The sequence below is a fragment of the Spodoptera frugiperda genome, chromosome 26 (assembly GCF_023101765.2).
Source record: "Spodoptera frugiperda isolate SF20-4 chromosome 26, AGI-APGP_CSIRO_Sfru_2.0, whole genome shotgun sequence".
Lineage (NCBI taxonomy): Eukaryota > Metazoa > Arthropoda > Insecta > Lepidoptera > Noctuidae > Spodoptera > Spodoptera frugiperda.
This window is the reverse complement of record NC_064237.1, coordinates 9,130,768-9,238,801: the sequence shown is the minus strand read 5'-3', so window position 1 is coordinate 9,238,801 and position 108,034 is coordinate 9,130,768. Positions and strand designations below refer to the sequence as shown.

The following is a 108,034-nucleotide window of genomic DNA, read 5'->3' as shown; positions in this document are numbered from 1 at the left end:
TAGTAGTGCGGTTCAGCATACTAATGTATTGGGAGTTGCTGGTAGGCATGTGGTACAGAAGTTGTCAAGTAAATATTATTTTTCTTATGGTATAAGTCGGTAATGGAGCAGACGGATGACCTGATGGTAAGCAATCGTTGCCACCCATAGACACTCGAAACACTGAAGGAATTTAAGAGTTCTTGGGGAAATCGGGATTGGGAAGATTGGAAAGAGGTAATTGGGACTCCGGTAACCGTCACTCACACAACGAAATTCAACGCAAGCGTTGTTTCACACTGTGAGGTCGTGGTATCACTCCACTCGAGCTGGTCTTTATAAGATTATAGATCCTTGGTATATAATAGTGTAGGAATATTAAGAAAAAATGCTTTCCTCAGTTGTTTAAAAATATGTTTCCATTGAATATTTAAGTACCGATTAGCTGTAATTACGATATTAAATTACGAGTACATAGTTATGTTTGAAAACCGAAATAAATAAGGGTATTCATTTAAGACAACTAGTTAAAACAGTTTTGATTACATATTTGCAAACATACTATGGCTTATTGATATTACCTCCAGAGTTCATTCACCTCGCCAATATAAAAGAAGATAATGCAATACCCAGACAGTGGGGTAGCAGGGTCCTTAATAACCTGTTTGAGATGACAAACGGCGACACACGTTAAAGTAGTTATTAGATTTCACGTCGACGCGACTCGTTGCATGGATTTCCAGTTGTATCGCAGTAAAGAGACGCTTTGTTGATTCTTTATTTATGTATGATAGTCATAATGCGGAAGTTTGTTTGTCTATATTTTTACCCGACTGCGCCAGAAGAAGGGTTATGTTTTTATAATTACTATTGTGGGATATACCAAATTAACTAAAAATCACGGTTTCCTCGCGTATATTAATGACTAGCTTTTGCCCGCGACTTCGTTCGCGTGGAATAGTGACTTCCGGCAAATTTTTGGTTTTAACCACATAGTTCCCGATCTCGCGGGATCTCTTCAAAAATGAGATGAAGATATTCCAGGGAACTCTTCAAAAATCAACATAATGAGCTTGCGTTTGAATTTAATAGATGTATACTCACTTAGGGCATTGAAAAATAGTTTAAAAACGGACTTAAACTAACTTAAAACTAAAGAAAGCTACGAATTACGAATTTATAACAATTAAAAAAGAAACTATATTGCTTACAACCTATCCTCTATGCTATAATAACCAAGCTTAAACTAAATAATTTAAAAGAAACGACTTAAATCTAATCCAATCTATCTATATTATTATTCCTTACATAATCACGGGACCACAGGGTCCCGGACCTTTGGAAGGCGTACGAGGGGCCGAAGCCAACTCGCAGAGGCCCGTTGAACAATTTTAATCTAAATGTAATGGGACATCAGCCGGCGATTATCCCTGTATGCACTATGGAAGTACACCAAAGGACAATCCCCGGTTGATGCAGGACTATTGTGAGATATGGTAAAAGGAAATGATAGGGATATGGGTGTGGGTGGCTGTGGAATAGTTAACCGGTTAACTATGGGGACTATGGCCCCTGCCCCTGACCAATATTGAAAAATACGGATAAACAGGCAGGGGTGACTCGCAAACTCAAAGAAAGGAAACGGCCGCTAGCATGTAGCGACAAGAGAAGCAACATCCGTTGAGCTGCTTGAGGAAGGGGAGGCATCCCACGGCTATCAGAGCAATCCCGGAAGTACGGTCAAGACCCCTACCAGCATCTTACTGGGATACGTCATCCCCCAAGTGGAGCTGAAGGCAACTCCACTCTTGCGAATCTCCACTCAAACCAGCCGATTAAGGCAAGAGTAGGTAGGAGAGGCCACTCCGGATAGTCACGAGTACCAACCGGAGTTAAAAAGTAGGGCCTCTCCCGGGAGTCAGGTCCGTGGGGTCGCCACTGCCCAACAGCTCGCCACAAGCTGCCTTGCGGACATATTATTATTATTATTATACTTATAATAAATCTGTAAGAGGTCAATTCTGTACATGAAATATATTTCCAAAATAACTATCGGCGGGTGATTAGTGATCGATACTGACGCCAAAAATGCAATCAGAAAAAATTTTGTCTGTCTGTCTGTCTGTCTGTCTGTCTGTCTGTCTGTCTCTGTCTGTCTGTATGTTCTTTATAGAAATAAAAACCACTCGACAGATTTCAACGAAACTTGGTACGATTGTTCTTTATATTCCTGGGCAGGTTATAGTATACTTTTCATCACGCTACGATCAATAGGAGCAGAGCAGTGAAGTCAAATGTTAGGAAAAAAGGAGAACTTACTCAATTTTTTAAGCTTCCGTCGCGTGTGCAGCCTTAATGGTTAAAGCTACATAGAAATAATGGAGGATGGAAATGTTCTCCTTAAAATTGTTTTAAAAATATTCCACGACAGCAAATGTCTATCTCTTATGGTTGACTCATAATAACACGTATAACTCCCGATAGCTTAGCTGTTCGGAGCTTTCTGATTATATTTGTCTACTCTTACGTTTAAATAACACTCTCATTCATTCATTCATTCGTCTATCTACACTTATAATAAATCTGTAGAGAGGTCAATTCTGTACATGAAATATATTTCCAAAATAACTATCGGCGTGATTAGTGATCGATACTGACGCCAAAAATGCAATCAGAAAATGTTTTGTCTGTCTGTCTGTCTGTCTGTATGTTCAGGCTTCACGTGAAAACTAACGTTTTGATATGATGCAACTTAGTATAATTATACCTTATTATCCTGGGCATAAAATAGGATACTTTTTATCCTGAAAAAATACGTAGAAAAAAAAAATCTTTATTTTTCAGTTTTATTCTACAGAACGCGAGCTCAACAGCAGTAGTTCAATAGAGGGATCTCCTTAATTATTATGGGCCTCGCCGTATTTGGATCCAATAGATATTTATAAGATGTCATTGTCAGAGTTACTCAAAATGGAGAAATAAAACTTCCACGCGAAGACCGACATCCGCGCGGACGGAGTCGCGGGCGGAAGCTAGTTAATTTATAAATTAGTCTTACAATTTTATTAAAAAAACTAATTACAGTAACTACTAATAATCGATATCAAACTAAACCAACGTACGTTAAATAGTTTAACCAAAAAACCAGGAAAACCCAACAAATAAACTTATTAATTGACAAATACAACGAAACCAATTTAGAATATACGAAACAGCAGGACCACTACAGACAAATAATCATACGACTGATAATACACTTTTTCTACGATAGTACCGAAGCGATATACCCAACCAAATGAATGTAACGAAACCATAGCGCGATCTATTTCGATCCCAACGCCATCTATCGGATAAAGACAACTTGGATTATTTATTTATACTCCGTTCGGGCATTTTCTTTGTACTAAAAGTTTAATTATATTGATATTATTTTTTTCATACCTTTTTACTATTTATTTACTTTTTTCGATGAATTAAAACAATAACATGAACCGAAGTCGTGTAACGATCGACATAGAATTATCTATACTCCGTTAGAGCATTTTCTTTGTACTAAATGTTTTATTATATTGATATTATTTTTTTCATACCTTTTTACTATTTATTTACTTTTTTTCGATGAATTAAAACAATAACATGAACCGAAGTTGTAACGATCGACATAGAATTATTTATAAATAATTTATTTCTTATTTTTATTTTTTGATTTTTGAAATAAAAATATATCTATGTCCTTTCTAAGGTTCTAAACTATATCTGTACCAAATTTCAACCAAATCCGTCAAATAGTTGCGGAGATTAATGGTATAAGCATAGAATGTTCGACGTGATTCTTTAATTTGACATAACTTTTTTATTTATGAACCGATTGACATGAAACAAACACTAAATGTAAATTTAAGCATCCCACAATATATTCGTGAAAACCGCATCCAACTCGGATCAGCCGTTTCTGAGATTAGCGCGCACAGACGAACAGACAAACAGACAAACAGACAAAAAAAAGTTAATTACATTTTTGGGTTCGAGATCGACATAACAATAACCCCTGCTATTTTTTTTATTTTTATTTTCAATGTACAGACAGCACTTTTCTACGATTTTATTATATGTATAGAAGAGCTACTATTACTGAATGTTCACGATGAAGAGTCCCTTTTTGACTCAAAACTATTAGAGCTTTTCTCCATTAATGTACTTGAGTAAACCGTGATTTTTTGTTAGTTTATTCGTCTATTAATTACGCATTTTAAGAGAACGAAGAGAATTATTTTTAAAATTATGACGTGAATCGTCTCTGCTGGCACGATAATAAAGCTTTATAACTTCGTGTAAGAAGACGAGAAGATTGGAGTAAAAATCCTTTCGTATGTATTATTTTTTTAAGTATGTTATACATCATCCACTTAAATCTTAAATCTCACTCCGACATTTTGAAGAAAGAAATGGATAAAGCACACAAGACTTGGCTTTGTGTATTTGCACCGAAATGTTGACGCTCCTTGCGGATTATAAGGATTTACTGTTTTGCCACGGAAAAGTATTGCGGCGGGAAAAGGGTAGGTATATTTTAATAAAAAACTTAGTAATGCCCTCCATAAACAACGATTCTAGATGATAAATTAGTTACTTTATAACGTAAGTAACTGGTATTTCATTTTAATCTACTTAAAACACAGAATTTTCTCAAGGAACATGAAATTTTGCAAAAGTTTACGGGAAAGAGGATTTTCTCGAAAAATGTTGCAAATAATGTCGCTTGCTAACACAGACATTGTTATAAAAGCAAAATCTTATTTATTTTACAACGCAGCAAAAAATGTAAACACAGTACCACACTCTAATACACAAGCAGCTTAATATGCTAGTGAGGCAGTCCAAAAATTATTCTCATTAGCTTATCTTCGCTGCGAAATTTTGAATTTAGCCTTATCTCAAATGACAGGGCCAAACAGGCGCTACGCCGGCTACGGCGTAGATATCTGCTACGACGTAGCTATTCGCTACGAGAGAAGGTTAACGTAGTACGTGCCCCCGTTGTTGAGCATGCTTCACATTGCTAACGTTTTTATGAAAAAGTTTTCGCATTTATCATGTAAAGGATCTAAAATTGAATGACTCGAACGTCCTTAAAATGTTTGTATGAGGTCATACTTTAATAGACTGGAACTTTTAAGTGACTGACAAAAAATTGTTTGAGCATAAAATATTTTTTGGTTCAAACTATTTTTTTAAAATTTATTTTATTAATTTTAGACGTAAACTTGATATGTAAATACTTCTCACATATACTGTGTTATATTGAAAACTATAATAGTATTCATTACAGATAGTAAACCAAGTAATACTGATACATTTATATACCTCGTTGGGTTCCATTTTGGTATACGATATTATTTACGCCTAAAATTGCTACAAGTTATTGTATAAGAAGTACCCTTTTATTGTTTCTAGGCAACACAAGGAAATATAACAAATTATATTAGAGTATCATTTGTGAATGGAAATGTTTCTATTGTAGCAAAGTTATTTAATATCAGCACATTTTTATTTCATAATATCAACTGCTAGGCTTTGAAGCTCCGGAACTGCGGACTGCCTAGCAGAGCACCGGGGCTACGGCTCAAACAGGTGGAGTCAGAACGGGATGGTTTCCAGTCAGTAAGAGTCTGACACTCATCGCCACGTCGGACGTTTGCCATAATTTCGACGTTTGGTAGACTAAATGAAGACCTTTCTAATAATAGGAAAGCTATATGATATTTGTCAGTATGTGATGCCTTTAGACGAGGATGGGTAGTAAGCACTATTATTATAATTCGATCAATAATAATAAAAACTGATTAGGAACTTAAACCTTCGGAACAACATTTCCTTTGTTGTTTGTACATATTATTCCAACAACAGTTAAGTAACAACAACTATTACGATACCCTTCGGCGATAACATCTAGATCGAAAGGTCAGATTTTACAATCCCTTTTACTTACCTACCTTCAAGTACTCAATACCTCCTCAAAACATAAACTTAGAGGCCTATTTCATTAAGACACTATGATCGCACGACTAGTAACCCAACCATGTTTACAGAGAAAGACCTGAACAAACAAGTGTTATTCTGGTTGCCGACAACTATTTTGTGGCACAATCAAGTTAGAAAACCGACGTGAAACAACGTTTGCGTTGTATTTCGTTGTGTGAATGAGGTTATTTATTAAGCCTTTATTGCTGAAAACTATACATTAACTTACATTTAAGTATCTTACTTATAAACTAACACATCAGTGAGTGAGGTGACCAGAGGGTAAATTACTCCCTTTTCCCAATCCTCGATTCCCCAAAAACCCTTCAATTCCTAATACTCATAAGGCCGGCAACACACTTGTAACAGCTCTGGTGTTTCAAGTGCCCATGGGCGGCGGCGATTGCTTACCATCAGGTGATCCGTCTGCTCGTTTACCTGCTTATTCCATAAAAAAGAAGTTGATACTAGGGAAGACATCTTTTATGAAGACAGATTGTCTGCAACCTGGTGGTGCAACCATTTAGTTGCGCAACAATGTTGCCACCAGTAAGATAGTTTCATTGGAACTGTATGTGACGTGACCTGGCTCTACGACTGTGGTGTCCTAATGAAATAGGGCTCTTAGTCTCTAGTACAAACTTAGTTGTTACCGAGGCTGTCATTACAGATGTATCCTGAGTAAGTTGCGCTTACAAGTTAAGTTACTACTTGGATGATAGGGGTTAAGTTACGAGTAGCTCAGGTTTATGACGAACGTGTCGATTTGTAGTATAAAGAACTGAAGTGGTTGGTATTTGTTTCTTTGTTCGTACGTTTTAATGATAAGTTGTATTCACTGTTTTTTGCCGATTGTAGGAAGGGTATTGCTTTTTTTTGCTACAGCTATTAAAATGTAAAATAATTACATTTATTGTAAAAAACTAAAAAACCCGACTGCGTTTCTTCATAATATGAAAATGAGAAAACCCTAAAACAAGAAAGTCAACGTAAAATTGAAGCAGTCGGGACCCATTCTAAATATGAAGGCTTTCTAGATTTCAGCACGGAGCAACTTTTTGTGTGACCTAAAAATTGTTATTTCTATGTATGTATGTAAACGCAACCACGACACAGGAGAAAAGAAAAGTGTGGGGCTTCGTTTAAAAAAAACACACTTTTTAATAAGAACTACTACTAATCCTCTTACACTTTAAACAAAGCTTACATTATTTTGTTATTAGTACTGTTATGTATTACGGACTCTAGCATCAATTTGAAGCCATAATTCCAATTTAATTTATGAAGATAGAATTCCATACTTTACGTATAAAAATGTTTTATACAAAATCCACACCGACTCGGTTACATCACTACTGAAAATTGCGGTACTGATATCGAATTTATGGTATCAGCTTATGACAGGTCATCACTAACACAACGTGCTCCAATCTAAATGGAGAGCCAGCCTTGACCTCAACCGGGTCTTGATAAAAGTATGAAATATACGGCACGTCATGAACTCCTCAATCCTTCGTAACATCCCAAGCAGATCGAATTTATCGCGTCAGTTCGTGCGTTTATGACTCCACGTTACGACTCTGATACTCGCTGTGGTTACCGATACACGTACCGGCGCACACAGGAGTTGTTTTAACCGTATTGTCACGTTCATTTCTTTGTAAACCGGATTATTGGGTGTCGACAAATGCATTGTCTGAGTCCTCCACGTCGGAAATTTAACTTAATCTTCTGTAATCCTTCGCACGAGACGATTTATGTTACTTACTGAGGAGGTGTGTTTATACTGCTTTTTGTATTCACAAACAGAATTAAACGTATAAAAATTTGTAGAAACCAAACGTAAGCTTGAAAATAAAATGCAAACTCACATTGAAAAGACGACTACAGTTTTAAAAGAGTTACTTTTACCTTTTGTAAAGCAGTGTGTTTTAATTAACAGGGTTACTCAGTAGAGTGCATGTTATACGCTAACTTTAAATCTGCGCAGTAAAAGGCATTAGTGGTTCTTTCTAAGGCACGTTTCACTCACGTGTTTACTCGGATAGCAAAGCTAGATTTTATCTGTGGCACTCGCCACTTGCGCTCCACACCGCGCCCCGATAATAAACCTCTTTCACGTTCAACCGCCAGCTCAATGGGATATTCTTATACGAGCAACTATTCTTTACTTACACAATTTATACGTATTTTGTGCTCACATATTCAGAACATTTTACAAAATGGCCTCGTTAAAGCACCACTCTCATTATCCTTTATTAAGCCCTAATTTGATGAGATTGCGTGCAGTTAGCGGGATTATGTAGATATAATTGTCGCTTAGCTTTATTTTATTAATGTTTCGTTTAATTAGACGTAATTTTGTGTTGTCTTAATTCATTGTTACTTGTTGCTTTAAGAAAATATGGTATGTGGTAGATGTGTTGATTTGGAATCTTGTTTATCTTGTATCACGATAATTAAAACAAACAGTCTAAATCGTGTTCGCATCAAAAAACACTTTCGTGCGGTACTTGGTTTTTAGTATCGTAAATCTCAAGATTATATCACATCTAACCTACTTAGCGGTATTCATCGTGTGTCGGATTTTGTTTGCGGTCGGCACTGGCACTCAGCGACCGCTCGCGATAAAAGCTTCTTTGTGCCCACCCTGTATAGAGCCACGAGCCACCAACCACGGAATAACTCTTTCAATGCAAGATTGCGCCCTGGAAAATAGTCGGCGCGGGGATTTTGAATACACATTGAATCTTAATGCTAAGTATGGCGCGGATTTAGGCTTTATTTTACGTTTTTCGGTGTTTAGTGTTCTTCGTGGGAGTTCTTTTTGTACTTGTACATTAGGTCCCATATTTAAGTTTTGGTATTGTGCTATTGTATATATAACAATGCCATTTTTAACAGATTTCTTTTTTAATCCCAGATAAGGTAGGTAGCGTATAGCTCTAATTTTTCACTAGTTTTGGTGTGAGTCCTTTTCAATAGTGGGTAAATCTATAGGTATCTATTAGATACAATTTTAAACTACTTAATTTCAAAAATTTTTTGAATCATAAATCCATTAAAATCCAGAATCTAGTACGATTCAGAAAACAACCCGAGATCTACTTACTACTTACTATGTACTTGTAACCACTCGATCAATTGCCCTCATTGCCTAAAAATACATCAAGTACTCGACCACAGAAGAAACACGCTCTTCAGCACTACCGTACCAAAGTAATTTGAAGCATTTGAACTTATTGGTAGTTGGTAAGGCGTGGCACAATACTGTCTGAACAACGCTGTTGTTGTTACTTCTAGTCCCGACGACGCTCCATCGACGTGCTTTATTAAATTGAAACCCTACTCGAAATGTTATTTCCGTACAAGATATTGAAAACGGCATTTGGAGTTTCATTTGAGTGTATTCAATTCCCGACACTCAGTCCATTCTATCGGGCTGTGAATCTTAAACGGAGGTGTTCGATATTACAGGGAGAAAATTATTCATCTCTTTAAGGCGTGCTTTGTTGGAATTTTTCGTCTTAAAAGTTAGTGCTGTACCTATCTTCTTTAGTGTGTCGATTTGAGTTCGTTGCCCTTTTTAATTAGAGCTGTAGTTGTCAGAAAATAGGAAATAGGAGTAGGTACCTAACTTTAGAAGTAAGAAGGAAAAACTAAATGAGACACAATTTAATTTAAATACAAATAGAGTTTTTATTTAAAATTCAACATAGTCAACGGAAATAATCGTGCAAAATGTAGCTTTATTTTTGTCTACATAAGTGTGTTTTTGGTGAAAATAAAATCAAAGTGTAACACAAGCACTGCGCGCTGGAGTCGGCACCTAGCTCAGTGCACTCCATATTGCGGGGGTTGAATTTCCAACGAATTCCATTTGAATTTCAACCCGGATACATGGAGTGCTAAGCATTCACCACGACGCATGACTGACACTCAAATAAAAGTGTATTTGTTCAACTCCACCAGATGAATAAAAGAAGATGCATATTTTTAAACTACTTTTTTATGGCGGAATTTTTCACAAATTCTTATGCACATCGTGCTCGTGTGTTGTATTTGTATTTTTTAGCTCAAAATGTTTATGATATCGCGTATATCCTACCTCTAGTAGGATGTACAAACGGAAGAATGTGCGATTTACGTGAACATAAACTTGTACAGTATTTGTAAGGGCCATAAATCTATGCGTCCTTCATTAAAAGCTGATGTGATGATGTTACGTGACGAAATAAAATCTCCTATAAAATCCAAACCTTGTTGGACACATTTTTTCTAGAGGTGAAACTAGAAAGGTACTTAGTTAACCGTAATGTATGCCGCGTGTAAACTCAATGATAAATGCTTGATACGCGCCGGGCGCGCTGCACGCTACACGGATCGGCTTTTAGCGGTGGCTGTCCACCTGTGCCCTTATTCCGAATACCCACCTCTATTTTATATTCATACCGCATTCAACAAAAGTACTAACGTACTCGTCATTCGCCGTTTTGATGTTCAACGAATTGAAAGAGACCTTTATTTTGATTATGCTAACTTCATTCGAGCGTCGTCGTCAATTTATTTCTTTAGACGATGAAGTTACAATACAATAATTGTCTTGGAATTTTCGTATCGGTTACGTGTCTTCGGGAAAAGTTGTATAAAGTTACTGGAGATGTGAAATAATTTGCATGATGAGTGTGACATTAACATTTTGTGTTGTGTGGTCGCGTTTCGTGGTTACGAGACATGCCAAGTTTCATGCAAATCTAATATGTGGTGTTGTAACCGAGTATGGGAGTGTAGCGTAACGTAGTAAAAGTTTATAACGATGACAGATTGCTTCACCGCCACCGTAAAGCCACGTTGGAGCTCATGCGAGTAGCGGAGTGAGTATAAAACCCTTTTTTATAATGAATATTATTTTAACTTTTATATTCAAAACTTTTCTACTATTGCCTCGTTAGTCGAGTTGTTGGAAGCGTAAAAAATAATGAGGTTATACGTTCCATATTTGAACTTAGCTTTATTAATTCTTTGTAGCAGCATCTAGCGAATGTTTCGAATTGTGTACCGTATTGACTTATGATATTACTACGAAAAATACTTTTTTTTATCTAAAAATACCAGTTTTTTTTTGTATTTCAGCTGTAATATGAGTTTACTCTGTCTACAAATACATGGACAATATAAACAGTGAAGCTCATAATATATTTTAATTTAGAAATATGAATCTTGAATTGTTATCCTTTAGATATATATTCCCTTTTCATAAATATTGACCGAGACTTTATATCCGAGTTATTCACACACGAGTTCTAGTTTTATTGCCTTTTCTTATATTCAAGTGGATTACTGTTATTATCTTGTGTAAATTTTGTTTTGTTTTTACGTAAAAAATATTTGAAGAAGTAATTGTGATATAGGCAGCTAAAGCCGAAGCAGTATTTTATTTCATTATTTTTAATATTTTTTATATATAGCCCCATACTGGGAGTTTTTCTGTGTTTATAATAAAAATAGGAAACTAAATAGAAATAAAGCGTCGATGAAATTGTCCACATCGGAGTCGTGAGGTATGGTGCCCAAAATCTGGCAGCATTACCACGACCAATGGCAATGCTTAACTTTTGACCAGCCTTTCGGTCATCTGAAGTGTCAACCATCCTCTTTACAATATCTTTGTAATTTATCATTATATAATTTATTTGTTTATAATTAATCTACGAAATTTGATGACGACATTTTGCGTAGCAGCCGCTTTTTCAATCACTGCGCTTATGTATAATGATGCGTTCAGACGTAGAATATTACCAAAGTAAAAATACTTTATAAATAGCAAATCTCAGGTAATAAAAAGACAGATGGGCTTCAGTAGGGCTGATGACTGATCCGGAGCTGCGGGCTACCTAACGGGCTTACCGGGGCTCCGGCTCGAAAAGCAGGAGTAGGAACGGGGTGGTTTTTAGTCAGTAAGATTCTGACACTCCCTCTCGTCTCACCCAAGGTGGGAGAAGTCATTGGACAATTTTCCCTCCTCAAAAAATAAAGGTAATAAAAAGCAATACTTTTATTGTGACTTCTAACCTTTTTATTAGTAGTGCGTCAGTCATCGTTGTGTTACCGGATAGACATCGGAGTGCGGTCCGGATGCCCGTGGAATGTGACGGCTATTACAAGGACAGAATTCTGCTCTTAGACCGGCTACAGACTGTACTTAGGTATATAAATGTACGTTGTCTCTGGAGAGTAACGCTAGTGAATGATAGGTACTATACATATACTTTAACCAATGTAATGTCATTCATTTTGATCTTGTCTTTGTGTGTCACAGAATGTGGTTTTATGTTCGATTCTTACATGTTTATTATGTCGAGTAGAATAACATGGTTGTCAGTTAACAACTTATTGTTATACCAGAATCGTTATAAGCTCATGATATGTTCAAACATTCAATTCAAAATTCTTTCATAATTAAATTGAGCCATAAACACTCGAAACATCAAACAAACATTACGTTCCAGGAGTAAAAGATACTCACAAAAGGACAACAAGTTCCGATATCTTTGTGTACCTCTATCTCCGCGACACTATTACACGTCCAGAACCTGAACAAACACTCCCATTGTCCGCCATTTCCAGCAAATAAAGCAGTATTTTCGTCGATAAACCGGCTAGTGTTCAGTTCTTCGACATGGATTGTTAACAGTTGTTCAATGTTCACTGTTCATTTGAGCTGGGACACGTGACAACGCCCGCGATTCGTTGTCTTCCAACATAGCGACTCTTGTCAGCTTTATTGTGTGAACAACAAAAACTATTCGAGCACTTGATACGGAGCTGTATTATGTTCTATTTTTAATGGTTCTTATTTACTAAAGCGAGGCTGTTTAAGGACTGATGTATTTTTAACCTCGTAAAAGATTTTTGTGGTTTAAAAGTTGAGTCATTTAAAAAAAAAAAAACATAGGACCCTAATTACAAGTCAAATGTGACACTACATTCCTCAAGAGACTACTTGTGAACGAACATCAGATATCTCGCTGTCACATTTCCGACAAATAAAAAAAAAGAACAAAGGAATACCAGTCCTTTACAACTTGCAAAAAGCTAATAAGTACAGCCAGAATACGAAATTATGACAGGAAAAACAGAGATTAACATCACGTCCCTCGGGTGCTGTCGTTCTGGCATTCTGGCGTTCTGGCAAAAGGACTACTCAGGAAATGAAGGTTGTCTGTAGGGCTGCGCCATTTCCGGCCGGCCCGGACGCACTCGCTAAACAGGGAGGTCTATTATCGCGGCTCTGTCATCTGCGATGCGCTCTCGCGTCGCGCCTCCATTGTGAACTCGTCTTTTGTCTGTACTCCTTGAGGATCGACGTACAGGAAACTAGGATATGGAATATTTCTTATAGTTTTAGAGTTAAGGAAGATTTTTACTGACTAGTCAATAGCTAACAATTGATTAAGTACATACATTGGAAGTCCAACACAAAGGTCTTTAAATCAAACAAGTTTTATAGATATAATTATTATCAGACGCGAAGTACATAATCATATACCCAATATTTGAACAAAGACTCGGTCTTTAACAACGGAATTTAGTATAACTGGCAAAATATAAGGTCATTTCATTGCCTTTCGAAAACCGACTACCAGCTTCATGTGATGTTATGGCATCCTATGATTATATAGCCTTTTAACACATTGAACGCCCGTGACCGAAGTTAGCGGAAGATTTGCCTTCAACAATTTTCTATAGGCAGTCAAAGACTTAAAATAGTTTTACTAATAAGAAAGGTAGTGCAAGTGAGCGCTCCCCCCAACTAGTATGTCCCCTGTTCATGTGATGTAAACAGACATTTCCGTACTCCTTACAGTTTGATCTTTGTGGTGTGTTTGCGCCATTGAACGGAGTCGCTCGCCCGTGTAATTGTAGCCTGTGCTGGAGATTTAAACTCTGTGGTACCTACTAGTCTACTGTCTATTGTTTATTTGTTCCGATGTGTTCGTTACAGTGAGATAAAAGTGTTTTGTTTTGGGGCGAGAGACTTTTAATGTTGTAAAATATTATCATAGTGTGGATGTATTTGGTAGATCATCATTCACATATTTATAAGTACTCCTACTCTGTAACTTGTATGGTTAATAGTTCCTTTACAAAATATCTAAAGTCATTATTGTATACATACGAAGGCTACAGCCTTGAATATTTTCCACGAAAAAGAATAAAATCATAACAGTACCTTCAAGAGATATTTTTGTAAGTACAACCGAAAGGACAATATTTTCCATTATAACTTTAAATAAGAAAAAAAAACAAGAAAACTTTTCGCTTTACTGGAACTGGGACCTCTTTATGTTCCCGGCGTAGATATGTAGATATTTTTCCGTGTGACCGTCCAAAATACATTGTCAATAAAGTTGGGAGTATTAAAGGGAATCGGCGGGTATAATCGGGCACAACAGGCTCGAGTGCCGGCGAGACGGATACAAGTGCCGTTTATCTGCCGGATGTAAGCCGTGTGCCGGCTGTAATATCGGCCTTACGTATCGAGCACAGATTTACCTAATACGGGAATAATGTTTATTATTTATTTCGAAGTGTTGTTGTGTGTTTAAGTTTTTGTGTTCTATTGGGAGATGTTTGTCTTCTTTTGGGACATTTTTGTTTTGTATTTTTTGTTGTTTTTGTTTTATAAAATGTTGCTCAATACAAGAATTTTCTCATGTGTCGTATGTACGTTTACAAACATCAAGTTCACGTACATAATATGACAGCCAGACCTGAAACAAAAATTTGTGGATCACACTAAAAGTGTTGCTCCATGCGGGAATCGAACCTGCTACACGTTACGCGATAGCCCGTTGTCCAGCGGCGGCCAAGCAGTCGTATCTTATAATTAACGGCAAGAACGCAAACCTTATCCTTGAATGCAAATATCATCTTAAAACACGTACATTAAGGTCAGTAAAACGAATAAATATCTACTCTTTAGTACATAATAGCAATTTGAAATTGTAGTGAAAGAAAAAGTCTTAAAGTAGAAGCTAAAATCACGTTTCATCATTGCGACAGGCTGTCGATTTCGATCAGCATAAATTTCTGTATCTAGAAACTCGTTGGTACGTTTAAGTCATTATTTGTTAAATAAGGAAACAATGAACAAGACCCGAGCTTTATGCTCTCGAGGAGTTTAGCGATAAACCATTGATTACAACATGCTTCAGTGCTTCAGCTGATAACGGGCTTAAACTAGGATACTTGACTACTTGAGGAATTACTATGTATTGCTATATAGTTAAGGACTAGTTTTGCTTGTTACCTACTACTATTATAGAATAACTATCTTCTACCAGCGGCTTTTTCCTATCACCTAAGTAAGCTACCCTGTCTGTATACCAAATTTCATTAATATTCGTTCAGTAGTTTCAGCGTGATTGGCGGATAAACAAACTTTCACATCTATTATATTAGTGTGATCTGTATACTGTAGCAAACTCAGAAGTTTAGAAAAATAAAAGCAAGTTTCTGTTAATCAATGACTGCTCCAAAAACTCCGAACGTGTATTTTGTTCATCTAAAACTAAATTCGCGTTAACCTAAAAACTTATTCGAATACAAAAAACTGTTTTGCAAAGTGAAAAGAGCATTGTACTGAGAAAAAAAAACAAGAAAAAAATTAATTCCACCCCAATAATCGTCTGTTAAGTCAAGCTGGCTCTAAATAGTGCCTCGATACGTTTAGAGATGGCCGCTGACTCTTTGTTTAACTGAAGCCGAAAGCCGATAGATTTAGTTAGGCGAAGGACGAGCCTTAAGGAATTAATGCCAGCATGAATAAAACGTTCAATTCGAACACTTGATCGCGAACAGCTTAATAGATTTTATAGAGTAAACGCTGTGTAAAATGTTTTCTGAACAAACTTCGTCCTTGATAGCGTCCCTATTTGTGACGTAATTGTATTTTTAGTAAGATTTTTCTGGAAGGGAAATCGGTTTTTATAAGTATAGAGTTGTTTTATTAAACACATTTGTATGGGAAAATGTCATCAGTTTTCCATAACATTTCCAGACATCAGTTTTAGCCAATTACGTATCCTCAATGATACTTAAGTATTACATAATTTTATATTTATTGGCTGTCCTCTTTGCTTAATAAGAAAGAAACATTTATTTTCAGACAATACAATCGATGATTACTTACCAATTACTTGTCTATTAATGTCTATTCTTACAGGGAATCTAGAAGTAATTTTTTTTCTATCTGCTTTCTTCATTACTTGCTGCTTAATGCTTAGAAAGACATGATTGTGTTGTATAAAAGTATAGTGTAATATCTACACAAAAATCTAATGCCCCAATCAAAATAATCTCTCGTACCAATGTATGTTTAAAAACAAATCCCATCCTCTTTATTTACACACGATGTTACAAATATAATCTACGATCAAACATGGCTTCAACAGTACATAAATACCATTTATCTTCTCTGAATTTCACCAAACCAGATTCTACCCACTATAGATTTATGCTTTACGCGCTGAATTCTGTCAGATGGTTACTTATGATGTGTAGCAGCGAACGCCGTAAAATCCTTTTATACTTTTATGAATATTAATGTTAGAAGACTTAGTTGTCAGTGGTGAGAACTTTGTTGTTTACCTTGCTAATGCATAACTTGGTTTAATCGTTGCTTAACTTGTTAATTAGTGGATGATGTTTTGACTTTATAGTGATAATTTGCTAGTTGTGGGTGTCGGCAGAGTATAATACATTTTGTCACGTGTGACCGTTCCAATGCTTCCCACGGGTCTCGTAGAGACAGAGTAGCAACGCTCTGATAAATCTGAACTTTAAAAACCGCAATGTCCAATTCAGGAGTTCCTGTTCGTAATAGGATGGTTTATTGTCAGTAAGAGTCTGACACTCCCTCTTGCCTCGTCCAAGGCGATACAAGAAATTAGGCAATTTTCCGCCCTCAAAAAATAGAGCAATATGACTCATTGCTCCTCCTATATAGGCCTATACACCAGCCGTTAATGATTGATAAAACAATATCGTAGAACAATGTACCATCTACATTTTCTGTCGTTATTTTATATTAATAATGAATAAAAAACGCTTTGAAGTTTCGGTGGTCGTCAGTTGCGTAACTAAACAGATCAATCATTAAGTTTTGAGTGTTCCACTTCAATTAATCAACTTAAGCTATCACATCATACTTCTGGCGTTGGACACTGACGTATTTGATCTTCACTTTAAGTTTTTGGCCTTCATCAAGTCAGCCTGTACCGCTTTTTGAAACTTATTTACTGTTACCAAGAAATGTCTGACGTCATTTTCGTAATTAAATAACGTTTTACCTTTTATTGCCTGAAGGATTAGACAGAGATGCAATTATTTAATGGAAACATGTCATGTAACGATTGAATAAAGTGAACCTATTAGATAGTAGGAGTTCAATTAACTTTATTATATTACTGGCTTATGAAGTTCTCCTATCCTATCACCCAAGTCAGCTTATACCCTGTCTGTATACCAAATTTCATCAAAATCCGTTCAGTAATCTCAGCGTGAATGATTGACAAATATTCAAACATCCAAACAAACATTCACATTTATAATATTAGTGTGATTGTGTGATTTATAAGATTTTCAAAAAGCTAATCAATATGGTATCCTACAAGGAAATCGAAACTTTATTCCCTTATTCAGCAATCATCTTTACAACTACCATTTTAACACAACCAACCAAAACTACAGAATCAATATCCGAACCATTATCACCGCTTCAAATTGTGTAGTCTGCCACTATTTACACAGTCAAATTCTCCATTACATTGTTTTCTAGTCACTTAGTATTGCCCTTTGGCAATGTTGCCGATCTGGGCAAAGTTTAGCGAGTGTGTGACGGGCCAAGTTGCTGACAGTTGTGCAAGCTGTCGAGAAGTGCCCGTGAAATGCACCTGCATTGAATTATTCTGTTATCGATAGTAGGTAGTACTTATGTGTGTGTGTGTGTGTATTTACTATGTTGTTTAGAATCTTTATCATTTGAAAGTTTTATAGGTTTGTTAGGACTAAGTTTTGTTTATGAGTATTTTTGTTTGTATTATATCCTACAGTTTATTACAAATCGGTTCTAGGCATGTTCAATTTAGGGCATGTTTTATGTATATATGTAATAGGAGTATGAAATGTAAATTGAATTTGAAAGAACGAAAAGAAGCATTTATTTAGCACGATGCAGCATACATCGAAAATTAAAAAGGTACAATAAACAACAAATCCTGAAAACAATGATTTATGATTTAGAAAAATATGAGTAATCATGAACAGCCGTGACAAGCCTACTGGACCCTCTTCTACATTAGAAAGTTGATTTTAAAGTTCAAACATTTTATCATATTTCTCGTGTAAAATTCACAATGTTCTTGTTTTAACCAGTTATATTAAAAGAGTTATACCTATTCTCTCAAGAAAATCAGTATGTAAATTACCAGCGTTTCATCTCCGTGTCTCAGAGAACACATAAAACAGTTGGCTATGGTTGGCTTACTAATATTTGGTACGGGTATTTGGAGCTAGGATTTTGTATTATGTCACGTGGGATATTATGTCGCTTCCTATCTGGAAGTCAGTGGAGGACGCCTATGTTCAGCAGTGGATGCCTTGTTGCTGAAATGATGATGATCATGATAAAGCAAGCTGAAATAGTTGTATTGCGTTTTATTGTTATTATAATATTCACGTAATTAAAATGTATTTGATGATAATTACGAGTACTGTCAGTGACTTTGCCTGCGGTCCCGTGGGATAAAAAATAGCCTATGTGTTGTTTCAGACCTTAATCTACCCCTATCCCAAATTTCATTACTATCCCCACAGCCTTTTTGACGTGAAGGAGTAACAAACACACAAACTTTTGTCGTTATTTAATATATCCCATTAAAATTCACTCAATTACTTTCTATGCAGTTAACACGACAATAAAGACGTATTTGCAAATAAATGCAACTGCAATTGCAATGCTTACAAAGTGCAATCGTTCCTTTAACTCCAAAGCCGACAGGCCGGAGATTTATGCTCAATGCGACATTATTAAGCACTAAGGACTTAGACAAGCTAAAAGGATTGCCATCGATACGGCTACTAAGTAGCAAAGTGCCTTTAAAAGCAAGATCAGTGTGTCTAGACCGTACCTAGGCGGCATTAACGAAACTACCTCCAACTTAGTAATGTGTTGTATTACAAAGTTGCAAAAGTGGAACTTCTAAATTTACATGGAACATGATTGCAGGCTGAAACTTAGCAAACTGCTTTCACATTGAAAGAACTTAGTTTTGGTAACTCAGTCTCGGCGAATCTAGTGACGGCCATAGTTGTGACGCGAAATATTACGCGGAACTTTCTTCGTGTCACAATAACTTATGTACGTGAGAGTTTTGTATGGGAGCTAATTGATTTTGGCTTGTTAAGGAACATTGGACATGGCCAATATTTTCGGTTTGTGTTATTCCTTTTTCTATGGAAGTTCTAATTCAGTTTTGTGGGGAATTAAGTGATTATGAGTTCATAACGTAATAATCACTTCTGATTGCTCTATGCTGTTTTGGATAAAGGTAAAGGCTTTTTATTAATACGTCTTTGCTAGTAAAGATCAAATAGGTACCTAAATTAAAATAGCAAAACTAATAGATATACTGAGTTTATGAAACGTATGGGAGAGTCATGCTTCGGCACGAATGGGCCGCCATAGGAGTGATACCACGGCCTCACAGAAAACCGACGTAAAACACCGCTTGCGTTGTGTTTCGTCGTGTGAGTGAGGTTACCGGAGGCCTAATTACCTCCCTCTCCAATCTCCCCAATCCCCGAATCTCTAACAATCCTCAAATTCCTAACCCCCAAAAGGCTGGCAACGCACTATTTACGACACTGGTGTTTCGGAAGTCCATGAGCGGTACCGATTGCTTACCATCAGGTGATCCGTCCGTCTGCTCGTTTACCGACATATCCCATAAAAAACTAAGCAATTGAAAGTTCTTTGGAAAAGTGAAAACGGCCATTCACTTTTTTTTTATGTATGTGGCAACGGATAAACAAACAACTTTATACTACCAATGTACCTAATACAAACATAGTAAACATAGTTCGAGATTCACAAATACCTGAGTTGGAACACAAAGCAGAGAAAAGCCAATTATCGATGGGAGCTCCGGTCCTTACCTGTGAATTTTGGAACCGCCACGGAACTAAATGAAAATATACAGTATCCCGTTAGTATCGGTGGTACGTTCCAATGGCGGATTCTAATGTTTTATTGCTTTTGGCTTAGATGTCGGTAGTAGTAGTACTTGAGAGCTTACGGTTTTCATTGTATGCTTTATAAGTATGTAGGTAGCTGTTTAATTGTAGCTTCGATGATCAGGTTTTTGGCAATCTAAATACGATTAAATTTTTTGTGTTATGTAATAAACCGGTAAACGAGCATACGGATCACCTTGTGGTAAGTAATCGCCGCCGCCCATGGACACCCAAAACACCAGAGGCGTTACTGCTGGGTTATTGACCTTTTGGGGGTTAGAAAATTAAATTGTTGAAAATTGAAAATACAATTTGATATTGTCATTATATAAACTCTTTAGAAAACACAAACAAAAAACTTCAGTAATATACCTAAAGTCACCATATAATTAAGAATTAAATAAAAAAAGTGGCTATAATACGACAGAGCCTTTCTCCCAGTCCACCGCAGCAACCATAAAAGTCGCCCGAGTGAATTGGGTCATTACTGCGCATGTAGCTAATTAGCTTGCAATCTGCACTACTTAACTGCTATCGGTTCTTTTATGCTTATTCTATGTATATTAGCTTTATTAATTAATTCTATTATATTTGCTTAGTAAATTAACTATAATGCTATGTGTTTTTCTGTTGTTTACTGAAGACTTAGTACGAGTTAATTTTACTTTGAACGAGATCGAAATGAGACAACGCTTATGCGCTCCGATTTGCCTGCTCTAATGAATCAACCAATCAATCAGAGCGCGGAATGCGGTTTCGTTGCGATCTCGTTAAACGTAAAACATTGACTATCTCCGGACCCGTGATTTTAAAGTAACCAATACTTTAAAATTTCAGCATCTTCTAAAATTTGGTTGTCTCAATCGCTATCTATCGTCTATTAATCTTGAAGAATGAGACAAATCCACTTCCTAATCCAATTTCTTCCTCTCGTGTTGTTTAGAACTTAAGACAATGTTTAGAATTGTTTCATTCATTGATCTAAGTAATTCGATTTATAAATGCATATGTTAGTATCATTTTCTCAGTACTAATACGTAATAGTAATCAGTGTTTCTCAATAGTATCATTTCCTATGGTGGTTTTCTTCGGGGAATAACTGGTACTGTAATGTTAAATTCTGTTAAGTGCCTCGTTGCTCCTATGGGCTGTCGATTTGGTTCACTTAGCGAATTAATATTTCCGATGTCCAAATCCTTAGACGGAATACGTAGTACGAACCAGTCAGTGGAAACAAGCTTGTTTGGGAAGTTTACTAAACTGTGCTCATGTAATACGAGTGTAGGCTCAATTAGTAACTTTGGTAGATAATAGAAGTAGATTTCTGCCACTGAAAAATGGTCATGATAGCATTTTACGTCAAGTTATTTAAAATAATAATATTAAGGTCTTTGCTTTTGCAGAAACTCATAATACACTGGTGTGAACAATACAAAATATAGTAAAAAAGCTAACTTTAAAAAAGTCAGTATCAATATTTTATTTAAAAGTTTATTTTCTTGTAACGTGTAAATTATGTCGCTCAAGTACACCGCGGCCGCTCACAGCTGCTTACAAAGTTAAGAATAACGATACTACAGTTTTGGCGAGAAACTTTTGCATAAACCTGCACTTAGCGCCCGGACGACCAACTTGACTGTTAAATAATAAACTTTAATGGACTTTTGGTCATTTCAGTTTATTGTTATTTTTTCATCCAGTATATGAAGGAAGCGACTTTCTGAAATTTTGATAACATCTTTCGTAAGGTAAAGTTTTAACGAGGTTGAAATTTAGGAGGCTTTAAAAGAACGCCGTCAACTTGGAATTGTATTACAGATAAAAGATTTAGGGCCAAGTATTTTTTAATAACTGTATCGTCTGGATTTTTAATGAAAATATATCGATTTGTAGAGTTAAGAAAGTATTAGATATGCTTTGAAAAGACAGTTAAATTAAAATATGTAGATATAATGCGATACATGTATGTATATATGTTGTGGTGGCTCGGTTAAACAACCGTAATGTTGTAAAATATTTGCATATCTGAAGCTAATACACGTATTTCTAACTATATATGCCTCAAATAAATGTAACGCAAATAGACTTTGATTTTCGAATAAATCAATTCAATGTTATAAGTTCACAACTTAGAAATTATATATTCTATTCATTTTCTAGCATGTTTACCTACGAGAAAATCAGACTTGAAATTCTTAACTTAGAATTATAATCATATCAGAGTAACTTGATAACTGAACTAGACGAGACTCGTGTGTAGTGGGAGGCTAATTAATAAAATACTAGAGAAAATTAAGATTATAACATTATTGATTGATGCCTATATATTTAGTGATATAGGTACGATAATTGGTGGGTGGGCTCTTTGAAACTTGAATGTAGAAACGGTAGCCCCGATTTTTAGGGTTCCGAAGAGGCAGGTATTTTTGTCCAATCACAGCAGCTGTCAAAAGTTAAACGTCTAATGGTGTGACACTAGCCAATTTCCTATTGGACGAAGGGGGATTACACTAGCGCCATTTGGAGAGCAAAAATATGGTAGGCCCCATTAGGCAAAATGGACATCCATAACCGTTTAAATTAGTATAGCAGATATTTTTGTTTAGCTTGAAACTAATAATACCTAGTTCACAAGAATGTAACGAGCATGAACGAAGCAAACTCTTCGTGTCATATTTCTATGTATTATCTCTCTCCTACAAAAAGTGGTTGGCCAACCAAATAACCCACTTATACCATGTGCTTTCTCAAAGAGATTAGCGTAATATGGCTTTATAGCTCACACTGAAACACCAAAAGGCTGTATGTTTAACTATTCATGTTTACTATAGTTCTAAAGCGTTTGCCGTAACATGTAATCATAATATAAAGGGTGCTTTTCCACCACAAAATGTGGTATGTAGCTATGCTACGATAGCTAAGCTGTGACCGTTACCACTGATACTTAGCTATAAATGATAAATGATATTTATTTCTGTAAATAGATTATAAAATAACAGTTTTACACGTCAATATTTCAAATAGCTAGATGAGGCCGGCATTTCCTATCCGACTACTCTGAGAAGAAATGCCGAAACAAACTCAGAGGTCTGGAACTATGTGGCTGTGAGAGGATGATGTGTATCTCGAGTATGCCATGTATCGATAGTAAGGAAGCCATCCATAGCACGCATCTTTTCATATAAAAATCATAGCTTAGCGGAGTCCATTTCTACAAGTGTTAAGCTATGTGTTCCAATGAACATGATTGGTGGAAGCCAAACGCATCCACGGCAACGTAGCATAGCACATCTCTGGTGGAAAAGTACCCTAAACCGTTTTCATTATTTTATTCCCTTATGAATAGCAACATTTGCGAATGCCAATGTTGCCATTCATTGAGCATTAGCAGCATAACTAGGCCGTGCTGTCAGCACACTGACAATACTAAAACGGGCGAATACGTTCGAATCATCACGTCCAGCCAAATTGTGCCTAACTAGTTAAACAGTATTGCACACGCACATGCCGGAATCATTAGTAATGTGTACGTATGTGTTTGTAATTATATTGTGTTTGTGTTCGTATTTAAATATATTTTAGTTCGGTGATTTTATATGGTTTGAATGCTTGTATGCCAATAATTGCGTTTTTCTGCACATAGGGCCCTTTTTTGCTTAGTGTTTCTTTTGCTAAATGTACGCACGTAGAAGAATATTACATGTTTTATTGATATAAATTAATGCTTAGGGCTTATAATTCCTTTTTTGTCGTTTTAATATTTTTTTGCAAAATGAATAAAGTGCCAATTTCAAATAAAAAAAAAATTAAAATTAAAAAAAAAAATACAATTTTAAAGCCATTTAAACCCAGTACGGGCCGCTAGCTTTTAAATGATTATTCAGAATGCAAAACAGATACCATAGATAGATACTCACCAAAATTAAACTGAACCCATTTTAGCAATATTCGTGTGAAAAAATCGTAGTGATGATAGGGCAAAATATTTGCACCACTCACGCTGCCAATGAGAATCCATGCCGCCCGCATCAGCCTTCAAAGTAGATCATGAGGTAGCGATCCCAAAGCAGCTATAACCGAACTTTGCTGATTCAGCTCAATGTACATATAGTTAGAAATAGCTTGAATATTCTAGGATATTCCACTTCTAAAATTGAATCTTCGATAGCCTATATACGTTAATGATACGAGTACGTGCCATTTTTATTATTAATACTCATGTTGATCTATTTCGGCACACGAAAAGTTAATTCCTTATTTACAAGAGACGTTTTATTAATAAGTATTTATTTGTGTTGAAAATTACTTCTAAACTTCTAAAACAATTAGGTATTAAATTAAAATACAGGGTTAAATTTAAAAAAATATACATATATTGATAGAGTAGTTTAGACACGCTTCGATTCATTTTATTAAAAAATAGATTCGATTCATTTTATTATAAAGTTTAAAGTAATTTTCAACACAAATAAATACCTATTAATAAAACGTCTCTTGTAAAAAAATATACTTTTTTGCAAAATAAGAGTATTACTAAATAAAAACATTGGATTTAATATTATATTCTTACTACCGCATTCTAGATAGGTAGCAGCTCCATCTCCTTCATAAAGAGTTGTTTGACAGCTTTGATGTGTACAGGCATGCGTTGTTTAATGATATTGCTTCCTTTGTCTTAAGATATTTTCATATTTCATCACCATCAAACGCGACAATCGCGTGGCGCGGATTGCTGCTCATGAATATGAGCCTCTAGCATGGCTTGAAACTAGTCGAGTTCCTCATCAAACAGTTACGTGAGTAAGCCGATAGCAAAATAATTATAATATGATGATTAATTTCCTTCATAAGAAAATAGATTTCAACAAATCAGATTTTTGAATATCCAACTGTCCATTTGTGTTTTAAAACTAAATGAAATCTCAGTTTGTACAATTTAATGATCACAAATATGAAATTTCAACAGAAATGTTTTTCTCATACATTCATCATATTTTTGCGTGAACATGTGCTTCCCGTATAAAAACACGAAAATAAATGTTTTCAATAACTGGCGAAATGTAAATATGAAAAGAGATTCTTTAGTAACATTCGGTGTTATAACAGGTGAAATGTAATATCTGTGAATACGGCAAACGCATTAGCAGAATTAATGTTCTGCTTTTCAACTTTGTCCGCCATTCTGGGCCAAATCGGGCTCTTGCGATGGATTGAATAAGGAATCGATAATCTTGAGAGACCTCGTAATGCCTACTTATTAGACGGAGCTGAGAACGGATTGATAGCTGCCGGCAGAAATAAAACCTGCTTGCTTTCACATCGACTAAATTTCGAATTTTGCATGAAAATGTGTGTTTATGGCCAGTATTACTATTTTTTTAAAGAATGAATCAAACTTTTTCATTCATTTATTTAATAATTCTGGCCGGCACGTAATATTTTTTTTAAATTTCGAACTGTCGAAAAAGCGCCGCTTTTATTTCTAAAAAAATAATAAAAAACATTGACATTAATTTTTACCGGCAAATTATTATTTTTTAACTTTTATTTGGGAAAAATTTATTCGAATCGTATTTGGCGGGAATTTTATTGATAATTTTAATTTAATTGTGTTGATAATAAATAGTGATAGTGATTCATAAAAATAAGAAAGAGAGGAGAAACTTCTGCAAAGATCAGGTAACATTCATTTACTATCTCTTAAATACCGAGATAAAATTAATTACATAAAATAAGTACTCCGTCGAGATTCGAGCGTTGATTAAGATCTTTGAACTTCATCTACTAAAAATGCAAAGCCGTAAATGGGACATGAATGTCAATAAGATACTTTCTGGGCATTAAACAGGTAATCTTTCGTTTAACTAGGGTCCAATAAATTAATGCGCGAGGGCGACAACGACGATGATCGGCCTCGAACACTTTAATAGAATAATTCTATTTTAGCAAAGGCTTTTATAGACGCCATTTATTTCGGAACCATTTGAATAATGTAATTAAATGTTTATTAAGAAATGTGCCTTAAAGTTATGGTTTTTAGAGTGATAAAATGTTAATGTAATTCTTTTTCGTTTTAGTTTTTACTTTTGTAAGTTAACTTGTCATCTATTGCTAATTTAATTTTTATTAGACGCTCTATTTTTATTTAAAATTGAATTCTATTACGTTTTTTCTGAAATCATAGTATGAAGCCAAAACCGTCAAATAACTTAATTTCTGATTTCTTGCTTTGACTCTTCTACTTTTTAACATAGAGGTAATAAAAAGCATCATTCTATTGGATGTGTCACGATCATAATCATATAAATACAAATTCTAAACTCCATACAGCTAAGAAAATATTTTATGCAATAACATTAGAACTAACAACCGAAATCGTACAACGAAATCATTTTCTTATACAGTGTACCCACATTTAGAATCGCTTTGCAACTTCGAAGCGGTCTGGTCCGGTAATAACCGGTATGAGCCGATTTGAATGCAACTGTGCCCGCTGCCCGTTTGCAATTAAATGTTTCCATTTCAATAGCGAACTGAAATAAGACAAGCTTTGCAACTAGTTGTGGCTAATATTTCCTTTATGTGGTTTTAAAACAAAGGCTGCAGTACATTTGGGGCCAGTTTCTTGTACTGTGTACTTTACAGCTACTAATATACAAACGTTAGCACAACGTTTTGTCTTATGTTACAGTGTTCGACTTTGTTGCAAAATTGATAAGGTTGAAAATCTATATTTTGGGTAACCTGGTACTTTATATTTCCCGAATTCTAATCAGGACTTTTCGATCAATTTTTTAACCAAAACTGCAATGCTGTTAACATTTTTTTTGTAGTTTACAAAAATAAGAATCCATATTTTTGAAATACGCAACTTGATCTTAATTTCATTGAAATAACGATAAATAGAAGGTAGGTATGTAAAAATTACAAAAGCATAATATTTAGTAAAAATAGTAAATAGTTTACGATATTCTGTGGTGTATTTACTATCCCACTTTCCATTAGTTTAATCCAACCATATTTTTGTCAGAGTAGCTAATATAACACTTTTTGCAATGTGGAAAAACAATTTTATTATGTTTCTAGTAAGATGTGCGGATAATCAATAAATCTAATTATCGGAATATTTATTACCTTGTTTTTCCGTTTCTTATTACCTTAGCGGAAAAACATTATTGGTAGTCAACAAATGTTTTACAAAGATATTTATAGCCTTCTTTACAAACTATATTCTATGTTTATTTTAGACAGCATTAAACTTTTCCAACCGCAATCATAATTAAAAAATACACTGAATTACAACTCAAAATAAAAAACAGTACTTATTAATTATTTACCATTGAAAATCTATTTGGATACCTCAAAATAATACAGCCATCAAGTTAACAAAACATAAATTCACAGCAAAGAACGTATTTCAAACTATTCCGTATAATTATTCAAAAGTTAAAGCAGCTTGACCGCAAGAACGTTTCACTCGCACATAAAATCAAACTTAAGTTGCTATTAAGTTGGCTAGAGTAGTGTCAGTTGGGGGTAGTCGAGTTCTCTAGGGCGGGTTTCAATCTGCTCGCGCCAGTCGGCGTGAGAACGCGGCCCAAGGCACACGTGTTGATTCCCCAACCACTTTTGGAGGGAAAACTTCGAACGAAAAATGTACGAGTAAAATTTTTGTGATGTAAAATATAATATCGGAACTGCAGTGAGTTTTAAAGACATGTGAATTTTAATGGCTGTGTTTAAATAATGGATAGTTTGGGAATCGGTGTTCAGTGATTGTGGAAATAATGAAAGGTTAGTTTCTTAATTTATAATTGTCAATTTTAAATTTATCGTCTAAGTATCATGTTCGTAGACTTTTATGCGGCAAGATACGTTTTAAGAATATTAAAAAAGACGACGGGTTACCCACGTATTTCTAAAAATATTAAAATACTTGCAACCTCCTTGCTAAAACTTTTTGCTTCTTACTTTGCAACAGTTTTACATAATTTAAACGCTCTCAAGAATATTGTAAGTTCTCAAGGGTTCCTTTAGAATATTTAGCTCCTCATATTTTTTCTTGTAGATTTTTGTAGAAAATAATATATTTATTTAGCCTTAAATAAACATAACGTAGGTTGAGTAAGGTACTTTAAAACAAACTAATCGTGGAATTGTAAAAACATATATTTTTGGACCACTATTTTCCCGAGGTAGGTAATGTTTGCGTAATGTTAGTAGTATTTTTAACTTTGTGATATTTTCACTGATATTATATTCCAGCCACGTTTCAGGGTTATATTTAAAACTAAGCTATATTTGTTATGCAATATCTGCATACTTACTTTTATTGGAGGAAAATAATGTTAGATTTTAAAACAACACGTCTTGACGAACATACAATTATTTGTTACTTATGTAATTATATGTCTAGTAATATAAAAATAAACCTCTATGTTTTATATAGCTTCATAAAGTTAAAAGTCATAGCCGGGGATTGATACCGCCCGGCGCTGCCGTAGGTGTATGTTTTTTAGTAAAATTTTCATAACAAGATGGAAAACTAATTCATTTCTATGCATAATACCACCAGCCAGAAATATGAAAACATTAAATTATGCATAAGTAATAAAACCTCATTTCCATTTTACTTTAGCACCAGTGTGTAAACTAAAATCTCAATTTAAAAGCTGAGCTATGTTCTTAGCAAGTGGGTCGTTGGCAGCTCGGCAGTAAATAAGCCGGTGGCTCCAAGGATAGACGTTCACGCGGTCTGATTTATGGTATGACCCTCTATAAACGACACTACCGCTAAATCTCTATAAGTAAAAATTTACATATCTTTGCTTTTTTTGTCCATAATAGGGTAGGATAGCTGGTTATAAGGTCTACAAAAATATTTTCTATAGATGTTATAGATTGTTGATCAAGTAATCAAAATCAACTAAAAATGTTTCAAATGTACTTAACAGATTTTTTAACCTTTCATGCTTAGTTTTGGAACGACGACTATGCAAAAAGTTTGATTCACCACAAAACTGCTGACTTCAAAAATTTTATACAAAGCGCTCTTATAAAGTTTTAAAACGCAACTCAGCGTTCGATCCGAGAGTTCATTCGTTCTGGTTCACTTTTGATGGATTATGCCTTCGACTTTGAGCCACCACGATGCAGAATATTAAAACGCGCCAAAGGAAATTTAAACTAAACTTTCTCAAACAAACATTTCGTAAACTGGTCTCGTATTTCTGTGAGCTTTGTTATTATGATTTATGTGCCGTAGGAAGTTTTCTAATTAATTGCTATTAGAATTAATTTAATGGATATTAATTTGTAATTATGAAAGATTGGATGTCTAAACGGATTTGTTTTAAATAGGACGTATCCTTATACTTTGACTTGAGTACTGTAGCGAGAATTTTCTCAAATTCATATCTTTGAATTTGGCTTAATGACTGAAGCGCGTTTAGGGATAAAGTAAATAAATGAGCAAGATGTTCTTTATGAAGGATTTTAAATGTGTCTATGTAATATAATTTTATGTGCAAATATTAACGTTTAAAGACAGCATTAAAAATGTTAAGATTTAAAAAGCCACTCTTTGCACAATTACCCCTACGTTATGACAATGCCTTTGGCATTAAAAATATGTTTTTTTTATTTAACTTTAAACATACTAAATTTTACATACTAATTTCAATTTTAATTATTTCATGTAATTTATTACCAATTTCTAGTTATTAACATTTTATTTTTTTATACGAGAAAACGATACAGGGGAAAATCCTACAAAGCCTTTTTTTAAAATTTATTTAAGCTATAAACTAATTTAGTTTTAACTCTAATCGAAAAAGAGGATTGTCAAAGGCGTATTATAGCGTAAGTGAATTTTTAGAAGATAAATTATAACATAATACCGTAGCTTCTATCTAAAATTGCTTTGTATCTATTTCTTGTGTATCTAATTTTTGCAAGCCTTATGGTAGGATATGGTCAATGCTCCTTTTGTTAAATAATATAAGATCTATATGTATGTACCCATATTCGCAGAAATAAATGAATTTGAATTTGAATTTGAGGATTACCAAGAACGTTTCCTTGATAAGTTTAATTTCAAAGTACCTACTGAATACCCTGCAAAGTGTTCTAATAATTTAATTGCTTTTAGTATCCAGAAATCCCAGGTTTAATTACTCGACTATCAATAGACTATCACATTAACAATTTTCCTTGAAGTTGTATGTCGAAATATAAGTAATTAAATGTACCTATCTTGTCATATTATTTGAAGTTATGTGAAAGTGGAATTTCATCATACCTGACCAGTCAAACAACATTGTAGAATTGTTTAAATTACACTCTTTTTTAGGTTCAATACCGAGCACATTTATCTATTATTTCTATAATTAATATTGTAGTAATTTACACTGAAATAAATTACGTAAAAAAATTGGATCTTGTTATGAATTTCTTAAAAGAATGCCTCTAAAACCCATCACCTATGTACCTATCTAACATAAAATCAAAGTTACATCACTGATTTTTTTACAGAGTACTTGCTGCCATGGATCCTCATCGCTATAACAGTACTGGAAGCTGTAAGCGCAAGCGACAAGCGGCCGCGGTTCGTCACAGAGCCGCCCGCGCGAGTTCTGTGGCCCGCGACGCGCGGCGCACACGCTCTGTGCCGGGCGACAGGTCATCCACCCCCGGACATACATTGGGTCACAGCTGAAGGACAACTACTCACCACTATACCAGGATTGAGGTAAGGTTTTTGTGATTTACTTTACCTTTACCTGTTATATGCATGGTTTTGATTTGACGCGGAAAGTTGGCCTACAGTTAGTCCATGTTAATTTATCAAATATGTATTGAGTATTAAGTAATAAACAGAAAGTCAAAATTTAGTTAACAAATACTTCCAAAATAAAACAGGTTTTGAAAAAACTTTTACATTTACCGTATTTGCTTCCGTAGCCGCTTACTACGAAAATCGTAGCAAATTGCTACGAATCGCCGAAACACGATAAAATCCAACCGTTTGTCGGATTCATGTTAAACATAGTAACATGCCTATTGAAAACTCACTGGTAAATGGACAAAATAAATCAAATCAATAAAACTGTGCTTTTTGTATTCATATTGACCAATACGTCGATTCGCCATTTCGCTGCACATTGCTACTATTACATTTTTAACACGCCTCGCAGCGGCGCTCTGTACCGCACGCCATATGAAATGGTTTTCCATTAAAATAGTTCAACCAAAATAGCCAATTAACAGGATTCGTTGTTAGATGAAATATTGGAAAGTATTTTATGTAACAGTATTTTGTGGCTATAAATAGGATCACTGATGTCTGTGGTCATAATTATTCAGTGTCATACAAATTGAATTTTGCAACTAACTGATTATATTCCAATCTGTTATTGACGCAATTCAATTCTTTGTTATACGTTGAACAAAGAGTCTTTTTTTTTTGTAGTTGTTGATAGATACGTATTATCTATAGGCGTCATCACATCGATCTTCTCAAATCCAGATGTACTGGAGTTTCAAGTAAATTCCACAATCTGAAGGTATAGACATCGGAAAGTATAGAAAGGCTTGATGTGCGGACATTTGAACAAGTATAACATAACATATTACTTACCTCGTCGACCGTAATTTATACGATTGACACATAACATTAAAAACTGAATATCATAATACATTTTAATGAGTCACGCCTCATCGTCAAAGATACATTGTCCTATTTTATTTTATATCCTGTTCTAAGTACAGTTCGTGTTCTCGAGAGTTAGAGCAACAGATCCGCTGATCGGTCTTTAGATTGCTTCGGGATTGGGTGTTAGTGGAGTACAGGCGAAACTCGGCGACGGCTCCATTAAATAAACTACTCCAACTTCACCTATATTTTACAAGAAAGCGATACGCGAGTGAACAAGTTAATATTTACTGCTAACACCCCGGGCGAGTGACTCCGCTGCGTTTAGACGCGTGCTTCTTGAATATTTAACTACTCAATTTATGTTAGTGATTAATTACAGTACAATATAGTTTAGTACTTTAGTAGATAACTTATAATCAAGCCGTGCCTGACGGAACCTCTAACGACAGAAGACTTTTAAAATATTTCTTTACTGTAAAACTTAATTTCATTACAACTTTAACAGAGTTGAATAGTATTTATAAACTTCTAAAACCACTCTTTATTACCTAAGTAAGAATATAAATTACGACAATATTTAATTTGAAGTAAGTGAACAGCGATGCTTCCGCAAAATAAAACATTCCTAAAAGCTTATGACAAAGTTGTGTCAATTAATCTCGGTTGAAATTTCACAAGAAAAATGTATCTACATTAAGCAAGCACCGGGTGTCCCAAAGTTTTTGCCTCCACAGTGTCTAATGACTAACGGCAAGCGAGTCGACGAGTTTTGTATTTTTAATAAGGCCTTGTGTAAGTGTGCCGCGGACTTCAGCAACTTACTGAAGTGACATTTAAAACTTTACAGCGAAAGTTCCTTTACATCTTACTTAATACTCTAATGTTATTTTAAAACTGCATTAAGAAGACTACAGCTATTGGAATCGTTTTGTGATTATACTGATTGATGAGATTTTTGAATCGTCTTTTTGTTGTTTATAACTTTGTTTTATTTATTTCAATTTGAAAATGAATATAACTTACATGTTAGATTATTGAATCTCATTTTGTTAAAACATTTTTAAACTCGGACTCGGAATTAAAAAGCACATAATTTGAATACCTCTTCTTAATGTTAATATGAAAAAGATTTAGTACACGCTGCCAAAATATAATCTCTACTTTTAAAAATTAGATCTCTACTTTTGAAGCAACCTGAATCAAGAAACTTGTTAATAGAACTAAGTAAAAACTTAGCTAATTATTGTTTTATGTGAGTGCCATCTACTTTATCGCTAGCAACAGAGTCACAAAATGATGTGTGGAGTAACTAATTCGAGTTTCCCCGCGGGGTGCCACTAATAAATTGGCTGAGTTTCCGATCAGAGTCCGTTAAGGGTAAGTTGGGAAGCGAGGACGTGTTGGAGAGACCTACCTATGTGTTGAGTTGAAAACTTTGCCGATCTCCGATACACTTCCAGGGCGCAATTACTAAAGTCTTCAGTGTTCGCTAACTTAACTCTCTACCAAATTCCCGGCGAGAGAATGTTCACGTAGTCTTTAGATGGGAAAATACCAACGATAGTGTAATTAAAATAACACTATCAATCTTCTATCTTCCCTGATTTTATTAATTGTATTAGTTGACGAACTTTACCGCACCTTTTACCTCCTGAATTGCGATCGATACTGTTTTAAACTGATTGTGAGCGTTGAGAATGAGCCAGTGTCTCTTTAGCTTGGTCCCTTCAATCACATAAGTAGTTGCTTCTACTTCTACTACTTACTAGACAATTTAATCTAAAACTTTACTTATTTTTTAAGTGTAATCTGATAAAAAGTATTTAAAATCCGTAGATCGATTGGTTCATCCATCAAACCGTAACTTAGGTGTCCGACTAACTATGTGTTGACAAACTATACTCTACTATGAGCTATATTATAATTATAATGATTTACAAGCGCGTTCTCTATTACGACAATTGTCAGGAACATGATATGCTGTATAGATCACGACAGCACTGGCTAGAAAAGTTCATCCGTTCTCCGAGTTCGAAAAGTAGAGGACAAAGTATGGAATAAAACGACGGACTTTGCAATATGTTACAAGTTTAACCTACACTGAGGGCGTATATAACTTTACCAGCTAAAGGATCATATTCTTTGAGGATTTCAAGACTTTCATGTATAAAATTTTAATATATTTTAAATCCATAACACATGTTACATATAAGTTAACTTTCGACTTATTTCAGACTGTTTTTTTTATGATTCTCTGATTATTTTAAAAACCAAGATGGCATTTTTACCCAAATAAAATATGAATATTTCCAAAATACATACCTTCTAAAATCTACACGTAGAAAATAACACCCAAAGAAATATTACAGGCACGCTCGTGAAACTGATTTAATGTTTAAAACAATTCTCATCTTAGCAAGTAAAATATTACGTAGGGCACTTATACTGTAGGAATGTAACAAGACGGGTTGTTCTGCGTAATGTGCAAGTAACTCTCAATTCCATACACTCCACTCCGACGGCAAAGTGAGCATGAAACAAACGATTATGGTGACAGTTGACTTATAGCGAGCGAGCAGCGATAAATAGCCACGGCACGTTCTCACGCCACCATATTTTTTCAACGATACCAAGCTCTTGTTTCATATTTATTGCGTAATATACTTATTTCATGGTTAAGTGCAAACGGTGCACTCGTAGCGTCAGTATATTGTGTCTTTTAGTCAATAGTTCATTTAGTACATTATTCCCGAATCAGTCAATCTCGGTCTCATATGGCGGTTTAAAAGTAAATGAAATCAGATATTTTAGTAATTTAGATAGCAAATCTGGGACGCAATAAAATAATCAAACAAAATTTTCAACCTCCTTCGCTAGATCAATGAACTCATTTTGAGCTCGGTTAAACATTCGTCAGAGGTTGGTTTAGTATAAAGTATCAGTTAATAGTTTAGGTGGCAGTCCCGATTGTTTGAACGCTAATGGAATCTATTGTTACATAGCTGATAGTGGCTAGACAAGAGGGATCTCGTTTAACGTGATTCGACACTCCATTATCGGCGTGATTACGTTGGGTCCCCTGACAACAGAAGATATATAATAATGTTATTCAAAAGCTATTAAGACTATGGTAACTATTAAAAATATTTATCTAGCTTGAATAAAATAGACCTTTCTTTATACATTTCTGCTCTCGTGCTGTTTTCATGAATTTGAGGCGATGTAAAATGAAAGATACCAAAGAACATTGTCTTTTTCGTATGACAATATGTTGGTACAAAGTTCTCGCATACAAAATAAGAGAGGCAAGTTACTTACACGGAATAGCGAGAACAGAGCTAAACATTGTACATTTGTGTGTGAAGACATAAGGGTCGTTTTCTATATTTCGTTCGGCAAAATAAACGTAGTTCGGGTTAGTTACGTATCACGTCCAACTCGTGTCAGCAGTAAGTAGTAACAAGGCGTTGTTTACTCTCGTCGAGTTTCAAACTTTGGACATCTCACCTGTGAACTTACTTTAAGGTTTATACGTGAAGATAGTTCACTGAAGTGTTCACACGATAACCAAACTTAAATTACTGAATCAATCTTTTCGGGAAGTGTAAATAAAAGGTAGTTTTCCTGGTCTTTCCATTTAATTTCGATATATTACAGTTGAAGTAAAATTAAGTGCGCTAAGTTATAAGTGTATTTTACTGATTTAATAAGAAACCATTCCACAAATCATGTCATTTGAAATATAAAATGTAGATCCGCTGCCGCATCGTTCTATAAAATGTGGAATTCTATTTGATATTGGTTATATCACGAGCTAAGCTGAACGGTAGAAGCTTACTCAGGGAAATCAGAGCGAGTATTTGATGAAGTTTCCTTTCTGTACAAATCCCGTACTACGTTTAACATTTATAACTAACAATATTCCATGTCATTTTCCGCTCCCTTGATTACCTCGTTGGTTGTGTTCTCGCATGCGTGACTGTCGAGTTAGGATTTTCGGTTTCGTTTCCCGATATTATAGAGATTATGTTTTTCGAAAATACGTAGTAATAATTTAGAGTCTGGAGTTTAACCTAACCCGTATTAGATCCAACTTATAACTTACCTAAATTATATGACACACTAGCTTCCGCCCGCGACTCCGTCCGCGCGGATGTCGGTCTTCGCGTGGAAGTATTATTTCTCCATTTTGAGTAACTCTGACAATGACATCTTATAAATATCTATTAGACCCAAATACGGCGAGGCCCATAATAATTAAGGAGATCCCTCTATTGAGCTACTGCTGTTGAACAGAATAAAACTGAAAAATAAAGATTCTTTTTCTACGTATTTTTCCAGGATAAAAAGTAACCTATTTTATGCCCAGGATAATAAGATATAATTATACCAAGTTTCATCGAAATCGAATGAATGAGAGTGTTATAAACGTAGACAAATATAATCAGAAAGCTCCGAACTGCTAAGCTATCGGGAGTTATACGTGTTATTGTAAGTCAACCATAAGAGATAGACATTTGCTGTCGTGGAATATTTTTTAAACCATTTTAAGGAGAACATTTCTGTCATACATTATTTCTGTGTAGCTTTAACCATTAAGGCTGCACACGCGACGGAAGCTTAAAAAATTGAGTAAGTTCTCCTGTTTTCCCAACATTTCCCTTCACTGCTCTGCTCCTATTGATCGTAGCGTGATGAAAAGTATCCTATTTTATGCCCAGGATAATAAGGTATAATTATACCAAGTTTCATCGAAATCGAACCGCTAGTTTTCACGTGATGCCTGAACATACAGACAGACAGACAGACAGACAGACAGACTGACAGGCAGACAGACAAAAATTTTTTTAAACACATATTTGGGTTTGGTATCGATCCAGTAACACCCCCTGCTATTTATTTTTTCAATATTTTCAATGTACAGAATTGACCCTTCTACAGATTTATTATATGTATAGATTTCTGATTTGGGATATAAAAGACATGATGTTATACAATTTTCCTCTTCCTCAAAGCCAAATTATTAAATCGTTATTTTCTAATTTTGGTACATTTTTTCTCATCTAGTTTTGCGTTCAAATACCAAAACATTGGGGTAGAAAATTAGATTTCCATATCAATATGTGAGTAGACAAAGTTGTGTAGGATGTTTATGTCAGCGGAAAATTGGCAATGATCGAATATCGAGATGTCTGAAGATAACCTGTCAACGGACGACGACGGCACGATGACAGCAAAAGATTGAATATAATGGGCTTCTCCATAGTTATGATTATGGAACCCACGTTACGTAACGGTTTTCTGTATTTATTTTTTTATTAATTGCAGACTTCTCGACGTATTTTTTTTTTGTTATGATAACTGTTTCCAAGAACGGAAAATGGTAAAAAGCTTTTGTAATATTCATACATACATCAATCAGACGTAAAATTTAAATTTTATTCATAACTAGAGTGCACATTCGGATAAAAGTTGATTCCAACTAAAGTCCACATACAGTACCCATAAAAATAAGTATAACTATAAACCAAAAAGTTAAATCCATAAAACTCCAATTTACACTTTTTCTGAGAATTGAATCCAGTGAGAATTTACGGTGAGTACGGCAATAATTTTTATGTAAAATAATTTATCGTATCTGGTTTTTGTCTTCAGAAAATTGCTATAAGTAATTGATATTATAAATTACAATAATTCATTTCTCATTTTCCTACTAGGAATATTTAGCTCGTGGATTCTTTATACAATCGGTAAAGATGTTCTTTCTTCGTTCTTGATATAGAAGTTTCTTTGTTAATTCTAAGAATAAATAAGAAGATTTTACTTACCGGGATAGGTAAATCGCAAACAGTGTACAAATAGTCCGTGTCTGGTGACTTGACTACCCCCAAATAATATCACCGAATCTGTTTAGTCTTTCTTCTCGTCTACATTCAAAACAAAATACCTAAACATAATAAACATGGGTGCGAAATTAAACAAAAAAGCCCCAAGTAATACTCAGTCACCGTATTCAGTATTAAACGAACCTTACCAGTCCATTTAAGAAGTCGAACTCCCCACGAAAGTTATCGTCTGTGTCAATTACAACGAGCCACACAACAGCTAAAATACCTACTTTAATTAACATGATCGACTCCCGCGACTGTGAAGCCAGTAAAGTAATTTGTTCTCGTACATTACCCTCGGTTTTACGGCCTATCGTTACAAGGAGTCACAAATTAACTTAGTATAAAGTTTCCAACTCCGTAAACGAAGTTATGGGAGACAGAGTAAGAATATTGTCAATCCTTATGTGTTAAAGACGTTCACACAAAGAAGTATCATGCTAATTTTCTCCCAAATCAGAAATAAATTAAACATTTTTTCCCCAAGACTGTGTGTTATTGAAATTTCCTCAAGACTGTTCCGAGAAATTGTTTTTTTATTATATTCTATTCTAAATATTTTTTTGGTAAGGTTTCGTTTTCTGGGAAGTAAACAAATTAAATAAACCTCCACCTACATTTTATTCGTCTTTAAAAATTACTTGGTCTACCTACTTATAGACTTCTGTTCCCAAAACAAACGAGCAGGTTTAAAATGACCGATGATATGATGCATGAACTTAGAAGTTGGTGCTTAACGAGAAGGCCGTGTGAGCTGTATCTACATCTTTACGGGTGGCGATTACCGTCATAACGTAGTTTTATACGAGCCAAGTTTCATTTCGAAGTCGGCTGTTCCGTACCGATATGGCCCGGTTAAAGTTCTGACGTGTCGTAAACGAAGCCATTACACTGTGACAAATTAATGTGAATGAAACGTTATGATGACAGTAATTCGTTCAAGTTTTTGAATTAGGCAGGTGGCCTGCTCCCACATTTTAGATTTGCATGTTAAGATTTCCGGAGTAGCTTGTAGATATTGAACTAGTATGCATTGAAATGTAGCCATTACTTCAGTTCTATACAACTCAAGTATACTGTAAAAACTATACAATTTTGTTAATAACCCACCTCATGTACAAAAGTCCCACACACGGTCACTCTATTACCGTCGCGCAACGATGAGTGTGAAAATACAAAACAAATACACTCAACCCATAAAAGGCAGCGGAACAGTATATTAAAATGATAATAATAAACAAATAGCAAGTACTTTTCCCGAATACATCAAAATGAAATCTTTCCCCGTATTTCCTTGTTGAGCAGCCATATAATTTATTGTCAATCATTTTGACAAATCTTTGACGCTGAATCTGGCACTCCAATTACGTCGCACATTTTGTTTATCATCGTTCATCGTGCATCACACGAAGAGGCATGGAAAGTAACATTCTTGTATTTTTTTTTTTACTTTTCTGTACGAATTCCGAATTGATTAATGTGAATAATGAAATACCTGCTTTAATAAAAAAAAAATCTAAATTAAAAAAATATAAAAATATTCTCAGTTTCTCGCTAAAGTGAGAAACTATTACATTGTATGCTAGGAACTAATACATACTAGGAAATTAAGTGTACTTTGTAAAGTTAATGTGTTTACCTTTGAACATCAAATACATAGTTATAAATCATATGAGTAACGTGACATAAGCATAAAGGCAATCTTAGATATACTGTATAATATCATATTAATTCTTTGAATATTATTTCTTTTCTTTCATAAAGACTCCATTCTATGACTTTAAAGTGGAGAGTTTATTTTCACCTTAAAATCATAACGACAAATTCTATCTTATTATTATAATTGCAGTGAGCGCTGCCTTTACAGAGTTTCTAATTAAAATTTTTCGCTGTTATGACAGAACTCCAGTCAAGACTTAGTTACCATGGAAACATTTTATTTAAATTCCAATTATTTAATTAATTAACATCTGTGGCATAGTAGTTCAACGTAGAAAAATCGTAAAAGACTCTATTGGGAAATGTCAAATTAAAATATTTAGCTATGTTTTAAACATAAATCCATAAAACACGAGAATAGTAAGTCTCTTTCTTAACACAACCGGCACATGCTTAGCCCCATCGTGTTATTACAGAGACTATTGAAAGTCGACCTAATAATATAACTTGTCCCTATCAATATTTCAAACATAAAACCTTAAAATCTATATTTAACCATATTTTCTTTTGCCAGGCACGTGTTAAGTGATGGAAGATTAGTGGTGGGAGCCAGAAGATCATTGATGGATGCCGGGAGCGGCGCCGGCGCCATGTTGCGTTGTCGAGCGTCGAATAGAGCAGGCACTGTACTATCCAGGCCTGTGATGCTGCAACCAGGTGAGTTATTTAGTTTAATCATCTTCTATAAGGATTATGAAAAAAGGAATTATGATAGTTTATATAATGGACTAAAAAACAGACAAGCAGAATTGATGTCGAAATTGTAGTAACGTGTAGACTGTTTTTCGAAGGCTTGTGTTGTGCATTAAAAATGTATTGTTAGCATTAAAAATGCTATGTACTACGAAATAAAAACATTATAGCATTACATAAACAAATTATAAAAGTTAAAAAGTTCTGCGGATTCAGTAATGCTAAACAAAAGCATTCAAATAATAAATTCGAGACCCACGTACAGATTCGATCTGATTACAGAATCCTTTCGTAACCTTGACTTTCTTTATTACCGCAATTATAACACGAAATTAACCAGTTTCAAACATGGGTGGCTTATTCAAACAGTGAGATTTATTCGAGGGTTCGACCTCGAACTGCAAAATTAGTGATGAATAAATAGTAGAATTAATTTATTGATGTCTGAGTACTGATGTGGCTGAAGGTACAATTGTAACTGAGTGTTTTAAATTAAATATAGAATATGATTTTTATTTATCCAAACGGCTAGTTAGCCTTGTTAAGCCCAAATAACGGAAGATGGGAATTAAAAGATCGCAATTTAGAAGCTTGATATGTTAAACCTAAAACATAACCATTTTATTCAAATTGGAAATTTAAAAGTACTAATTGCGATTAGTGATGCGAATTACGTTTCGATTAACGTTTCCACGTAGATAACTTCATAGTTTGTATCGCAATTAAGGCTGATCGAAACGGAAAATTATAAAAACTGTAAACAACAGACTTGTATAATAAACAGATGTACGGCAAGAGGGCAAAACAAATTACAACTTCGAGTCGAGTTGGACCAATTAACTTTCCGTTACAGCGAGGGAAATATGAAATAAAATGAAAAACAGCCCACGGCTCCCGACTTTTTTTACACGGAAAACTTTTAATTAAGGGATTAAAAATGACATTAGAGTGAGTTCGCAGCAACGTAACTTTCCCTTTGTTTCCTGTATACCCGCAAGGAAGCATGGACGCTCCTAAAATTACAATTAGATAAATAAATAAGCATCCTGTAGGAACTGCCTTAATTCTCTATTACGCCTTGTTAAAATCTCACCTCCCCAGAGGACAGGAAAGAAAAATAATCTACAAACTTAGTTTCGTAACATTCATTAAGAATGTTGGGAAGTTAGAAGCATTTCCCAGGGACATTAGAACGGAAAGTGGGTTATTTATCAACAAATTTAATTAAGTATTAGTAATTACCTCTTTATTTATATTAACTTTCGTCTGTTTTATGTTCAAGATAAAAGTTAATGATTAAAAAGAAGCCGCATTTCTGTGGTTTATTTTTGTTCTTGTTTAAAATGAACGGTTGAATAACCGTGTAATCGGATGGGTCTAATGAAAGTAATATTATCAAATATAGTTGGGATAACTCATTTATATCAAAGTAGTCTCAAACTTGTAAGTTATAGAGTGAACAATCCGTAGCCTGTGGTTTGTACTGAGGACGTATAATATTAATTACGGCATTGTAAATTAATGCTAAGATACCGCGAAACTTCTTCACTTAATTATTACTACTAAAATCTTAAAGTACAGTTTATTTAATGGAACTAGGTCGAGCGAACTTCTATCTAGTGTACCTATCAATCTAACTTCACTATTCATCATAACATTCATTTGCTTTCAGACCTTAATATATTTGGAAAGATGAATATTTTTCACTCCAATTACTTTTCCACTGAGGGACGAGGAAAGTTTTAATTAAAGATTGAGCGACATTATGTCCCTCATCTCGGAAAAATAACCTTGTTATAACGAAGCCGACGGTCTGTTATTGAAAATAATTTTGTTTCTGTACCTACGCCTAGCCTTAATACTTTATCTACTGACTGTACAAGTGAAGCGTAATTTGCCAAAATACATTTTTGTTTGGAATGTATCAGCTCCGTACACAAGGGATGTTCTATTGTTCAATTTGTTATTATGTTTCGCTACATGATCGATGTATGTTCGGCAATATAATGAACAAAATTCGATCAGTCGTTTTTGTTTCTCATCATATTTAAAGGCACATTAATCAATTGCGAGTGTCAGTTAAGACAAGTCGGCAAACAAATGCTGGAGTGAGCTCGTTAACTCGATGAACTTCGTTACGGAGCCCCGATACAATACAAGACCAGCGGAGTTAAAGTCGAACAAGCAAGCCACGTTAACGAGTTCCACCGTCGATCGTAAGTGGTAGTAAGAACATCTCTTTCAAACTCATGAATTGGCTCTCAAGTTACAGATTTTACTTACCATATTTTAATATTTTCCTCTACAATGAAGCCAGCAACAAAGGGAAAATTGAAAGGCAACAAATAGGGGCGCAGAAGACGCTTATTCTCATTCAAATGAGTTTCGAAGAAAGTATTCGACACTTTGATATTGTGATATTTACTTAGCTACCTCGTTTCAATATTGTATTGTTCTTCATTTCAGTGATAAGCAATCTTTAAATCGCTACTAAAGATAACACGTCCTGATTTTATAATTTAACTGATTTTCATCTATTTTTCTGAACAAATTATTTCAGTACATTTATGACGAAACAGGGTTGTGTGATAAGTGTTACAAACGAAAAGGTTTTACGAGTTTAAACACTTTTTGAGGTGTATTGTTTAATAATTCAATTTATTTCTGGTTGAATACAAAAAGAAGACATAAAAGCATTACACAAAAGGCGAAACTTAAATATAGCTTGAAATTGACGGAGTCAAACCTAAGATGGCTTCACAAACAAAGCCATGTCGGACGCAATTATTCCTTTATTTATTATTCCATCTCATTTTTGTTTCGTTATTTCTTTTGACAAGTTATGAAAGTCTCAAGTTACGCATTATTAAAATGAATGCGAACTTTTATAATGCTTTCAAAGCAAATTAAATGAAATTTTCTATTGTATGAATTCGTATCTAGGTACATAACGAGTGTGCAACACACAAAATACTGAGACGTTACAATTAAAAATGTTGCTGTTTCATTTTTGTGTGATTTAAAGCAAAGCTTGAGCTGGTCATAAATAAAGGAATATTTTTAATATTCCAGATGTAAAAGTACTGTGTAGGCTAGGTCCGTTTTGTGTTCATTCTTTTACTACGTTCGAGTTACAAAGTTTTGTTGAAGTTATATTTTGGTGTACGGAATTTTGTTTGGACAGTTTCGTAAAGAGGTACAATTATTTTATTTTTCTGAAACACAAACTTTGTCACTTTGTATTGTAAACATCGGGGAGTTCTTGAATGAGAGAAGTTTGTTTTGAATGAAAATTGATGGTATTATGTAACTCTTATTATTTCTTTGTGTAGTGGAGGACAACGTCTTATCCCACACCGCTCGTCAGCTGATACCGGCTAAGATTGGTGGTGCGGTGGTACTGAGGTGTGAACTGTCTCCACAAGTCGGCTTAGTAGACATCACGTGGCTGCAAGACGGTCTGCCATTGTCATCTGGATATTTGAGTGGTGGTACGAAAATAAAAACAATAAAGTTTAAATCATTGCTAGCAAAAATTTACAATAAAATTCCTTTCCTCTTGTGAAATAAAATGCTAAGTTTTCAAGTCATGAATAAATAAGCTAAAATATCTGTTTTATTTTAGAACCTCGTTGGGTATCTGGAGCTAGTGGCCTTCTACTCGGTCTAGATCTGACTCAGGCGGACATTCAGGCAGAATATTCATGCGTGGCTCTCGACACTCCCAGCCCGCCTTTGAAGCTCACTACCGACGGTCAGTCTAATAAAGCTTTATGCATTTAGAATGTCTTGAAATTTAGTCTACAGAAATTGGTAGGACTACTGAGTGTGCTAGTCAAAGACAAATGAGTAAGTAATATAACATTGAGATATTTAATTATCTTCTTAGAGAGCGACTTAACATTTTGCTATAAAGCGAATATGTTCCATAAGTTAAATTCCAAAGTAAGAAATATTTTACTTAAACAGTGAATCTTTACTACATAACACTCAATTTGTCTCTCAAAATCGTCATATTCATTTTTTTAATAGTAATAATATAATGATCCAATTTGTTTGTTTCGTGTAGACAGTAGCTGGTTGGAAAATATAGAATTAAATTCAGTGGAGGCTCGTGCTGGAGATACGATTGTACTGCCGTGTATACTGCGACATGTCAGCGGCCATGCTGTAAGGTAAATCAAGCTTTTGTTTTGTCACACCTATATTTACATTACTTTATCGAATCAATAAAATCATAGTTTTTGATGGAGCACTTTTTAAAACACATTCAATGGATGTTTAAATAAATTATGATTACAAATAGAAATGAGATGTTGGCCATGTTTCTTAATCGAATTTCCAATATATCAATTTTGTCACGATTACAAATGCCATTTAATTTCATTTACATTTCGTGAGTATAGTTCTAATGATCTTGATCACAATCAACACTTTAGTTCTTGATGTCTTTAGTATAATATTATCATTTATTTTGATTTATCTACCAATAAAGTTATACTTAGTTAACTCATACCATGAAGGTATAGCAAAATTAAATCATCAGTTGGCAGCGGCAGGACGCATCCGGCACTTGGGCAGCAGTATCAGCAGAGGGAACAGTACGTGGTGGGTCTCTTGTCATCTCCTCAGCTCGATCACACCATGCTGCAAGATACGCCTGCTCCTCCAACCCAGAGTCACCAACCAGAGTTCTTGTTAAACTAGTCGTGTATGAACCTCTGTCTGTCAGTGTCACGCCCAACCCTTTGGTAAGTTCATTAATAATTTTAGCTATCAATCGATATGATTGTCTTATTATATGAAGGGTTAAGTTAGACAGGTAGAGACGTGCCTACAATAACATCTTTTTGGCTAATCAACTTATTAAAATGTTATAGAATGTAAATTAATTTCGAAACACATTTTTGTGTTCTCTTTTAGTACTAAACATTTTGAAAATACCTACCAAGTTTTCACAGTCTAGAGATGGAATATTGGAACCGAATACTGAGCAATCACGCATAAGACGACAAAGAAACACTCAGTAATTTCTTAGAATTTTACTACTAAATGCTCAATCATATTTTTTGCTGTTTTGTGTAAGTACTCAAGTTTTTCCTAAGGAAGGTATTCTTGTTGTAGATGGTAGGCACAGGTGGTTCAGGCCATCTAAACTGCTCAGTGACGGGCGGTCGTGGTGGAGGGGTCACGCTAAGTTGGCAGCACGAAGGCAGACCTTTACACGCGCCTCAGTCCCGCCTCAGTCTCGGTCCAGTTCGCTCTCATCACGCTGGTCTCTACCAGTGCACGGCACATGACCATTCTGATTCTGCTGTTGCTGGTGCCGAGTTAGTTATTGCTGGTAATAGTTAAATTATTATTTTTAGAAGTGAGGCAGCCCAAGCCCCTTATAATTTTTGTTTGTAATCAACGGCTCATCTTAATATTTTTGACATTCAGGATTAATTTCATATCTTTTGTTAAAATAGTTTTGTAATAATTACTCAATCTTGTCTTGACAATAATGATCAAAAAGAAAAAGATTTCTGGAGTAGAGTAAACTCGACGCAAACTAGAGACGGCATCCATTTTGTTTACACCAATAAATAACTATTTAATACTTACAGACTATCTTTCAACTTTAAAAACTGACTTTTTCTTGGCTACCTTACCTACAATAAACCTTAACATAACTCAGAAAACAATCCGTTTATCTTCATTCCGGTTTCCAGACAGGCCACCACGGTTAGTATCAACGTTCAGTGGAGCGGTGACTAGGATCGGACAGAGCATAGTCATTAGGTGCGCAGCCACTGGCGTGCCTTCACCCCGTATACTCTGGACTTTAGATGACAGACCGCTGCCAGCTGCTCCCGACAAGTAAGTTTATGTATAATATGCTGGACGGAATAATAAGCTTTAATTCATAGTCTCTTATAAGTAATTTTAATTTTCAAAGGTTTCCTTAGAGGTTTTATTCATTCTTCTATGTGAGATTCTAAAATAGCACAATTATGATTTATTTAAATAACTGAAGGACAAAAGCTTTTCAAAACAAAAAAATGTCTGCAGGTATCAAGGTTAAACTATCTATTTATACTACTAAATTTAATACTATTTTGACCTTATTTCAAGTTTATAGTCTGCTAGAGTTCTCGAAAAACATAATAAACATGTAAATTCTTAGAATTAACTAGAACCTAGTTAGAAGAGACAGATACTGTTTTGTACAAAAAATATGTTTTTGTACTGTTTTCCATTTTTCTTTAGGTATAGCGTTAATACAAGGGCGGAGGCAATGCCGGGAAGTGAGGAAGGGACAATAGTGTCCACTTTGAGTGTAACTATTAGGACTGCGGACGAAGGAGGTAGATACGGATGTAATGCTACCAACTCGCAAGGATCTCATGCTCATCAAGCAAGACTGAATGTTTATGGTAAGAGTACTATAGTATAAGTATATATGTATAGATAGTATATATGTAGTTTCAAAGCTCGTCGTTTTACAAAGCTGTGTAGGTAAATTAAAATAAGTCGCTTTTGATCACAGGTCCTCCAAATATCAGATATTTACCAGCATTACATGTAAAGACTGACACAGACGTGACAATATACTGTCCGTATTCCGGATACCCGATTAAGTAAGTAGTTTTATAATCGAACACGAAATAGTTTCACTATTTTGGGACATGAGTATTGAACATTATTCAACCGAACGATAATTTTCAGAGAAGTAGTATGGAAAAGAGAAGATGGGTCCATTGTAGAAAGTATATTAGAATCGAATGATGAACGAGGTGTGCTAAGACTAAACTCGGTCCGAAGTACAGCAGCGGGAACTTACACTTGTGAAGTCAGAGCGGAAAGTGGGGAGCTTGCTCGAAGAACAGTACGACTAGATGTCCATAGTAAGTTCTTCATTTACTTACCAAAATGTACCCAGCTTACTGACAATATTTAAACGTATAGTTTATTCTTAACAGAGCCGCCGAAAATAGCACCGTTTCAATTTCCCGAGGAACTCGAAGTGGGCGGTAGTACGCAGGCAACATGTAGCCTGATATCGGGAGATAAACCGATACAGTTCACCTGGCACAAGGACAATTTGCCAATCCCTTCAATGTTAAAGGTATAAAACGTAACTCTACCGAAAGTCGTTTGCTTAATTTAAGTTTTCTCTAAAAATATTTTCTGCCGTATTTGCTAAAGAATGTTCAACGTCGAAAAATTTTATGATGCCTTTATACTTTTCGGAGTTTCTCAAAGTAAAAGAATGTTTCCTATTTTAGGTGGAACAAAAAAACATGGACTTTTTTTCTCTCCTCATTATACAAGACCTGACATCGGCTCACAGCGGCGAATACACTTGCCGAGCTACTAATGATTTCGGTGCAGTTAGCCATAGCGCTTCACTGATTGTCAAAGGTATTTATTGTCTAAGTTTACTCTGATACAACTGGAACACACATGTTCTAATTTGCTTTAGTACGTTACTCAGGTAAATTGGAAACCGTCTAAAATTGATGCTGATTTGATGCTTAAAATACTATCATTACCGTACTGTTTCTTGACATGTTTTCTACATTTATTCTAAGAATTTTTCTGTTGTTTGAAAGGTAAAAATTGTAAACAAACTAAAATAGCTTTCTTTTTCCTGTCTACAAAAAAGCTTTTCCTTTCTTTCAAGCCTTACTTTCTTTCTTTTTTCCTCTCTTATACTTGTTTCTATTTCTTTGCTGGGGCCAGCGTAACATATAAAGCAGTCTCTCCGCACAGAATCTCCGACATGGGTGTGGCGAGCACAGAACACGTCGGTGTCTGCTGGAGCAGCCCTACTTCTACCATGCTCGGCCAAAGGACAGCCTACTCCTAGAATCTCTTGGGAGTATTCTACAGGTAAGAGTATTTCTTATAAAATATGTGATTGGTCTCAATCAATGATGAAATGTTTTATTTGTAACTGTCCCTAATCTTATGTTAAGTGTTCGAAAGCAAATTACCCTTTTTTCTTAATGAATTAATCTGGTGTTTAAAGCGATGGTTGCTAATTATAATCGTTAAAAGTTTGAATAGTAATCAAACTAAATAATAATGCTTTCTTCTAATTGACTTACTTAGCACATATTTATTAAAAAAATCATCCTTTTTTTCAATGAACTCTAATCAATTACTAAATTATGTTCACCGTTGCGACTTTTAAAAAACCTATTGGACATTTTTACCACAGTTCCCTCCTGATCGGATTTAATTTTGTCTCAATTGTAGTCAGCTTCAGCAATGACGTAATTTGGTTACAGAAAAGCCTTCCGTGGCATTATTTGTGTTTCCATCAATGTGAAAAGCTGAATTTTGTAGGTAGTAATCTGATCGTTGCGGTAGAATAATTACAGTATTACATTGTCGTATTCAATAGCTACTGCAATTTGATTACGTATTGAATAGATAATATAGCATGTTGGTATTTATTATTAGTATAATGTATATATCAAGTTACTACGTAATAATAGAAACGTATTTTCAAAACAAAAAAGTGATTTTGCTACTATTACAAGCTCTTTTAATAACTGTGAGCTTTACATAAACAAAAGTTAGTCGTATCAATAATATTAGTTTTGTTAACTAAATATGTATTATTTTTAATTTTGTTTCATCGTTCTAGTTTTGAACAGATAACTAACAGTTTATTCAATAAAAAACTTCTACATTCAGTTTCTACTCAATAAAATTAACGATGTTTTTTAAACAATTAAAATCTTCTCTTAAACTCCGTACTACCTCAACATTAGTACGAGTTTGTTTTAAGTTTAAAATAATCGAAACGAGAGCGCGTTCAGCGCTCTGATTGGCCGGGTCGAATAAACCAACCAATCACAGATACAGGGTACAGATGTAAAATGTAAAAGTACCACAAAAAATCGTCTAACCACAAAAACTTCATAATTATATCACCTGATTATGAGTTCATAACAAGATTTTAGAAGCCTTTCTCTATAGCGCGCCATACCACGATTCTCTATTTTACAGTTTCAATTACGTCACCATCTTATATTAATCATTGGTATTGATCCATTCAAATAAGTTTTAAATGTAGTATGTAATGGAGAGCCATGCTTCGACACGAATAGTCGATAGTGATACCACAGCCTCACAGAAAACCGACGTGAAACAACGCTTGCGTTGTGTTTCGTTGTGTGAGTGAGGTTACCGGAGGCCCAATTCCCCCCTTTCCAATCTTGCCAATCCCCGATTCCCAAACAACAATCCTTACCGTTTGCTCGTTTGATATGTTTCATAAAAAAAGTAAAAACATAAGTAATAAACTATCTTAAAATGTATCTTAGACGGTGACAACTGGCGTCATGTGCTCTGGGGCCAATCAGAGGCGACTGATACAAGTGGGGGTTCTATACTGATAGACGGCACGGTGTGGCTGAGAGCTGCCAGCCCTGAGCACGAGGGCTGGTACCGATGTACGGCGCGCGTCCAACACTCCTTCCTACATCATTCGTTCTATTTGGATGTTAGAGGTAAGTGGCCACTGAGAAGTAAATATTTTATTATTAGTTAAAAGCCCCTAAAATTAAATGGAATAAAAAAATATTTTATTGCATTCGGTTTCTGATTTATGAACATATTTTGTTGAGACTTATAGACATTTACCTAGAATTAATTAATTCTAATAGTACTTGTTCTTCAGATATTATTATGTGAGAATTTTACTTAAATGGTTGTGAACATTGCGTAACATGTCCATTCAGTAATCGATAAGTAACGCTGCATATTTTAGCATATTAATATTGTATGTAACTGCATATAGACGATTAATTCCACTAATGCTACAAGCCATTTAATGTTGCAATTAGTAATAGGACGATTAATAGGACGTTTTATCCAGTTTCTCTAGCTTAAGAAATCCTTCCATACTTACACTAATGATCCATAAATACATTGAGTTCTAACTGGCGCACTCAGAGACGTTTAATGATTACTTAAACTATTCCTTAGTAACGATTTTGTATTGAAAAGAATTACTAAGGACTGAGTTAAGTAGCCATTAAATTACTGTGAATACGGCGGTATGACATAAGAAAACACTAAGTAGATCACAAAACTCGTACAACACAGGTAGAACTTATTTCGTAAACTGTATTTGTTCTAATTTCCGTAACGTAGAACCTCCACGACTGAGCAGAAGTGGCAGCGGTGAGACTCGGTGGGTGGTGAGAGGTACCACAGCAAGACTCTCCTGCACTGTCAGAGGGGAGCCTGAAATTCACGTACATTGGACCCACGACTCCAGGCCTTTGTCTTTACAGTAAGTATTATTTGTTTATCTTTGACAGTTTTTCAGTAACCCCAAGTAAAAATATAGTGTAGATATTAAGACTGTTTTATTATGGCATATATGTTATATATTATAACTATGGGTTAGCCATGCTTCGGCACGAATGGCTCGGTTCGACTTCAGCCACGGCCTCAAAGAAAACCGACCCAATACTCCCCTTCCCAATCTTCCTAATCCCCGATTCACCAACAACCCTTAAAATCCTAACAACTAAAAGGCCGGCAACGCACTTGTAACCGTCAGGTGGTCCGTCTGCTCGTTTACCGGCTTATACCATAAAAAATGTCGTCATAGTTACCATTCAGTCTTAAAATAGAACTTTATTATGTTGCTGTCTAAAACTTTATGATGACGAGCGTATCAATTCAGTCAATATTCACAATTATTTGACTGATTAATGTTACGAAATGTGAAAACTTCCATTTCGAAGACTTGACGATTTAATTTCCTGTTTCGATGTAAAAGGCCGATAACGCGTCCTGATCAATTTTACGTCAGTTACAGCATCTCCGACGCAAAATGTTTCGTAAAATAAACATTTAAGTTAATTAAGGAAATATATTAAATCATGGCTTTTCATCTTATAACAATTTTCTAATAATTAATCTTATAACAATACACGTAAGTAGGTATACTTACGTTATTGAAATTGTTCATAAGTAGGTTCATGTTTTGAGAAAAATAAAAACTGATTCGGTAGCGTTGTTTTGTCAAAGACCTTCATTCAAATATGTAATGTTAAAAGGTGACAAGTTTATGCTTGAACACGAATCGATGATGATACATTCGGACATTATCAAGTGAGGCTCAGCATTTCAATCAATTTCATACAAAACTAAACTTAAGGATTTCTTCCTTTATTGAAGTTAAGTTTCAAGTGTCATTTTTCGTGATAGTGGCTCCGGTGGTGTGGAAAATAGGGAGACTAGTGGTGGGGCGATGACGTCGGAGGTAACAATACCTCACGCGGGACCAGAACACGCCGGCGAGTATCGATGTTTGGCGCGCAATCTTTACGGGAGCGATGAGTTAGTGTACCGACTGTTCGTTAAAGGTAAGGTTTTTAATACATAACATTTCATATTAGCAGAGAAAAAGTTGTCAAAGTTATTACTAATTGTTTAATAGCCTACAGTTATGCCTTCAGCCAAACAAACTTGTTTTCGAAATTTTTACTATAGTTTCTTTCGTTATAGTGAGAATTGTGAATTCAAAATGAAGAGATCCAATATAGATATAATTAAGGTTTTTCTTAGAGCCAATTAAAATGCTGTCCTTATGTTTCAATGAAATATATTGAAAATTAATTTCCAATTAAACTTATTTTTGACGTCATTATATTGTTTTTAAGTCCAGTGGCCGTGCGATATAAATGTACATATTATGAACACGCCTCAAGTAACGAGAGAATATTCATTAATTAATTCTGGATCTATTTATCCTTATCCTTATCCTTATATCACATAATGAACTGTAGGTACGTTCTATATTTGACAACCAATATGTAGGTTATAGATCTTTTTTTTTAGTCAAAGGCTAACGGCGCATTCCAATAACATCTACCTGTCGGTAGATTTGCCTACCAGTGGTAGAATGTTGACATAAGCTCCATACAAAATGTGTCAAAATACTACCTCTGGTAGGCAAATAGGCAGGTTATTGGAATGCGCCGTAAGACAATCCTGAAATAGTTTCTATTTGATATTTTGTATCGATGAATACATTGATACATATAACATATCATGAATTTGTCTTTATAAAAAAACCCTTTTATCCAGAACTTTAAGTAAAGCCAGCGAAAGCCGTTAAGTGCTAGAAATACGAAAAAGAAAATGCTCTAATTCTGATTCCTAAAGAGGGTTTTAGTGCACATTTGTTCAAGTTTTGTAAGGATTGTCTGAATAAGACTGAACGAATTCAAATCGGCTCGATAGTCATCACTATATTATAACGGGTGTCCCAACAAGAACGCAAGATTTAAATTTGGCGGCATTCGAAGTGTCATTGTTTGACATTTGAACAAGTGTTATTGTTTGTTAGTATAAGGTACGAGGTTAGTAAAAATGGAGCGCTACACGATTGAAAATTAGGCAGGTCAAGCGCAAACAGTCAATCATGGTGTTCGGTATCGTAAAATGATAACCAGTTGTTTCGTACCTCGAATTAAAAAAATGGATTTGGAGGGCATGTGGTTTCAACAAGATAGCGCCACATGTCATACAGCCAGAGAAACAATTAAATTGCTGCATCAGTCATGTCCCGGTCGTGTTATTTCACGTTTTGGAGACCAGAATTGGCCGCCTTAATCATGTGATTTATCAACATTAGACTTTTTTCTTTGGGGTTTCTTAAAGTCGATGGTTTATGCGAGTAAGCCGACGACGACTCAAGCCTTAAAAAGGAAATTGGACGCTGTATTAATGAAATACCGCATCATTTATGCAAAACGATCATTGAAAATTTCATTAAAAGATCACGTATGTTTCAGCAAACCAGCGGCAGCCATCTGCCCGATGTATTGTTCCATAGATAACCTCATCCTCTCTACTTTACGATATTATTAAGCTTTCACGATTTTTTTAAAAATATCTGCGTTTTATTTAAAATTTAAATCTTGCGTTCTTGTTGGGACACCCTTTAGTATAAAACAAAGTCACTTTCTCTCTCCCTATGTAACTTTGTATGCTTAAATTTTAAAAACTACGCAATGGATTTTGATGCTTTTTTATTTATAAGTAAATAAAAAACCGCATCAAATCGTTAGTAAAATATATGACTTGCATTTTTCTATACATTTTTTGATAATGATTGCCATAATGACATAATGAAAAAAATCTTATATCAGTGGCTACGAATAGGACTTATATGTTTGTTAGAACTAGTTGTTTAGTTCATGTTCCTGGAACATTGTTCCCAAAGGATTACTGATTAAGATTTAATTTTGAAACACAATAATTTTTTTCTGAGCAAACTTTTCACACGTAGGTTTATACAAAAGCAAATATATTTCTTGATTTACATTGAAACTTCATGTTATTAATTTTACATCCGGTTTTATTTTGGCGAAAAACATTGTGTTTTCGGAATCAACAATTGTAAAATCGTATTTTCTGTTGATTTTCGTATGCCATTCGTATTTTACCTGAATTTCCCAGACGGATGTTTGCTTCATGTATGTAAATAATTACACTTTTGAAGTATACAAAATGACCCAGATAAACATGGAAATATTATTATTTAGTTACAAATGTGTAAGAAACATTGATATATTATTATAAACATAAAGAAATGAAGAATTGAGAAACGTATGCAAATATTCTAGTGATCCTGACACCCCTAATATTAAAAACATAACAGCACTTTTGGACTAGCAAACACGATCATAGCCCACTGATTGTTATCTATACGAAGTTTCGACTTCAGTTCCCATTCCCTCGACTATTAAACATGTAAACAACATTAAGTTAAACAATAGTACCTTATGTAGCAGTCGTTTCACTGAGCTGTTGTTCTGCAGCGTCCAGCGGTCGTCATGTACTCGCGTCGAGGGCCATAAAGCGTAATGTGTGCCCGCGATAATACTGAATACGGGGCCCCGATGTATAAATATGTGCACGTAGAAAAAATATTCAGAAAAACCGTTTATGTCAATTTTATAAAAATAAGAGTGGTTCAAAATATCACCTGAATGAATGATCCTAATCCGCAGAACTTCTGCCTACATCATAGAAAATTGAACAGTCTTTATGTAGGTATCCGTTCTACTATTGGTTGATTTACCTTAATGTCGTGTACTGCCATAATTACTGCTTAAGATGTTCTACAAAGCACTTAATTACGATTTGCTTGAAGTGTAGGTTTCATTTACATACATATTATTACCATTTCCAAAATAAGATAAACAAATTATTTGGTAGCTTGGTACGGGGTTGGTCCTTCTGCACTTATTCCTTATATTCAACCTTTTACCCTTACAAACGTGTAATTTATGACACGTGATGTTTCGGTTATGGTTATATATGGTGTTAATAAAATACACAAAGTTTTAAATTTTCGTTTTCCGGACGAACAGATTGTGTGAACTTTATGTATTATGATCTAGATAGCCAGTTGTAATTACGCTAGCAGATGGGATGGTGGACCAACATTATTTGAGGTTTAACGTAATAAAACCGCTTGCAACCGAAGCGTAAATCTGAAGATAAGGGGAATACCAAGAAGCGTAATTTAGAAGCTTTGGTTTTTCTTACAATATAGATGTTTTAAGCACGTTGTGTGTTACTACACGATTCGTTTCTGAAGGTTACTACCTTCAGAAACGAATCGCTATTTAGTTTAGGAAGTAACTTTGCAGCGATTGTCGTGAAATCGTTTTAAAAATTAATATTTCATACAAACAATAAGCTACGTAAACTTACAGAGCGTCCAAGTGTACCAGAAGAAGTCCGAGTTTCCGAAGTGTGGTCCCGTAAAGCGCGCGTCACATGGCGTGTCGCGCGCGGCGCACTAGTGTCGCACTACTCGCTGCAATACCGCGCGTTGACGCGCGACTTGTCACACGCACCGCTCGATGCACCGATGCCAGCTCTCCTTGACAACTGGGATACACAGGACGTTCTCAATCTAACATTGGCGAATTCTGATCTGCTGCATGTTGCGTGAGTATTTTTCAAACATGAACTTCGGCAGAGGTTGAGACATATTTCACAACTTTAACCATAATTCTCCATTTTGTGTAATGTCTTTTCTAATCTACGTATATTTAGCAGTTCTATTTCGATCGTCTATTAATAATACATTCCTTCATCCCTTTTAATTATTCTTCTACTTCAAACAAAATGAATCGGAATTTTATAAATTCTAATAACAATTTACCCTACTAGATATTGGTTTAATTTTAACAGCTTCGTAAACGAAGCTGTTATAAAAATAGTCGAGTGTTTGCGGAGTAACGATTGTTTTGGATTTAAAGTTTAATAGCCTTTAGACCATCGGGGAGCACTGAAATGTTATAACCCTTTGTACAACTTGAGTACTCTGGAAAAAATCAAGCCCAGTTAATTAATGTTTCCGTAAATTTTTCAACAGTTAATTTTCCAGTTTATTATACGATGTTTACGTTAATTACGATCGTTTTATAATTTACTTTCGGAGAGTTCTAGAAGTTACTCAAACATTGGTTTACGAGTGTAAATAATTTAATAAATTTTGATAAAGCCAAAATTTTATTAAAGTTACATCCGTAACGCTTGTTAATTAAACTAATTAAAAATGTAACAAGTGTGAGTTAGACGTATTATTTGTTCCGGAGATAGGAAAAAATATGAACTTTTTCCTATTTCTACTCATTAACATTTTTGTGTTTACTTTGGTCTACGCAAAGATTTTGTAAACTTTCTAATTAATGTATTAATACACCAGGCCAGGTCAGGCCAGGTCAGTTGTCATTCGATTGATATACGACCTTAATACAAAACTATAAAGTTGAAAACTTGTTAAAGAAATGTGTTGGTGTGGCTCATGAAATAACCATTTCATTAGACTGTTTAGGTCAGGCTTTTCATGGAAATGACACGTGAATCAGCGATCCGAGATATATTATTCATTGTGTCAATTGAGATGTCATTCGTATTAGTTTTCCTAGAAAGTTGCCCACAACTATTTCTTTATTATTCAAACACCTACAACCTTCTTCTCATTAGTCTAATAATAAATGTATCATTACTCCCCGTCTTGCGACAAAATTAATTCCTTTACTAATTAGATCTAATAAACCTTCTGTCATGTACCTTGCTTCTAAAATTAGGTACACACTTATCAGAAAAATATGATTTGTTTTTTTTTATTAGATGTTTATTCCATGTGAAAACAAGAAATATTCAGATTCTAATCATACATTGATATTTTGATTTACTTATTTTTTATTCAATCTTCAAGCACTTATTTAAGCGCGTTGGCGTACCTAATGCCGTAGTCATTCTCTTGTCTGCATTTTCACTTTTTTATGAATTGCCAACACCCACAAGGGTGTGACATTCAAATGATCAATTACCATAAAATACTCCTTATTTATTTTATCTTTTTAATATTGGTGCTTTTACAAACACAATAATATGACACGCAGACCCAAAATAGCAATTTGTGGATCACACAAAATGCTGCGCCGTGCAGGATTAGAACCCGCTAATTTATTTATTACTAGCTTCTGCCCGCGACTTCGTCCGCGGAAAATTAAAAAATTTAGGGTTGTACTACCCCTAACATTTAGGGGGACGAAAAATAGATACCGGATAAGCACAAAAAATTTCATCAAAATCGGTCAAGCCGTTTCGGAGGAGTATGGCAACGAAAACTGTGACACGAGAATTTTATATATTAGATAATCCGCTAATTAATTCATTAAACCTGCCATGGTGACTGGGCAGCCCAGCCGATTGCCCAGACAACAAGCTAACAGTGCAGTCAAAATGATTGAAATGAATACGTTGTAACTTAGGTCCGAAGGGCCGGGCCGTGCAGGCGCGTCGGTAGCAGGGTTGTCTCCCGACACGCGCTATGCGATGCGCATGGCTGCCTTCAACGACGTCGGCGCCTCGCCCTATACTACTCCATTACACTTCACTACTAGAGAGGAAGGTGAGGAAATGATACACACACCTGAATACGTTATAGGCACACAACTTATTTGAACGAATGCAATGTACGTACGGTGCTTCAATTATATTGGAACTATTATAATTGAACTAAATAATTTCTATGTATCAATGGAACTAAATTAAATATGTACAAAGGAAAATGTTAAGTGCTTTATTATATCTGGAGTACTTTATGATCACTACCTGAATGAAATACCTTTTAGGTACTTACCTTGTAATTGACTACTAATCTACTCAATGACTAATCGTTGGCTATCCTTCCGTTGGCAAAATTCCGTTTGCAAAAATAAACCAGAGATAATTAAATGTACACAGTAAATATTGGCCCCAACCTAATATTGTTAAGAATTCTCAATATTACGTTTATGAAACATAGCAGTGTGCGGAAATATCATTAATATATTACTGAAGGTCGGTTCGTAATGAGGAGCAGTATGAAGCTTCCTGCCCATTAAAAAACAGTGCTGTGCAATTTCCGCAGGAAACTTCGCAAATGCGTGTGAATGTATGAGAATGTCCTTCTTCTTTGTTCACAGGATAAAAACGTATATATCACAAAGCATTTTCAACTTTATTTTTAGGTCTCTAAAGTTGAATGTTCTTTGAGTTTTCGTGTTGAATGTGGTGAAGTTTTTTTTTCTGTGTCACTTCTGACAGAGTTTTTTTCGCTAGCACCCGGTGGAGCACCTCGCGACATTACCGTGCGGGCACTTAGGGCGCGGGAACTTCACATTACTTGGCAGGTAGGTATCATCCAAACTTTCTTATGTATTTATACAGCATACACTTAGTGTGGGAGTCGGCTGATGGCATTGATCATTTATCAGATATTCTTCGTATTGAGACGGGCTTTGTACAAGTACTTTACGCTATATTTGTAGGCGTAGCGTTCTTGTTGCTACGTAAATGTTTCTACAGTTCTGAAGTGAAAATTTTGACTTAAGAAGTTATTCATCTGTCGAGATTTTAGATCAATCTATAAATACCTAAAAGACAATAGTGATACAAATCAACTGTTCTTGCAAACATTTGTTTTACTGACTACGAAAGATTAACAGGACATTTTGTAATCATACTTTCTCTTTTAGCCACCACCAAGAGAGACTTGGCACGGTACCCTTCTAGGGTATACCATACGATGGTGGGAAGTCTCAGAAGAAGGGAAAGGTACATTGAGTGACAGTCCAGGGTCTGAGTCGGGAGCCAGTGCTGATGCTACCAGTACCACGCTACGAGGATTGAAGGCTGCTACTAGATATGGAATAACTGTGAGGGCGTACAACGCAGCAGGAACAGGGCCTCTGTCACCGCCACATTATCGACATACTTTGGAGTCACGTGAGTAACCTTTAATTTCGAAATAATACTTTTTCTTAAAATACCTATAGTCTTTTTGTGTTGAATGTGGATTAGCATAAGACACGAGTATTTTAATATTTATAAAGTCAAAAGAACGTCTCATTTTGTTAAGTACTGGAAACCAAAGAGAAAGTTAAATATGTGATTAGTTAGCGCGTCAAAACTGCTTTGTATACTTTAATAACTCATCGTAGAATTCCCGTAGCAGTTCGATCAAAATAATTCTAAGCGTTAGTACTAATAAATAATTTGCTCACTAAAGGAATCCGACCGCAAGCTTCATGAAAATTATTCTTGCTCCCGATAATCGCCTTCAAAAGCGCTATAAAATGTTCCAAGTTGGAAACTGAAAGAGATCGATTTGTTTAATGTTCGAAACAGTCAGCCACAGAAGAGTATCGAAGTTGAAACTTGGACAAGGCAAGTTTTGTCGTAGTAGTAAATAACTGAGCTTCGCTATCGACGTGAAGCGACGATCGTAAATTTTCCCATCAAAATGCAAAATGGCTTAATTGGACTGCGGCCTTCTCGATCTAGGTCAAACGATTCAGTACAAATTGATGGCACTTTTGTATTCTGCGTTTGTTTCATTTTTATTTCTTCATAAAAAAATAGACTTACAGCTCTTTTTTACTGTTAGTTACTTGTTTGAGGCAAAAATAATGAATGCTGTTTCAATTGTATTGTTCTTACGTTCATACTTTGCATTTGAAACAAGAAAAGTTTTCATTTTTGTCGTATTTCGCTTAAAAGTGTTTTCTTTCTTTGTCACCATGCAATAATGAATAGAACTCTCGGTTCGTGTGCCTCACAATAATTTTGCTGATCGGAATAACTGCGATAATTATCCCTTAAATTCCTCAAACGTTTATGTATGATCTTTTCTTTTCAAAATTAAACGTTGCCAACTTGAAAAGGCTTAATTAATGCTCTTAATAAGTCACATGTGCGCTCAACAACCTTTCGAGTAATTAATCTTAGAAGATTGTTATTAAGGAATTGCTTTGCAAGCGTTTGGAAGACATGGAAAAGCTGTTCGGTTATTAACTCAGTGGAAAATTAATACAAATAATATTTTGGAGATAAATGGTTGTACGTTTGAAAATGTTATCCTTGAAAAATCTCATTAAGCTAAGGAACTCGAACCATTAATATTTGTGAAACAAAAAGTGTAGGAGTATTTATTCTTGGTAAAGTTAAATCGTTATATCGTACAAAGCGGAAATAAATTGGTCGGAAAATACATGGTATGTCCCTCTGCGAGTTGTAAGAGTATCTTCCTCCTCGTAAAGCGATCGTCTGAGCGAAGTGTCACTTGCTACTTTCCGACACTAGTGAGAGTTTTAGTAAGAGGTAGGTACGAACCTCGAGTGATTTCGATTTTTAAAAGAAAGGAAGAAGTTAACTTTTCACTAACATTACAAAATTATGGTTTAGGCACTTACGTACAAACTGCACCTAGATAGGTATTGTATTCATCGAGTTATAAAAAAACAACAAATACGTTACAATCTTGTAGCGTCTTAATAAGTTTAAAATCAATATTTTATTATAGTTTATTTTAAAAATATAAACTTTCCAAACAGCCCCAACTGGTAGTCCAGAAGGAGTAACCTGCATATCGAGTGGGTCCACGTCCCTACGAGTGTCATGGCGGCCGCCGGGAGTCGATAACAGAGGAGGGCTCATAACTCACTATACTTTACAATACACGCGACGGGACGCCGATCCAATGCTGCCCACACAAGACGCGTATCTAAGGATACAGGTTAGTTTACTGTTTACCTACTTGTTTCCACAGTTCACTAGAATTAAGAAAAGTATCGAATTACGGCATCTAAGCAGGAATTGTACTGTTTTTCTGCTGACTTTTTGTCGATTACATTAGATTAGGTGCGATAGTAGGTCTTAGTAGATTCGATTGAACGACATTATTTTAATCATCGTTCAAAAATAGTTTTTACTTTAACGATACTTGAACTCTGTGAAACGCTTTGAACAAAACCAAACCTGTAAATAATACCAATAGTTTTCATCCACTAAACTTTATACCGATAAACCCAAGAAGTATCAAAAACGCATAAGTATTCAAAATACATTGTCTGATATTGTGTGGTTTTCCTTTACAAAAGGGTGAAGAATCAACAGTTTCGCGATTGACGCCGTACGCTGAATACGAAATCCGAGTGAGGGCGCACAATGCTGCAGGGGATGGCCCTCTGTCCGCCCCGCAAGTTTGTAGGACTGATGAAGATGGTAAGAAAACACTATAAACTTTTAAATATTTTTATGGAACTTTGTTAAATACAAACACTTAAGAAGTCTAGTTGTCGTCGCTTATTTTATATAACACCAGACGATAAATATTGCTCATAAAACTGGGAAACGACATTAGGAAGATTTATTTGTAAAAAACTTTTTTCCATTTATGACTCGAGGTGCGCGATTCGTTTTAGCGTAAAATACTCATAAGCTGCAAAAGCGACAACTTATCGGATTGTCTCTTTCCGTAGTGCTATGAGCAATTTTTATCACTGTCACTTTTAAACTTCTTCAGTGATATTTTCTGACGGACTTCGTTGTTTTATGTGTTCATGGTACATGTACTTGATTGTTCCGGTGTGTTTTTTTGTGTTGTACAAATCATCAGTGCAGTTCTTGTTTTACTCCAAACAGTGCCCAGTGCTCCGGGTGGCTTGAAGTTGATAGCTCTGGGCGAACGGTCACTGAGAGCCTCCTGGCTGCCTCCGCCGGAACCCAACGGAAAACTGACACACTATACGCTGTACGTCAAGGATCTATCAGGGTAAGTCAATTATAATCTTATTATCTTTATAATAACCATCGTGAAATCTACTTAATTAACTAAAAATCACGGTTTACTCACGTAAATTAATGGACGCCTTTATTAATAATTAAAGCCTTACTAGTTTCGAGTCATAGAGGGACTCTTCAGCATGATCAGCGTACGCAGACGCGGCGACGTGCAGCCTTCTAAGTAGAGTAGAGTAGTACTAGAGCTTGTCTACATTAATGAGTAAACCGTGATTTTGTAGTTAATCTTATAATTAAATTATGGCTAGAAAAATCATAAATCTCATAAAATAACTAGGTATTTATGCGTTAAGTGATTAACATAGACAAATTCTTGTACAGGTTATTGCTTTATATAGCGTAGACGTTTCCTATTATATGTATACTTAAAAAGAAAAGTTCTGAACTGTTCAAGTTACAAAACATTTCGTCTATCTTAGTTCGTTTATAGGTCAATTTTATTTATTGTAATAAATTACTTCGGAAAAAAGTCTCTTTATTATTTGAAACAATGAATAAATTACGGTTAGATGGTAAATTCATATTACATACACATATTCATCTAAATACTGGCGAAACAAACATTACGTTTTGTATGAATTAATACATTAGGCGACTGTCATTCATTTCATGCTAAAATTAAATTAACTAACGAATAATTGGAAACAGGCATTCAAATTACAAATATTGATTTCTCGTTGGGAAGTTGCGTTTAGTATAATAATTTTATATAATATAATATGATTCTATATGTAATAATATGCGTATAATAATTATGAACTGTATCCTAAATGCGTAAAGTTTATTTTCTTGTTTTCGTGTCTTGTGTCTTGAGTTTGCCTGGTAACTAGATTTAGCTAAATGTGATTCATTATTTTGTATGGAAGAGTCTGAGTGTCGTGTTTATGTGAAATTGTATGTTTGTAAACGCACCCACGACACAGGAGAAAATCCTAGTGTGTAACGTAAAAACAAATGTGGTTGCAATCTGCTTTCGCAACTCGCTAGTATTGATACGCGTTCTCGACTAGATCCATTGTCAGATTTATAGGCTTCTGGCTATCCGTACTATCGTAGAATTTCATATACCAACGAGGATCAACGGCTTAACCAGAACTCTATAGAATGGAGGACAATTTGATTCAAAGAAAATAGCAGTAGTACCTATTCAAAGTATAGTTCTGTATAGTATAATCCTATCAAAGTGAACAAAGGGGTCCGTTCAGTATCGATATTGTTCTTTGCATAGCTAAACGGTTTGTTGTGTTCCAAGTATTACTTGGGTCAGTATGCCTCATTCAATTCTGCTCACTTAACACAACCAGGTTCTCAGAAATTGTACGATTGCTGGATGTCATGTTTTAAAATAATAATAGAACTTTATGGAACTTTAAAAGTAATAGGTGAAGACGCAAGCAAATCAAACTTATATCGGAGTTGTTTATATTTCCTACTTTATGATTCCATAACAAAGTCAAAATCTGTCCAGAATTTTATATTAAAATAACCAAATTAATTTACCTAAACAATCAAAAACCTGTATCAAGCAAGTATCAGAAATCTCATCTCGATCTAATTACAACACTGACCGGCAACAAATCAGAGTAGTTGAATGGTTCGACGTAGTTGTAGCATGGGGCATCAGAACGGAGCGTTAATGAGATTACACGGCAGGACGACCTCTCTGAGATGAGTGACAAAGCAAAAGGGATATTGCAGCGAGCTAGGTAAACTGACGACTGAAACGTCCATGTTGTTCCTTGCTATATCAATCGAATAAGGAACGAGAGATACGAGAAATACCTACACTAGTAACTATCTTTTCTTTCAATGAATTCTTAGTAAATATTGCCCTACTCTTCAAAGTACATCGATACGAAACTTTATGACAGTTGTTACGGTTACTCAGAAGGCTGACAATGGGTCTAAGTAAGAATAAGTGTATGTGACAACTTTAGCAAGTTGAGGAATGCAGATAGACTATTTGCTCCACGTAAAGATTTTACAGAAAAATAAAAACATTCTTATTTATAGACAATGTGTTTAAAAATCGGCGTTGCCTTCAAACAGAAAATGTGAGGAGAAGAATCGGTCGATAGTCATTTAATTTTAAAGAAAATCATATTCCAAAATTCCATTCGCCCCAAGTACATACCCGCGAGCGATTACAAAAGCAATTATGTAGTTGAACCGCTGTAAGTACCAGTTAATAAATAATTGAAACAGAACTCTACCTGGCAGGGGAATAAGCAAAGTTGTTCAGCAATCAAAGTTAAATACCGCTTGTCCTAACCACTTCGCATAGTTTGTTCAGTAACTGGTTTAATACTTTAGTTCAGCCGAATGATACAATAGTTAAAGTACCATCCTTCACTCCGCTCCTTCGCCAGATTTAATCCCTTCGTAGCATCTGAAGGATTTTGCATAACAGTATCAAATATCTGCATAGGTTATTGCAAGCATATTGGTTTATAAAGGGTGTGGGTGCTGGTGCTACCGGTTGCTTGGAATTTCTACGACGATAATAACATTTCATGTGTGATCAAGTGTGTAGTGCGATATCGTGTGTATTATGGTCGGATAAACTGCGAATTTAAGGAGATTTTTAGACGAATAGGTATTATGGATGATGATATTATGATATCTTATGTTGTTTTATTCAAACTTTCGAGTTGAAATACAACGTAAGCATTATGTATTAGCGTGAAAAATATTTATTTAACTTTTTATTGTGATGATAATGATATTCATCATCGTGGTCGACGTCGTAATCATCTTTGTCTAAAAATTACATACTTAAAAGCAATTTCTTACTTCCCACTATCCCCATAGGTCACAAGAACCCAACGTGACCCGTGTGAACGCGTGCACAGAAGTTGAAGGCACGACCACGGAGTGTATGCGCACGATGCGTGGCCTCCGTGCAGGTCGCACGTACGAGGCGTGGGTCCGCGCCGCCACTGCCGCCGGGGAAGGTCCACCATCACCTGCCGTCGCTTGCCAGACCAGCTCGTTGGGTAAGTGGTTTGTGTTGAGATTCTTCTGTCGTCGTAGCTTTGTTGATTTTATTGGCTCTACCATAATTACATAAATATTGTCATTAAAAATAGAAATCTTACAAAAATATCTGTTACTGATGCAAATTAACCTAAGAAGTATTCGACACTAAGTTTTTATTAACTTCAAGTTGCGTAGGCATTCATGTCAGGCATGTTTCTCACGTTTTATAGTGTAAAAAGTAGATTTCAGAGATGAAGTGAATTGCAATATAGTATTCAAAGTCATTATTTAAAGCGAAACAGATTTGTACAGTAGGTACGTGTTTACTTGTTTAGCACCGGGTCGTATCTCGTCATTTGGCGGCGTGGCACTGGGTGCGGCTGGCGGGTCGCTGTCTCTTCGGTGTGTGGTGGGTGGTGCACCGCCTCCCGCCAAACGATGGCTCCGAGCTGGTGCACCACTACATCCACGACCACCCTTCCATCTTGATGGAGATGCATTGCTTATTCGAGGTAAGAGCTCATAAAAATATTTATTAGAACTACGATAATTGGTTATCATGTTTTGCCCCGTGTTGAGGTAAAAATTGGTGTTATGATACAAATACTTAAATTATTATTTGTATAAATTATGTACGTTTTACTAGTTTTAAGTCACACAGGAATCTATAAAGGCGTGCGCAGCGCAGCGACATATGACAAATAATACAACAAAATGGCATTCTAACAGGTTTAGAGTTGTCACACGCCGATAACTACACATGCGTGGCTGAGAACCCTCATGGTTCTGACTCAGCAACATGGAGAGTGATAGTGCTTCGACCGCCCGCACCGCCAGGGCTAGCGTTACTGGAAGCAAGGTCCAGGGAATTGGAGCTTGAACTAAGGCCAGCACCGAGAGCACCTGGACATGCCATCCCTAAAACTTACAGCCTACATTGGAGACTAGCTACACCAGAGGTGAGTAAATACACATACAGATACACATGTACATACTAATGTAATAGTGTTAGTATACATCATTTCACATTAAACGAGTCAGTAACTTTTCCCATAATTTATAAGTTCCATACACATATGAAACGAACTACTGTACATTGGTCATAATTTATACTTTAGGCGACTACTGAAATCTAAAATTGCGAGTATCGATCATTGAGGCGTTTCTATCCAAAATTGTCCGAAAATTAAAATCAAATACATTTTACATACAAATTTAAAATATTGTAAAGTTGTCAATTTTTATTCCGAGATTTTTGAAACGTGCCCTATCTATCACTCACATTTCAAATTCATTTTAGGGTGAATGGCGTATTCAATTAGCCACTCCGGGCCCGGTGATATTATCTGGCCTTCGTTGTGGTTCCGCATACAGAGCTTATGGTTCCGCTGGAGGTGCTCCAGGGTCTGAACTGGCTGTTAGGACTTCGGGAGGTCCACCAACTGCTCCGCCTGATGCAAGGTGGATTAGAGCTAATGCCACCCATGCAAGGTTCGATACCAGTGCATGGGGTGATGGTGGGTGTGGACCTGTTGCTTTGAAGCTGGAGTGGGCAGGATCTGGAGTAGCAGGCGCCAGGGACGTGCCTGTGGGAGGAGAAGTTATTTTAGGAGGTATGTTCACTACACAGTTATATGTAGTGTGTGCTGTGATAAACCAGTATATACTAATCGTCGAATGAAACGAAAGATCATACAAAGCGAGACCATTGTAAACTGGTTGATTATAGATGTCGATGTGTAGCCGTATGTACAATTCTTCCGTGTGCTCTTTGAATATTACTAGTAACTAGTTAACAAAACTTTTGCTCGTTATAACTTTGTCTTCTTATAAGTTGTAAAGGTCAAAAATAAATGTACAGTTCCGTTTCTTGCGATGTTAGAAATACAAATCTTAACTGCGTAATATGAGTATACTTAATAATAGTGGTTGGGTTATACGCCACCTTTTCATGGAAATCTAAGCTTGTTATTAATACCTACTAATGATATACATTCTAAGACATTACTAGTTAATAAATAACTTCAAATATAAAGAGTTATATTAAGTCACTTATGTATGGTAGTGAATCATGGGTGTGGCAGAAGAAGCATGAAAGCAGGATTAATGCGGTGGAAATGAGAGCTTTGAGAAGTATGTGTGGAGTAAAACTGAGTGATCGAGTGAAAAATAGTGTTGTTAGAGAAAAGTGTGGTTTGAAAGACGATGTAGTGACAAGGATTGAAAAGGGAATGTTACGATGCGATGGTTTGGACATGTAGAAAGGATGGATGAAAACAGATTTACGAAAGAAGTATACAAGGCAAATATGAGTGGGACCGTCGGTAGAGGGCGCCCCAGACGGACATATAGCGACCAGATTGGCGATATATTAAAAAAGGGCCAACTTAAAAGTACCTTTAACCGACGAGCATGCATGAAAAGACTGATGATTGTTGATGAAGCGAAAGAAGTGTGTAAGAACCGTGGCAATTGGCATTTTTTTTTTTACATTTAATGGGTCGACGTTTGGCCGCTATCTCACCTGATGGTAAGTGATGATGCGGCCTACGGTGGAGCACGTCTGCCCATAAGCAACCTATTCACTACCTTCCATTGTCTCTGCCTACCCCCTATTAAAGTTGACATTTCGGATAAGACACTCAACTTTACATTAAACCTTGAAGTTAGAAAGCTATACTAAACAAAAATCAAGCAAAACTTTTCAAACGTTTAGGTCTATCGCCGAGCTCTCGCTACCGAGTAGCGGCGCGGGCGTCGAACGAAGCGGGTTGGACGCGCGAAGTGTTTGAGTTCGCGACGCAAGCGGCGGATGGCCATCTTGCGGAGGAAGTGGACGCGCCATTCCCCGCCACGGCTGGGGAACTAGCGCTATTACTTGCACTATGTGCTGCGCTGTCACTGGCCGCACTTACTATACTAGCCATATTGTTGAGGAGGAAACGGTAAGTACTTTCATCCATTCAAAAGTGAACTTAATTAACTATTACGTTTGGTTGACTTTACTTTTTGTCTTTGTAGTATGTGTTCCATGTATTTTTGTTCCTCGAATTATTTACGAACGATATTCTCATGTACTCCAAAGTTTAAGTGTGCTATCAATTAATTAGATATAACCACATCGCTTCCTATACGGTTCCGCGAAATTAATTTTATCAATATTTATTAAATTATGAGGTTCTGAGTAATACGTAATGTGCCTATATAATAGAGAGAACATACGAAACATAATTTAATTCTGGTTGCGATTTGGTACACTTATTTATCTCTATAATATTCTAGTACATATAATTTTATTCGAATTCTATAATAGAAGAAAATATTAATTGACATGGAACAAGATAGACAGCAGAACAAAGAAAAATCATTAAGCTGAGTTCGAAAAAAATATGATTAGTAAAAATAAAAGGATGGATCGTTAGCGTTTGCGATCTGCGTGTGACAAAGTGCTGACATAAGCGGTGTCGCTCCATCGACCCTTTTCACTCCTAGTCTTATAGAGTCGACGTGTAACATGACGTTTGAACGTACCTTTGACGCGAATGATTCGTTTTTACGTCACAATTTATGTTGAATTTATTGACTCGCCTTTCAGTCTGCATGATTAAACACGCCTTGTATGTGTGTGATCGATAGATTAGAATGTCACGCATTTTGTTCCAAGAAAGGTGGAGGTGCCCTTTGGTAGGTAACTTTTTCTTGTTTTCACGATTCGCCGGTTATAGGTACTAACTGCTACATTACTTAGTTTATAGATTATTTTAATATTTATATCTTTACAATCATTTAAAATTACACCGATGATATGTTAGATGACTAATTTTTATTTTAATGCCCATCTTGTAGATTGTTTTAAAATATTAGACACATTTTTAATTTTCTTTCGGAAACGAATACTTTCGAAGATGTATCGATTTAAAATATGGCGTGACGGCACTTCTAAGTACATTTTATATTTAGAAGTGACGTATTTGCTCCCGCTTTCGTTTTATCTAGGAGTATTGTTACTAAATACATTTTTAATAATCATACTCCGTCATCATTCTAATTCCAGTACAACAATTATTTAACGTCAGTGTAGCTTTTGTATATCAAAATCTATTTCAAATTCTGTAACACACATAGACACATCTATTATTATTATAGTTGATTATTGTTTTCACTACATTTTAACTTGACTTCCATGAAATATGAATCATTTTAGTTTTCTCGTTAGTCACCTCTCGAAATTATTGCGAAGTTAGTTTTCATTATAACGTTTTGCAAATTGGATACAGAACGCTGTCAATCAATTGAAGAGAGATTTTGACTATGATTGATTCGTGGATTTTGTTTTACGATACGTTTGAAACGATCCATTTCATTATTTATTGCAAGTTATATTTTTATTAAAAAAGTAATAAAAGCGATGGACATCTTCTAAATCGTCTTGGAAAATTCCCAGTACTCATAAATTATATTCAAAACCTACGCATTTCACAAATATAAAAAGGGAACATTTTACACAACGAATAAAGTACACGCTGCAGAACTTAATGATCGTCCTTGTTGCACAGGAATGTCGAAATAATTATCAAAACCTAACAGTACAATGAAAACTGAAAATAATACGAGCCATAAAATAATCCGCAGCAGTTAGTTAGTCAACAGGCATCGTTGTAAACGTGTTTTACGATCGCCTTGTAATAAATTTAGCCGGTACATTGTATGAATATTCAGGCTATATTCATAAATGCTGGAATCGGAGCTAAGCGTGACCTACATATCGCATAAATGTGCATACTACGGAAATGCACTATCAATATGCCATTACATTAATGAAAAATGTTCTTAGAATTCTTTGTATTTCTATAAAGAATCGAATATGTTGTTTTGTTAAATTTGTAACAAGAATTCTACAATATTTTCAATACAAATATTAAATTTCACATTGTCCCTTTTTATCCAAATAAATGTAGATACATTTTGACCTTTGCAAAATCAATTACATTATCTGAAATATAAATTTCTGCGCCTCAATTTTGTTACAGACCAGTGATTTGTTGCCACCGTTTTTAATTTAAAATGCAAATATGTGTAGCTCGTTATAACATGAATACAAGAGAAAAAACAAGAATACATCTACATAATTTTTCTTAAATGGAAGCTCAAAATGACTGTCTTGGAATTATTTTTGGTATTGATCTGTAACACATGTTCAATGTTGTAATGTTATCATATAATATGCCTAGACTATAGCTGAAAGCCGATTCTTTATCTACAAATAATACTCTTCACTTAACACAAAACAAAGATTAAATAGTCAACCACTGACAAGCGCTCAATGATGTATACACAATTGCACTACGTAGCTGGGCGTGCATATTTATGACAGAAATTATTTGCATTTTAAATTAAAATCGCGCGCACAAATCACTGGTTAATAAATCTGTAAAGGTGGTGAAATAAATTGTAATAGTTTTTGTATTGTGAACCAGGACTGAGGGGGCAGTAGCTCGAGTCTCGACCAACGCTGAGAAGCCTACTTGTGGTACTTACAGGGCACCTCAACATCAAGCTACCAAATTACCACCAGATCCGCCAGGTAAGGATTACCTATGTTTCATTTACTAGTCAAATAGAGACCTCATTTCAAGGCAGTAAGGTTTAATTTGTAATTATGAAAAAATACAATATTTAAATATATAAAAAACTCGTGTTTTTATTATTTTACATCTATTGGCAATACAGAAACTTACAAATTACGGTACTTAATGTGTAGAGAGAGTACGAGAAGATAAAACGATATTTGATGAATTATGCTAAAACAAGCGCGATTTTTCTAAGAATTTACGCGAACAAAAAACTAATGAGGTCGTTATACTTCTCAAATCGTGTTGTACGCGTTGTTTGTATATTCAGCAGACATTTACTAAACATCTGGTTTGGAAGTAGTTTCATTTTTGTTTAGCGCCATTATTTACGTTACACGTGCTCGCCAAACAAAGCATCGAGTGGCAAATTTCCGGATTTGACGACCTGATAGTAAATTGAATGAAAATAAAATGTGCCAGCCAGTCCACCCACCCACCCAATCCAACGTTGAACATTTTCAAGCTACATTTTTACCTTGCTTGCTTTTTTATTTCGATTTTACGAAGATTTCATTATTTTCAAGAAAAAATGTGTTCCACGCGCAAATTAATAATATTTTAAAATCCTCCTTCAAAAATATCCAATAGTTGGTCCTCGTACTTTTCATTATCAATTTTCTTTAAAACCTTGGGAATAAAAGCTGCTAACAATTTTTATGCGTCGAGAACCTTTTACAGGCTTTCAAGACATTTACTCTGGGGGATTTAATATTTAATACTCCGGTTCCAATTTTATAAAAGATCCCTTTAGCTTAGGAATGAGCTCTAATATCGCAATGTGTATCTATGGGAAGTACATGCTACTTTGGTCACGCTGATTAAAAAATTTTAGACCCTCAAAATAGAAATATTGTTAAATTTTAAGCTCCAATATTAATTAAAAATAAATCTTGTTCGCAAAAGTAAAATATATTCCAAATTAAAAACACATATTTTCTCGATCACAGCGCAAAATAAATCCGTTAATTCCGTCGAGGCCGCTCGGACGAATAATTAGCTACGCGTTCGTAGCGGGCGTAGCGAGCGTAGCGGATTGTAGTCGCCGCGTAGCATTTATTTTCTGTATTATTCACGTTTATCTACAGAAACACTGGATGCCATGAATCATTTATTTTTGTGTCAATACCGAGTTTATGGCTCAACTTGTGAATAAATGTACGTATAGTGATGCGTTAGAGGCTTGTGTACTGAATATTTTTACTTGGCATTACATTTTATTTATATTTTTTTGATTACTGAATAGACATCTAGTATCCATTTTAATAAAATAAATTTTGTGTGATCAGGGAACAAAAATAGATATCACAATAATATCACAGTTCCAAATTACAAATGCATTTTACCTAAACCGAAATTAATTATGAAATCCTATACATTAATTAACTTAACACAAACGTGCCTGTAAACAGATGTGTACGAGATAAGTCCATACGCGACGTTCGCGGGCGGCGCGGGCGCGGTGTCGGGGAGCGGCGCGCGCGCGTACACGCTGCAGCTACGCGCGCTCGCGCGACACGACGACGACGCCGCGCCGCCGCAACATCCCGCCTGCTGCGACGGTGAGATTCAGTACCTATACATAATAGGATATTTTATTACTTACAACTTGTACATAAACAATTTTTTTATAAAATTATTTTTGTGTAATATTAGAGGAGTAGATTAGTTTAATAAAATTACAACCAACTAATATTTTATACCATTTTGAAAACATATACACTACTCAAATCTGATCTGAAATTTATACACACAATATTAAAATAAATTTTAGTAACCAAAGATTGAATAATTTTATTGATGTAATATTAATATTAAAACAATATTATGTTTGCCATGCAGAGGAAACGTGCGTAGACGCATGCGACGCTCAACGACGACGGAGACGTCGACGACATTATTGCCCGGACCACGGTAAGAGCTTAGAAAATCACCATTTAACATACATAACGTGTTTCTTTTATTGATACTTTTAAGAATGTCTAAAACGAAGCAATATACAATTGTATTTAAAAGGAAATAAAACGTATTTGCTCCCACTCCTAAACTTGTATTTGTTTTATCTAAGTATTGTTACCTTATAGGACAAAATGAAAAAATAAGTATCTAATATTTTTTCATTACCTGATTGACGGACTAAATAGATTTTTAATTTTCATACTCCGTCATCATCCCCATTAACCTAGTTACAGTATTTGCTAAGATAAAGACAATTTGAGTGTTCATAACTAATGAAATAATTTCTTTATCCACAGGTTGCTCACAAGATTCAGGAAGTTGAGAAACGAAACTGCCAAATTGTTTAGTGAAAAATATCTAGTCAGTGTAATATTATAGTTAATTCGGTTATACATATTAATATGTATACAAAAATTTATACAATAATATTGTCTATTTATATTACGATGTTTTTCTTAATTCTACCTATTTTCCCGAAATTTTCAATAAAAAGATAATGTGACACATTATTTATGTTGGTAATTATTTTCCTTTTAAAATAACCCTAACAAACAGTTATAATATAAAAGATAGTAGATAACAACACCTCTTTACAACACACAAACTACTTCAAATCTTTTACACAGCTAATTTAAAAAAAAAATCTATAACGCAACATTACGTAATTTATCTATTACGTAATGGGCCAATGAAACTATCCAATGATATACAAGTTCTATTAAAACTGCAGAGTTCAATAACCCTTATAAGACAAAAAAAGATAATAACATCAACAAAAATCCCTATGATAAACTCCAGAAGCTAACCAAATATCTTAAGGCCAATGTCCATTGCGTCCATACACAAGGGGCTTGCAAAAAATAGCCTTCTTAAAATCCAACAGGTTATGGGCAGACCCTTTTGAAGGTTCGTACTAAGAAAAGGAACAAATTACTTCCATATATCCTTGCAAGAAAGCTTGCAGTATCTACAAAGACACTCATAAATTCATGTTAAACATTCGATTTTGTTTGTTTTTTCTTTTATATTTAGGTAAAATAAAACCTTTTACATAATAATATTGTCTTAGGACACTAAGTTCTAATTCAAGTTGTCCTGAGAATATTGGAATCGAAAAATATTGTTATGTATAAAATCCTAATTTTTATCTTCGATTTAAAATATTTGTTTATTTTTTTTGTTCAAAATAAACTGGGTTACAGAAAATCCGTGAAATATCTCTAATATCGAAACTCTATTTTTTGCACTCAATTTTGAAAACAATAAATTCATAAATATGGTATGGATTTTTTCTAGTTCCCTTTACAATATGAAAACCATTGATAAGAGACAGACAATAGCGGCAAAATATGCTGTATAAAACATTTTGTTTTTGGTGGTGGTATAAGCCGTTAAACGTGCACACTTTTAAGTGTGGGAGAACCATGCTTCGGCACGAATGGGCCGGCTCGACCGGAGTAATACCACGGCCTCACAGAAAACCGACGTGAAACAAGACAACAAAGACAGATCACCTCATGGTAAGCAATTTCCGCCACCAATGGACACCTGAAACACCAGAGGCATGGTCGCCTTTTGGGGGTTAGGAATTTAAAGGTTGTTAGAGAATCGGTAATCGGACAAATTGGGAAGGGGGAACACAACGAAACAGAACACAAGCATTGTTTCATATCGGTTTTCTGAGAAGCCGTGGTATCACTCCGGTCGAAGAATGGCTCTCCCACACTTACATAAGTATATCGAATAACATTTTATACAAAACACTCTTCAGATTGTTTTGAAAAATGAGAAGTAGATAGAGGCCTGAGAATACGCCCTTATCATGATATGGGAAAGCCGCACCAAATGCCTTTAATCTCATCGGATCAGAGCAACATGAAACGCTTATACGGCATTAAATGGCAGTGACGGCACGTAATACTATAGACGGAATAAGATATGTTAATTAACGTATGGTTATGAAGACGTTTGATTCTCTGATTTACGTTTTATTCCTTTGATTAAAGTAATATTATAAAACTAGCTTTTGCTCGCGACTTCGTCTGCGTGGAATAATGACTTCTGGCAGCATTTGGGTTCCCTACCCGTATCCGTACACGGGTACCGGTATAGAACAACAGACAGACAGACAACATTTCTTTAATTACATTTTTGGGTTCGGTATCTATTCAGTAACACTCCATATTATTTAGATTTATATGTATTGTATAGACCTTGAGCCAAATTCTCCCTGTAAAAGAAAATATGAAATACTTAATATAGTATATTGATTAATTGTTATCAATTGTTCAAGTTGTATATTATACCGTTAACACCCAGCACATTGGTAACTAATAAACTTTATAAAAAATAATGAAAATGAAGAGTTTAAAATACTGACAGTTACAACAGTTATTGACAACATTCACAACGACACACAAAAAAACACTTGTAAAAAAATATAAATTCGTGTATACGTATTAACACGAATTTGTTCTAACAAGTGTTTTTTTTTATGAGACATGCCGGTAATCGAGCTGACGTATTACCTGATGGTAAGCAATCGCCGCCGCCCATGGACACTTGAAACACCAGAGGCTTTACAAGTGCGTTACCGGCTTTTTGGGAGTTAGGAATTTAATGGTTATTGTTCGGGAATGGGGATGGGGAAGATTGGGAAGTGGGGAATTGGGCCTCCGGTAACCTCACTCACACAACGAAACACAACGCAAGCGTTGTTTCACGTCGGTTTTCTGTGAGGCCGTGGTATTACTCCGGTCGAGCCGGCCCATTCGTGCCGAAGCATGGCTCTCCCACACTTAAAGTGTATACACGAATTTATTATTTCTAACCGCCGAATAATGTAATATGACCTTAATAAACTGATATTACGTTGAAAATCCCTTATCAAACATTAAGAGAGGCTGACATACATACCTAGTAATATATAATGCATATACTGACAATATACTCATATAAGATAACAATTAATCCGGGATCAAGGCAGGAGGTTCATCTCGACCGACGGATCAATTAGTCAATAATCCGCTTACAGGCATTAATGTTTAGACTGTACGGGGTTATTCACATTGAAAGCGATCTTGGATGAAGTCATAATTAAACTATCTTAATACTGGATGGTATAGTAGTTAAAAGGATATATTTTGGGTAATTTTTTTGTTAACCCCCGACGCAAAAAGAGGGGTGTTATAAGTTTGACGTGTCTGTCTGTCTGTCTGTCTGTCTGTCTGTCTGTCTGTCTGTCTGTGGCATCATAACTCCCGAACGGATGCAGTGATTTCAATTTAGTTTTTTTCGTATGAAAGGGGACTTATGTGCGAGTGTTCTTAGACATGTTTCATGAAAATCGGTTAAGCCGTTTTAAAGTTATGGGCGGTGAAAGTGGTGAGATTAGCCGAAGGTCTGCAAATATACTGGGATGGGGTCTCAAATTAAACCGCACTGAAAGAAGATATTGAAAGATATTATTTTATCGTATTAATAAAAATAAAAAAAAAAAATTAATTAAAAATTTAATAACAAAAATATAATTTAACGTTTTATTATAAACAAAAAATCTTGCACCAATGTAATCTTTAACCAAGTCAAAAAAAAATAAAAGCTTGACCTTAGATGTAATCTTTACCTTAACAAGAATCGAAATTATAGTAAGTATATGTAATATACTAAGCCTAATTTAACCCAACCTACCTATAAAAAGTATAAAATAAAAAATCAAATTAAAAATTAAAAAAACCCCCGACATAAAAACTTAATTTCCCTTTAAAAAGTAAAAAATAATAAAAGAAACTTAATCTTAAAGTAGCTAAGAATGTACTAATAATTCTAAAAAAAAAATACGTCTCGTTGGGGGACCGCATGAATAAGGACTACACACCGCCGCCCGCGCCGCTATATTTCTATTTTCTGCGTTATAGTTAAGTACTTAAACATCAATTTACTTTAATGTTAACACCAAGCATGTGATACTCATGAACAAATCGTAGATAAGTAAGAAATAATTAGGAGCGGTCCCCCAACGCGACGTTTTTTTTTTTAGAATTATTAGTACATTCTTAGCTACTTTAAGATTAAGTTTCTTTTATTATTTTTTACTTTTTAAAGGGAAATTAAGTTTTTATGTCGGGGGTTTTTTAAATTTTTAATTTTAAAAATCATTTTGTTTTTAATTTTAACACGTTAACTGCCACATCGGTGACCTACGTTAGTGGAGTATTTGCCTTCAACAGTTTTCTAATGGCAATTAAAAGCAAAAAAAAAAACTTTGTTATTAAAGTCAGGTATTTATTATGTAGATCTAAAGTCTAACAATATGAGACTCGTAATAAAATATTTAAAATAGCTAGCGTCTTTAGAAACACTATATTTTAAACCTTGGAAGCTTATCAGTTTTAAACTTTAATTTCAAAAGCTCACAGCGTAAGTAGCGAATAAATAAAAATAATTAAACTCATCTTTCAGATAAGCCATATCGTAATTCCAATGTTTCCTAAAGCTACAAAATAATATGGGTAAAGTTGTAAATAGCAAAGGAGCTAATTAACAAAAAGCGAGACCCACATTATTTTACACTCTCAGTCTATATTTCACAAAGCAGAGGTAACTATAACTGAAGGTAAATAATTACTGTTCAATTATGTACAAGTAAAATCAAAACAAATCTACTTAGATATCACAACAGTACTAAGTACTTAAGTATAAACAAAAAAGACCAACTATCTAATAATGACGGCGCAAAATGCAAAGCCGTAATTCCCACGGTTAAACTCGTCGGTGCTAAGTCAATATCGCAACACATAGGCAGAACTAATTCACACAGAAGTTGCTCTGTGAATTATTTCACCGCAGTGCAATCTACAATCCGCAGAAGGGGTCCGACACTGGCAATTAAGACCGGCAACCCACTCACAACATATGGTGGCCACACAAAAATGTAAGTAAATTGCCCACAGTTGCCCGCACTCGCACGCACTACCAGAATATTTGCCCGGGATATTGTCCGACTAACTTTTATAGTATTGAGGATATTTTGTGCTTGTGTGTCTATGTTAGTTTTTCGGTAGATATATTAATACGGAAACATGTTTATTGTTTAATATTTATCTGCTACTTGTCCCTTTCATGACTGTTAACCATATCTATGCCAAATATTTACATGAAACGGCGAATTTCAAGCTAATTCTAGAGTTAAAATATTATAGTTTAAAATACATAAAGGCAGGTAAGTTAAACACAACACGGGCAGGAAGGAAAACGTCACGAAGTTGATGTAGTTCCAAAACGGTTCAGTGTATTACCGTATATAACACGTTTGTATGCTAATTTTATTCCCAAATCCGGTCTGATGGAAAACGGTCCCTCCAAGTAGGTATTATCAGACGGGGCAGACCCTGCCGAACTTTTGGGTCGATTTGATAACACATCCCAAATACGGCACCCACTGAGTCCATTACCTTATCATACAAACGGAATTATTTGAATTTTGTATTTACATAAATGTCATATTACTATTTCGTTAAACCCCGTGAATATACAGACGCAACTCCGTGCGAGGGTTTCGGTGAAGGATTACGATTTTTGTAATGGAAAGTCATCAAATTGAGTGGGGAATAAAGATAAGTAATTGAGGTCGTTTTTATTAATGGTCGGACACAAAGCTGGATTATATACCCACTCGGAATTCAAATCTTTTCATCAAATTGCCGTTACGGGGATCCTCTTTTAATTATCTAAATACGCGTACATTATGTAAAGCCTTTTTTCTAAAATTGTGTGTACATTTCTGTAGTTGGTAAGAGGATACGGTTGGCTTTGCAGAGGTATATAATAGTAGATTATCCCGTCTGAGGGCTATTAATCACAGGTTTGGAAACTTACACCGATCTCGAGGGCTTACGGTCGTGAGATGTGGATGTTACGGTTGGAATAGTGGCTCACTTGCTTATCTATACACTTGTTTACCTTTTAGGGATTTAAAGTTTATCTTTTGTGCTAATAAAATACGAGTACATTTACACGTTCAAGTTAAATTGAAAGTGGTTTGTATACAGTTTTGTTTAAATAGAATCACTTGATAAAATACAATCGTTTGAATCTACCGTCTGTACAATGGCAGAAACAAATTGATGTTTTAGATACATTTCACTTGAATAAAAGTTAAACATTTTGAGAAATAAATTGGAATTTGTGTTGGAATTATAACAAGTCTGAAATAATGAAGACATCGCAATCAATCTTAGTCTGGTAACAAAATTAATAGAGGACTATGTCTAATGCCAAGACTTTGTGAGCTGTAATTAAACAATTTTCGATACAGAGCGACCTTGTTATTTTGTTACAATATACTTCGATAAGATCAATGTGACCTTCTGTCTGTGTGTAGGTGTATTACAATATGATAGTGACAGCAAACATAAGCATTACGAGACCTTTTTTATAGAAGAAAATGTTTAAGCTTACTCATGCACATTGTTTTAAGTTTATTCTTTAATAAATTCAGCATATTGAAGAAACTACTGTGACTACGTAAATATATATGATACTATATCTACTATAAAATACAAAGAATTGTATTTTCAATATATGTATGTGTAAAAACATATTTTCATAAAAGTTTGAACGGTTTCCAAGTTCGTAAGATTCGAATGTACTTTATTTTCACAGAGAAATGTGGAGAATTTTGAATTTTTATGAAAATTTTATTTCTTTGGATTACTTTAGTGAAATGCTAACGGTGTAGTGGCTGGCTTTTGGCCGACGTTGCTTTTTATATTTAAGACTCGTGTTGCGGTGAAAAGCGCTATTCAATGTTTACAAAATTCAGTTTTACCTGAAACCTTTTTCGTCTGTGAATCAACTTTGTAATATCTTTAGTTAAAGTATTTGTTTAGTGCTCATTCTGCATAACTGTGTGTGTTTTTACAATGTGCTGTAACATTTTTTTTAGAATTTTTTTAATAAAATACATTAGTAGGAAACATTAGGTTTTTAAATTGAAAATAATGAATTTTCAACTGACTTTATGATGTGGTTTCTTCCACAGTAGGATATATTAGGGTAAAAAATAGCTTACTTTTTGTTTCCAAGATTTGAAAGAAAAGAAAAGAAAGAAAATGAAAAACAGTTTATTTGCACCGATTACAAAAATAATAACAACATAATTCATTGTCTGTATATTTAATTGTCATTCAAGTTTAATTTTAGTTTATTAGGTTACTTAACTAACTAATAAAAAAGTGCTAAAGAGCCACACAAAGAAAGTACATTTAAAGCAACGAAGCATTAACCATACTCCAATCATTTGCCACTTATGTACAACAAAGCATACTATACATTCTATTAACATGATTGTCAATCAATTTTGCTGATATAACCCAACTACAGAGTAATCTCATTCAATGCTATCGTCTTTTATGTCCTTAATCCAGTATTCTCTACTTTATTACATCATTGAAACCTACTCATAATTATATTTTAGTACTTCTGCCAGCGGCTTTGTCTACGTTCCCGTGGGATAAAGCATATCTTATCACCCAAGTCAGCTCATACCCTGTCTGTATACCAAATTACATCTAAATTGTGAGTGATTGACGGACAAATATCCAAACAAAAATACTTTCACATTTATAATAATAAGTTAGAGGTTGTTATTTGCTTTAATCTACTCCGTGTGAGAAGAACCCTTTGGTCAGTAGTGGCCACTTATAGGCTGTTGATGATAAATGATATTTATTTTTGCAAATAGTTTACACAAATAACACGTCAATCTTTAAAATAACTAGATGATGATGATATTTAAATTACAAGTATCGCCTTTGGTATATCTTAGGAAATATTATAATGTGGATATATTAAATGCCATTTAGTTCTAATTTAATAAATAGTAAGACTTTTATGCAACAAATACATAAACGTTGCATATTATAGTTACAAAATAGTTTATTATTAGAATAATTGAAATACAATTATAATGTAACAATAGCTCTTGGCAGTAAAATTGTTAGAATCGTACTATTTATTGACTTCTTTCGCAGGAACTCTATAAATTACATTGTGGATAACTGACCATATACAATGTTATTAAAATCATAAACATAATATGTAAAAATAGGTACATAATGTTCACATATTTTCTCTATAAAAACGGTATACCTAATTTGTGTTTTATAACACCAAAGGGAGTTACATGTAATACATTTTTTCTTATATTTTTCAGGGAAAACCGCCAAGAATAGCGTAATAAGAAAACTTGCGTAATAGGACATCGATAATGTCCCACAGTTCGTGTATAGATAGGTATTTTTACCAGACGTCCCCTTCGCCGGCGTCGAGGAGATTAATTACAGAATCGGCAGTTTTAATTAGTTTTGTAATTAACAGCCGCATGGCACGCCTTCGAGGCGAACTAAAATAAATTACCATTTAATACAATCACGCCGGATTACATAGCAAATGATGTTAGCGAAAGCTGGAAATATTTTTAAAAATATATGGCCTATTTTATAACCTCCACCGTACGACCGGTGGACGATATTACCTATGATATTTTTCACGCAATATAATCGAATTACTTTAATGGATTCCGGGAAACAATTTATCTGATTACCTCTGGACTCTGATTAAATGTTCTAGAACTATAAAAGATGCGTACCTTTTATTGATACCGATAACTTTGACGATTTAAAAAGCTATTTTTTGCTTTAAAACTTTCAGAATTAGAAGAAGGGTGTTTGAAGAGACTGTACATATTTTAAGAAATGTCGAATTTTATATCAATTGAATTTAAATACTCGATTGATTTCACCCTTCCGCCTTAATGGACAGAGTCGTGAAGTTCTATTTCATTTAATAAAAAAGAGTACGCCATATTGTTCCCGGCGTAATTCGTCACAATCGGAATTGTGACAATTCCCTGGCGAGAGCTTTGAGAAAAATTGTCGCTAACGAGCTCGCACCCCTCCCCCTGCACTCGCAGACCCCGTGCCTCCCCCTCTACTTTTAATCCGTCCCACCCCCCCTTTATCCGTAGCACTTTAAAACCCTTTTGCGATTTTCCGCACGGAGGAATTATCAAGAAAAAGGGAACATTTATTCATTGTCTACCTTTTTGAATTATTCGTTATTAATCTTCAGTTTAATATCTTAACTGTCTTCGTAAGTCTATGTTGGTTTAAGTGGAGTAAAGTGGGGGGAGGGAATGAATATCAGATGATTCGGTTACAGAATATTGTTTGAAAGGTCGTCTGCCAAGTTTTACAAACGACTATTTAAAGTAAGTCAAATACGTGATTATAAAGAGGCATTCTATAATAGAAGACCTGATGTTTGAAGTACTTATAAATATATTTAGAAGCGTAGGGGTAAATTTATGGCCTTTATGAAGAATTTGAACTACGTAATCTTAAAAAAAACTCGCATCAAATCAAAACCATGCAAATTTTAAAAGAAATATAGCTTGCATCGTAAAATAAAGCCATTTTTGGAATAAAAGAAATATCGAGTTGAGTCGAAATAGGCAAATTTGTTCGGCGAGTATGTCCTCTTTGAGTTGCGTTCAGCCTCATTAGCGATTTTCCATCCGAACGATTCGAGAAAAGACGTTGAAAACGCTTATTCTCATAACGCTATAAGTGAAACTCCCGGCTTTGTCTTACTTGGTTACGGTTTATAATCAGTAATGGATTAGTTTCAAACTACTATTATTTGTTTTGTGGTTTCTGGGATTTAGACATTTTGGTTTACTTTGATTCACTAAAAATATGTATCACATTAAACTTTAAACTGAGTATAACATGTAGTTTTTTTTTTATTATTTAAATATAAGCATACATATAAAAACACTTAATAAGACACTGGAACCCTTATGGGTTTAAGTTGTGTCACGTCTGACAAATTAACAATATACTTATAACTATGATCTACATGCAATCTTCACTAATTAGATGACATAAGTTTTATGTTATAGTAAAATTTACAAAATATAAATTAAAAACAATACCCACATTTTTCAACATACATAAAAGTCACTGAAGGAAATCGACATCAGCGGAAGACTGTCATTTGAAAGTTGCTCACTTGTAAAATGATTGCGACTTTGTGTCACGATGTTAGTGCGTACTTCGAGAAATCAAAGTCGCTAACCTTCGAAGGCTTCGGAACTTTCGGCCAGGAAAGTAATCTGTTGAAAGGTCAAGAATTAATCGAGCGTGGCTGTTTTCAGGTGCGTATGGAAAAACATTCCGTAGTTACTTTTTTCAGAAACTGAAACTCTGCATAATTTTATTTTTCTTATGTGGGTTGGGATCTTCTTTTTAAGGTCATTGATTATTATTATATATGAAATTGAAATATAAAAAAAAACATTAACAGATTTGCTTATATTTAGTTCTTATTTTAATTTTATTAGAGTACGTTAAATTCAAATTATATAATTTTACACAACAGATTCAAAGAATATAAGCATTATTAATGCACCAACGAGACTAACATTTCACTATAAAAGTAGTCAGAAAAGTAACAAAGAACTGAGACTGTATATTATAAGCACACGTACATAAAAGTAAATTTTACTCCAACAGCTATATTTAAAGCACGCTCGCCACTCCGGGAATAAGAGGATATCGTAACTTATTTTAACGCGAGACCTCGTAAATTCTCCATTAGAAGTTGTATGCAAAAGTTTAAGAAACGCATTAAAACGTAGACCTAAACACAAGTTAATATTGTGAAAGCTGAACTTTCCACTCGGCGGGTCGTAATTGTAATCGGCCGCTTTCCCTCCATTAGTGGGTTCGTGGGACGGTGGGATAGCGGTCGGCCACTTCGGACCTCACTTTGTCCCAGTCACGGCTGGCCGCGGTCCCGATTGCCTCTGTCAATATTGTACTAATGTTACCAACCGCGTATAATACGCACAGATTATCTTTAGATACCACTTTATTACGCAACCTTTTGCTTAAAAGGTATATGGGGAATATAATGTTGGTATGTTATATCTATGCATATTTCCATGTTCGCATGTGGACAATGGGACGCTCGGTTTTTTTTTGTTTAAATCACTTTTTTAAGTATTGAGGGTTTCATTGAAGTTTTACGACGCGAGTTCAACTAATAATATGATACTTTGTTTATAATTCATTAAAAACAAATTACGTTTTGGTAAAAAAAAGTATTAAAAACACAATTGGCCTACTTTTAAAATATTAACTTTTCTGTAAAAAAATCCTTTTAAAATATTAAATACGTTAAACATTAATGGTGTTTAAATGAAGTACCTATTGTAAGTTAGAGAAAGCCTCAAAGTTCTCAACAGTCTCGTAACTTAGTATCTCTTGGGTCCGACCTGCATTACGTTAAGGTTTATTGCCGAATCGTGAGCGTCGTTTGCCCTTTAACGAAGGTTAACAACTTCACTAATTTTACTTAACCGACTAATTATAATTACTACCTATTTAATATTTCGCGCTACTTGAACAAACTATTTAGTAAACTTGACTACGGTAAATACATGCCGTAGTTTGCTACGAAATGACTACGGTTCGTAGCGCGCTACGAAATGGCTACGAAGCGTAGCTGACGGAGCTACGAGCCTGTAGACACAATGACGGGTAAACAGACCCTTATTTGATAGGTATCTAGAACATAATATTTGGATCTCACAAAGCATATAAATGAGACAATTTGGGCCCGAACTGCTCAAGTTGCCACCATCTGTCGTTAGGTACCAATGGGAGACAATTAACTACAGATAGGTCCCGAAGGTCGATATTATGTGGTACTCAGTTGTTATACGGCACTAATCTTACGAAATCATTGCTTTACTTTGGTAGTTTGAGGACAAAATTATGATATGACCTTCAAAACTTCATAAGTACATACTTTGTAACTTACATTATGTTAATTAAAAAACTACTGTATCATTATACGACGTGTAACAAAATACCCATATACATCAAGAAGCCCTGATGAATACAGGTTGAATAGAATCTCTACACAAAGTATTAGCTTAAAATACGTTTAAAAAAAAAATGTACCAAATGTATGTATGTAATAATGTATCGCATAGTTCTTGATTTCATATTCATATTCATATTTATTTTCAAATCATATAAACGTGTCACAACACTACAGGGAACACTCGCTAATATTACGAAACATTTCTTCTGTCAATCTGATCGCCTAGTACCTTGTCTACCTAATTTTGATTCGCGCACCGGCGCGATTTGAAAAATTCATAACTTGGTACCATGAAAACATGAGTTTAAAAAACCCTTCCCGTATCGTTTGTTATGTTATCTAGAAACCGTGCAATTGATGTGTATACCCCCTTTTTGTTACACGTTGTAGACATGCAAGTGTAAATAGAATGTCATAATAAACCCGCTCTACGTAAGTAGAAGAATGATAACAATTTGTGACACAATTTATTAGGGTCTGTGCACATTGTGCAGTGCGGTACGCAGAGCGTGACGCGAGGCGTTGTGGCGCGCCGCCCACACCGCTGCCTACTAAACTAATGGCACCTTAAAGCATATTGCTATAATATAAAGACCAGAATTTCATGAGCTCGCCTCAAATAAGCTTTTCAACTGATGTCCAGGTCAGATTACACTGGTAAATACAGTTCAATGTGCTGCCATCTACTGTCCAAGTGACAGATTTCACAACATTGAAAGAACCGTTATTTTAGTATCAAGAAAAAAAAACTAAATATTTTTTAGTAATGGTTGCAATAATAGTTTATAAATAGACAAGCGTCAAAATGATATGAAGCAAGATTTGACTTATATACTTTCAAATTCAATACATATTTAAGGTCCCGTAACCAGTGTCAACATATCTCGAGTTTTACTCAACTAACTTTAAACGTAGAAATACTCGTATACTTATACATAGTTCCCATCATTTTGCTATATCGAAGTTTCATAAAACGTGTTCGTTCAAGTTTACAAGCACAAAAGTAACACGCATTAACATGAAACTCGATGTCAAATTAATTAATACATGTTCATTCTACATGAACGCCGGTGTACAATCGACTAAATTGAATTATGACCTACCATAAACTTATTTTCTAACGAATATACAAATAAGACTAATAAACGTAACTTGTAAATGTGGGTGTTATTGTACTTCAATGTGTACCTCTGATTGGATTAAAAAGCGTGATATCATTATGTTATATTCAAATACATATATTTTTTAACGTTGCCCCACACTATAATTTTCTCCTGTATCTTGGGTGCGTTTACAAACATACAAGTTCACACACACATGACACCTAGACCTGAAACAATAATTTGTGGAACACACAAAGATTTACTCCGTGCGGGAAACGAATCCACTACACATTGGGGTACACATTGCGTGGCAGCTGGTTGCCCTACCACCGCGCCAACCGCGCAATAAAATATGCATATCTTTGGTAACGAGTTACTTTTATTTTTATGTTGTTTATTTCTTTTAATTAATGAAACTACATAGTTAATCCTTATAACTCAAAAATATGACAATTTTAAACGACTAATACTCCCAGTAGGTCATGATACAAATGCGTCGACAGTACTCAGCCGTGTCGTCGAGCGTGCTCGCGTGTGTAATTGCACTAATATCGCTCTCATCTCCGCTGCATATTACTTCTCACTGCACTATAAACCGGTGCTTATCTCCTACTGCTACTGAGACAAATTGTGCTTAAGATAACTGTATTTTTTTTCTTGGCAACTTTATTTATTTGCTCGAGGTTCATAATAATAAATGTCTCACTTCACTGGTCACTAAATCAACTTTTAAGCCTTAATGAGTCGAGCAAACTATTATTGACATTGATATTCTCAGTAGAAGAACACAGTGTTGATGTTAACATATTCTTAAATGCCTTAAAAACTCGTTGCGTCATCGTTGGTAAAAAGTGGATGAACGAAAATGTACTCAGTCTACGATTTTAAGGACCAATGAATAGAGGTCAGACATTAAAATATTTCAAGAATAAATCGAGACTAAATTAGAATTTAGAAATCATAATTTATTTTTTTAGTTTAAAAATCCTCAAAATGGTATTTTAAAAGCTTTATAGAATATGAAGATAATATAACTTTTAAAATGTTGAAATAAATGTAGATTAATAATAAAAAGAAATATTCAGGCACTAATAAATTATTTGAAACTACATATATGTAGTTCGACGTGAAACTTCGCTGGCTTAGACTGCTTGAGTTATATGTTTCTAGACTTCAGAAAGCAATTTTCATATTAACGTTTGAATATATAATAATCTGGCTTTAACATGAAACTCTACTTCTAGACATTTATTTCAACGTTTAAAAAGACATTAACTTTAAATTAGGTCGATATAAAAATGATGAACTATGGACGACATAAATAATTAAGTACCTCCATCTATAAAAACTAAATAAGTCACAAAAACACACATTTATGAAAGCACTAACCATTTTGATGAAAGTTATATAATTTTCAAACTGCGTAACAAAATAAAAACCTTGTGAAATGGAGAAAAACAATTATTTCTCCCGGCGTGGACATCAAACAAACAAACGTGACAATTTCCTTTAACAGATACCTAATTAATTACTATAACAAACAGTCTCAAGACAAGGACAAACCAAACGCAAGCTGTTAATAAAACTCCCATTAGTTGACGATTCGCTTCTATTTTTTTATGAGTAACAAAAAGCCAGCTTGGCCGAACACTTCAATATCCATTACCGCATGACAGCCAGTGCAGTGCTGTGCAAACAGCCAGGACAGCGCCGCGTCAGCGCTGCAGCGGTGCAAGGCAGCGGCTTACGGACCACTACACACACTAGTTAAAGCTAAATGATCTTTAGTTTGTAGGGATTACTTTGTTGTAGAAAATAATCTCAGTACGTGAAGAAATGACACGTATTTTTGCGAAACCAAGATATCGTTCTTATTTCTCAATTTAGAATCGATAGTAAAACCTATGACTTACACATTTTACTAACTAATAAGTCACCATTTATGGTCACTTGGGAGACACTTCGGGCGTCGGGGATCGCGCGACGTTTTCCGGCTATTATAAGTGCGGGTCTGCTGATGGCGAACACGAGTAGCTCGTCGCTCTACCAGAACCCATGCATATGCATTTTTAGTCAGTAAGAGTCTGACACTCCCATTGGATGATTTTCCCCCTCAAATAAAGGGGCATATGGAATAGAGTCAAAATATTCAATGTTGGTTATAAATTTGAATAAACAATCCAAATCAAATGTTTAAAGTATTTTTATCAAATTCACAGTAGTGATTTGAAACGTACATCGCTATACGCTATTTCCAAAAATTGCCACGAAAACTTAGAAATACTTTACAACGAGACAACGGTCGCGGTGTGTAAATGTCAGACCGCTATTAATTTTGCACCACAACCCTACAACTGATGAGCCCTCAACCAGGCTCAGCTAAAATAATTAACAATGTCTCGATTATTGTGGTTTTCTCATCAGCGTTATTTTCAATTCAACCTTACTTTATAATAATAGAGATAACGTAACTAGAAATAGCTCGAGACTTAATGAAATAATTACTTACAGCACTCGAAAGAAGTGGATTAAAAGCAAATAATAGTCGTCTGATTGGATTATCAATAATCGTTCGATTACTAACAGTCTCGACTCGGTCTAGAGGCGTACAGCTCGTCAATCAAACAATATTTCCAATACAAAATGACATTGAACCTTACGCCGTTAAAATACCTTCTGTTCATTGAAAATATTACATGTGTGTTCAGAAATTATTCACATTTAACAAGATGTGCGCGTATTCTCACCTTCGCGTGGTTCCTTCTAGAAGTCATCTCCATTTTGACCAACGCTTTGGTCAATTTCGCGTTAGAAGATGAAATTCACATAAGGGCACAACGCATCTATTTCCTAACATCCATCGGCTTCTCTCTTTACGTAATGGTTGCGGCCGTGTATTACTCGAAAAAGTTTTACAGTTTGCTTTTAAATTTCGATGCGTTCTACAATATTTTCGACGATAGAATTTACAACCAAACATTGTTGAGGGCGCAAAAAGTTCTGACGGTAACCATCGTTTCATTTTGTTTGATGAAGATAGTGACGTCGACAGCGGTGCGACTGAGCAACCGGAGGGGCACGGAAAATATGTATAAAGCAATTTTGTATAATTACAACTTTAACTTCACAGATTTCCGTTACTTATTTGAATATTTCGTGTTGTATTCTATTTTGTTCGTGATTTGTGAGCAACTGAGGACAATCACGCGATCAATAGACAGAGAGATGTCGCTGTCGAGAGAGAGGCGCGAGAATGTAGAACACGCGGGAGATTTGTCGAGCGCAACCGTCAGTCACGACAAGATTAATAAATGGGTGAAAGCGTATGAAAATATTAACGACACCTCGAATTTATGCAACGCAATGTTTAGCATACAGGTGAGAGGGAAATTGGGCTACAGAAATGGGAATAAAATATAGGTTGTTACGTAGTCAAATATTTTACTGTCAGTAAATCGTAAAAGTACAATCTTAAATCTTACAAGTACCTACTGTACGAATTATCTCTTCGTATCTAGACTACATTCTAAACTTAGATGAATTTTACTAAGGTTCGATTTGATTGGTTTAATTTTAATGAAAACCCTTTTTGTTTTCAGTTGACTGTAATGATATTGATAGTGACTGTGTATTACATAATACTGATGTATAGCATCACGTTAATATCCGTTGAGGTAAGTACAAAATAATCGTTATTGTTTTTTGACCCCAGAGACTTAGCCATTACCTTATAATTACTTCAAAACTATCGTTTGATAAGGAAAAACGTAGTTTAACCCATTTTGCCATCATCACCGAACAGGTGATGGTTTCATACAAAATGATTTCTATTTTTTCTGAGAAATACAACCGGTGTCTTTTCAAGGTCAGAGTAAATAGGTACTTTCTAAGTCTGTGTGCTCCATCTTCGGTCACATCTTCGCTTCGCCGTTCTGGCAGTAAGCGGGTTGGTGGCAAAACGCAGATTTATCAACGCTAAAAAAATGAAGACGCAATTATACAAATAGAGTTTAAAAACAGCAGACTAGAGACGTAAATAAATAAAAAAAAGTAATAAACTGTGTTTCTCCAAACTTAAAATTATTACAAAACATGTCCTTATAAAATAATGTTTAGAGTACCAGCTATACATGATGTTAAAAAAAAACAGACTCTGCCTTCTGAACTAGGTTTAAGTAACCTGTATCTTAAAAGCCAGTGCATATGGTCCATGACACACTCGTAATGCCTCTGGTATTGCATGTGTACTTGAGTTGACAGGCGACCTAGAGCTATATTATTACTGTTAGTAGTACTAAAAATAAACTTTTTACTCTTATAATACATATTTTATTTGTAATTTCTTAGGGCAGCCAAACAATGACGACATCAATGTTTGCACACTTTTTCTCAATGGCTGTATTCCTGATTGCGCTGTTCGTCATATCGCGCGCTGGACAGAAGGTGCAGAACAGCTCTCTGCAGCTCAGGCAGAAGCTTTGTGAACTCTGTGTCTACACTCTAGACAGTAAGTTTTAGTCTTAGACGAAATAACATTTTATTTTCGTAATGTATGTATAAGTGCCAACATTCATGTTATTTCCATTGGTCACCAGTTACGTTTTTCACTTTTAGGTAGGTACGTCTAGAAACTGCACTATACACCAGACATATTTGCAATATCTGTGTTATTTTTGATAATTTTCCTAATGTGGGGCAACGTCTTTTTAAAAAAATAAAAATTCAAAAATCACACACTCGTTCATCAAATCAGCGATAAAGTTTATACCACCTGTTATGACAATTTTTAGGATTAATATTTACGACACATCTGATTAAAAGAAATCTGATATCATAGGTTTAGAACTAAATTTTTTCACGTAGATCTAAGAATACATTGAAATGTTTAGTACTTAATTTGCAATTAACGTGGTCAATTACTAACAAAGTATTACTTTTCAGATGAAGAGTGCTACAAGCTGGCCAAAGATTTACTGCGTTGTGTGCGCACGCGCCCCGTCCGTATCCACGTGTTTGGGACCCTTGACGTGGAAATGTCAATGTTACCTTCGATCGTGACATTCTTCACAACATACACTGTCATAGCGCTACAGTTTAACAACGTCTTGTAATTACATTGTGAAATAGTTTGGGTTCAAAATTGTAATAAGTTATCAAGTACTATCTTGATGGTGAAAGTATAAATTGAAAAATGTTGATAAATAAACAAATTCATCCATTTGCGTTTTATTTTCCCAGCTAATGTGTTTTAACAATATCGATTTTACAATCCACTCGCAGTTATCTATAACCTAGAAGTTACGGGGAGAGAGCCTATGTTCTAACATCGTGAATATCTCTATTACTAACTATCGTGTCTATGTCTGTGTATATCTTAAGGCTTTATTTTTGATTTTTTTAAGCGGGAGAAATCATCCAATTACGTCTCCCGCTTCGCGCGAGGCGAAAGGGAGTGTTGGACTCTTCCTAACTAAAAACCACCACGTTAAATCCGCTAGGTAGTCCACAGCACTGCCTATCTGAGGACTTTTTTTATTTAATTTTTTGAGGGGGGAAATATCTGAAGACTAAAATGATAATTATGATGGTGAATTTGTTACAGCTTGTGGAACTAGGACTCCTTTTTTAGATTTATTTGTAATTTATTTATTTGTAAAATATAAAATAAATTCCTCATATAGGTCACGATATATACCCAAAAATACTAAAAAGCATACAAAACGAAATACAAGTAGTACAGATATGTAAACATTTCACTACAATCAATTTGTGCTAACATCAACAGTGAGATACATTTCGATCAAGGCACAGTTTCGCTGACTCAGGCCTCCTCCTTCGTTGTCAGCATTATCACAGCAGGATCACGTCTAGGTACCTTCACTTACATTACATTTAGGTTTTTAATCTATTTCAGTTAGGTTGTGTATGTATAAGTAGTACCTACATATTTTTTATGAAAAACGGTTAACTATCTTTTGTTATTATTGCAACCATAATGCATTATAATAACATAAGGAATGATTTTTTACTCGTTATTATGTTTAAAAAAAAACAAATGTTAAAAAAAGGCCTTTTAACGACTTTATTTTTGTCTGACCCGAAAATCGAACCCGAGACTCTTTGCCGGCAGTCGTACTTACGACCACTCGATCAACGAGGTAGGTTTATTTCTTTATTAGGGCAGGTGTTCATTAAATTAATTTGTAATTCGTTTTGGTTTACCATACCGGCCTGATCGAAACCTCACAATCTTCAAACAACTGAACTACCGTACTAAATCCCAAGAACCGTTTTGTTTGTAAATAATCCTCATCCTCCATTACTTACGTAAGTTATATAAGGAGGTAACTAAATGTTAACCGTCTGCGGTCTGTTTATAGGTCAATGACCTTAATAGTAAAATCGGTAAAATCGATGTTTTGCTATGAACTAGTATTAAATGCCAGCGACATTTTTATCATTAAAATTAAGTTTGAGTAAAATAGGAACCTATAACCTATAGCCTTATAGTTCGATAGTGAAGGGGAAAATGCAAGGATCATCTTTGAATAATCGTAGTATGAGTTTTAACGTTTACAGTAATCGAAACGAGAGCGCGTTCTGATTGGCCGGCTCGAATAAACCCACCAATCAGAGGGCTTTGTACGAGTTTGTTTTACGTTTAACGAGGTCGAAACGAGAGTGCGTTCGGCGCTCTGATTGGTTAGTTTATTCGCTCTTTCCAATCAGAGCTCCGAACGCGTACTCTTTTCGTTTTTGTTGAGTATGAGTATGATTATGAGTAGCAAAAAATTTAACTTCCTCTGCAAATAACGTCAAAAATAATAAATAAACAAAATACCAAACAAAAACAAACTAGAACTAAAAGAAAGAAAAAAACGCAAAAATAACACCTTCAACACAAAAATATGCTTTGAAAAGCCAATGGAAATACAAATACAAACAAAAAAATGTAGAAACAAACTACAAAGGACTTTGTATTTAAAAAAAAATCTATATTTCACCAAAACTTTTACCGGTAAAATATTGAATGTGCACTCGTACGAACAAAGAAATTTCATATGAACAACAGTACTAGAGCCACTTTCATAATGGCATACAAATAAAGACGTTCAAAATTTCTCATTAGAATATTACAAAACGAGATACTTACCTTATGACGGTGCAAAAGAACTGTAAATAGTACCGTGGGGGGCGGCGCGACGATAAAATGAAAATGAGGGGGCGGGGGGCTCGTTAGTGAACGGTCTCGACTGCGCTCCACAATTGTCACCACCTCAATATCCAGCCCCATCAATCAACAAAAACAACCCTACCCACCAAATAATAAAGTCCAAATTCCTTCAGCGATAACTCTTTTAAAAATGCCGTAGGAACAAAGAACGCATAAAATTCTGCAATACAAAGGATTTTCAGAAATGTTACAGACGTAATGTCTAATTAGATGATTCGTTCCTTGCCTTTGTGAGGGGTGATATTTGAAAGCCAACAATGGATGTTGATGGAAGGTGTATCACCTAAATTAATGTTGTTTGAATTTTGAAGACATTAATGAGGTATTTATTACTTAAGGCCTGTCAAAAGAATAAACACCAACATTAATAAAATACAAGATGAAGACACAAGATCATATTTTGTTTACTTGCTTTATACTAACTTCTGCTTGCTGTTCCATGGGTTAAAAAATGTCGTATATATGAATTCCAGACATCAATTTACCCCTATTTAAAATTTCATCTCGATCCCTTCAGCCATTTTGACGTGAATGAGTAACAAACATTGTCAAACTCAGAAACATTCGCATTTATAATATTAGTAAGATTCTACGAAGTATGGTATACGTGTAAAACTTTATAGAGTTCAAGTAAGTTAGTTATAAGCCTCAACGTAATATTTTGATCTACTTCACAGTTACTAAGAGTTGCTTTAGTGTGAGTTGGATTTCTATACGAAATTAATGTTTCACGACCTAGTAAATGTAGATAGATCTCTAGTCTAGTTTCTTTGAAAGAAAAGAAGAATAAAGAAGATGTTAAAGCCATATGCTGTACAACCAACTCTGTATATCCCTATACGAGGCTAAACAGAAGTATAACATCATCATTACGCTAAAATAGACGTAGTTGAGTAACTCTAGTGGTTGAGGAGTTGAAGAGGACTTTGAACCCTAAGTTAACAAAGACATCATGCTAATGTCATAAATGTGAAAGTTTGTTTCTTTGCCACGCTTAAACTATTAAACGGATTTTGATGAAATTTGGTATACAAACAGGGTGTGCGTTGACTTGGGTGATAAGATTTTTTATTCCATGCGAATGCGATAATGCATGCATTAAGCTACTATGACGTAGACATCCCCTAAGAAAGGTTTTGATAAAGTCCATTAATAATAATACTTCTTAGCACGAGTGAAGCCGCTGGCAGAAGTTAGTATCTAATAATCACTCATACTCTTTGGCAAACTGAAACAACTGGTTTAATAAAACTGCAGTCTTAAAACTCAATTCTAATATGTAATAAATAATCCATCCCACACTCTTAACAATTACAATCACAACAAAAGTAACAATTAGTTGAATAACTTTTCACCTCCAACATTGGTTTATCTCCTCGTATCTAGATCAGAGCATATTGTTGCCGAGGCAGTTATACGTTTCTTATTTTTCATTCAAACACACGAGCGAGCAGTTGCCATTAAAAGGTCCGACGTTTGCCCCCCGAGAGCTCTTTCATCGCCGTGTATGTGACATGCAGCTACGAAGCAATGAACAGATGTATTTAAAACCTCATTTTTTGGAATAATATTGATGGATATCGCACATACATATACTTATCTAGGATTTTTTAGGAAATTGGGTGAAATGCACGCGTGTGTTTTGTAAAAACTTAGATGATATTCAGTCCCAATAATCAATTCCTTTTTTTTTCATGTAAAGCATGCATTTAAAAGCTGGCAGCCATTTTAGGAAAATTACTGTCATCACAAAGGCCTTCAAACACGGGCTCGCTGTTATAATATAGTAAGCATCCCTTTGAAGCTTGCGAAACGGAATGAGAAAAGTCATTGGATGATTTTCCCCCCTCAAAAAACGGTGGCCTCCAAACAATTTTTATACGGGGCCGAGAAACGCTACGCCACTGATGATATTGGTATACAAACCCAGGACAACTATTTTTGCATTGCACAAAGAGATAATTAGTCCTATTTAATAATTATTTTGAATCATAATTAACAGATTCAATTTAACAAATATGTATATTTTCGAAAATGGATAACGCATTTGGAACCTCGACCTTTATAACTAACCAATTGATCATCGAGGCAGTGAATATAATACTCGTTCTGTTATTGAAACATTTTTGATGAGTATCAACCTAAAACAACACAAAATATGTAATGAAGTCATGTTATTTTAAGGGGAGATATCTATTATACATAATTATTATTATCTTTTACTTTCCGTTTCTTTTTGTAAGTTAGCTTTATTTGAACAAAGAGAGTAAAAAGTCAAAATAGGAAACGATAATTTTGCACACATATATTTATGTGTGCAAAATCAGTGTTCGATCGACTTCCGCTTAGAAACGTCGCGTCGCATACGCTCTTGTGCTCGGGTATAGCGCTGACGCAGCAACATATCGTTTCGCCAGCTCTAACCGTGCGCGGTCGCCGCGATGACCCAGTTATCGAATGTATTTCATAACTATTTACGTAAACAAAGTGTTAAGGCGAAGTTATAATTTTTAATAATTATGGCGAGTTCATCTTCTATCAAAATTAAAACAGAAACGGAACATCTGTTATATAAATATTATACTGAAGAAAAATTAGAACGCGAAAAATTGCAAAGTTTGGTAAATGGCCTCAAGAGTCAAATAGAAGAACTTCAGTATCAACTGAAAACTATCAAGGAGCAAAAACCTGCAGATCTAGACAAGAAAAATGTCTCTACTGAAAAGCTAACGCCAATCGAGTATGAGACAGATGAAGAAGAATTAGTAAAGGAAACAGAGTGGGTACGACAAAAAAGCAGAAAAAAAAGGAAACTGAACTCAACACCACAGTCCTCACCACCTCAACAAGGAGCCGAATCCAGCGAAAAACCAAAGGAAAATGCGAAAGTAAAAAAACCACCTACACCTCCACCTATAGTTGTGGAAAGTGTTAAGAACTACCAACAATTCTACGATCTTCTTTCGTCTAATCTTACGAAAGACTCTTTTATCATGAAAATGATGAACGGAGAAAAGGTAAAAATTAACTCGTTTAGTGATGATTCATACCGATCAATTACCAAGTTGTTATTACAAAATAACTGCCTTTGGTATTCGTATGAAAATAAGCAAGACAGGCCAATCAGGGTAATGGCAAAGAACCTTCATTCTTCCTGCCTACCAAATAGAATAGTTGAGGACCTGACATCTCAAGGATATAAAATAGAGGAAGCAGTTAACAAACTGAGCTGGAGAAGCAAAGAGCCTCTCAATATGTTTATGCTCTCATTCCAAAAAGATGAAGACATAAAGAAGATCTACGAAATTAGATCTATACTGGGCTGTAAAGTAGATGTACAACCGTTGAAAACATCTAAATTAATACCCCAATGTAAAAAATGTCAAGCATATGGCCACACACAGAAATACTGTTCCAAAGAACCCCGCTGTGTGAAGTGTACTGGCAAGCACCTAACCAGAGACTGCAATAAACCAGCAGAAGCTAAGCCAAAATGTGTTCACTGTGGTGAGCCCCACCCGGCTAACTATAGAGGATGCATAGTGGCTAAGGAACTACAAAACATGAGAAGCAAGATCACGAAAAAAATGTGCCCGTACCAATTCCTCACGGTCAGGTAAACCAGAACAAAAGAACTAGCGTCCACAAAATTGCAACTGAAAGTGTATCATACGCACAGATGACAAAAGGTGCCGAACCACAATCACACACGAAATCAGTGAGCATGGATGAAAAGATTAATACAATCATTAATCTGTTAACAACATTTGACGAAAGGCTGAAAAAACTTGAAGGTAGCACTAAAACAGTTACCAACCACAAAAGCAAGATTAATGGCTAACTCACTAAAAATTATGGCCTGGAATGCAAATGGACTGCTAAAACATCAGAATGAACTTACGGCAGTCCTAAATATGGAAAACATTGATGTGTGCCTTATATCAGAGTCACATTTTAATAAAGAATCTCACATCAAAATTAAAGGTTACGCAATATACCATGCATTGCACCCCAATAATACATCAAGAGGTGGTAGTGCTGTCATCATAAAGGAGAATATTTCTCATTATGAAGAACTCAAGCATGAAACAGAAGAAATACAAGCAGTAGCTGTCTGTGTCAAAACAAAAAAATGTCCTGTCACCATATCAGCCATATACTGTCCACCTAGATATTCCCTAAAAACAGATCAATACCGGACCTTTTTAAACAGTCTTGGTCATAGATTTATATTGGGAGGCGATTTTAATGCCAAGAACAAGTCTTGGGGATCCAGACTAACTACGACCAAAGGAAGGGAGCTACTGTGCGCAATTAAAGAAACACAAAGTAAAACTATATCAACAGGCAAGCCCACCTATTGGCCAACTGATACACAAAAGATTCCTGATCTTATAGATTTTTTTATATATAAAAATATATCACCTAATCTTCTCCACATTGAAGAAGGTTATGATATGAGCTCAGACCACTCACCTATATTACTTACTCTAAGTGAGACTATCTTGCTGAAAGAAACCTACCCTACATTGGTAAACAAGAACACTGACTGGGAAAGCTTTAAAATAGACTTGGACTCTGTGATAGATTTAAGAGTCCCACTAAAGAAACCAGAAGATTTGGATTGGGATATTAGTCAGTTTATTACACAAATACAACAATGCGCCTGGAAAAACACGCCTACCTTTAAGATAAAAAATAGAATTACCTACTATCCAGCAGAAATCACAAAACTTATAGCTGAAAAGAGGCGACAGAGACGAATATGGCAACAAACAAGATATCCACAAGATAAAAGGATTCTGAACAACCTTACAAAACAACTAAATAGTGCGATTCGGAATTACAAAAACGAATCAATGAGCAGTTATCTGAAACAACTAACTAGCCATCGCACGACAGATTACTCTCTGTGGAAATCTGTAAAAAGTATAAACAAGCCAATTATGCATATTCCCCCTATCAAAGATATTAACGGGCGGTGGGCAATAAGCAACGAGCAAAAAGCTATTAGGTTTGCAGAACATCTTGAACTCATTTTTGAGCCAAATAAAGAGCATGAAGATAGCGCCTTATTAGATGAAACATCAAATAATGATGAGCAAGAAATAAAATTCGTAACACCTAGAGAAGTATACAACGAAATCAAGCGTCTTCAACTAAAAAAATCACCTGGTTACGATCTTATTACCGGAGAAGTTCTTAAAAACCTACCACGGAAAGCCATCGTAAAACTTACGACTCTTATCAATGCCACTTTCAGGCTCAAGTATGTACCTGATCTGTGGAAAGTTGCCGAAATCATTATGATACCAAAACCTGGTAAACCACCTCATGAAACGACGTCATATAGGCCGATCTCTCTGCTGCCAATTATGTCAAAATTATTTGAAAAACTTTTTCTGAAACGATTAAAACCCATCATTGAAGATAAAAATCTAATCCCTGATTACCAATTTGGGTTTAGGGAAAAACATTCTACAGTAGACCAGGTACATAGGATTACCAACGTCATAGAAAAGGCTTTAGAAGAAAATAAAGTTTGCTCCACGGTCTTCCTTGACGTAGCGCAAGCATTCGATAAGGTATGGCACAAAGGTCTTATTAACAAACTAAGAAATTTGCTTCCAACACAATTTGCAGACATCCTAGAATCTTACCTATCACAACGCATGTTTAGAGTAAGACAAAATGATGCATACTCAGAACTCAAGCCGATAAAAGCTGGAGTACCGCAAGGAAGTGTTCTAGGTCCCGTCTTGTACTTATTGTACACTTGTGATATTCCTGAGCTAGAAAACAACACCATTGCGACTTTTGCGGATGACACAGCTATAATGGCTACAGGTGACACTCAAGAAGAAGCAGTGGAAAAAGTTCAAACAGCCGTCAATACTATCTTTGACTGGACAAAAAAATGGCGTGTGAAACTTAACGAAACCAAATCTGTTCACATAGACTTTACAAATAAAAAGCTAAATTATCATCCAGTATACATAAATAGACATGTTATACCATACGAAAATACAGCCAAATACTTAGGCATGACATTAGACGCAAAGCTTCGCTGGAAAGCTCACGTCAAAAAGAAACGCGACGAGCTAGAAATTCGCTACAAGTCGATGTATTGGCTGATAGGAAAACATTCTTCGCTATCAGTTCAAAACAAATTACTCCTGTACAAACAAGTCCTCATGCCTGTGTGGACTTATGGTATTCAGCTTTGGGGCTGTACCAAACAAAGTAATATAAAGGTAATACAAAGATTCCAAAACAAAGTACTCAGAGGAATTGTCAATGCGCCCTGGTACATTCGAAATGACGACCTCCATCGGGACCTCAAAGTAGACCTCGTCACACAAGTAATTAAAAAGAACGCCGAAGCTCACGAACGAAGGCTTCACCACCATGTGAACATCGAGGCTATCCAGCTCCTCGACAACACGGACATAGTGAGAAGACTTAAAAGAACAAAACCTTTTGAGTTAGTTTAGTGAAGTGTTAGTTTAATGTAGTGAAGTGAGTGCTACCTATAAAGAACACAAGAACAAAGTGTCTTCCCCTTAATAGAGACAATAAGAAAAGTGTTACTGGACACATTCTTAGGTTTAGTCTACGTAGCAAATTAAGTTAAAATTAAATTACTCATTAGCTTTAGTACTAAGCTAGATTGTATTTTTATGTTGTTATCTTATAGGGTAACTAAAACAAAAAAAAAAAAAAAAAAAAAAAACATATATATATTTGTGTGGGAAATTACGTGTAAGAGAGCCCGGTTTCGGCAAGAATGGGCCGGTTCAACCGAAGTGATACACACAATATACATCCTCAAAGAAAATCGACGTGAAACAACACTTACGTTGTGTGAATGAGGTTACCGGAGGCTTAATTACTCCGATCCGGCTTTTACCATATAAAAAAGTACAACAATCTTTATTAGATTCACAAATTCGAACACGACAACCAGTTCCACCTTTTTAAATTTACTAACATTTAATACCACTATGTAGTACTTACTGAGAAACAAAATAAAGCCATATCCATCACCACGGGCTTCACAGAATGAATGTAAACAAGTCTCTCGGCGGCGTGTGAGTGCCGCGACACCTGAAGATATCCGGCTCACTTGTGTCGCTCATTCATTCACTCACTACAGATAGCATACAGATAGTATTCATTCACGACAGATAGCATAGAGATAGCATCGTTGTCGGCTAGATTGAATTGCTCTTTCGTACTCTTATTTGCTGAGTTTACAGTAGTAAAGTACGAGTTTAAGATATGACTGTGGCGTTTTGACTGATGTTTTGATTAGGTTAGAATGATAATGGTGTCATATTAATTGATATGGAATTTAAAAACGAAAATATGATACAATGCCATACTGACTGCACGGTTGATGGGGTGACTGGGTAACCGGCTGTCGTGCAACGTATCGTGGTTTCGATTCATACGGAACAATTCTTTGTGTGATCCACAAATGCTGTTTCGGGTCTGGGTATCATGTGTATGTGTAAACTTGTTGTATGGGTAAACTTGTTTTTTGTAAACGCACCTACAACACAGGAGGATATACTAAAGAGGGAAAAAGTTTTATTAAAAAAAAACTAGACCTATATTAAAGAAGACAATTATTTTAAAAGTATTTATAGATTTTATCTAAACAACATTTTTTATTGACATAAATAAACAGACTTCTACTTAAAATGAAAGTAACACTGCAGTTTTAATTTGAATTATTTGTCGAACACCATAATTGGTTCAGTTACAGCTAAGTCAATATAAAGCTTAACAAGCTCTCCATAAAACCTGAACTCTGAGCATTGTTAGAGAATTTCAAACACAATAAGTAATTGCATTATTAGCATGTGCTCATTATTCATGAGTCTGGCTTGAATAACATTAAAATTCTACAACGAGAGCGTTACTAAGCTGAGAGTAATATTAAAAATTCAATAGAAACATGTAACGTGTATAAATATGGGTAAATGGCTCCAAGTTTTATGTGGTAATACTGACTATATGTATATTCTAGATCCTAGTACCTATACAGCCTGACTTTTTATCACCACTTAAACTTTTCCTAAGAGTTAGGTATCATTCAAATATTCCATTTTGAAAATAAAAAAAAAATACAAAAAAAACCGACTACACTGAAAAAATAACACTAAAATGGTCAATATAACTTTTATTTCGGAGGTCGGTGTTAAATAAGAAATAAAAAATAACGAGTAATCAAAGTCAATTAGAACCTTTTAATGTTTTTTTAAACGGATTTTTTCAGTGAATTCGGTTATTTATAAAAAACAGACTAATTTTTATTTGAGTATGAAAAACAGGCTATTTTTTTTATTTATGTCAAAATGGAATGTTTTAATGACACCTAACTCTCAGAAAAACAAATTGGCTGATATTAAAAAAATCAGGCTGTATAAATCAAAATAGCCAATAGTACTATCCCATCGCGATTGCATTAAAACTAATACAAATTTTAATATTTATGAATATAAATTATAAATTAAAGTGGACTCAATATATCGCAGTACGAATTTCCTAAATTGTGTTTCACGTGACGTGTGACAAATAAGATTGGCTATAACGCGTTCCAATTAATTTATACATCGATTTGAAATGTGTTTATGTGTTCACGTTGAATCTAGCTTTAAAATGAGCAATTATTTATCATACCATAACGCTTTTGTTACCTAGAATGGTTGGCAGGAGTACATAGATAGAGAAGTGGTGTGTTTGCAAAGATTATTAAAAAAAAACTTTTTTGATCTAGGATTCGAACCTGAAAACGAAATTCACTTGACGACTCACACCGGCGAACCCTCGACTACAAAAAAAAATCTTTTTAGTAAAAAAACCATGAACACTAATTCAAGATTAAAATAAAATCTTTATACAAACAAAATCTCTATGAACATAAACGAGCACAAACAAGAAACCTTTGGAATAGAAAAAACAAGACATAAAAGAACAAAAGCAAAATGGTTGAACTTCCTAATAACAGCCAATAGGTGGCTCTAATCCATATAATTGACGTGAAAAGACCAACATTTTGCGAGACTTTTTCCGCTCGTTTTAACCCGTCAGCTGAAATTAGGTTATCTGGCGATGCCCCGTGTGAACGAGTTATGCAAATTAAGTTATCTGTTTTGCAACGTCCAGTTAATTCAGTTCTTTCTCCAACGCCCGGCCCGCTGCAGGGAAATTGTGCTGTTTTGCATTTTGATGAAATATTTTGTCCAGTCGCAACGCAAATAATGTTGCCTCCTGCAGAGATTGTTTCTGACTCATTTTGCTAGAATAGTACTATTCTCTATAGTGTTTGTCACTTTGATTTTTGTTTTTTGGAAAATAATTTTGCTTTGAAATGTTAGTTTTTTTGTTTGACGGAGGTGTCGGCAGTCGGTAGTGCACATGTGAAGTGTAATCATATTTACCAATAGCTTTTGCCCGCGACTTCGTTCGCGTGGAATAGTGACTTCCGGCAAATTTTTGGTTTTAACCACATAGTTCCCGATCTCGCGGGATCTCTTCAAAAATGAGATGTGGAAGATATTCCAGGGAACTCTTCAAAAATCAACATAATGAGCTCTGCGTTTGAATTTAATAGATGTATACTCACTTAGGGCATTGAAAAAATAGTTTAAAAACGGACTTAAACTAACTTAAAACTAAAGAAAGCTACGAATTACGAATTTATAACAATTAAAAAAGAAACTATATTACAACCTATCCTCTATGCTATAATAACCAAGCTTAAACTAAATAATTTAAAAGAAACGACTTAAATCTAATCTAATTAAAAAAAAAATTAGACTTACAATTTTATTAAACAAACTAACTACAGTAACTACTAATAATCGATATCAAACTAAACCTACGTTAAATAGTTTAACCAAAAAACCAGGAAAACCCAACAAATAAACTTATTAATTGACAAATACAACGAAACCAATTTAGAATATACGAAACAGCAGGACCACTACAGACAAATAATCATACGACTGATAATACACTTTTTCTACGATAGTACCGAAGCGCTCGGCCGATACCCAACTAAATGAATGTAACGAAACCATAGCGCGATCTATTTCGATCCCAACGCCATCTATCGAGGATAAAGACAACTTGGATTATTTATTTATACTCCGTTCGGGCATTTTCTTTGTACTAAAAGTTTAATTATATTGATATAATTTTTTTCATACCTTTTTACTATTTATTTACTTTTTTTCGATGAATTAAAACAATAACATGAACCGAAGTCGTGTAACGATCGACATAGAATTATCTATACTCCGTTAGAGCATTTTCTTTGTACTAAATGTTTTATTATATTGATATTATTTTTTTCATACCTTTTTACTATTTATTTACTTTTTTCGATAAATTAAAACAATAACATGAACCGAAGTCGTGTAACGATCGACATAGAATTATTTATAAATAATTTATTTCTTATTTTTATTTTTTGATTTTTGAAATAAAAATATATCTATGTCTTTTCTAAGGTTCTAAACTATATCTGTACCAAATTTCAACCAAATCCGTCAAATAGTTGCGGAGATTAATGGTATAAGCATAGAATGTTCGACGTGATTCTTTAATTTGACATAACTTTTTTATTTATGAACCGATTGACATGAAACAAACACTAAATGTAAATTTAAGCATCCCACAATATATTCGTGAAAACCGCATCCAACTCGGATCAGCCGTTTCTGAGATTAGCGCGCACAGACGAACAGACAAACAGACAAAAAAAAGTTAATTACATTTTTGGGTTCGACATCGACATAACAATAACCCCTGCTATTTTTTTTATTTTTATTTTCAATGTACAGACAGCACTTTTCTACGATTTTATTATATGTATAGATTTAATGGGCCTATTATCAAAAAATCCTCAATAAAAAGTCAATCTAACATTTTATTTTCTATCTCGGGAATGAAACCAGTTATTTAGTGCTCGTAGTTAAAACCAAAATACAAACGAGCAACATGGAAAAGCATAATGGCAATACACGAAATACCGACACAAACTTAATTAAATCAAGTGATCCAGTAATCCGATTAATCATCCTACAACAATAGATTGGTACAATATGGCATTCAATTAAGTGGCTAATAATATGGCGGATTGGTGGAAAAGTAACATAGTTTAGTTTGTAACGAGAGGATCACGAGTAGGGGGCTATAAAGTGGACCTCGGGACCTCGTAAAGACCGCGGCTGGCGCGACCATTACGTTCACAGATGTTATCACAACATAAAATGCCAAAATTAAAACCTATAAAATATCGAGCCCAGCATGATTTATGTCACGCGCGTTCCCATGTAACATCGAATTTCTCCTCCAGTTATTGGAAGTCGTAAAAGGGATTTTCCCATTTTTATCTCCCCAAGTTATACCGATGACAAGTGATTTTATTGATTTTTTGGCAAATTTAATTCATTGGACGCGAATGTCGTTATGGAATTGATGATTTTGAAGTCGTTTTCTTTTTTGTATTCGTGTATAATGGTGTTTTTGGCTATGAAAGGTAGGAATGAAATATCAGAAAGCTCAATGTTTTATTTCTTTTCCCAAGTAGAATTTTATATTATATAGCGTTATCTAGTATAGATGGCGATTACTTTTTACGACGTTATAATCACTGAACATTTTTCAGTATACTTCGAATCAAAATAAATATATTTGATTCTAATCTGTCCACTTTTGATAAAAAAGACATTAAAATCTTGCTAAATCCTGAAGTGAAAGTCCAAGGCAAAGCTAAGACAGTTTTAATTATAAAATATTGTTTATTTTTAACTTCTATTTAAGTAAATATAAGAAAATATTCCAGTTTGATTAACTGCTGCAAATATTGGCGCGGGATGCATTACGCTAATGACATTACTTCCATTACAGCCCACGGCAGTTCAACTCAGCGTGTTTTATTAGCACATAAATATAATGAATGAATAAACAACGTTTTAATTACTTTATTCATTATTATGTTTAAAAATACATAGCTATTCCTAACACAATTTCCCTATTAAAATACATAGTATGTAAATATGTATATCAAAACATCATGTGACTTAAAAATCATTTTAATTTAGGTACATGTGGTTAATGAATTCTAGATGCTAATTTAAATCTATATAGGTCGTATTAGTCTGTTAGACTAAACATAATTCGAAAATGGCAAAATCGATTTGGTTGGAAAGTGGTTGGGAGGTAACTTAGAACCAGGAGAAAAAATCAGACACATAACTGTTTAATATACACCCGACCTTGTTACGAAACACTTTTGGACGAATTTATTCATGCTAATTGTGTGCGAATTGCTCACATAAAACTACGCTTACCAAAGCTAAGACATTCTACACGTATGTATACTCGACATTGTAGGTACCCTTCGGGCCCAAAGCAAAAGATCCGTCAGTACAAATTCATACCTAATGTATTCCTCTTACCAAATGTATTCCAAAAAAAAGCTCAACGAAAGGAAGTTAAAATAAAATTCATAAGCCGCGTTTTTTTTGCGGCGGAGAAACTCAATCAAAAATCCAGTTGTCAATTCAAAAGTCATAATTAAAAATACGTTCCCCGTTCCGCAACCACAATTTCCGTGGAACATATTTTTTATTATTCCATTCAAAAGTTGTTAAGCCACGGACTGTCGGCTAAGCATAATATTTATTATTCAGTATTTCGTACCAAAAAGGGTGACGACACATCAGTAACTGTGACGGTTGAGCTTGGTCCCCACTAAGTTCGCCATTACACAAATAAGCGGTTTGCCTACAAACTGCTAATTTCTGAAAGTGAAACTTGAACCGCTTTGAGCTCAGCTTTACGCTGACCTTTTCTCTGGATATTTTATAAAGAGATTTCACTTTTCACCTCTTCATTTACATAGTTTAGTTCCCTTAAATATTTCTGGTATGATCAGTTTCATTACCTAGAATAAGTTATTATTTACATAGTTCGACTATTTATATGGCTTCGTTATATGTTATTTTTAGATGGATTCTGACGTCCCATAATGTCTAATGAGATGGGTATCTCTTAAATTCTCGGAAAGCTTTGTTAAATAGATTATTTTTATACCATACCATTATTTTTGTACCTACTTGCCTACACGACCAACTACAACCAGTTATCTAAGCCTACGGTAACTTCTAATTTAAATGTGAGTCGTAAGATGAATCGGACCTCTATAAATCCCGAATTTCGAATAATATATTTAAACATTTCCATTTACCGAGTAAGGATGGAAACAGTAAACAATATTGTAAACTGACTTTTGTCCTTAACCGTCCAAAAATAGGTGCGATTATATTCTTGTAATATTAATATCTAAGGGCTTCAAAATACATTGTTTTACCAAGTAATGTTTGAAGCGTTCTCAATGAAATTAAACGTTCATTTAATGAGATCAGTTTAAAAGTTTACTGCTTAAGTAAATTATAAGTAAGGAGTTTAACTTTAGAACATGATAATTATTACGTGTTGAATGATCGGATGATGAGAGATTATCTTTGTGGAAAAGTTTATGTTGGTATAAGTACAAACATTTTACAGATTATAAGTAAAGTAATTTTATTCGTACTTTGACGTATGTTTTCATGTTATGATTACTTTAGGTTACATACCAAAAATAAGCAGTTACCTAAATATTGTCAAATACTTATGTAACTACGGTAGGTAATAAAAGGTCGTGGTACCCCGGAAGTTTAAGACGCCTGCTTCTTGCGCATGAGAGTGATCCGAAACCTACCAACGGCAAGTACCAATGTATCTTTTTTAAGAGTTACATGTACTTTCTAAGATTATTTAGATATCCACGATGATATTTGAGCAAGCGTGGCGATTAATACTCAAACCTTCTTCGTACGAAAAGAGGCCTTTGGTCAGCAGTGGCCACTTATAGGCTCTTGATATGAACGTAGGTAACTCTTATAACCTACATCTTTATAATAAGTATTATGACAATGCGCGGACTCGAATTTGTGAAAAACACACCATTTTAATATATAAAAAAACTCTTGTAATCTATTTATATAGGCACACACCAAATAAATAAAGCTTAAATTAAACAAAGAGAACTGCAAAAGGAAATTTATTTTGAATAACGAAAATAAACAAGGAAACCGAATATAATGAAGACTTCTATTTAAAGGAAGAGCATTGCTTTATCCGCATAGAGCATTAACAAACGCCGTAGACTTACCTACGCTGGTACAAAACGTAATTACAAAAAACAAAGCAATTTGAATAAATATGAGAAACTTAGCATATCGTTGTTGGTAACTTCATTAAAAATTCATAGTTCTACTCTCCGTGCTGGTAAACAGATACTACGTAATAACACTGGCAAGAGGTAAAACTGAGGATTTTTTAGTCCTTTGTCGTTCTTGGAAGCCGAGGATATTATATCAGTAATATAAATACAGTTTTTTTTTTTTTTGAGGTGGTAAAATCATCCAATGACTTCTCCCGCCTTGGGCGAGACTCTTACTGACTAAAAACCATCCCGTTCCAACTCCTGCTTTTTGAGCCGGAGCCCCGGTAAACCCGCTAGGTAGTCCGCAGCTCCGGATCAGGCCACGACCCTACTGGGCCCCATCTGTGGTAACTGGGCCCCAGCTGTGGTGAGTAATATACAGTATAGTAACTGAATACATGTTTATCACTCAATCACGTCAAATTACTGGACGGATCATCATGAACACGAACTAGTATTCCAAGGTTTTTTTTTATTTTTCTACTTAGCGCTACGTTAAAAATGATAAGATTATATTAATGTTATTTAAATTATAAACTCTATATCAAAAAAAATAGAAACTTACAGGTAACTAACGGTAACAGTAGAGCTATCAGACCATCACAGATGGGTCCCCGTAGTGCCGATGCCCGATATGGAGCCGCCGAAGACCTGACGGGCAGTAGTAGTGACGGGGTGGCTTTTTATAAGTAAGAGTCTAACACTCCCTCTGTCTCATCCAAGGCGAGCGAAGTGATTGAATGATTTTCCCCCTTAAAAAAAACTGACCTGTAGTTTCAATCAAAATTGTTTAACTGTCATTTCTAATAGAGCAACTTACTCATGCTAAACATTTTAATGAAGATTGAACACACAAAACTAGTACATTTTGTAATTTTTTCCGAGTTTCATGTCCATTGTATAACAAACAAGCCCCCGGTGCTTCCAGGTAAAAATATTCAATGCCCTTGTACGTACATGAACAAAAACGTTTTCATTTTCCCAAGAATTTGAAGACAATAGAGGATTCTCGGGATGAGTTCCTAAAAATTTCACGAATCACAACACGACATAGTGTTTTGACATCCATAGTCAAATATTTCGCTTATTATCGAGTAGATAAGTAAGATACTGTATAAACCAATAATTAAAGATTTAACTAAAATTTATATTACTAGCTTCTGCGAGTGGATTCGCCCGCGTTACCATGAAATAAAAATCTATCAACCAAGTCAGCTCATACCCTGTCTTTATACCAAAGATCAAAATTTGTTCAGTAGTTTCAGCGTGCTTGACGGGCAAACATCAAAATAAACTTATAATATAAGTGTGATATTATAAACTTTATTCTTTATTTTAGATGAACGATTGAACACGTTAACTTTGTTTTAAGGTTTATTAAAGATAGATTTACAAAGATTCAACCTTGCACCCAGCAAGGGAAGAAATAAAAAAATAATAAAATTATATTTCA

At 34.9% G+C, this 108,034-nt stretch overlaps 2 protein-coding genes across 3 annotated transcripts; both read left to right on the top strand.

Moving 5' to 3' along the window:
* Positions 1-25,834: 25,834 nt before the first annotated feature.
* On the top strand, positions 25,835-72,508 carry LOC118264535 (cell adhesion molecule Dscam2). 2 transcript variants are annotated; one of them, XM_035577067.2, is made up of 34 exons: positions 25,835-25,977; positions 30,832-31,048; positions 40,076-40,218; positions 43,587-43,745; positions 43,880-44,008; positions 44,324-44,429; positions 44,801-45,005; positions 45,379-45,598; positions 45,969-46,116; positions 46,507-46,673; positions 46,787-46,877; positions 46,966-47,144; positions 47,220-47,365; positions 47,526-47,661; positions 48,013-48,132; positions 49,578-49,763; positions 50,410-50,551; positions 51,478-51,635; positions 55,002-55,239; positions 57,078-57,217; positions 57,910-57,980; positions 58,326-58,575; positions 60,183-60,364; positions 60,729-60,852; positions 61,273-61,402; positions 64,243-64,427; positions 64,746-64,922; positions 65,140-65,369; positions 65,711-66,023; positions 67,127-67,355; positions 69,888-69,994; positions 71,453-71,602; positions 71,883-71,954; positions 72,296-72,508. In XM_035577067.2, the coding sequence occupies exons 3-34, from the start codon at positions 40,125-40,127 to the stop codon at positions 72,319-72,321; spliced, it is 5,010 nt and encodes a 1,669-aa protein (XP_035432960.2). In that variant the 5' UTR covers positions 25,835-25,977; positions 30,832-31,048; positions 40,076-40,124; the 3' UTR covers positions 72,322-72,508. The 2 variants fall into 2 exon arrangements, with proteins under 2 accessions (XP_035432960.2, XP_035432959.2); XM_035577066.2 differs by lacking the exon at positions 25,835-25,977 and adding an exon at positions 27,864-28,092.
* Positions 72,509-85,558: 13,050 nt separating this feature from the next.
* Positions 85,559-90,262, top strand: LOC118264669 (uncharacterized). Its single transcript, XM_050704999.1, has 4 exons — positions 85,559-88,435; positions 88,657-88,731; positions 89,405-89,564; positions 89,999-90,262. The coding sequence occupies exons 1-4, from the start codon at positions 87,701-87,703 to the stop codon at positions 90,166-90,168; spliced, it is 1,140 nt and encodes a 379-aa protein (XP_050560956.1). The 5' UTR covers positions 85,559-87,700; the 3' UTR covers positions 90,169-90,262.
* Positions 90,263-108,034: the final 17,772 nt, after the last annotated feature.

What these genes read in the sequence shown, in the direction of transcription:
- LOC118264535 (XM_035577066.2), top strand. An exon ending in GTCAGCGGCCATGCTGTAAG is followed by an intron (nt 44,430 to 44,800) that starts GTAAATCAAGCT and finishes TTAAATCATCAG; the next exon opens with TTGGCAGCGGCAGGACGCAT. An exon ending in ACGCGTATCTAAGGATACAG is followed by an intron (nt 60,365 to 60,728) that starts GTTAGTTTACTG and finishes CCTTTACAAAAG; the next exon opens with GGTGAAGAATCAACAGTTTC.
- LOC118264669 (XM_050704999.1), top strand. Translation starts at nt 87,701, where the DNA reads ATGACATTGAACCTTACGCCGTTAAAATACCTTCTGTTCATTGAAAAT. An exon ending in ACGCAATGTTTAGCATACAG is followed by an intron (nt 88,436 to 88,656) that starts GTGAGAGGGAAA and finishes TTTTGTTTTCAG; the next exon opens with TTGACTGTAATGATATTGAT. An exon ending in CTGTGTCTACACTCTAGACA is followed by an intron (nt 89,565 to 89,998) that starts GTAAGTTTTAGT and finishes ATTACTTTTCAG; the next exon opens with ATGAAGAGTGCTACAAGCTG.